This window comes from Melospiza georgiana, chromosome 11 (genome assembly GCF_028018845.1).
Source record: "Melospiza georgiana isolate bMelGeo1 chromosome 11, bMelGeo1.pri, whole genome shotgun sequence".
Taxonomy (NCBI): Eukaryota; Metazoa; Chordata; class Aves; order Passeriformes; family Passerellidae; genus Melospiza; species Melospiza georgiana.
In genome coordinates this window covers 22539174-22682019 of record NC_080440.1, presented here as the reverse complement: position 1 = coordinate 22682019, position 142846 = coordinate 22539174, and the positions used below count along the sequence as shown (strand labels likewise).

At 50.7% G+C, this 142846-nt stretch overlaps 1 long non-coding RNA gene across 1 annotated transcript; it reads left to right on the top strand.

Moving 5' to 3' along the window:
* The first annotated feature begins 79353 nt into the window (after nucleotides 1-79353).
* Nucleotides 79354-80520, top strand: LOC131088167 (uncharacterized). Its single transcript, XR_009115074.1, has 3 exons — nucleotides 79354-79424; nucleotides 80087-80169; nucleotides 80477-80520. It is a non-coding gene; the product is annotated as an uncharacterized LOC131088167 (long non-coding RNA).
* The last annotated feature ends 62326 nt before the right edge of the window (nucleotides 80521-142846 follow it).

Genomic DNA, 142846 nt, shown 5'->3' with positions numbered 1-142846 from the left:
AGGGGAACACTCACATAACCAATAGGTGGCCTCTGTCCTGGATTTGCCATGGTGATAGTGGAACCCTGGAAAAAGTTAAAGATAGAATCTAAAATGTTAGGCTTTGTGCTTTCCCAGATCAACTGCACCTGCGTAAGCAGTATGATAAATTATATAATTGTTAGATGTGATGATTGCTTAGTAATTAAATGTAATTATTCTATAACCATAAGAAGAATAGTGAGAAACTATGTTGGAAATTCAGAGAGGGGCTAAATTTATGTATACAATAGAACAATATAAGTTTAATAATTAACATGAAAGTTATGTAACGATAGAGTATAAAACATGATCATTTCGGATGTATGGTCGGAGTCAGATTTGGGTTGAATATACCCTGATTCCCAGAGCTCTTAATAAAAAGCACCGCATATAATCGCTCCGTGATGATGTGTTTTTGAATGCTAACATTTTGGCGAACCCAGAAGGGACCCTTGTGAGTGCTGCTGAGCGAGTTTGTGACTCGATCACGCTCCAGCCGGCACCGAGGGATTCTCGGGGAGCCCATCAGCCGCAACCGCTTCCGCCGCTCACAGACGTCCCTGGGAGAAAGGTAAGGTGCTTTTTACTTTGGTTTGGATGCCTGCCAATAAGATGCAGTGAAAGCTACACTTGGTTGGGCTAAAGGAATTCCTGTTGGTGTAAGCCTAGGCGCCGTTCCGTAAGACAATCGCGAAAGTGTTGCGGGTTCGGCATTTGTGGTATTTTTGAAATGGAGAAACTTAAAGGGATTTTGGGCAGTAACACCCCTATCCCGCAAAATTCTTCTTTGGGGTGCTTATTAGCACATTGGAAACAAGGTAACTTTGGGGAAGGATTACGTAAAACTAAGTTGATTGATTATTGTAATTCATGATGGCCAGAATATGCCTTGGAGAACGGTGAAAAATGGCCAAAATACGGTACTCTGCAATATAACACTATTTCACAGTTAATGTCGTTTTGTAAACAAGAAGGAAAATGGGATGAAGTCCCATATGTTGATCTGTTTTTCTACTTACGGGGAAAGCCAGAATGGCAGGATCAATGTGGATTAATAGTGGTTAAAACATCTGCAAAGTGTGGGGTTTGTGAGGAACGTTGTTTAGAACACTTGGCGTTAAGAGAAAGCTTGAGTAGGGAAAATTATACAGATATTGATTTACAAGTAGCTCCAATAGGAACAAGAGAACCTAACCCTATCCCACCTGTTTCATCTGTCCCTATCCCACTACCTGCTCCTCACCCACATACCCCTGAACCTTTCTCATCTAGTACACCTTTCCCTCTTTATCCTCCTCTCCCATCATCACCTGATCCCTCTTCCTCGGAAGATGAGCAAAACCTAACTGTGATAGAAAGAGGAAAGAGGTATGCGAGTGAAAAAGATAGCAATGGTAATGAATCAGTGACCCCAATAGCCCATAGAACCTGGGGTCGGGCAAAGCATGCTCCAGTTGTGCATAGAGATGGCATAAGGAAACAAAAACGGACTGTGATTGCCCCCTTCCAGAGTGGAAGGGCCAGTATTTGTAAAAGTGCCTTTTTCTCCGGTAGACTTAGTTATTTGGAAACAGTCAGCCGGAACTTACAGAGAAAATCCTGATAAAGTGGCACGCGTAGTAAAATGGTTATGAAAACTCAAAATCCTGACTGGGATGACATACAAGTAATATTAGATACTCTGATGGATTCTGCTGAAAAAGAAATGGTACTTAAGGCAGCCAAAGAGAGGGCAAGAGAAGATATTAGAAATGGGCTGGTAACAGGGAATTTAGATGTGAATTTCCCAATTGAGGATCCAAATTGGGACCCTAATTTATTGTGCGATATGAGGAGATTACGGAAATACCAAGAGCAGATCCAAATAGGAGTTCAGAATGCTGTGCCCAAAACTATAAATTGGTCCAAACTATATGAGGTTCGACAGGAAAAGAAGGAATCTCCCACTGCGTTTTTGGAGAGGCTTAAGGAGGTAGCAAGGAAATTATACAGACCTTCAAATGGATACAGAGCAAGCAAAGGTTCAGCTTGCTCTCATATTCTTGGGCCAATCACAGGATGACATTCATAGAAAATTGCAAAAATTAGAAGGGGAAGAATTAAGGAATTTGGATAAGTTACTCGAGGTCGCCTAGAAGGTATATAACAATCGGGAAAAAGAAGCTAGTAAAAGGCAGCAGCAGAATCTTTTGGCAGTAATACAGGGAAGAAGGAACCCAAATTTCAGGGAGCGTAACAGTATTGGTCGGGGTAGGAGACCAGTTAACCAAGGGGTAAGCCTGAATCAGTGTGCATATTGTAAGCAGGAGGGGCATTGGAAGCCAAATTGCCCAAGTTTGAATAACCAGTTTGACCAGGGCAATCAGTTCCAGCAGGCTACCAAGGAGATGGTCCTGGGAGAGTATACCAGCTGACTAGACATAGAACCGGTAGAACAAGTTAAGGAACCTGTTGTAAATATACAGTTAGGGCATAAAGAGGTCAGATTTCTAATAGATACGGGAGCTACTTTTTCTGTATTGAATGATTTGCAAGGACAAATTGGGGACAAGGAAGTGACAATAATCGGCGCTACAGGGAAAGAGGAAAAACGGCCTTTCCTGCAACCCCTAGATTTGTGTTTTGGAAACAAGGTTATAACACACGAATTTTTATATGTACCTGAGTGTCCAATTCTGCTTTTAGGGAGAGATTTGCCAGCAAAACTTGATGCAGTAATTGCCTTTGAAAATGGAGAGCTTATAATGAAAATACCTGAATCAAAGACGAGACAGATATTAATGATCAAAGAAAAACCTGTCCCCTCTATCCCTAGGGAGGTAGAAGATGCAGTGATTCCCTCTGTATGGGAGACAGATATACCAGGGAAATCTAAATTGGCACAACCAGTGCATGTAGAGTTAAAAGAAGGGGCAAGGGCTGTACAAGTCAAACAATATCCCATAAAACCAGAAGCACAGCAAGGAATAGTAAAGATTATTGAGAAATTCTTGAAATACTGAATTTTAGAAGAATGTGAATCAGAATTTAATACACCAATACTTCCAGTAAATAAGCCAAATGGTGAATATAGATTAGTGCAGGATTTGAGAGCAATAAATAAAATAACAAAGGACATTTATCCAGTGGTAACAAATCCTTATGCATTGCTAACATCCGTAAAGGAGATATATAAATGGTTTACAGTAATTGATTTAAAAGATGCCTTTTTCTGCATCCCCCTTGACAAAGAAAGTAGGAAACTGTTTGCCTTTAAGTGGGAAAACCCAGGGAACAGAAGAAAGACCCAGCTCACCTGGACACAACTCCCACAAGGCCACAAGAACAGTCCCACCCTATTCGGAAACGAACTGGCAAAGGAACTGGAGATTTGGACTGAAAATGGGCAAGTACCAAGAGACCAATACTTATTGTGGCAGTATGTTGATGATATACTAATAGCTACAGAAGAAAGAGCAACCTGTATAAAGGTAACCGTTGAGATTTTAAATTCACTGGGAATGGGAGGCTATAAAGTATCAAGAGGAAAGGCACAAATCACACAACAGACTGTGATTTACCTGAGATGTGAAATTTCACAAGGGCAACGAAAACTAGGTACTAATCGTATCCAAGCTATTTGTGCTATTCCAGAGCCCCAGAATTTACAGGAGCTGCGAGTCTTCCTCGAGATGGCAGGATGGTGTCGCTTGTGGATCATGGACTATGGACTGATTGCAAAACCCTGTATGAAGCTCAGAAGACGCAGCCATTCACCTGGGGCAAACCACAGAAAGAAGCCTTCCTAAAATTAAAGGAAGCACTGACAACTGCTCCAGCATTAGGGTTACCTGATCTGTCTAAAGATTTTCAGCTGTTTGTACATGAAAGGCTGCACCTAGCACTAGGAGTCCTGACCCAACGTCTGGGAAGCTGGAAAAGGCCGGTGGGCTACTTTTCCAAACAACTCGACAACATAAGTGCCGGGTGGCCCCCATGTCTGCGGGCGGTCGCAGCTACTGTGATCCTGATACAAGAAGCCAGGAAACTTACTATGGGAAGGCACATAGATGTCTATGTACCACACATGGTAACCACTGTCTTAGAACAAAAGGGGGGCCATTGGCTATCTCCCAGCAGGATGACGAAATTCCAGATAGTCCTGACTGAACAGGATGATATCACATTAAAAACAACTAACCTTTTGAATCCAGCTTTGTTCCTAGGTACCACAACTGAAGAAGGCCCATTAGAACACGACTGTGTAGAAGTAATAGAGTACACCTATTCAGCAAGAAAAGACCTGAAAGATGTCCCACTAGAGCAGCCGGAGTGGGAGCTGTTTACAGATGGGAGCAGCTTCGTGGAAAACGGAACCAGATATGCTGGATATGCGGTAACAACAGTCAATGCAGTAGTGGAGGCAAAGGCATTACCACCAAATACATCTGCCCAGAAGGCAGAACTGGTTGCTTTAACCAGGACACTAGAATTAAGTGAAGGGAAAAAGGTAAATATCTGGACTGACTCAAAATATGCTTTTGGAGTGGTGCATGTACACGGAGAACTGTGGAAAGAAAGAGGACTGTTATCTTCTCGGGGTACGCACATTAAACATCAGGATGCAGTCCTGCAATTGATAAAGGCAGTACAAAAACCTGAACAAGTGGCAATCATACACTGCAAAGCACACCAATCAGGAAACTCCAAAATCTGTGAGGGAAATCGAAAGGCAGACTGGGCAGCCCGACAGTTTGCTCGAGAGGTACAAACAACAATGGCATTGATACCTTTGAAGCTTAATGTATCCCAATTCAATTTGCCTCCAAAACCAAAATATTCAGTAGAAGATGAGAGACTGGCACGTTTGCTAAATGCACAAAAGAATTCAGAGGGATGGTATGTAACTACACAAGGACAAATAGTGGTACCCCCCTTGATAATGAGAGAAGTTCTACAAATTAAACATAACGAATGTCACTGGGGAGCAGAGACATTGGTAAAATTGCTAAAGCAGAGTTTAATTTCAGTACGGATGTTAACAATGGCAAAATCAGTAATGTCAAAATGTGATATCTGCTTGAAAAACAACCCGGTGGCCAGGTGACAGGCACAGCTAGGAAGAATTCGGATAGGAATAGAGCCAGGAGACTATTGGCAGGTAGATTTTGTAGAACTACCAAGGACTCAAGGATACAAATACCTGTTAGTGGGGGTTGACACATTCTCTGGGTGGCCAGAAGCCCTTCCCTGTCGCACGAACCAAGCAAAGGAAACGGTTAAGTGGTTACTACAGGAGATTATTCCCAGGTTTGGGGTACCCCTAGGGGTATCATCAGATAGGGGACCCCATTTCATAGCTACAGTAGTAAGAGAGGTAAGTAGATTGTTGGGGATAAATTGGGACCTCCACACACCGTGGAAACCCCAGTCAGGTGGACAGGTAGAGAGGATGAATCAGACACTAAAAAGGCAAATCAGTAAAATATGCCAAGAAGCCAAATTGCAGTGGCCCCAGGCTTTGCCAATAGCACTGTTGAGGATTCGGATAAAGCCTAGGAGTGGGATGTCAGTCAGTCCTTATGAGATATTGTATGGGAAACCATATGAATCTCCTGAGCCTAACCCTAGAGTACATGTCACAGGAAAGCAGGAAGTGTATAATTATGTTCTGTCTCTTGGGAAAACTTTAGCTCGGCTCCGGAGTATCCTTGTGTGGAATAGACCACTGACTCTCGAGAACCCAGTCCATAACATACATCCAGGAGACGAGGTGTACATCAAGAACTGCAATGAGGAACCGCTGAAAGAAAAGTGGAGTGGACCCCATCAGGAACTACTGACCACCTTTACAGCAGTCAAAGTAGCCGGCGTGGACCCCTGGATTCACTATACCCAAGTGAAGAAAGTCCATCCTGGATCACAGACTGTATAAACTCTGGAATGAGCAAAGGCTGCAGATAAGATGTGTTTAATTGCTTTCAGAATGCTATCAGTAATTGTGCTAACATTATGGTTATTAATATCTTTGGGATGTGGAATGCAAAATGATCAACTAACCACTCTTCATTCTAGAATGAAGAGAGAGGTACAAACAGAAACACAGGTGATAAAGGTTTCTAATGCAGTTAAGGCTGAGAATGTAATGATTGGATTAGTCAAAGATTTTGCCAAAATGCAAAACACCAGCTGAATAACTGCCTGTCTGCCAATACCAAAGGCAGCAGGAGACCCAGTAAACTGGGGAATCATAACATCAAAACTACCTGAAATACAAAAGAACAAAACAATTACATGTAAACTGGTACCCGAATCAAGGCAAGTTACAGAAACAACTCTGGTATGGGAATGTGAGGCCAAGGATAAGAAAGATCAGATAGAACCTTGGGACAGTGCGTGGTCTGTGAGTTTTCTTCAAAGATTCCAATATATGGCAAACACCCCTTGGTGTATTAAGTGGGAAGGCCCTGAGAATGAAACAGATCCAGCAATAACAAACACTGACACTAGTAGCAGAACGAGGGCAGACAAAGTAAGTTGGTGGGCATGTAATAAAACTTATGACTGCACTTCAGATGATGAAGAGATGAAACAGATGCCACCCCTGGCAATAGCCCTACAAATTGGTTGTGCTTGCAGAGGGATCAAACATAACCAAGGCAGAGTGAATTATAAAGTAATTATAGGGTGTACCAGGATTACAATCCGAGGTCCAAGACAATTTGTATGGGCAGCAAGTGATGGTACCTGGACAACACATCTGCCTGTAGACGGGAAAGTAAAGGAGATTACTTTAGGCCTCCCAACCTTATGTCCAATTTGGAAAAAGTCCCCATTTAATGGAAAACATGAACTTCTGCAGATAAGAGCAAGACGAGAAGTTCTAGACAATGAAAATCCAGATGACACTTGGCAAGAACCCTCTAGTGGAGTGAAATTTGGATGGGCCCTAGAGTCATTGCTTGGTCCTATAGCAAACTATAAGAGCAGAGAGATGCTGTACAAACTTACAGGTCAGGTAGGTAGACTGGCAAGAGTCACCCGGGAAGGATTTAAAGAATTAAATATACAGTTACAAGCCACCACAAAACTGACTTTACAAAATCGATTGGCCCTAGATATGTTACTCCTGAAAGAGCATGGAGTATGTGGATTTTTAAAGGGACAAGTTGATCGTTGCTGCGTTCATATCCCAAATGTAACTGCAGATGTAGAATATGACATCAATCAGTTGAAACAAATAGATCATGAAGCACAAGAAAAGCAAAAGGATTTGGCTACAAGCTGGTTAGGAAAAAATCTTTAAAGGATTAGGGTGGAATGTGAGCTCATGGATTAAATCTATCATTGAGAGTGTGATAATCTTACTACTTCTTAGGTATTCTTAGCAATTTGGTTAGTTTACAGCATCTTAAAGGGAGAGATACAGAAGAAAACATCCTGGAACCAGAGGATAATAAAGGCACTAACACGAGATCCACACCCACCATCTTCTGGTTCTCCCGTTTGTAACAGCATCCACGTCAACGTTTACATCAACCCTGTATTTGAAGAACCAAGTACGAACTGAGGAATAAAGGACTGTATCAAGTGAAAACATTTACACATATAGTGAAGTGAAAATGCTTTCAAAGGGGGGAGAATGATAGTGGAACCATGGAAAAAGTTAAAGATAGAATCTAAAATGTTAGGCTTTGTGCTTTCCCAGATCAACTGCACCTGTGTAAGCAGTATGATAAATTATATAATTGTTAGATGTGATGATTGTTTAGTAATTAAATGTAATTATTATATAACCATAAGAAGAATAGTGAGAAACTATGTTGGAAATTCAGAGAGGGGCTAAATTTATGTATACAATAGAACAATATAAGTTTAATAATTAACATGAAAGTTATGTAACGATAGAATATAAAACATGATCAATTCAGATGTATGGTCGGAGTCAGATTTGGGTTGAATATACCCCGATTCCCAGAGCTCTTAATAAAAAGCACCGCATATAATTGCTCCATGATTATGTGTTTTTGAACGCTAACAATGGGAACCTCTCTAAGTGGGTACAATTGATTCTCCCTTTCTTCCCCCTCATCTCCATCATTTTCCTCCCCTTGTCTCCCTCTGCCTCTGGTTCTGTGTGCCACCAGCTCCTCTTGAATAGGAGGTGCATTTGGATTTATGGGGGGACTCTCAGGGGCCTGTGGCTGAGCTAGCTGGTTGGGTTGTCCATAAGGGGGTGGGAGTTGATTTAGTGGGTCCCACGGCTCCTGCCTGTTCCTTTTAACCACCTGCCCTTTGGTTAATAAAGGATACATCGGCAACCCCCAGCTTCCTGCCTCTGAACAACAAACCTACTTCTCCCCTCAGGACTCCATAAGGCAGCATACTCACTCGCCTGCTGATTAACAGGGTTTTTCGAATTCACATATATATTTAGAGCCTGGCAAATCCAATCCTCAAATGATCCAAACTTAGGCCAATATATCTTTCAGGATCATTTCCTTTGTCCATTCAAACATGCAATACTTAATCATTTTTGTTTACTTTTTCCCCTTCAGGATTCCCATTCCATCCCAAAACCGTATCATCATCGCCAGTGGGCTGTCCTGAGGAATGCTCCCTTCCTGAGAACCCCCCTCAAAGTTCCCAGATACCCTAAACTCCTGCGATTCTTTCACACAATACGCAGCCCCTGGGTCTAAGGACTTACTTTTTCCCTGACCCATCTCTGGCAGCAACAAACTAAGAGATCCCCGGTACCAGGAGAGTCTTGGTTTTCCACACTCACCTTGTGGCTCAGCTTCCTCACTTACTACTCTGTCACACTGCCTTTTCAATCTACTTGTTCCACTCCTATTTCTCACTCTTTCTCAATCTATTAGCCACATCATCTCACCATCTAATCTCATACTAAATTGCCAGCTACCAAGCCCTCCAAGGAAATTGAACCTATTAAATCAATCTCCTTCTCATTCTCCCTACTGAGTCAATCCCTCCTGCTCAAGGACCTTCGCACAGGTGCTTGGACCAGGGACGCCCTCCTTCCCCCTGGGTCAAACCCTCCTGGGGTCTCCACTCATTCACTTTTCTTTCACTCCCTCCTTTACTGGCCAGTCTCCTTGCGGATATCTTGGAAACGCGGTACCGGGAGGCCTCACCCGCTTGAGGGGTCCAGGACTGCCCAGCCTCTGTCTCAGATACTCCACACACACTCACACATGCATACAGTCGCCCCCCAGACCCAAAACCTGGTGATACTCACGGCCTCCTTTTCTCTTTGGGGGTCATTTTTGATGAAGGCCTCTCCTCTTCTTTGATGTCCTTAACTCACACTAGGGTTACACATGCGCATCAAGCCAGTAGAATGTAAGGCAAAACTAACATATTACCACATTTAAGCATCAAAGCAATAAATCTTTTATAGCTGGCATTTTCCTGGGACCCAACCAGATTTTCCCTTCTTTCTGTTAATTTTTAGTAACTATTATCTCTTGCTTTTTCGTGTCCTTGAACATCTGCAGGAAAGGGGGGAGGGTGGAAACCCTCCTCTCCCTTTCTTTCTCGGCATGACACATTTTAACTGCTTTATTATTTCCCAATATTAATTACTGTATCAATATTAATTAGTGTTTAAATTTTGGCAGCAAAATTCATACCTATTTACCACAAAACCAATCCGGCTGATAGGTGAGGAAAGAGAATTCAAGTTCATTTAAAGCACTGCTCAATTGTTGGCTTTCTTTTGACTGAGCTGATGCTAAGAACTATTTTCTCACATATGGCAGCGTTTCTCTGCAAAGAGGCTTTGATGAGAAATTTCTGACCAGATTTGCTATTGCTCTTTAAGATAAGTCAAGAACATGAGTAGCTTTGTTGAGGAATGGAGAATTGTTTGTAGCTCAGGAGGAACCTTACATTTTAGCACAGGAGGAAGGTAAGGCACAGGTTTAAATGCTTTCTCCTCCTGGAGTGACACACTTTCAGAGGAGTCTGTGACGAGAAGTCCCCTCAGCCACTGCCAGAGCTGTCTGCCTCCTCTGCAGGCTCAGTATTCTGGGAGTTCCACGAGCCTCAGCTGCCAGTGAATATTCTTCTGAATATTTCTTGTTGTGCAGTACACAGGGAGAATATTTGGTGCTAGATTCTCTATCTGGGCTTTGAGGTAAATCTCAGTAATGCTGGTAATTTTTATGTCAAGATGAACTTTTTATGGATAGTACAGAAAAAGGAAGCAGTACCGTGGAAAATTAATTGCTGAAAATGTAAGCAGCCCAACCACACTAAAAATTAAATCAAAACTGAAGAATTTTTTTATTTTTTTCCCCTTGACTGGTAAGGTAAAGATGCAGTGCTAATAAAGCTTTAAGAGATGCAACTAGCTCCCAACTGTATGAAAAGCAAAGAGGTAAAGGATGAGAAAGGGCATGGGAAGAATCTTCAGCCCTTCCTGTGGAAGGTCCAAGAGTATGAAAACTGACTCTGGCTGTTGCCCGTAGGTAACACATGCTCATTGTAGAGGAGGGCAGGTGGCCAAGCTGTTGGTGGCCCAAGCCCTGCGTGGCTGGCCCAGTTGCAGTCCTAGTTGGACCAGGGCGGTGGGCTCGGGAGCGGAGGAGGTGGGGGGATCTCGGGAGGCTTCCGCTTCAAGGCCGGGCTGGGGGGCCGTGGGGGAGGCACGAAGGGCTGGTGCTCTGCTTTCTCGGGCAACTGCTGCTGCAGAGGCCTCGTGTGAGAGCTGTCAAAGGCGACGGTCTCTGGGCTCTCTGGGGGCGAGGGAGAGGCACGCCTTCTCGGCCGGGATGTTGGAGCGGCGGCAGCGCTGTGGAGAGAGGAGGCGGCTGAGGCCCCAGCTGCCAGGGGCACACAGGGAGCCTCCTGCACAGCAGGGCCCAGAGCTGGCAAGGCTCCCCAGCACGGCTGGAGCTGCTGGCACAGCTTGGCCCAGCTGCACAGCTGCCCCTCAAGGCCCCGGCGAGCAGGGCACGGCTCTGGGCAGGCTCCCTGGCCAGGAGCGGGCCCCAGAGCGCCTCTGCCTTTCAAGGGCAATCTCGTCCCTGCTCTTTCTCCTCCCCACCGTGCTTTGCCTCTACCCTGTGCCCCTGGGGTTTGCCTTGGCCAGGCAGCCTCAGTGGGAGCCAGCACTGGCTGCAGCCCCAGCGGGCCCCCCAGGACAAGGCCCAGCAATTAAGAGGCCAATGAAAGCACTGGGCAGCAGCAGAACCCTCAGCAGAGTTCTTTGGACAGCCATGGACTGGCCGCACCTACACTGCAGCTTCTCTGTTCCCTGAATGTTCCCTGACTGTGTGCAGCCTTTAAAGAAGCTGGTGGGTAGAGATGAGCAACAACTTACCGTTTCTTTCCCTTCCACCACCAGAACCCAACACAGCACAGCACCATGGAAATTGGCACAGTGAACAGTGTCACTACCGTGTCAATCATGCAGGACCTGCGCACGTCCTGGGGGCAGATAATTCTTGAAGTTTTCCGTGGATTCTGGGCGTCAGTGTCTGACTTGCCAAGCACTTCTGTGGGAGCAATGGGGAGCGTCAGCCTGTGCTGTGCTGCGCTGCTGAGCTGGCAGCACGGTGGATGCGGGCAGGACGTTCTCCGTTTCCCCCAGAGCTGGGGCCTGCAGGCACCTTGCCGCCCCTTGGCACAGGCTGTGCCACCCAACAAAGCCCAGCAGGCCGGGAGGAGAGCCCGGGGGCAGCGCAGCTGCTTGGGCAGTCGCTGCTTGGAGGGACACGGGCCAAAGCCATCCCTGAGCAGCCACTGCCAGCCCTGGCCCTCCCTGCCCCGTGACAGCTCCCCCAGCCACAGGGCACAGAGTCAGGCCCTGTCAGGACCCAGTGCAACCCCTGCCCAGTCGGGAGCCGAGGCTGGCTCTGGCCCTGGGCTCGCGGCAGGGCTCCCGCTCGGGGCTGCTCCTGTGCCTTGGGCCTCTGGGCACTCAGGGCCTGCTCTGGAGCAGCTGCAGCGGGAGGGACGTTGGTGCACGAGTCCCCTTTCCCTGGGGCTGTGAATGAGCTCCAGAGGCCTCCAAGCCTCCGGAGCTCCTCCAGCTTTGGCTGCTGCCAGGCCGGGCAAGGGCAGGGCCTGGGGGAAGAGTTGCTGCCACACAGCCCTGCCAAGGGCTGAGCCTAGCGGAGCAAATATCTCCTGTACCTGTGCCCATGTCTGGCATCTCCTCCTTTCCTGCATCAGTGGCTGGCACAAAGCCATTGCTTCCTACAGGATATGGCCCCATCTGCATGGACTTTTGCTCCATTGCTTGAGAAAGGAAAAAGCACAGCTGGATCCAATGGAATCATTGCAGGAGGTGGCAACTTCAGGAGACAATACTTGTAAAGTCATAGAAAAGGATAAGGAAAATAGCCAGGTTATTGGGGCTGGGCCAGGGCCCTCCCTGACCGAAAAAGCCCCTACACCTGATCTGACTGGAGACTAGGAAATTGCAGGGGATCTCAGGGCATGTATGGCCCGTGGTGCAGTTTGGGCTGCCTGTGAACTGATGCCAAATGCCTTCCTGCAGAGGCTGGGGAGAAGCTGCAGCCAGGCCAGGCTGGCAAACAGCCCTGCAGGGCATGGAAGCAGCAGCAGGGCAGCGAGGCTGCCATGGATCCCTTCCCGCTGCGCCGGGCACGGCGTGTCCAGATGTGCAGCCAAAGCCCCCGGCTGCTGAGCCCCAGGACAAGGCTGAGGGAAATGCACCCACCACGGCGTCTCTCCAGGTCATTCAGCATCTGGTCCAGATGTTTGGCTGCCTCCAAGGATTTCGTGTCTCCTATGTCTCGGTTCTTCCATTTAGGAGGACCTTAATGGAAAGTTCCATTTCTCCTTCAGGCCCAAGTGGCAGTGAGGGCACCTGGGTGATTGGTGCCCTCCAAGGCACTCCCTCAGCTCTGCCTTCCACTCAGGAGCAGGTCCAAGGCGACCTCATGCCTGCAGTGGCCCCACACTGGGATGGAAGGAGCCCTTTGCGGGACAGTCGGGGCAGAATGGACTCCCTGGAGCTGCCAGCAGCTCCAAACACAGCCCCAGGCAGGGCCAGGGCTTGGCAGTGGCAGCAGGAGCAGCTCAGGCTCCCTGGGGCCAGCAAAGGAGCTGAGAAAGGCTCAGCCCCATGGAACAGCCCTGGGCCCAGCCCCTTCCCTCTGTGCTCTTCTCTGTGGCTGCACAGAGCGCACAGAAGGACACACTGGCATTGCACATGGGAGGAGGATGGACAGATAAATGCTCCTTCCTCCCACTGACTGCGATCCTGTGGGATCACAGAAGGGAGCAGGGCAAGATATCCAGATTCTTTATACCCAGAGATTATGTTAAGGGAGTGGGCTCATGAGTGAGCCGTTGCCACATGGACACTGATTATTTTTCAGGAAAGGCACACAGAGAACTTGCCTCCACCATGCCCTAGAGTCTTCATATTGTCATTCACCAGCTTTTCCATATAAGCCATCTTATCATTCCAGTCTAGAAGAGAGCATAGACCAGAACATTTGCATCGTTTCCTGGGATCCCCCTCTGTCTGTAGTAAATGGGCACTGCAAGGGGGTCATGTAAGGCTGTGGGAACCAGATGTGAAGGCCAAAGCTGCACAGGGGCCTGGGGAGCTCTGGGCTGGCTCCCGGTCACTCTGCACCCTCTTTGCAGGCCCTTTGACGAATCCCCTGAGAGGAATCAGGGCCAGCCCAGGGCCCTGGGGTCTCTCTCCCTCCCCCAGAGGAAACCCTCCCTGAAGGCCTGGGGAAAACCATCCCCAGCGCTTCCCGGGGAGCAGGGAGCACTGTCCCGGGAAAGGGGAGCCAGGCTGCCGGCTCACCTGCTCGCCGTGCTTGCAGCGGAGCAGCCTGGGCAGCCCTGGCAGGCAGGGCCACAGCCAGGAGGAGCAGGAGGAAGAGGCGCAGAGCAAGGGCCATGGTGCCTTGCCCTCTGCCAGTCCCGCAGCTCTTGCTGCCACCTCTGTCCTGACACCCATGTGCAAGAATTGCTAAGGACTGAGGGGCTGGACATTGTGATGCTGTGACCCCAGAGTCTGTTTGGACGTCAGCCTGCCGTGACCTCACAATCCTGCTGTGACCTCATGGCCTGCTTGGGGATGGACCTCATGGCTGGAATTTTCCGTCTCTGGGAGGGAGCTCATGCTTGCCTGGCTGTTGTGTCCAAGGGCTGGCCTTGCGTCCCCCCAAGTTGAGCTCACTGCTCTGTGTTCTGGGCACTGGCACAGGAAAGCACATCCAAGGATTTCTGAGCTCCTCGGGCACTGTCAGCCACAGCCCAGCATGCTGAGGAATGAGTGATCTCTGGCTGGAGACAAGTGCCACATTCCCTCCTGTCAGCAGCTTCCCAGCTGAAAATTTGGCACCTTTGGGGGGCCATGGCTAACACAGCCCTTTGGCTTCATAGGAAAGGTGAAGCTTTTACTTCACCATTTGTTCTTCATGTGCAATTTGAGGCACTGCTTCCTCTTAAGGCACTGTGTCCTCAAAGGACACAGCCAATAAAACAGGGGGAAAAACCTCCCAACCTCTTCAATGCTTGGATATGTCAAAGGAAACCTTGAGGAGCACAGGGTGGGTCTGTGCTGCCTGACCAAGCCAGAGCCCTTCCATGATGGAGTGGCTGCCTCAGTGATGCAGTGCCAGAGTTCTTCAGCCTGGGCTGCTCCCAGCACTGTCACCAGGAGGGGGCTGCTCCCAAAAAGCCACACAATTTGGGGTGCGGCTGTAGGGCACAACTGCTGTATGGCACAGGGGGAATGCTTCAAGGGCAGGGACAAGGAACAAGGAGAGGTCTTCTGTATGACTCCCAAAGGTGTTTATGTCCAGGAAGGTCAGGCACAGAAAGACACAAGTCCAGGCTCCAGAAGGGGTTTTTCAACAAGGGGAGGTTCAAGAGGAGAGTACAAAACTTTAACCAAGTGGGAGAAACCTGGGGAGAAGCATAAGGCAGGGAATACAGTGTTTAAACCAATTGGGAATTACAGGGGAGGGGAAGAGGGTAAACAAACCAATGGGACCTCGTGGTATACAAAAATGACAGGGAGGTTTCTGGAGAAAGGGGCAGGCATGAGGAGGGATTGGCATTGTTCTTCCTGGGAGCAGGACTACGGAACATTAAGGAACAAAGGGCAGGTCTTTGGGAAGATGGAAACCCAGGGCAAAACCAACAAGAGAGGTGCAAAGGAACAATCCATTAAGGATAAAATATGCTATAACAATACAAAAGACTGCAGGGGATTATAGAACCGACTGTTAAAACTGAATTGCAATTGAATATACAATAGAGAGACACCACAACACCCCAGAGCACAAGGGAAGAGCTAGAGATGCCACCACTCTGGACTTCTGCCATGCCCTGGACACATCAGCCTTGACCAGCATCCTTGTTCCTCCTTTGCTGAGCTATGGATCTGATGGAGGCACAGTTTGGAGAATGAGCAATTGCCTGGCTGGTCACATCCAGGGGGTTGTGGTCAATGGTTCAGAGGCCCAATGGACGTCAGTGACCAGTGGTGTCCCTCAGGGTGACAGCAGAAGCTCCCTGGACACTGGGGACTCAGTGTCCTGGTGGTGCTGCTGGACAAGAGAGCTGGAGGGGCCTCCAAAACAGAACTGTTCTGATTGCCCAAGTCTTTCAGACTTGCTCAGGGAATGAGCAGCTGATTGAAGTGAAAAGATAATGAGAAACCACACAGTCCCTTCCCTGGGAAGAAACATCTCCCCCTCCAAACCTCCCCTGTCTTTATCCAGCTCCAAGAGGAACAGACATATATATGTATATCTATTCAACTTTAAATAAAATTTGTTTAGTTTTCCTTTTTCTATGAAGTAGTGTTTACGAAGGAGTTTTATTTTATGCCATTACATGTATTAAAGACATTAAATAACAGATGCTTTCAAGGTGTCAAATTCTGGAACTGCAGCAAATCCCTCCCTGACTGACTTTCATGAGTGCCTGCTGTCAGGGAGGGATCAGAAGGTCCTGTCCAGAGGGTGGGAGCAGATGTATGCCCTCTTCTCCAAGATCTGCTTTGCAGCTTTTTTAATGGAATCATCCTGATTGTCATTGGTATCTCTGGAGAAACAGAGGAAAGTCAACTAAAGGAGCAGAAAAAGCAGTTGTAAATTTCTTTCAAGAAGTGGTTCTGAGTACAAATGCAAGAGTGAGTGCCAGGAAGAAACTGAACATTCTCTTCTGAAAAAGATTGATTATTACAGACTGAACTTCGGAGAGCCAATGCACGGCTGGTCAGTACATCCCAAAGAGTCCAAATCCCTCATTTCTATCAGTCACTTGACAGGAGTATTGTCCCAGATTGTATCTTCAATTAAGTGGGCAGTTTTCCTTATCTCTTTCACAACCACTCCTCATTTGGGGGGTGGGGTGGTGGGGGAAGTGTGGGTGGGCAGAGGGGGATTGGTTAGGGGGGATTGGGGGCGGGACTGGGACATTCAGGAACAGGACACAAACATCTCCTGATAACTGGCTATTGAATGAATGATAAGAACTACAGCATCCCCGGTTGAGATGCTCTGCCCAGAGGGAATTCCTGCCAGAGATATAATGTAGAGGTTCTGGAACACCAAGACAGCTTCTCCACTGGCTCTCCCAGAGGAACAGCAGCTGCCTCTTCTTCCCCTGGATCTTCAGAGGAAGACTACACCCTTTTCTACAGGATTCCTGCTCCAGCAGAACCACACTTGACGCTCCAGGAGGACTGCAGCCATAATTCCACTTGGACTGCTACCAACACCCTGACCCACAGGGTGTCAGGTTGTGTTCTTAGTTTACTGCATTGTTTATTTTATACTTTTATTTTATTCCCTATTTAAGAACTGTTATTTCCTGCTCCCATATTTTTGTTCCTAAGAGGCCCTTAATTTCAAATTTATAACAATTTGGAGGTTGGGGGGGAGGGGGGGCACTTACATTCTCCTTTTCAGGGGACGCTACTGCCTTCCTTAGCAGACTCCTGTCTGTTCCAAACCAAGACCGATTTTGGTGCCCAACGTGAGGCTCAAGGGCACAGAAACAAAAAGCGAATAACAGTTCTTGAGTAATCAATTTTTCTGTGTACGACTATAGAAACCTTGTTAAGGGACCCCATGGGGTCCAGCTTGCCCTGGTTTGGGTGGCACGTGGTACTGGCTGTATTCCTCCCATGTGCAAGCCCTTATCTAAACATGGGTCCTATAACCAAAGCTACTGTGTCTGTTATCTGATTTGTTTTATGGGTGAATAAGGTGAGGAATTAATGGATTTTTAACTTGCTCTGGAAAGCAGGTACATGGATTCACAGCTATCACACATTAACTGTATGTTTTTGGGGTTACTTTATTAATGGCAGCTGGTGTAAGGAAATGACACGGGAAGAAATTTTCTCCCAGCCCTTTAATCATCTCTTTGGGTCTGCCCCACGAGTTTTTGAAGAGTTCAGATCCACTCTCAATACTAACAATATCATGCAGTTGCTGGTGTTGCTGATAGGCCTGTTCTATTTAGCATTTAGAGAGAAGGGAAGATTAACCTGGATAACTACCCTGACACCTACCCCAGAACCTGGCATGGCACCAGAGCCTTGGGATGCTGCTGCCCCAGAGCCTGACCCTGCCCCACAGCCCAGCCCAGATGTGAACTACCCAGATTGGGTGGGGGATCAGGTGAAGGAGATGCGTGATATGGGCCAGATGCTGAAGGAATACACTTCCCCACCTGGTGAGAAGTCCTCCCCCTGCCTTGAAGAGGGAGAGTCTAATAGTGCAGCAGCAGAACCCACAGATGTTACAACTGTCCAGGTTCCAGGTGAACTGCAAAGGCAGACACAGCCAGCAGCAGTCACCCCTGTGGAAACAAGAATATCTAAGATGAAAGCAGAGCACCCAGATAGGGGAGGGCCCTCACAACCCATAGGGGAGCCAGAGGTTGCGATCATCACCGAGTCCCTAATGTATGAAAGTCTCCGTAATCTGCACAAAGACATTGTATGACGGGGATGTGAGGCTTGTACAACCTGGCTACTCCGGGTCTGGGACCTTATCGGGACACGTGTCCAGCTGGATGGTGGTGAGGCAAGGAATCTGGGAGCCTTGACCCAGGACTCCGGTATGAATCAGATTTTTATAAGGGAGCCAGGGTCCCTTTCCCTCTGGGAGTGGCTTTTAGTAAGTGTCAGAGAGAGGTTTGTGTGGGGGTCCCAGTCATTGGTTTTTCTGGGTCTGGATTGAAGGCACTTGAGACGGTAATTTCTGTTCAGACTCAAGTGTTTATTATTTCTTATCAGTAAAACAGTCTCATTACGGTGAGTTCGGCAGCTTTTCATTAGAAGGCACAAAATGGCCAACAAGCTCTTGTTCCAAGGTCTTTTAAGACTAAACTATCCAATTCAGAACTGACACCTAGATTATTTTACCTTTTAACCCAATAACTGATCCCAAAGAGCTGCAATGTGGACTTTTCTGCCCAATTACAAAATGCCACCCAAACCCATGAAGAAGGAGGAAGAAGAAGCATGAAGAAGAAACCCAGGATGACACCCTGTGCCCTCCATCTTGCTTTCATCCACAAAATACTAAAAATCCCAAAACTAAATTTCTCACCAAGTGATATAACTACACTACTCTCTATAATCTATTTCACACTTTTGTGGATTCTAGTTTATCTTGAAGTGTAGGAAACTTTCTCCATGAATGAGTGAGACAGAGTAAAGATCCATTCTGAATTAGGTGAAGTGTCTAAGAAAAGTGAAAAGTCTGTGAGGCCAAAGCTGAAAGAAAAACTCGCATGCCGAGACAGCAAGGAGACAGAGAAAGAAAAACAGAAAAGACCACAAGGTCGATTTGCCCCCGACTTAGAAATTCCTTTGATAAAGAAGAACTGGTGCTAAATGTCACGCGGAATGAATATGTATGAACTTATTGTGAAACTGTATGCATATGCATTTGGAAGGGGTATAAAAGAAGACCCGAGGTCTTCAGAGGTACGCACGCCTTGTTGGGGGACTTGTGTCTGGTGCGCATCGTAATAAAAGCATACCAGGATTTAGAACTTTTACAAAGTTGTGAGGTTTCTTCTTTTCTCCGCAAAACATTATGGCGAGCCTGGCAGAAGTTCTCTGTCCCCGCAGGGGCAGGGGGGATAGACGGACCTCCAAGGCGCGCCCTAGGATTTTTTCCTGGTGGGGCTCCGCTCATCTCAACTTGCCACCTGCGAAGACAGACAAGGAGCTGCTGGCCTGCGGAGGAAGATACGGTATGTACTGAGATGCCCCTGGGGGAGGGAAAGGAGAGCAAGGGAATAAACCACCCAGAGACGTCTGGGTTCAGCTGATAGAGCAGCTGTATTAGAGACGGAGTTCATCGTTCTGATAGAGCAGACCGCAAGCGGTTCTGGGGGTGAGCCAGGTGAACCCGTGTATGTGTGTGTTGGGGGTTCATTGTTCTGATGGAGCAGAACCGCTGAGCCCGTGTGTGTTTTGTTTTTGTGTGTGTGTGATGTCCGGACACTGTGTTGCTGTATAGTTAATGTGTGCATTGTGTAGTCAGTGCACTGTGTTTCTAATTGTGCAAGTGTATAAGTGTATGGTGTATAAAAGAGAGTAGATCTACAGGGCCCTACAGTGCGGGGGGGTGAGTACTACCCGTGTTTGAAGCAGCCGAGTGAAGCCTGAAGCTGCAGCAGGCTGTGGAGGCAGAGAGAAAAGTGCCCCGCAGAGAAGCGAGTGGAGGAATGTCAGTGATGGTATTTATCGTGTTTAAATGTAGTAGTTTGTGTAGATTTAGTACATTTTAACCGTGAGTATGAGCTCAGAGAGTTCCTTTGCCTTAGATGTTTAGACTTGATCTCTAGACTGTATGCTGTTATTTTGATTGTGTCCAAGAAAAATTGATGTGAGTAAATGCTGAATTATGGTATGCTCTGTTGTGTTGAGAAAAGTGAGCACTTTGAGAGATATGCCCTTTCCCAGTGATTTTGTGTGGAGATTTTCTTCTGCTGCATTGTGGTAATTTGTTTCTCAGATTGTATAGTAGTGTTTGTAGAGATTTTAAGATTTTGTTGCAACAGGAGTAGCATTTTACATAGGAGAACTATAGTACAGTGATTTATGCTTAACTACGATAAAGCGAGTTAAAGGAATTCCAAGAATTCTCCCCCTCACAGCAATTCAAGCCTTGGCTCTAGCGAATTTGAGATAAAGGGGGAGAGTGGGTGCATGTGTCCGTGTCTGTGAGCATATCAGAGTTTTGGCTGTGACTAGCACAGCCTTTTTGCAAAGCAGTAAAAGAAGTGTAAGTAAGCACAGTACTTAATTAGATTGTGCAAGAAGAGAACTAGAAAAGACTGATATTTTGTTTGATCAGAACATAGTGTCTATGTCACGTTTTTGATTAGCATGCTGTGTGAGGTGACAGTGGCTGTCCCCTGGGCACAGGGACAGCTCTGGCTGCCCCGTCTCCCCAGGGAACACGGGAATGACCTGTGAGCAAAAGCTAGATGTGCAAGTATTACTGCAGTGCGGTGTTTATGAGAATCACTGGTATTACTGTTTTGCTGACAGGGCACATGCCCCGAGTGTAAATTAGAGGTTTCTGGTCAAGCAGATTCAGAACCTAAGGTCTTAGAGCTTGTGTGGGAGAACCACATCTGATACCTGCCACCTGGAGCTGTGTGTATAGGAGGAAAGTTGAGAAACTACTGTGAAGGTCTGTAAAAAAGTTTGAGTGGAAGCAAGATAAAGCAAGGAGAAATAAATAATGAGAACTGACCAGAGCAAAGAGGTTCCTAAATTCACCCCTTTTGGGAGGGGCTCACTAAGAGAAAGCTGCCAGTAAGAGCAGCTCAGAAAATAAAGATTTATAATACTTCATTGCTGTTAGTACTGTTTTAAAATAAGAAGATAAATGAGATAGAGTTTTTGTATGCTGAAATGTCTTTTTGTTTTAAGAAATCACCCAGAATGGCAACGAGACTGTAAGATCAGACCTCCCTCCAGTCTTGGCCCTTGAAAAAGGAAACAAGGCAAAGAGAAAGCAAATCAAACATGTTGTTCAGCATGCAGCATAAGATAGCAACGTATGAAATCAGGCAAAGATTATCATGCTGAAATGCAAAGCAATCACAGTTCACAAAATGAGTACATACGATTTGCTAAAAGCTCCTCCTAAGATAAGGGAGGAAGAGTAAAGATGACCTCCCAAAAAGGGAAGAATTTTTGTCGACACAAGGGTCATATATTCAGTTTTAATAAAGCTTTAGTACCTGTGGAGAATGTTTATGTTGTAGTGTGGGGAATGAACAACTGGCCAGTCTGAGAAAGCATACTTGTGCAAACCTTTAAAGTAACATGTGTACTATGTGTACCTAAAAGCTTTTGTACAATTCGCTCAATTTACTAAACATTCTCAAATGAGAAAGGTTACTCTGGAGGCAAATGATATAAAGAGGTTAGGCTTAACATTAACAGACACTGAAATTAAGAAAGACATTAGTAAAGAGATATTAGAATAAGTAAATAAGTGTTTTCAAGGGTATAAGCCTCTGCTGTACCAGAGAGACTGAAAGATGCTCCCCCATGAGCATCAAGCTTAAAGAAAGAACACAACTAGTGAGAACTGAGTAGTACCCTCAAAAAGAAGATAAGGAAAGAATCAGCCCAATAACTGATAGTACTAGATTAAGGACTGTTAATAAGATAACACAGAATTTATACCCTGTGGTAGCAAATCCATATACCTTGCTAACTTGTTTAACACCTGAGCTAACCTAGTTCCCTGTTTTAGGCCTAAGAGATGCCTTCTTTTCCTCCCTATCCACGAAGCCAGTCAGAAAATTTTTTGCATTCAAACTCAAGCTCACATAGTCCATGTGCCTGAAGGCTTCAAGATTCCCCACTCCGATTAGAGAACAGCTTGCAAAGACCCAGAGTCCCAGGAAGCTCCACAAGAAGAAAAGAGGCTGTTGCAGTACATAGACGATCTTCTAGTAGCCACTCGGACAAGGGAAGCAGGAGAAGCCTGGACGGTAAGCCTTTCAAATTTCCTAAGACTCCAAGGACACAGAGTCTCAAAAAAAAAAAAAATGCACAGGTAGTGAAACAGAAGGTAATCTACCTAGAGTAAGAAGTGAGTGCTGAGCAGCAGACTTTAAGGCAAAGAAGCCGTATGCCAAACCCTGAAACCCCAGACAACGAAGGAACTCTGAACCTTCTTAGGCATGGCAGGGTAGTGCCAGCCGTGGGTTTATAATTATGGACTGTTCGCCAGACCCCTCTATGCTCTTATTGCCAATGGAAACTGAAATCTCCAGTAGACAAAAGACACCACATGAGCCTTTCGCCAGCTAGAGAGAGTGCCCTCAAAGTCAGAGCTTCCCTGGGGGTCAGGGAAGTCCAGAGCAGACAGAGAAATATTCCTGGTGCCCTGGGATTCCACAGGTTTGTCCATAGGGAGACAGTGCAGGAGCACCACCATAGAATGTGCTGGAAGACCCTTGAGGGGGGGATGCAACAGGTGAGAGAAGTGGCAGTATTGGAGGTACTCTTTGGGAGGGATGGACAGCATGAAAATGACCCCGACAAGGTCAGGTGCGCAGGCCAAATGTTGTGGAGTCTGGCAAATCTGGGGCCATCTCAGTACACCCACCTTCATTGCAACAATTAATGCCAACACCAACCAAGAGACAGTGGGTTCTATGGCCACCAAGCTTAGAAATTGTGTGAGTATGATCAATGGCCCAATGCAGGCTCATGTCTCTGCCATTGTCCAAGAACTCAGAGAGGAGATGAGGGAGGAGGTGAGGAGGAACAGTTCCCACATAGCACCAGTACCACTCACAGGCCCCAGAGTCAGAGCCCAACATTCCCCAGCTAGATAGAGAGGGTACACCCCACGGGCTGACCTCTGGTTCCTTCTGTGTAACCATGGGAGAGATATGGGAAGGTGGGATGGGAAACCCACTTCTGTCCTGGCAGTACGGGTGAGTCAACTCAAGGAGGGAAACACTAACTGAGGGAATTCCAGTAAAGGTAGCCTCAACCTCCCATGACCGAGCTGCTGAGTATGATCTGTCAGATCCTCTTGAAGATATCTCTACCATTTATACCCAGGGTTAGAGGGGCCCTGCCTCTAGCCAAGGAAAGGCATGGGAAAACAGGATCTTCTGGATGTTGTGGATCCACTGGCCTGGCACATCAGAGCCACAAAAATACGATGCCTTAGTTGATACTGGTGCACAGTGTGCCCTGATACCATCAGGACATGTGGGGGGCAAAACCTGTTTCCATTGCCGGGGTGACAGGAGGATCACAGCAATTGATCCTGTTGGGACCCGAGGTGAGCCTGACTGGGAAAGAGTGGAAAAAACATCGTATTGTGACTGGCCCAGAGGCCCCCTGTGTTCTGGGCATAGGCTTTCTCCAGAATGGCTATTACAAAGACCCAGAGGGACTCAGATGGGCATTTGGAATAGCTGCTGTAGAGGCAGAGAACATTAAGCAGTTGAACACCTTGCCCTGACTATCAGAAAGCCCATCTGCAGTAGGACTCCTGAAGGTAGAAGAGCAACGAGTGCCAATTGCCACCTCGACAGTGCACCGCTGGCTGTATCGGATAAATCAAGATGCTGTGATCCCCATCCACAAAATGATCCGTGAGCTGGACAGCCAGGAGGTGGTCAGCAAAACCCACTCACCCTTCGACAGTCTCATCTGGCCTGTGTGCAAGTCTGACAGAGAATGGAGATTGACTGTGGAATATTGTGCCTTGAATGAAGGGACTCCACGGCTGAGCGCTGCTGGGCTGGACATGCTGGAGTTCCAGTACGAGCTGGAGTCCAAGGCAGCGAAGTGGTGCACCACTATAGACATTGCTAACGCGTTTCTCTCCATCCCTCTGGCAGCAGAATGCAGGCCTCAGTTTGCCTTCACCTGGAGGGGCGTGCAGTACACCTGGAAGCGACTGCCCCAGGGGTGGAAGCACAGCCCCACCATCTGCCATGGACTGATCCAGGCTGCACTGGAAAAGGGTGAGGCTCCAGAACATCTGCAATATATTGATGACATCATTGTGTGGGGGAACACAGCAATGGAAGTATTTGAGAAAGGAGAGAGGATCCTCTAGATTCCCCTGGAAGCCAGCTTCACCATCAAGAAGAGTAAAGTCAAGGGACGTGCCCGAGAGATCCAGTTCCTGGGAGTAAAGTTGCAAGATGGACAGTGTCAGATTCTCACTGAGGTCATCAGTAAGATCACAGCAATGTCTCCACCAACCAGCAAGAAAGAAACACAAGCTTTCTAGGCACCATCAGTTTTTGGAGAATGCCAATTCCTGAGTACAGTTCAGATCATGAGCCCTCTTTACCTTGTCACCTGCAAGAGAATGATTTCCACTGCAGCCCTGAGCAGCAACAAGCTTTTGCCCAGATTAAGCAGGAAATCGCTCATGCAGTAGCCTTTGGCCCAGTCAGGACAGGACCAGAGGTAAAGAACATGCTCTACTCTGCAGCCAGGAACCATGGCTTGTCCTGGAGCTTTTGGCAGAAGGTGCCTGGGGAGACTTGGGGTCGACCACTGGGATTTTGGAGTCAAAGTTACAGAGGGTCTGAAGCCAACTACACTCCAACAGAAAAAATCTTGGCTGCCTATGAAGGAGTCCAGGCTGCCTCAGAGGTGATTGGCATGGAAGCACAACTCCTCCTGGCACCCTGACTACCGGTGCTGGGGTGGATGTTCAAAGCAAAGATTCCCACTACCCACCATGCCACTGACACCACATGGAGCAAATGGATTGCTGTTATCACACAGCACGCCCATACTGGAAACCTGAATTGCTGTGGGATTTTGGAGATAATTACAACCTGGCCGGAAGGTGAAAACTTTGGTCTCACTGGTGAACAAGAGCAAGTGAGACGTGCTGAAGAAGCTCCACCATACAACCATCTACCAGCACAGGAAACACGCTACGCTCTTTTCACTGACGGTTCCTGTCGCATCGTAGGGATGAACTGGAAGTGGAAAGCAGCCGTATGGAGCCCCCCACAACAGGTTGCACAAACTGCTAAAGGAGAAGGTGGTTCGAGGAACTTACTGAACTCAAAGCTGTTCAGCTGGCCCTGGCCATTGCTGAGAGAGAAAAGTGGCCAAAGCTCTGCCTTAATACTGATTTGTGGATGGTAGCCAATGCTCTGTGGAGCTGGCTGGAAAGGTGGAAAAAGGTCAACTGGCAGCATAGGGGAAAACCAGTCTGGGCTGCGGATGAATTGCTGCTCGATTGGAGAAGCTACCTGTGAAAGTCCATCATGTAGATGCCCATGTCCCCAAGAGTCAGGCTAATGAGGAACACCGAAACAATGAACAGGTAGATCAGGCAGCAAAAATAGAGGTGTTGAAGACAGACTTAGATTGGCAGCATAAGGGGGAGTTGTTCCTAGCTTGATGGGGCCATGATGCCTCAGGCCATCAGGGCAGAGATGCCACCTCTAAGTGGGCACAAGATCAAGGGGTGGATTTAACCATGGACAGTATTTCTAGGGTTATCCATGACTGTAAGATGTGTGCTGCCATCAAGCAGGCCAAGCAGGTGAAGCCCCTATGGTAGGGTAGGGGTGGTGGTCCAAGTATGGGCAGGCTTGGCAGATTGACTCCGTCACACTGTCCCAGACATGCCAGGGCAAGCGCTACGTGCTGACCATGGTGGAAGCCACCACTGGATGGTTGGAGACCTACCCTGTGTCTCATGCAACTGCCTGGAACACCATCCTGGGCCTTGAAAAGCAAGTTCTGTGGAGACACAGCACCCCTTAAAGGATTGAGTTGGACAACAGGACCCATTTCAAGAACGGCCTTATCAAGACCTGGGCCAGGGAACATGGCATTGAATGGATATCCTCTATGATGCACCAGCTGCTAGGAAAGGTGAATGGTGCAATGGACTTCTTAAGACTACCCTGAAGGCACCTGGGGAGGAGACTTTTACAAACAGGGAAATGAACTTAGCAAAAGTCACCTGGATGATCAACACCCAAGGGTCCATCAATTGAGCTGGTCCTGCCCAGTCTGAACCCCTGCACACAGTGGACGGAAATAATGTCCCTGTTGTACATATGAAAGGTATTTTGGGAAAGACTGTTTGGATTAATCCCACTTCAGGCAAAGAAAAACCCATCCATGGAATTGTTTTTGCTCAAGAACATGGTTACACTTGGTGGGTAATGCAGGAAGATGAAGATCCTTGTGTACCACAGAAAAACCTGGTATTAAGTGAGAGTTGTGTGTCAAGTTTCATTGTGATGCAGATGGCAATAGAATAAGGGGTGCATAGTGTCCCAGACTGCAAAGCAATATGTTTTCTATCTGTATGGCAGCTGTCTTCTGTTAAGTGGCCAGTTTGCCTTATCTCTTCCACACCCACTCCTGCCTTGGGGGAGGGGGCGGGGACACAAACATCTGCTGATAACAGGCTATTGAATGTCACTGCATGACTGATAAGAACTACAGCATCCCAGTCAGAGATGCTCTGCCCCAGAGGAAATTCCTGCCAGAGATATAATGTGGAGATTCTGGAACACCAAGACAGCTTCTCCACTGGTTTTCCCAGAAAAACAGCAGCTGCCTCTTCTTCCCCTGGATCTTCAGAGGAAGACTACAGCCTTTTCTACAGGATTCCTGCTCCAGCAGAACAACACCTGACACTCCAGGAGGACTGCAGCCATAATTCCACTTGGACTGCTACCAACACCCTGACCCACTGGGTGTCGGGTTGTGTTCTGACTCTGTCAGTGTTGTTTTAGTTTACTGCATTGTTTATTTTATACTTTTATTTTCTTCCCTGTTAAAGAACTGTTATTTCCTGCTCCCACATTTTTTTGCCTGAGGCCCTTAATTTAAAATTTATAAGAATTCAAAGGGGGTACATTCTCCATTTCAGGGGACGCTACTGCCTTCCTTAGCAGGCACCTGTCTTTCCAAACCAAGACAAATATATTCATAAAATAAAGATTTATATTCCTCAACAAAGAAACCTTGCAGGCTGCTGTAGCTGTGAAGAGACTCCTCTCAACAGGTTCCAGCCCTGCTGCTTGTTTGAATTAAAAGCAGAGCAGAACTCTTCTGTTGGTCACATCAAAGCAACAAAAGTTTCATGAGCCTGTGAAAGACATAGGAGTGTAAAAATTATTCCATTTTATGATACTTACAGTCTTCTAATTCAGCCATGGGATAATCATGGCAGCATTCACAATATCAAATAACTGTAAAAAGCACTGGAAAAATTTTTTTTTTTTAACTAAAATTAGAAAAAGTGAACAAATTTCATAGAAAAAAAACATATAGAAAAATTACAGTAATTTAAACTTCCCAAGCCCTTGGATAATGGAGCCCCGATGCCCAGTCATATGCACTGCAGCCTCAGCTGTCCCTTTGAGGCCTGAACTGCCAAGGCTCAGGGCTGGGATGAGCCTTCCCCCAAAAGTGGCTCCAAGACTGATTGGGAATCAATCCAAAACAGGCCTCACACAAAGAGCAAAGTTTCACGGCCAAAGCCAAACCTTCATCAGGTTGGATTTGTTTTAACACTGAACTGGAGCAAATCCAATGAAACTATATATGAGCTACTAAATAAGCACTGTCCTGTCCTGAACTGTGCTGCCCAAACACTGCTGAGAACTTGCTTTGCCTCTGCCCTGTGGCCCTGGGGCTGCTCTTGGCCAGGCAGCCTCAGTGGGAGCCAGCACTGGCTGCAGCCCCAGTGGGCCCACCAGGACAAGGCCCAGCAATTAGGAGGCCAATGAAAGCTCAGGGCAGCAGCACAACCCTCAGCAGAGTTCTTTGGAATATCAGACTGGCCACAACTCCACAGCAGCACGACAACGAGTCAGGCTACCAATGCTATGGAGCAGAGTTATAAGAAAACCGTGGAGAAAAATCAGCAACTGACCGTCTTTTCTCCTGCACCTTGCGAATGCCAAGATAGCAGCCTAGCAGGACAAGTGGCACAGTGAACATTATCACCGCTGTGCCTATCATGCATTTCCTGCGCACATCCTGGGGACAGACAATTTCTGGGAGGTGCACTGGATCCGGGACATATATTCCTGTTTCAGTGATAACGTCTGTGGGAGCAATGGGGAGCGTGAGCCCGTGCTGTGCTGCGCTGCTGAGCTGGCAGCACGGTGGATGCGGGCAGGACGTTCTCCATTTCCCCCAGAGTTGGGGCCTGCAGGCACCTTGCCGCCCCTTGGCACAGGCTGTGCCACCCAACAAAGCCCAGCAGGCCGGGAGGAGAGCCCGGGGCCAGCGCAGCTGCTTGGGCAGTGGCTGCTTGGAGGGACACGGGCCAAAGCCATCCCTGAGCAGCCACTGCCAGCCCTGGCCCTCCCTGCCCCGTGACAGCTCCCCCAGCCCCAGGGACACACACCCAGGCCCTCTCAGGACACAATGGAGCCTTGCTCTCCCCCTCTGCCCTTTCCCCACCATGGGCACCCCATGCAATCGCTCCCAGGTTTCAGGACATGTACCACATGGGAGGACCCCAGCAGAACTGCCCAGACTGGCTGAGCCTGGCACAGCAATCACCTTCTGTGGCACTGTCTGGCATCTCGTCACGTCCTGTATCTGTGGCTAGTACAGGTACATTGCGTCCTCCAGGATGTGCTGCCTTCTGGAAAGACTTTTGGTCCATCTCTGGAGAAAGGAAAAGGGAGAGCTGGATCAGGTGGAGCCACTCCCCACTGGGGAGGTGGCATCTTCAGGAGATACCACTTGTGAAAGACATGGATAAGGATCAGGGAAAGGCCAAGACTCTTGAGGCTGCCACAGGGCTCAACCCTCCTCCAAACATCTGCCCCTCTGGATCTGCCAAGAGACCGGGAAATCCCAGGGAATTTCATGCCCATGGTGAAGTTTATTCTGCCCATCAGCAGATGCCTCAATCAATCCTGCAGAGGCTGGGGAGAAGCTGCAGCCAGGCCAGGCTGGCAAACAGCCCTGCAGGGTGTGGAAGCAGCAGCGGGGCAGCGAGGCTGCCATGGATCCCTTCCCGCTGTGCCGGGCACGGCGTGTCCAGATGTGCAGCCAAAGGCCCCGGCTGCTGAGCCCCAGGACAAGGCTGAGGGAAATGCACCCACCACGGTGCCTCTCCAGGTCAATCAGGATTTGGTCCAGTTGTTTGGATTCCTCCACGGGCACATTCTGTTTTGTAGGTTTTTTCCTCCCTCTCAGAGGACCTTAAGAGAAAGTATTTTTATTTCACCAGGAATAGATCCCACAGATGCAGGGCTCAGCTCGTGGGGTCAGCAGGGACACACTGCTCACCCCTGCGATGGGAGCTGGGCTTGTGTGCAACATCCACCAAAGGACCTGGGAAGAGCCTCCCTGCAGACACACCTGTAACTCAAGAGCCACAGAAGCTTCTGTCACCTGGTTCCTGCCAGGTTGTCAATGATTATTCTCTCAGAACTTACCTGCCGAAGCTCCCATGTGCTCCAAACCATCTTCCATCCCAGCTGCTGGCAAAGCAATGGCACCACTCTCATCTGGAAGGGAGCACAGACCAGACCCATTTCCATGGTGTGCTGGGATCCCCCTCTGCCTTTGGGAACTGGGCACTGCAAGGCGATCGGGTAAGGCTGTGGGAGCCAGATGTGAATGGACAAGGCCAAAGCTGCACAGGGGCCTGGGGAGCTCTGGGCTGGCTCCTGGTCACTCTGCACCCTCTTTGCAGGGCCTGTCTGACATCCCTGGAGGGCAGGCACTGACGCACAGCCAAGATGGCAGCTCAAGCCTCAGCAGGGCTCAGGCCCAGAGGCACAGCAATTACCTCCTGTGACTGTGCTGGGCATCACCTCCCTTCCTGCAGCAGAGGCTGCCAATGAGCCCCTGCTTCCTGCAGGAAATGCTGTTTTCGGCACAGCCTTTCGGTTCATCTCTGGAGAAAGAAAAAGAGACAGCTAAATTAGATGGAGATGTTCCCCTTTCTGGGAGGTGGCATCTTCAGGAGGCAATACTGGTCAAACTGATGGATAAGGAGCAGGACATCATAAAAACTTTTGGGTTTGGCCAGGATTTGCCCTTCTCAGTACTGCTGTCATTCCTGATATCCCCATGGTCCAGGCAATTGCAGGGAATCTCAGGGCATGTATGAACCATGGTGCCTGTCAGCAGATGCTCAATGCCTTCCTGCAGAGGCTGGGGAGAAGCTGCAGCCAGGCCAGGCTGGCAAACAGCCCTGCAGGGCGTGGAAGCAGCAGCGGGGCAGCGAGGCTGCCATGGATCCCTTCCCGCTGTGCCGGGCACGGCGTTTCCAGATGTGCAGCCAAAGGCCCCGGCTGCTGAGCCCCAGGACAAGGCTGAGGGAAATGCACCCACCATGGGGCCTCTCCAGGTCACTCATCACCTGGTCCAGAAGTTTGGCTGCCTCCAGGGATTTCTTGTCTCCTGTCCCTTGGTTCATCGAACTCGGAGGACCTTAATAGAAAATTGTTCCATTTCGAATTCTTGCCGGAGTGGCAGTGAGGAAACCTGGGTGATTGGTGCCCTCCAAGGCACTCCCTCAGCTCTGCCTTCCACTCAGGAGCAGGGCTAGGGGCACCTCGTGCCTGCAGTGGCCCCACACTGGGATGGAAGGAGCCCCCTGTGGGGCAGTTGGGGCAGAATGGACTCCCTGGAGCTGCCAGCAGCTCCAAACACAGGCCCAGGCAGGGCCAGGGCTTGGCAGTGGCAGCAGGAGCAGCTCAGGCTCCCTGGGGCCAGCAAAGGAGCTGAGAAAGGCTCAGCCCCGGGGCACAGCCCTGGGTCTGGCCCCTTCCCTCTCTGCTCTTCTCCGTGGCTGCACAGAGCGCACAGAAGGACACAGTGGTATTGCACACGGGAGGAAGATGGACAGATAAATGATCCTTCCTCTCACAGACAGTGATCCTGTGGGATCCTGTAGGATGCCTGTTGGATAAAGGAGCAGAAATTTGGAGGCCAGGATTCCCAGAATTTATCAAACTTCAGCGGATCTTGAGGGGAATGACACAGGAATATTACTCTGAACAAGGATTTCACTTGGACAATGATTACTCTGTTAGGGAAGGGTTGCTGGTAGCCTACCTTCACCAAGCTCCAACATCCTTAAGTATTGCTTTACCACCATTTCAAAATGACTCAAGTCAGGATCCCAGTCTAGAAAGGAGCACAGATGGGAACCGTTCCATGCTGTGCTGGGATCCCCCTCTATAGGGAACCCAGCACTGGAAGGGAGTCAGGTAATGCTGCGTGCCAGGAGTGCCAAGCAGCAGAGAGGGCAGCTCAAGCCTCAGCAGGGCTCAGGCCCAGAGGCACAGCAATTACCTCCTGTGGCTGTTCCTGGCATCACCTCCCTTCCTGCAGCAGAGGCTGCCAATGAGCCCCTGCTTCCTCCGGGAAACTGCGCCTTCAGCGCATCCTCTCCTTCCATCTCTGCAGAAAGGAAAAGGGGCAGCTGGATCAGGGGGGCTGTTCCCCAATGGGAAGGTGGCATCTTCAGGAGGCACTGCGTGTCCAAGTAATGGATAAGATGCAGAAGAAAGATCAGGTTATTGGGCCTGCTGCAGGGTCCTTCCTCCTCCAAAGAGCTGTCCCTCCAGATGTGCTCAGAAACCAGGAAATTGCAGGGGATCACAGGCCTGTGGTGCAGTTTGGTCTGCCTGTCAGTTGATGCCCAATGCCTTCCTGCAGAGGCTGGGGAGAAGCTGCAGCCAGGCCAGGCTGGCAAACAGCCCTGCAGGGCGTGGAAGCAGCAGCGGGGCAGCGAGGCTGCCATGGATCCCTTCCCGCTGTGCCGGGCACGGCGTGTCCAGATGTGCAGCCAAAGTCCCCGGCTGCTGAGCCCCAGGACAAGGCTGAGGGAAATGCACCCACCATGGCGTCTCTCCAGGTCACTCAGGATCCTGGCCATGGGTCTGGACACCTCTAGAGACTTTCTGTCTCCTCCAGGCTTGTTCCTCCTTCTCAGAGGACCTTAAGAGAAGTGTTTGCATGTCAGATGAAATGATTCCACAGAAGCAGGGCTCAGCCCGTGGGGTCAGCAGGGACACAATACTCACCCCTGTGATGGGAGCTGGGCTTGTGAGCAGCAACCAGGAGAGGATATTGATAAGTCCTCCCTGCAGACACTCCTGTAACCCAACAGCCACAGCAACTTCTGTAACCAGGTTCCTGCCAGGTTGTCAAGGATTATCCTCTGAGGGGAACATTGACAACATACCTGCAGGAGGCTTTAGAGGCTTCAAATCTTCATGGAGCCAAGCTGCTGGAGAAACCTTCCTAGCAAGCTCATCTAGAGGGAAGCAAACACCCAAACCCATTTCCATGGTGTCCTGAGATTCCCCCTCTGCCTTTGGGACATGGGCACTGCAAGGGGGTCGGGTAAGGCTGTGGGAGCCACATGTGAATGGACAAGGCCAAAGCTGCACAGGGGCCTGGGGAGCTCTGGGCTGGCTCCTGGTCACTCTCCACCCTCTTTGCAGGCCCTGTGACACATCCCTGGAGAGGAAACTGGGGCTGCCCAGGGCCCATGGGGTCTCTCTCCCTCCCCCAGAGGAAACCCTCCCTAAAGGCCTGGGGAAAACCATCCCCAGCGCTTCCCGGGGAGCAGGGAGCGCTGTCCCGGGAAAGGGGAGCCAGGCTGCTGGCTCACCTGCTCGCCGCGCTTGCAGCGGAGCAGCCTGGACAGCCCTGGCAGGCAGGGCCACGGCCAGGAGGAGCAGGAGGAAGAGGCGCAGAGCAAGGGCCATGCTGCCTTGCCCTCTGCCAGTCCCGCAGCTCTTGCTGCCACCGCTGTCCTGACACCGCTGTCCCAATGTCAGCACCACTGCTGCCACCGCCGCTGCTGCTGCCGCAACAGTTGTGCTCAAGCACTGACTGCTCGCTCCTTGTGCTGCTGTGCAACCACGGGGCTCTGGCACCTCTGTGACCTCAGAGCCTGCTGTGACCTCATGGCCAGGGTGGAGTTGTGTGGGGAGTGGGATCTGCCTTCTTTGGCAGGGAGCTCGTCCTGCCCAGCTGCCCTGTGCAAGGGCTGTGACACAGTCCCAGCCCAGCTGATCTCACAGGCTGGGCCATGAAGGGATGGAGAGCAGCCCTGCCAAGAAGGACTTAGGGGTGCTGCTAGATGAGAGGCTGCACATGAGCCAGCCATGTGCATCCAAAGGAGAGTGCCCAGCAGCTTGAAGGAGGTGATTCCATCCCTCTGCTTTGGTGAGACCCAATCTGGAGTACTGTGGAAGAAGTTTTACAGTGACCTCTGTGAGCCATTGAGAACTTTGGCAAGAGGATCCAGGTTTACCCCTCAAAGCATTTATTATCAAGTTTTTTTACACTGAAAGCAAGAAAGAAAGTAGGATAAATAAGGAAAACTTGTAACTGCTTATTCCAAGAAGCACTTTGCTTGTCTCTCGTGACCAGTGAGTAAAGTGTAAATTATGAGCTTTGTAAGAATGTAGAACAAGCATGCATGCTAGAATAAAAACAGTGTTTGAAGCCTTCTGGAAACGGAGTGTGTTGCTTTGTACTGTCTCTGTCTGTACCACGACAGATTACTGCATCCAGCTCCGGGTTCCCCACACAGGAAGGCCATGGTCCTGTTGGACCTAGTCCAGAGGAGGGACAAATTGCTCTGAGGGCTGGAGCCCTTCTGCTTTGGAGACAGGCTGGGAGAGCTGGTGGCGTTCAGCCTTGAAGAGAGCAGACTCCAGGGAGACTTGATTGCTGCCTTTCAGTACCTTAAGGGGGCTTGTAAAATAGATGGGACAGAACTTTTAGTAGAGCCTTTTGTGAGCAGACCGAGAGGGAATGGTTTTAGTCCAAAAGACGTTCGATTCAAATTGGACAAAAGAAACCCATTTTTTTCACTGTAGGTTTTGAAAGCCTGGCACAGGTTTCCCAAAGAGGTGGACATCCATCCCTGCAGACATTCAAGCTCATGCTCTCAGCAACCTGACCTACTTAAAGGTGTCCCTGCTCACTGCAGGGCATTGGACTAGATGGCCTTTAAATGTCCCTTCCAAGCCAAGCCATTCTGTGCTCCTGGGCACCATCAAAGCAGTGCTGGATTAGTGCTGGGATGATTAGGTGGCACTTGTATTTTGGGATTTGTGTCCTTTAGCAATTGGCCCTGAGAGCATTCATGGTCTAGGCAGTGAAGTCTGCAAATAACAGACAGTGTGCTGCAGGAGTGTTGCAGTGTGATTTCATGGTTTACCCCAGAACTCCGGGTTTCTCCCCTAAAGATTCCCTCCCAGGTGTGTCCATCATCCCTCCTTTCCCCAGTCTTACCCCCGCTGAGCACTGTCTGCCAATCCTGCAATTCCAGAAGGGCATTGAGTGATTGGCAGATTCAAAAGATGCCCTCTACCCTGGGGGGCAGGGCGGGCATTGGGCCATCTAGGTGTCATTTGTCCCTTGAGATCTCCTCTCTTGTCCCAGGTTGGTGGGTTCCCTATCCCTTCCCTCCTGCCCTCCCTCGGGGAAAAGGACGAGTAACCATGCAGTCCAGGAGTTCCATTGGAGCAGTTGCTGGATTCAGTGGCCTTTGGGCCAGAATAAAGCTCTGGATTAAAACCCTCCATCAGAACCGACTCCTTTCCTTCACTACCGCCTTAAAGCTTCTCTGGCAGAGGAAAACCTGAGGAGCAGACCCTCCAGGGGAGGAAGTTCCATCCCAACGGCACCGGAGTGCCGGCATGGCTGGACTTGTTCCCACGTGCCCAGCTGCAACATCCAGCTGGCCGCAAGTGTCTCTGGGGTGGAACATCACAGTTGCTGCTATTTGGTTCAGCTGCAGGGGCCAGACAAGCCAAGGCACGTCCCATCAGCAATATTGGAGTAATATATGGTAGGGATAATTCATGCTGTTAATGAATGGTATAAAATATTGCAAAATCCAAAATCATATCTTTGACCATCCTGGCTCGGAGCAGCTCTCTATTTAGATTCAACTAGCTCCTGGACACAAGTTAAGATAACAATCAACACCTTAACGTAAGAATAGAAGCTTCCATGGCGATGATCACTGGTTTCTTGAGTCATGGGGAGCCACCTAAGAGTGAATATCACCTTGCCAGTTGCATCTATCAAGATAGTCAGCGGTGCCAAATTGGTGCAGCTGAATACACGGCATCCCTGAACCGACTGATGCCGATGGCACACCTGGACTCGGCCTTTGTCCAGCTCTGCCCATGGAAAGAAACAGCAATGCACGTGAAGAGATACAAAGGAAATTTGGTCATCTTTGCCTCGGGCAGAATAAACTGCATAAAACCTCGTTGCAAGAAGCAGCGTGCGTGAACTGGGTAGACTCTGACACTCGGGAGGTCAGATACAGGTTCACTCGGTGGCTTTCCCGGGCTCGACGCTGTCTCTTTGGCTGTGGTGGTTTCAAGGACCAAAATTCGGTGTCACAGACAAATTAATAAACCTTTGCTAAATTTTTGACAATTTTGGGTCATGATTTGATCATTTATAACATTGGTAATTCCAATAAAGGAGAAACAGGAGAGGAACACGGCTTCCAGTTCAGATAAGTGCCACCATTTTGCTGCCTATTCCTGGTTAAGAAATAAAGCAATATCCTGAAGATCCCTTCATGTGGGTGCATTATTGGCTGTATCAGTACTTGTGTCCTGTAAAACAAGGAAGTTGTTAAAACTTCTTGCCCCATTTATCACTAGATAAAACCTAAATACTGCATTGCTCCTTGTCTGCTTGCTTCCAAGTCAAGGCAAATTTTGGTCATGATTGAGCGGGACATATTCACCTGTTCACAAGCAAATTCTTCTTTCCATTCACACAATGGCAAGGTTGCTTTGTGGATTTGCTCTAATTGGACAGGAATTAAGGCCTACCTCTCACTAGAACTAAAGCTTATGCATTGGGAGGCAAAGTCTTGAGTAATTTGTCCTGGTGTCTGGCACTGTAGAGAGTTGTTCTGGAATTAAATGACACTTGAAGACACGTGTAGTCTACCACACTTCTGGCATACTAGAAGTGAAAAAACAGCCCTTGAAACACGATTTTATACTTTCTTCCTTCTCCTCCTCCCAGGAATTTCAATGTCTGAGGTCTAAGCTCTTCAGCTGCCTCACAAACATTGTTTTAATTCAGACAGGCATCCAGGCATTGAGCCACAAATCAGGCCTGTGGTGTGAAGCCAGAGTGCGATCAAAATTACAAATACAGCTTTATATTCCTATAGAAAGAGATTCAAAATTGTTCATACATGTAACAGTGACTAAGAAGTGAATGACAGATTGTCAAAATAATTGCTTGGGGAACAAAAAGACATAAATAAAAATAAGTTTACATGTAGATAATAAGTAAACCATCATGCTAAGGAAGAAACCAGACCTGCCAAGAGTAAAACCAGTAAGGCTGTTTCATCTGTCTCAGTACAAAAAAATTGCTGTAAAGTACCAGAGATCCTTAAGAGCATTACTATATACAGGACATTCCAGGTATTGGGAAAAAATGAAGCAAACTGTAGTGTGCAATTCACAGAGGTACTCTGTAATTTATTGGTGGATTTGTTGCAAAATTTTAGAGAGCAGACTGGAAAAGCATAGGGGCTGGTCAGCCCATGTGTGGGCATTTAGAGCAGTGTGAGGGATGTTTCTGGGACCAACTGCAGGGAAGAAGAGCAGCAGACAATTACTGGGACAATCTCTTTGCTGGCTGTGGAGTTTGTGTCAGTCAGTTCCCTGGGGCTGGGGGAGCTGTCACGGGGCAGAGAGGGCCAGGGCTGGCAGTGGCTGCTCAGGGATGGCTTTGGCCCGTGTCCCTCCAAGCAGCCACTGCCCAAGCAGCTGCGCTGCCCCCGCCCGGGCTCTCCTCCCGGCCTGCTGGGCTTTGTTGGGTGGCACAGCCTGTGCCAAGGGGCGGCAAGGTGCCTGCAGGCCCCAGCTCTGGGGGAAACGGAGAACGTCCTGCCCGCATCCACCGTGCTGCCAGCTCAGCAGTGCAGCACAGCACGGGCTGACGCTCCCCATTGCTCCCACAGGTGCAGCCGGCCCCACCACACGTCTTCCTGATTCCCAGAAGAGGTGTGAAAAATGTCAATCCCTTGTTTGTAAAATTTAAAATTTTATTAGTAATAAAATGTTTATAAAAATAGCAATATCATTAGAGTGATAAAATTTTTTGACAATTTGGATTAGGAGAATAGGAGACAATAGAAACAAAGAGTTACGGACATCTGGGTACCTATTTTCTGGGCAATATAGGTCGAAAAATAACACATGTTAACAGAGGATTAACCCTTAAAAAAAATAACCTGTTGCATATTCATGTATCTCATACATGATGCATAAATTCCATTCAAGCACAGGATTTTGTCTGGTCATCGTCAACCTCTCCCTCTTAGTCCTAACCAGCTTTCTGAGGGCTGAGCGAGGCAGGAAGAATTTAGTTTCTTCTGATAGGAGAGCAATAAATTCTTTTTCTCTGACAAATTGCAGTGTTCTATGGCTGCTACCTCGCTATGAGCCCTTGCTTTCAAACAAGTATCTTACATAGTGTCGTTTATATTTTAACATTCTGTTATAACCTAAAATTATAAGACTACTTGAGAAAATTAATACAGCATTAGTTTCTAAGACAACACATATAAATTTCATTTTAATATTTGCAAAAAGCCAATCATAAAACAAGCATGTTTCACAGGGGTTTGGAAGAGGTTACTGTTGGGGAACACTCTGTTCGCTTGTGATAAGGGCAAGTTTGGCCTTCTGTTGATGCCAGGAAAAGATTTGGAAGTGCTCAACAGAGCCCTGACTGAGAGCTTCCCTGTTGCGTTGCATGTTTTTGATTGTAATTCGGTCCCAGTAGTCAGTTTTATGGCACCCCCTTATTTGGTATTGTTATACCATATTTTATTGCCAATGGGTTGCTCCTTTCCCCTCTGTGTTGTTGGCTTTGCCCTAGTTGTCCATCTCCCCAAAGACCTGCCTTTTGTTCCCTGTTCCTTCTCCCATTCAATGTCAATCCCTCCCCAAGCCTACCCCTTTCTCTAGAAACTTCCCTATCTATTTGGTATCCTTTGAAAGCCTATTGGTTTGTTTAAGTTGTCCTCCTCCCCTGTAATCCCCTATTGGTTTAAACAATGTATTCCCTGCCTTGTGTTCCACCCTAAGTTTCTCCCAATTGGCTAAAGACTGTATCCTGCCCAGCGACCTCCCCATTTTGGAAATCGGTGTATGGCTTTAATTCAGTGTCTTTCTGTCGCTGACTCTGCGGGGAATAAACATACAGAAGAGCTCTCCCTGTTCCTTGTCTCTACCCCAGCGCAGTCCACCTGTGCTGTAAAGCAGCTGTGCCCTACAGCCAAACCCCAGAGCTGACAGTTTTCTGGGGGCGGCCCACTCTGGGTGTTGGTGTTGGCAGCTAGTCAGGCTGAAGAAATCGGGCACTGCAGCACTTCCCAAATGAGCTCTTCTCTTGCAATAAAGAGATGGAGCTGTCACCCCAGTGTCCGGTTGGCAGCAGCAGCAAAGCCCAGCCGGCAGCAGCACTGGCTCAGCTCCGTGCCCAGGAGCAGCCGTGGATGCCCACGGTGTGGGCAGGCAGGAGCCAGGCAGGGGCTGCTGTGACCAGCGGCGGGGTCCCCAGGGCTGGGGGAGCCCATGCTGAGCGTCCCTGGGCTGAGGGCACATTTCCTTCCCTGGCATCATCTGGGCCTGGGCCTCCTCCAGTGGCAAGCCCAGGAAAAGAGGGAAGCCATCGGGAGGTGCTTGCCTTGAGAATAATGGAAAGAGGTTGGACTCTGAAGGAAGTCCTTCATAGCCTGAGGGATGAGCTCAGAGCCCAACAGACACTGGGCCTGTGGCAGCCCCGGGTCTCTTATGAGCAGAGTGGGGATTTGCCCCCCAGGCCTCATCTGTTCACCCAGGGACACATGGTGAACACACACACACAGAAGATGGCTCAGCACTGGTGCTGCTCCCTGAGTGTTATGTTTGGGTTTCTCTAAAGGCATGCAGGGGCTTTGGGTCACCTCTGTGCTGTGCAGGGGACTGGGGACACCAAGAATTTGTGAAGGGAATTTAATGTATGTCCAAAAGTGTGCAGGGGCTGAGGGACAGCTGTAAATTGAGCATGGCTTTTGGGTCTCTTGTGGAGGCCATAGGAGGATTTTGGGGTGGCTGAGGACACCCATAAGATGTGCACCGGGCTTGGGTGTCCCCTAAAGCGTGCAGATACCCTGATGTCCCGTATTGCATAATTTTTGTCAGCTTTGGCATCAAGTTCTTCACTTTTTAAATACGGGCCAAATGGCCGCACCGCGCAGAGCAGGGACTCGGTGTTAGCATGGCAGGGCTGCTGCTGCCTGCGATAGTGGGAATCACCAACATGAGTGGAATTTTGGGTTTGGCATTGCTGTTGTATGTAGAACCATGAAAAGCCTCACTTGTCCAATGTTTTATAACTCACTTCCTGTGAAAAACAAAATGACATTGCAAATAGGTACCAGGAGAGACATCCTCTCCTCTCTGGAAGGGTACCTCTTGAGATCCATTCTAACAAAATCCTGCCCCAGCCATGAGGTCACAGTTGGCTCTGAGGTCACAGATGTCCCAGACCCGGTGGTTGCACAGCAGCACAAGGAGCGAGCAGTCAGTGCTTGAGCACAACTGTTGCGGCAGCAGCAGCGACGGTGGCAGCAGTGGTGCTGACATTGCGACAGCAGTGTCAGGACAGCGGTGGCAGCAAGAGCTGCGGGACTGGCAGAGGGCAAGGCAGCATGGCCCTTGCTCTGCGCCTCTTCCTCCTGCTCCTCCTTCCTGGCCGTGGCCCTGCCTGCCAGGGCTGCCCAGGCTGCTCCGCTGCAAGCGCGGCGAGCAGGTGAGCCGGCAGCCTGGCTCCCCTTTCCCGGGACAGCGCTCCCTGCTCCCCGGTAAGCGCTGGGGATGGTTTTCCCCAGGCCTTCAGGGAGGGTTTCCTCTGGGGAAGGGAGACAGCCCCCAGGGCCCTGGGGCTGGCACCGTTTCCTCTCCTGGGATGTGTCACAGGGCCTGCAAAGAGGGTGGAGAGTGACCGGGAGCCAGCCCAGAGCTCCCCAGGCCCGTGTGCAGCTTTGGCCTTGTCCATTGACATCTGACCCCCACGGATTTCCCGATCCCCTTGCAGTGCCCAGTTCACGGAGGGAGAAAGGGATGCCAGCGCATCATGGAAATGGGTCTGGTCTTTGCTCCCTTCAAGATTTGGATCGCAACTTTGATGATTTCGAATTGTTGTTGAATGATATTTCGAATGTCTTGAAGAATGCTGGAGGTAAGTTCTGAATTTCCCTTTCTAGTGACATATTAATCAGTATCCAAGTGGCAAGAGCTCGTTCCTCTGCCATTTCCGTTAGCGGTTAAGTCAGGGCAGAAGGGTTCTGAAAACCTTGCCCTGCTCCCTTCTGGAGCCCTGAGTGATCCCACAGGATGACTGTCAGTGGGGGGAAGGAGCATTTAGCCGTCCATCTTCCTCCCATGTGCAATGCCACTGTGTCCTTCCGTGTGGTCTGTGCAGTCACAGAGAAAAGCAGAGAGGGAAGGGGCCGGGCCCAGGGCTGTGCCCCGGGTCTGAGCCTTTCCTGCAGCCTGAGGATCTCCTGCAGTGCCACGGGAGCTGTTCTGTCCTGCCTTTCTTTGCAGCTGAGCCTATTGGTGAAGGTGAAATGGCTTCCCAACCCATGTCCAGGACTGAGCCTCTGGGATATGGCGAGGGTAGGACAAGGCCTTTCCCCTGGGAGAGCTGCCAGCTCAGAGCCCAAAGCTCGGCCAGGGGGGCATCGCTGCAGGTGCCAGGACAGAGCCATGCACGTGTGTGCCCTCGCCCTGCGCGATCCCCTCACTGCTCCTGCGGCTCAGTGGTGTCCGTGGAGCTGAGTAGAGGCAGCAGAAGCTTCTGTGGCTGTTGTGTTACAGATGTGTCTGCAGGGAGGTCTCTTCCTGATCCTTCCCTCATTCCTACACAGAAGCCTGCCTCCCATCGCAGGGGTGAGTAGTGTGTTCCTGCTGACCCCACAGGCTGAGCCCTGCTTCTGTGGGATCCATTAAGGGTAAGAGGAAATATGTTTTTCTAAGGTCCTCTAAAAGGAAAAAACAAAGCTGCAGGACAGAAGAAAGCCCATGAATCATCTGAACACATGAGGCAAAGGACGAAGGAAATGCAGCAGGCAGGACAAGGTGGGTGCATTTCCCTCAGCCTTGTCCTGGGGCTCAGCAGCCGGGGGCTCTGGCTGCACATCTGGACACGCCGTGCCCGGCACAGCGGGAAGGGATCCATGGCAGCCTCGCTGCCCCGCTGCTGCTTCCACGCCCTGCAGGGCTGTTTGCCAGCCTGGCCTGGCTGCAGCTCCTCCCCAGCCTCTGCAGGAAGGCATTGGGCATCCCTTCACAGGCAGCCCAAACTACACCATGAGCCTGAAATTCCCTGGGATTTCCCATTCTCTGGGCAGATCCCGAGGGGCAGATGTTTGGAGGAGGGAGGGTCCTGTGGCAGCCCCAAGAGCTTTGGCCTTTCTCTCATCATTATCAATGTCTTTCACAAGTGGTATCTCCTGAAGATGCCACCTCCCCAGTGGGCAATGGCTCCACCTTATCCGGCTGTCCCTTTTCCTTTCTCCAGAGATGGACAAAAAGTCTTTGCGGAAGGCAGCACATCCTGGAGGACGCAATGTACCCGTGCATCCACAGATACAGCACTTGAGGAGATGCCAGACAGTGCCACAGAAGGTGATTGCTGTGCCAGGCTCAGCCGGTCTGGGCAGTTCTGCTGGGGTCCCTCCATGTGGGACATGTCCTGAAACCTGGGAGAGACTGCATGGGGTGACCATGGTGGGGAAAGGGCAGAGGGGGAGGGCAAGGCTCCATTGTGTCCCGACAAGGCCTGGCTGTGTGTCCCTGGGCAGGGGGAGCTGTCACAGGGTAGGGAGGGCCAGGGCTGGCAGTGGCTGCTCAGGGATGGCTTTGGCCCGTGTCCCTCCAAGCAGCCACTGCCCAAGCAGCTGCGCTGCCCCCGGGCTCTCCTCCCGGCCTGCTGGGCTTTGTTGGCTGGCACAGCCTGTGCCAAGGGGTGGCAAGGTGCCTGCAGGCCCCAGCTCTGGGGGAAACGGAGAACGTCCTGCCCGCATCCACCGTGCTGCCAGCTCAGCAGTGCAGCACAGCACGGGCTCACGCTCCCCATTGCTCCCACAGGTGCAGCTGGAACCACAGCACATGTTCCTGATTCCCAGAAGGGCCCTGGAAGGGGTTTCTGTAAGGGAACAGGCTGCTGGATAGGATTAATGGCAGGTCTGCTTTTTTTGGAGCTTATTTTTATCTTATGCTGTGTCCAAATTTGGACTTGCTGGAAGAGAAAACGGTGAGTGTTTTGTTCACCTTTCCCTCAAACACCTTCTTTTAAAAGTCTAATGCTGTAGACAGGAAACATTCCCAGAGAAGCTGCTGTGGTGTTGTTGCCACTCTGTGATTGTTCAGAGAAGCTGGGGAGCCTTGCCAGCTCTGGGCCCTGCTGTGCAGGAGGCTCCCTGTGTGCCACTGGCAGCTGGGGCCTCAGCCACCTCCTCTCTCCACAGGGATGCCTCTGAAGCTTCACAAGACAGGCCAAATAACTCAGCCAGGGGGAACTGGACCTGTCATCTCGCATCTCCGTGCCCGTGTCCGTTGTCCCTTCCACAGCTGCATTACCAGCTCATTGCTAGGGACAGCTTGTTGGTATCACCACCCAGAGCAGGAGCCTCTGTCCCCAAAGGTGCTGCCCCTGGTGTCCAGCCAGGCCAGGAGGTGAAGCCCTCCTACCAGGGAAGGGCCTGAGCCTGGCATCATCTTTGGGGTTCAGCTCAGGTGTGTCTGTGCTACCACCAGCTCTGGCGGAGCGGCTTGTCTGGGCACAGCCAGGGCTGGGTAGGCAGCAGCTGAGCACGGGGCTCCTGAGACAAAGCAACCTCATTTTGTCTTTGTTTTACAGTTATACACAGCTGAAGATTTTAGAAATATTTAGAAACATTTTTTGTAGAAAAATATCCCCAAATATTTCTTCCCTTTTCCCATTGTAGTTTAGGATTTTTCAAAGTAGTTTTAGAATTCTGAAAAATTTGGAACACTTTTACACTTTCCAAATAAAAAATAAAACTGCATTTAATTGGTGATCATTACTCTTAGATGAACTAAGTCATCACAAGATGCCCAGTGTACTGGTGAGGCTCTTTTCCCACTGGAGATTTTTACCTAGTGACAACAACGGACTTAAAGCCCTTTCCCTGATAATTTCCGGGATTTCTTACAGGCTCATCTCTCAGTCTTCAGAGGCAAACTTTGAGCACAGTGGGAATCTCCTGCTGTGCAGGAGGGTCTCTGTGAGCCAGCTGACATTGGGGCCTGTTTTGCGGAGATAAACGCAACTCCACGACTTTGTGAAAGTTGTAAAGTTGGTGTCGAATTCCAGGGACGCTACTTGTAGATTTTCAGGGTTTTCTCTTTTCGCTAATTTAGGCTGATTTAGGCTTGATTTATAGTTGATTTATGGTTGTTGGTTTCTCTTCCCGGCTGTTTTATGTCCGGAGATAGCTCAGGGATGCCACTTGCTCGGTTTCCTCGGCTGTTTAGGTGGCCTTGAAAGGCCCAGAGTAACCTTGGGCAGCCCGGCGCTTCAAAGGACGAGGAGAGACTTCTGATCTTGTTTCGGTCTCAGTGTTTATTAATTGTTTATCTAAAAGATTTTCTTTCAGCCCAACAGAGGTCTGCTCAGCATGTCAGCCATGGGCACACTGCCCAGCCTCCGGGGCGGTCACTTATCTTTATACCTAAAGTTACGTGTACAATATTTATGATTTTTCTCCAATACCTTCTACTCTTATTAACCGGTGCACTTCTAGTAAAGACCAATCCCAAAGTGCCACCATCACCACAGAAGATGGAGGCCAAGAAGAAGAAGAAGAAGGACAGGACACGCCCCAATTCCTCCATCTTACTTCTCTAGACCCCCCTGTACAGAAATCCTAAACCCTGTGTTCTACACCTTAATTAACTTATCCCTTCACCATTCACCCCAGTGAAATCCTCCCAGTCCTCATACAGGTGTCATCTCCTGTGTAGGATCAAAGTCCTGTCACCAGACACTTCTGGCAACATTCCAGGACTCCCGAGCCCCCCAAGGGTGGTCTTGGTTGCTCTGCACCCTCATCCTGAGGTGCTGAGATCCCACAAGTTGGTATGTTTATTACTGTGCTGGATGCATGTGGAGATTCCTCTCCTTAAAGACATGCGTCCCTCTGGGAATTCCAGATCCTTTTTTATCACCCTCTCAAATAGATATGCATTCAATTTTACGATAGGTTCATACATATTCATTTTTACAAATTTGGTGTGACATTTACCGCTCGTTAATCTTTATCAGAAAGAATTCCCAGGTCAGGTTGGCCTGTTCTCATAGCAGTTCCTCTGTCTCTGTGTCCCCTGCCACCCCCTTATCTCTGTCCTTGACTGAAGCAGTTTCTCTGAGCTTAGGCTTTTTACCAGTCAGACTAAACAGCTATATTTTCCAACTACTGACTTTACTCAAAGATGTACATTTCACCTAAATCAAAATGGATTTCTACTCTGGAAAATTTCTACTCTGTCTCTTTTCCCCCCTTTCCTAGAAATAAGTAAATTCTTTTATCTAATGCAAATGCCTACGACAATAAGTGTCTCTTAATGCTTTAACATGTACGTTTGTTAAGGAGGTTAACACAGCTGTTCGCTGTAGTATTCTCCAATTTCAAATTAGCAATATAATGGATAACCCTAAACTTAGTCCAACTAATATTAACAAAACTACAACGGGATGACACCATTTATTAAGGATTATTGCATTTGGTGACCACCCAAAGATCACATCCCACCAGTGATGATCTGCATTTTGTTTTATTCTTTGCCGAATTCTGGTTATTTCTTTGTTATCATGTTGGACAGTAATTAGGGCTTGCTCTGCTTTCTTGGATTTCTTTCAAGATTTCCACTAGGTCTTGGTGCTCAATTAATTGTTTTACCTATGTAAGGTCCATCCCAATAGGAGTAGGTGATAGTCTGTGTTACATTGGGTAATTGGTTTTAATCAACTGGTGGGATGTCACTGGGGCCATGTACGAAAAATCATACCTGATAATCCTAACAGAATTACTAATACAAAAATTAAAATTATTTCTTCTAGACAAAAACACATCGTTGTTATCAATTTTTACAGCAGCACATGCAGCTCTCAGGCACACATAACCTTTACTAGTATATACGAGCACAGTTTTCTGATCAGTGACTGGGTGAATCTCAAAGTGGCAAATATTCTGTTCACTGTCTAGACACATGTCGTGGGTTGACAGCCTTTATCCCAATATCGTGTGTTGTGTCTGGCAGCTGTGCCTTTTCTCTCTTCCCCCCCCCCCCCGGCCGTCTTGCTGCGGCGGGGCGGGGAAGAGAGGGGGGGAGTGTTTGACCAGGCCTTTTTGGCTTTTGGCTTTTTGCTGCTTGGCTTGGCTAGCCGCTTTGCTTGCTTGCTTTCTGCTTTTTGCGCTGTTTTTTTTTCTTTTCTTTTGTTCCCTCTTTCTTACCCTCCCCTGAAGATACTGGACCGGTTCCGGACCTGACCTGAGACGTCCAGGACATCTGGAGCTTGCAAGAGAAGCTTGACACCCTCACCATACACAAAGTCTGTTTCTTTCCTTTTCTTGTGTTGGGGAGTGTTCTTTTGTTATTTGTAAATAAATAGGTTTTGTTTTCCACTTTGCTCCTCCGAGAAATTCCTTCCCGAACCCGGTGTTGGGGGAGGGGTGGTTGGAGGTTTGTTTTGTTTTGGGGGGCTCCCTTTTGGAGGTTTCCCCTAATTTGTCCTAAACCAGGACAATATACTTTTTGGTGCGTTGGCCGGGAAATGGAGGCCAAAAAAAAAAAACAGTGGAAAAAAAACCTATAACAATAATATTTTGGTTTTGGCTATTTTGGTGGGCATATTGGTGATTCATAATGTCATTTGGAGTGGAAGCTTGCCGGTATTTCTGGTCCCTAGGGGTTTTTGAAGTTTTAATACTTTTGTGGTCCCTGGGGTTATTTCCTTACCCAAAAATAGCTCTGATGTTGTCCCTAATAAGTAGCTTTTGTAAGCGGGGGGCACTAACCAGAATAGTCATTGTGCTGGTCTTATGTGTGATGATGTGTCGGATAAAAATGCTGGACTTTATTTCAGGAATGTATGGGTTGCTGTTATGGTTGTTTACTCAGTTTGTTTGGGGAGAAGAAGGGGAAGGGGCTTTTCAGCCTTTGTCCTCCTTCTTGTCGTCCAAATTGTTGGCATCTCTATTAGAAAATACTGAATTTCCCCTGAGTTTGAAAGAAACCATCTTTCTGGCATTTAATTTATTAAGCCTTTTCTATACTGTCTGGAGTGTGTATAAAATGAAGACTGAGATTTCTAGAGGGGTTAGAGACACTCCTGACTTAGGAGTAAAACAAAGCAGGAAAAATCTTGACTGGAGTGGGAAATGGGAGGACATGGGCCAGACTTTAAAGGAATTTTCCGATCCTATAGATTGGGACTTTCCATCTGATCAAATTCAGGATCCAGTCGAGGTGGCAAAGTATTTGAGGGAGAAGTGCCATGGTAATACTAAGGAGGAAAGGGTTACTGCAGTGAGCTGGGCCTTGGCGTTTGTTTACCGTACTCTGCTAGATACTGTGGAGCAGCAGATAGCAGAAAGGGAACAGGGAGATAAGTTAGTTACTATCCCAGTGACCCAGGCTGCAGCTAACATCCCAGGCTCCAGGCTAGCAGCTGAATCAGACAATAGGCCCCAACCCATGGCTGTTGCAGCTAATACAAGAGGTGGAAAGTGTAAAGGCAAGACTGATCGAAAGGTGGAGGATGATGATGATGATGCAGGAGAAGGACCCTCACCAAAATCAGAGGCCACATCAAGGGGCACAGAATCTGGAGCTAATATTGACTCCTTCTCTCTGAAGGACCTCAGAGGCCTAAGAAAGGATTACAGACGACAACCTGATGAATCTATAATTAGTTGGTTAGTCCGCCTTTGGGATGCTGCAGGGGAGGTTACAATTTTGGATGGTACTGAAGCGAGGCATTTGGGATCCCTGTCACATGATCCTGTCATTGATCAAGGTATGATGAGGGGGGCTAACCCTCACAGCCTCTGGGAACGGGTCCTAAGAAGCGTAGCAGAACGATACCTGTGTACGGATGATCTCTATATGCAGCAGACATGGTGGAAGACCATAGAACAGGCGATCCAACGCCTGAGAGAAATGGCGGTGGCAGAGCTCATTTTCTCAGATGATACAACAACTAGGAATCCAGACCTGGTACCATGCACACCTATAATGTGGAGGAAACTTGTGCGACTTGGGCCACCTGAATACGCTTCTGCCCTAGCAATAATGAAGCGGGATGATACATATGAGACTGTGCTCGATATGGCAAAGAAGCTTCGAGCGTATGCAGATGCTGTGCATGGCCCAACTCATGCCAGAATTGCAGCAGTGGAAACCCGACTGCAGAAACTAGAGGACAAAATAGAGGAGAATCATAAGAAACTCCGGGAAGAGATTAAGGAGGACCTTATTCAAATTTCAGCTGTACAAATTAGAGGCCCTGGTGTCCAACGCTGGCGCTCCTTTGATGGGGAGAGAAGGTACATCCCACGGGCTGAGTTATGGGCTTTTCTGCGTGAGTCTGGAGAAGACATGAGGAGATGGGACAGAAAACCCACCGCTGCTTTGGCACAACGGGTGCATGATTTGAAGAAAAGAGAAAGTATCACCAAAAGGATAGCAGCTCCGGTCGCTCGTAGCCGAGATGTTAAGTATGATGATGACGATGACATGTCCGATCCCCTTGAAGGAACTTCTAAGGCATATGCCCAAGGAAAGAAGGACAATCTGGCTTAGAGGGGCCCTGCCTCCAGCCAGGAAGAGGCACGGGAGAACCGGGTTTTCTGGAAGGTGTGGATCAGATGGCCTGGCACATCAGAGCCACAAGACTATGAAGCATTGGTTGACACTGGATCACAGTGTACCTTAATGCCATCGGAACACGTGGGGACAGAACCTGTTTCCATTGCTGGAGTGACAGGGGGATCACAACAGTTGACTTTGTTGGAAGCTGAGGTGAGCTTGACTGGGAAGGAGTGGCAGGAACATCCGATTGTGACTGGTCCAGAGGCTCCGTGTATTTTGGGCATAGACTTCCTCCGGAATGGCTATTACAAGGATCCTAAGGGATTCAGGTGGGCTTTTGGAATAGCTGCAGTGGAGATAGAGGGTATTAAACAATTGAATACCTTGTCTGGACTATCAGAGAACCCATCTGCAGTAGGACTCTTGAAGGTAGAGGAACAACGAGTGCCAATTGCCACCTCAACAGTGCACCGCAGGCAGTACCGGACGAATCGAGATGCCGTGATCCCCATCCACAAGATGATCCGAGAGCTGGAGAGCCAAGGGGCGGTCAGTAAAACCCACTCATCCTTTAACAGCCCTATCTGGCCCGTGCGAAAATCTGACGGAGAATGGAGATTGACTGTGGACTACCGTGCCTTGAATGAAGTGACTCCACCACTGAGTGCGGCTGTACCGGACATACTGGAACTGCAGTACGAGCTGGAGTCCAAGGCAGCAAAGTGGTATGCGACCATCGATATTGCTAACGCGTTTTTCTCCATCCCTCTGGCAGCAGAATGCAGGCCCCAGTTTGCTTTTACATGGAGGGGAGTGCAGTATACCTGGAACCGACTGCCCTAGGGGTGGAAACACAGTCCTACCATCTGTCATGGACTGATCCAGGCTGCACTAGAAGAGGGTGAGGCTCCAGAACATTTACAATATATTGATGATATCATTGTTTGGGGGAACACGGCAATAGAAGTGTTCGAGAAAGGAGAGAAGATAATTCATATTCTCTTGGAAGCCGGATTTGCCATTAAGAAGAGCAAAGTCAAGGGACCTGCCCGAGAAATTCAGTTTTTGGGAGTGAAGTGGCAAGATGGACGGCGTCAGATTCCTGCAGATGTTATTAACAAAATCACTGCTATGTCCCCACCAACTGATAAGAAGGAAACACAAGCTTTCTTAGGTGCTATAGGTTTCTGGAGGATGCACATCCCTGAGTATAGTCAGATTGTGAGACCCCTTTATCTGGTTACCCGCAAGAAGAACAACTTCCATTGGGGCCCTGAGCAGCAGCAAGCTTTCATCCAGATCAAGCAGGAGATCGCTCATGCTGTAGCCCTTGGTCCAGTCAGGACGGGACCAGATGTGAAGAACGTGCTCTACTCTGCAGCCGGGAGCCATGGTCTGTCCTGGAGCCTTTGGCAGAAGGTGCCTGGCGAGACCCGAGGCCGACCATTGGGATTTTGGAGTCGGAGCTACAGGGGGTCTGAAGATAACTATACTCCAACAGAAAAGGAAATCTTGGCCGCCTATGAAGGAGTCCAAGCCGCCTCAGAGGTGATTGGTACAGAGGCACAACTCCTTCTGGCACCCCGACTACCGGTGCTGGGATGGATGTTCAGAGGAAAGGTTCCCTCTACCCACCATGCCACCAATGCTACTTGGAGTAAGTGGATTGCCCTCATTACGCAGCGCGCTCGAATTGGGAAGTTAAATCGCCCTGGGATCCTGGAAATAATTACAAATTGGCCCGAAGGTGAAAGCTTTAGTGTCGCGGATGAGGAACAAGAGCCAGTGACCCGGGTTGAGGAAGCTCCGCCATACAATCAGTTACCAGCAGAAGAAACGCGTTACGCTCTATTCACCGATGGTTCTTGTCGCGTCATAGGGATGAAACGGAGGTGGAAAGCAGCTGTATGGAGTCCCACTCGACGGGTTGCAGAGGCTACTGAAGGAGAAGGCGAATCCAGTCAATTTGCTGAAATCAAAGCTATTCAACTGGCCCTAGGTATTGCAGAGAGAGAGAAGTGGCCAAGGCTCTATTTGTATACCGATTCTTGGATGGTAGCCAACGCTCTATGGGGATGGCTGAAGAGATGGAAAGAGGCGAACTGGCAGCGCAGAGGAAAACCAATTTGGGCTGCGGAAGAGTGGAAAGATATCGCTACTCGGTTAGAGAAGTTACCTGTGAAGGTTCGCCATGTAGATGCCCATGTCCCCAGAAGTAGAGCTAATGAAGAGCAGCAAAACAACCAGCAAGTCCATCAGGCTGCAAAGATAGGGGAGTTGAAGATAGATCTCGACTGGGAGCATAAGGGAGAGTTATTCTTAGCACGATGGGCCCATGATGCCTCAGGCCACCAGGGTAGAGATGCCACCTATAAGTGGGCACGAGACCGAGGGGTGGATCTAACCATGGACAGTATCTCTCAGGTTATTCGTGACTGTGAGACGTGTGCTGCCATTAAGCAGGCCAAGCGGGTGAAGCCCCTCTGGTATGGGGGGCGGTGGTCTAAGTACAAATACGGGGAGGCCTGGCAGATTGATTACATCACACTGCCTCAAACCCGCCAGGGCAAACGCTATGTACTGACCATGGTAGAAGCCACCACGGGATGGTTGGAAACCTACCCTGTGTCTCATGCCACAGCCCGTAACACTATCTTGGGCCTTGAAAAGCAGGTCCTTTGGAGGCACGGTACTCCTGAGAGAATTGAGTCGGATAATGGGACTCATTTTAAAAACAATCTTATTAATACTTGGGCTAGGGAACATGGCATCGAGTGGATATACCATATCCCCTATCATGCACCAGCTGCAGGGAAGGTGGAAAGGTATAATGGATTGTTAAAAACCACCTTAAAAGCATTGGGTGGGGGGTCTTTTAAAAACTGGGAGCAGCATTTAGCAAAGGCTACCTGGTTAGTTAACACTCGAGGTTCCACCAACCGAGCAGGTCCTGCTCAGTCTGAGCTCCTTAATATAGTAGATGGGGATAAAGCCCCAGTGGCCCATGTCAGAGGTTTGTTGGGAAAGACAGTATGGATCAACCCTGCCTCGAGTACAGACAAACCCATCCGTGGGATTGTCTTTGCTCAAGGACCAGGTTATACATGGTGGATAATGCAGAAAGATGGAACAACACGGTGTGTACCTCAGGGAGACCTGATTGTGGGATGAGACTCATATATGAATGTCATTGTTTGTTGAATGTGAGACAGAAGGAAACTGTAAGTGTCAAAGGTCTGAGCAAGTAAGATGAGAGGAATGCGTAAGTGTCAAAGGTGTGAGCAAGTGAAATGAAAGTTTTATTGTATATTCACGATATGGGATAAGGGGTGGAGTGTCGTGGGTTGACAGCCTTTATCCCAATATCGTGTGTTGTGTCTGGCAGCTGTGCCTTTTCTCTCTTCCCCCCCCCCCGGCCGTCTTGCTGTGGCGGGGTGGGGAAGAGAGGGGGGGGAGTGTTTGACCAGGCCTTTTTGGCTTTTGGCTTTTTGCTGCTTGGCTTGGCTAGTATATTGTCCTGGTTTAGGACAAATTAGGGGAAACCTCCAAAAGGGAGCCCCCCAAAACAAAACAAACCTCCAACCACCCCTCCCCCAACACTGGGTTCGGGAAGGAATTTCTCGGAGGAGCAAAGTGGAAAACAAAACCGATTTATTTACAAATAACAAAAGAACACTCCCCAACACAAGAAAAGGAAAGAAACAGACTTTGTGTATGGTGAGGGCGTCAAGCTTCTCTTGCAAGCTCCAGATGTCCTGGACGTCTCAGGTCAGGTCCGGAACCGGTCCAGTATCTTCAGGGGAGGGTAAGAAAGAGGGAACAAAAGAAAAGAAAAAAAAACAGCGCAAAAAGCAGAAAGCAAGCAAGCAAAGCGGCTAGCCAAGCCAAGCAGCAAAAAGCCAAAAGCCAAAAAGGCCTGGTCAAACACTCCCCCCCCTCTCTTCCCCGCCCCGCCACAGCAAGACGGCCGGGGGGGGGGGGGAAGAGAGAAAAGGCACAGCTGCCAGACACAACACACGATATTGGGATAAAGGCTGTCAACCCACGACAACACACATCTTGGGCATTAATTGTATTGCTTTCACAAATGAATCCTAGTTGTTCTCTACTAATGCAGGATTCTAACTTTACTGTTTGCCTTTTTTCATTCACCTTTCCTGCCCACACCCTATGTTCTGAAGGGTAGAGCACTCTTTTTTCATTGTTTAATCCCAGTGCAATGATGGGGCGGATAACATAAACAGTGGCATTACGTATGGTAAGGAGAAAGGCAGTGGCCACATTAGAAACAGGATCATAGGTGAAATTTACTATAGTCCACCAGGATTGAAACTTGTTTTCAAAATCCATCACATTCTCCCAGACAACTTTCCGAATTTCAGCTGGAAAATTACCTTCACCCCCTTCCTGTATGATCAGAGCTGCTGTTGCCTGCATCTATAACTGTGCTTGTATACAACTGAATGCTAAAGACACATTATTTTCAACTGTACCAAGTGCTTATAATATTAACTTGTGGTCTAGGCCCCCGACCTTTTCCCACTTTGGCAGTCAGTACTTTGGAAATCTGCCACTGGCTAGTTCCCAAAGCCAATAGAGATGACTGTAAAAGCCACTTCAATTTTGCTAGGTCACCTGCTGCAGTGGCCAGCTTATTCATCAGTATTTCTGAATCAATTCCATTTAAAACTCTCAATCCATTCCCTAACATCCCAGTTAGATCATTTCTTATTCTGCTCCTGAGCTATATCTGTCTTTATAACCACCTTGTGCAGCCCTCAAAGGATGTTCTTAGGAAAGAGGAGCAGGCTGGTTGGATTTTTGAGATGTTAATTTGCACTAGCAACTCAACACGTTTGAGAGACGGTTCTGGATTGAGCAACAGTTGTTTTCACTTACATTCTTCACTATGTAGGGGCCTATTTCACACACTTCAGGTTTGGGTTGGGTCTGTACTATTTGATTACCAGTGTGGGTTGTATAAGGTCCTGCCATTGTAAAAAGTGCAGTGTCGATTTAAAATTTAAATGAGAGCTCGATAGCATCTTGAGCTTAAAGGCAGGTCACTTCTACAGGCTGTATCAAGGAGAAATTACACCAACAGTCTGATTCACTTGGACTATCACAAACTTCTTGGTGCCTGTATAGGGGAAGGTTGAGACACTAATTTTATCTGGTTTCTCATAAGCTGTCTCATTGACTACCTAGCACTCTATTTTGATTTCTTCTCTCTTGATCTCCTGAAGTGTCCACAGTTCTTGTTCTTGACAGTCTTTCTCCTCATATACCTGATCTTCATGAATTACTACAGTGGATAGGTTTAGCTCTTTTATCTCAGAAAGTTCTCCCATGGATCCAGTATACAGATTGAAAGCTTGGGACCAAGGCCATTCAGCATTGCTTTGGATAGAGGTACTCTCTAATTCTAAGACTCCAGTTATAATTACATACAAATCAATTCTATAATTGAAATGACAAACAACCCCTGGCTGCAATATACTCATTTTGCCTGAGTAAGTTTTAATCTCAGTTCATTGTTTCTTGATGTCCCTCTCTAAGGGGCTCCTGGGGCTTTCTTCACTCGAGAGCGATGGATCCAGGCATTCTGCTCCTTGATCTGGATTGCAGTGAAGGTGGTGAGAAGCACTTGCAGTGATCTCTCTCACTGTGCATCCAAAGTCTTGCCTGCAAGAGGCTTAACATATACATAATCTCTAGACTGTATGTTATGTACTGGTCTGTCTAGCTCTTTGCTCCGAGTTCTAGCCACGTGTTTCTCAATTTCTCTGAGCTGTTTGCTTAAAGCCGCCATGCAGGTGGCCAGGGTTATCTCTCCAATGTGGGTGGACATTCTCTTTCGTATTCCATATGGTCTTCCATAAAGCATTTCAAAAGGACTCAGCTTTTCTTTAGCTCATGGTTTAGTCTGAATTCGCAGTAGTGCCAGTGGAAGAGCTTGGGGCCAGGGTAGATTAACATCCTGCCCCAGTCTTACAATCTGCTGCTTAATCAAATGATTCATTTGCTCCACCTGGCTGCTTGATTGCGGGTGGTATGGAGTGTGAAGTTCTCAATCTATGAATCTATGCCCAGGTGGCTACTAATCGGTGGCACTATTTTGGAAATGAAATGTGATCCTCTATCCGAGGATACTGTGGCTGGAGCTCTGAAGCATGGTATTATTTCTTGTAATAATACCCTGGTCACCTCTAGAGCTTTGACAGTTCTGGTGGGGAATGCTTCTGGCTAGCCTGAAAATGTATCTGTCAATACTAATAAATACAGATACCCCCCTTTCCTTGGCAGTTCTGAAAAGTTAATTTGCCACGGCTGTCCAGGCCCATGGCCTCTCTTAATTTGACCGAGTTTCGGCCTGGGGGTATTTTTGGGGTTTGTCTGGAGGCAAGGATCTCACTGTTGGTTTACCTGAGTAATAGTGGCATGCTAATTCTTGGCAATGATTCTTTCAATCAGATATGCATTTTAGAAAGCCTGTGGAAACTACTACTTAAAAGTCAACCCTTTATTTTGATGCACTCTGTATCACTGGCAGCCTTGGTCATTCTGGGAAAGGAGCCACACTTCATAAAAGCTTTTAAGTAGTTAGGCCCCAGTGTGTTTTCTGGTGCTCTTCTTTCACTAGTGATCACAAAATGGGAAGGGATTACTGGCTGTCTTTCAATGGTAGCCCACCCCTTGTGGTTGCATGTCTCTTTTGATTAGTACTATTATATTTTGGCTTACTTTTGAGGGAAATCTGTCCATAATTACTCCACTTTTTGCTGCTTTATTTGCCTCTCCATCCACTAGCTCATTTCCTTCTTCCAGTGCTGAGCTCTTTCAATGGTGTGCCTTAATACTCTTTTTCAGGCAGCGGAACTGCTTCCAGCAGCTGCACTGTCACTTATTTTTGTGAGGTTAGCAGTCCCCTCTCTTTCCAGATGGCTCCATGTGCATGCACAACTCTGAATGCATACCTCGAATCCATAAAGATGTTTATTCTCTTTCCTTTAGCCATTTCCAAGGCACGGGTCAGGGCAATTATCGCTGCCTTCTGCGCAGAGGTGCCTGTTGGTAAGGGCCTGCATTCTATTACTTCTCTGCAGGCAGTCACTGTGAATCCAGCATGTCGCTTTCCACTGGCAACGTGGCTACTACTGCCATCAGTGAACCAGGTCTCTGTATCGTCCAGCAGAGTGTCTTTCAAGTCTGGGCATCTGGAGAAGTAGCTTCAATAGTCTCCAGGCAATCGTGGTGTACTACTTCTCCTTGATTTCCACTGAGAAAAGAAGCTGGGTTGACAATATTAGTCACCACTATCTCTACATCATCTTGCTCTACCATGATGGCCTGGTATTTCAGAAACCTCTGTGGTGAAAGCCAGAGGCCACCCTTTGCTTCCAGTACTGCGGACACTGTGTGGGACACTAGCACAGCCATTTTTGTCCCAGGGTAAACTTGCGTGCCTCTTGAATATTCCGCATGACTGCTGCTACAGCTCTGAGGCAACCTGGCCATCCTTTGGCTGATGCATCTAGCTGCTTGGAGAGGTAAGCAACTCTCTCTGATATAGACCCAAGTCCTGAGCCAATATTCCCAGGGCAATGCTTTGTCTTTCATTGGAAAACCAGAAAGAATGGTTCACTTACATCTGGAAGTCCCAAAGCTGGAGCTGACATGAGGGCACTCTTTAGCTGGTGAAAGGCCCGTGTGCCTTCCTTTGTCCACTGGAGATCTCTGTTTCCACTGGCAATAAGAGCATAGAGGTGTCTGACGAGCAGTTCATAATTATAAACCACAGCCGGCACCACCCTGCCATGCCTAAGAAGGTTTGGAGTTCCTTTATTGTCTGGGGTTTTGGGGTCTGGCATATGGCTCCTTGCGAGCCTGCCCTCACGTCCGTTGCCCAGCACTCACCTGGTACCCCAGGTAGATTACTTTCTCTTTCACTGCCTGTGCCTTTTTCTTTGACACTCTGTGTCCTTGGGGCCCTAGGAAATTCAAAAGGCTTAGTGTCCAGGCCAGACATGCTTCCCTCGTCCGAGTGGCTACTAGAAGATCATCCAGGTACTACAAAAGCCTTCCTTCTTCCTGTGGAGCTTCCCAAAACTCCAGATCTTTTGCAAGTTGCTCCTCAAACAGAGTAGGGGAAATTTTGAAGCGCTGAGGAAGCACGGGCCATGTGAGCTGGGTTTTGCGCCCACTTTTAGGGCTTTCCCATTGGAATGCAAAAATTTTCTGGCTGACTTTGTGGATAGGGAGGCAAAAGAAGGCATCTTTTGATTCTAAAATGGTTAACCAGGTTAGCTCAGGTATTAAATAAGTTCATAAAGTATATGGATTGGCTACCACAGGATACAGATCTTCTGTTACTTTATTGACAGCCCTCAAATCCTGTACTATCTGGTCTGCCCCATCAGATTGTGGGTAAAATGGGAGTATTGAAATCAGATTGGCATTCTTTTAAAAATGCTAACCGCAGAAAATTTTTAATTCTTGGGCTGATTCCTTCCCTGTCTTCATTCTTTAGGGGGTACTGCTGCATAATTCTGACTTGTTGTTTCCCTTCCTTAAGCTTAATTACTATGGAGGACGCATTTTTCGCCATCCCTGGTACACAGAGGTCCATACCCTGGGAAATACTTGACTTAGTATCTCTTCATCAATTTCCCCCTCAATTTCAATAGCTGTTAAGGTTAAACTTAATAGCTCGATGTACTTTTGATCATTCAGCTCCAGAAGACCCTCTCCATTTTTTAATGTAATGGTTGCTTCAAAACTCCTTCAATAAATCACTTCCTAAAAATGCCTATGCTGATAGGGGCATATACAAAAACTTATGCATACCCCATTGTTTTCCCAATTCTCCAGCCTCCTCCTCTCTTCACAGGGATGATTCTGCAGCTTCACAAGACCTGTCAAATAACTCAGGCAGGGAAAACTAGACCTGTCATCTCTCATTTCTGTGCCAGTGTCCGTTGTCCCTTCCATGGCTGCACTACCAGCTTATTGCTGGGGACATGCTGTTGCCACCACCACCCAGAGCAGGACCCCCTGTCCCCAGAGGTGCTGGCCCTGGCGACCAGAAGCACAGGGAGCACAAACGGACACAGCCAGGAGGCCCAGCAGCTCCTTGCTGAGGGCCCATTTCATGCAAGAACTGGCCCTCAGAATATTAAACAAAATAAAAATAAAAGGGTTTGGGGAGGAGGCATTGAGGTGGCCTCATAGGTTCAACTCTGCACTCTGCTTTTGTCACCAGCATTATCCAAGTTCCTGCACTTTTTCCCTGGAGAATTTGCAGTCAACAGAGCTTCAGTCCCTTTCATCAAATCAGTCTTAAGGCCAGCTTCAGGCTGGGTCATTTATTTAGACTCGAGCACTGACTGGGGTCCAGGCAACAAAAGAACATTAGTTGCAGGCCATCCATACAGCTTTTCATATTAATGAGCACAAAGCCTTTATTTCTGCCAGCTCAGGGATGCTGGGGGGGGGGGATCTTTTCACCATCAGGCCCAGGTAGACGTCTTGGGATCCTCCAAAGGAACAGAGCCAGCCCCCTTGATTGGGAGAAGGCACGACCTCAGTTGCAGCCCCAGGTGCCTCCTGTGGGCCAGGGCACGGCCCTGGCTGTAAATGTGTTGGGCTGCAGCACAGGGCCAGGGCGGAGCTCAGCAGCCTCTTCATAGCCCAGGGCCACGGCCCTTCCCTGCCGGGCCCCAAGCCTGGTGCGGCCCAGCCCGGCCTGAGCAGCCCGGCCTGGCCCCAGGGGATGGGCTCCGCCTGTCCGCTGTGCCCGCAGGCCGGGCCCAAGGCTTTGCAAGAGGCTTTCTCCCAGCTTTGCAAAATCTCGGCCAAGTGACCCTTTGCTGTGCTGAGAAGAGTAAAAAACCCCCTCAAATGTAACCCCGCTGCACACCTCATGAGGGATCCCTGCACACCTTAGGAGTGGCCATCAATACTCCTTTGTGATTCATGAGTGACCACGGCACCCCTCAGCAGGGACCCCAAAATATCCATGCCTTCCTCATGGGGCCCAGGCCCAGATGATGCCAGGGAAGGAAATGTGCCCTCAGCCCAGGGACGCTCAGCATGAGCTCCCCCAGCCTTCAGGGCCCCACCACTGGTCACAGCAGCCCCTGCCTGGCTCCTGCCTGCCCACACCGTGGGCATCCACGGCTGCTCCTGGCCATGGAGCTCAGCTTGTGCTGCTGCGGGGTGGCCTTTGCGGCTGTTACGATCTGGACAGAGCTGTGACAACTCCATTTCTTTATTGAAATATAAAATGTGGGCCAAGCCCTACCCTGGCACACAGGGGCTGCCCACCTTCACTCCTGGCTGGGAAACAGGACTTGCCGGCTTTGGGACAGAGGGTCTTGTTTTGGAGGGGAAAACAAATTTAGAACTTGAGAAGGCCTCGTGACGGTGCTGCAACCACGGCAGGGCAGATAAGGGCAGAAGTGGAGACCTGGGATTACAGGTCAAGTTCTCTTTGCCCGAGTTGCTAGGCCTCTCTTCTGAAGATGCACAGGGGCACCTGTGGAGAGAGGAGGTGGCTGAGGCCCCAGCTGCCAGTGGCACACAGGGAGCCTCCTGCACAGCAGGGCCCAGAGCTGGCAAGGCTCCCCAGCATGGCTGGAGCTGCTGGCACAGCTTGGCCCAGCTGCACAGCTGCCCCTCAAGGCGCTGGCGAGCAGGGCACGGCTCTGGGCAGGCTCACTGGCCAGGAGCAGGCCCCAGAGCACCTCTGCCTTTCAAGGGCAATCTAATCCCTCCTCTTTCTCCTCCACATTTTGCTTTTCCTCTGCCCTGTTTTTGGCCAGGCAACCTCAGTGGGAGCCAGCACTGGCTGCAGCCCCAGCAGATCTTAAGCCCATGCTTCAGCCTGGGCTCCCTGCCAGCTGATGCCAAATGCCTTCCTGCAGAGGCTAGGGAGAAGCTGCAGCCAGGCTAGGCTGGCAAACAGCCCTGCAGGGCGTGGAAGCAGCAGCAAGGCAGTGGGGTTTCCATGGATGCCCTCCCGCTGTGCCGGGCACCGGGGGTTGGACATTGTGATGCTGTAGAACCATGCGGCTCTGTGACCCCAGAGCCTGCTGTGACCCCACAATCCTGCTGTGACCTCATGGCCTGCTTGGGGATGGACCTCATGGCTGGAATTTTCCTTCTCTGGGAGGGAGCTCATGCTTGCCTGGCTATTGTGTCCAAGGGCTGGCCTTGCCTCCCCCCAAGTTGAGCTCACTGCTCTGTGTTCTGGGCACTGGCACAGGAAAGCACATCCAAGGATTTCTGAGCTCCTCAGGCACTGCCAGGCACAGCCCGGCATGCTGAGGAGTGAGTGATCTCTGGCTGGAAACAAGTGCCACATTCCCTCCTGTCAGCAGCTTCCCAGCTGGAAATTTGGCACCTTGGGGAGGCCATGGCTAGCACAGCCCTTTGGTTTCATAGGAAAGGTGAAGCTTTTACTTCACCATTTGCTCTTCATATGCAATTTAAAGCACTGCTTCCCCTTGTGGTTCTCAAAGGACACAGTCAATAAAACAGGGGGAAAAACCACCCAACCTCTTCAATGCTTGGATATGCCAAAAAAAACCTTGAGGAACATAGGGTTGGTGTGTGCGGCCTGACAAAGCCAGAGGCCTTCCATGATGGAGGGCTGCCTCAGTGATGCGGTGCCAGAGTTCTTCAGCCTGGGCTGCTCCCAGCACTGTCACCAGGAGGGGGCTGTATTACAGCGTCCTGAGTGGGTCGCTGCTGGTGAGAGAGAGACGGGAATCTTGTTTCTTGATCAGAAGGCTGGATTTATTGATATATGATATAGAATACATTATGACTATTCTAATAGAATAAAGAGAGAAGTTGCAGAGGCTGCTGCTAGGCTGAGAATATCCAGAAAGAACCTAAAAACAAGAGAATTCTCTGTCCCTGTGTCCCAGAGAGCTTGCCTTGTGATTGGCTCTTAACCATAAACATGGAACATGAACCAATCACAAATGTAATCCTATTGCATTCCACAGGAGCTGATAACAATTGTTTACATTCTCTTCTGAGGCCTCTGCCTTCCAGAAGACACAGAAATCTGAAAGAAAGGATTTCTGTGAAAAAATGTCTGCGACAGGGCTGCCCCCAAAAAGCCACACAATTTGGGTGCTGCTATAGGTCACATTTGCTCAATGGCACAGGTGGAATTCTTCAAGGGCAGGGACAAGGAATAAGGAGAGGTCTTCTGTATTACTCCCAAAGGTGTTTATGTCCAGGAAGGTCAGGCACAGAAAGATACAAGTCCAGGCTCTAGAAGGGGTTTTTCAACAAGGGGAGGTTCAAGAGGAGAGTACAAAACTTTAACCAAGTGGGAGAAACCTGGGGAGAAGCATAAGGCAGGGAATACAGTGTTTAAACCAATTGGGAATTACAGGGGAGCGGAAGAGGGTAAACAAACCAATGGGACCTCAAGGGATACAAAAATGACAGGGAAGTTTCTGGAGAAAGGGGCAGGCATGAGGAGGGACTGACAAGGTTCCTCCTGGGAGAAGGAACAGGGAACATTGAGGAACAAAGGGCAGGTCTTTGGGAAGATGGAAACCCAGGGCAAAACCAACAAGAGAGGTGCAAAGGAACAATCCGTTAAGGGTTAAAATATGCTATAACAATACAAGAGACGGGGGGGTGGGGGGTGGATTTTAGAACTGACCATTGAAACTGAATTGCAGTTGAAAACACAATAGAGACACACTGCAACACCCCAGTGTGGTAGTCTGTTATTTTACAGTTTGTTCTTCTGTAGTAAGTTTTAAATATTCCTTGTAATATGTTTGTAATGCTTCATTCCATGTATCCCATTTGGTTTCTCTGGTGGTTCAGTCCTGAGTTTTTTATTCACCAAGTATATGTCAATGCCCCTGTCCAACAAAGCACAGCCTGTTGTTCTGGTGTGTACCCTGTTGTTCATCCCCTCCTCAAAGCAAGATTGGATTTCAAGGTTTGCTCCTTCCCCTTGTTGGTTTCTATTGGATAGCCCTTGCCCTGCACTCCTTCCCCAATGCCTTCCCCTTGGTAAAAGGTTGTGTCACTCCCCTTCTTCCCTCCCTTCCTTAAAAATCAGTGTTTTGCCCTCAGTTATTGTCACTTGTCCCTGATGCCTCTGGTGACATAAACCTTCCTTAGAACTCAAACAAGTGATGTCTCTCGGTTCCTTCGCCTTGGTCCCTCGTACTGGGTTGCTGCTGTGTCACCCATGCCACAGGTGTCGGCTGCAGGGAGCTGCGAGCCCCTGTACGCACCGCCAGCCAGGAAGGTCCCTGTAGGGATCCAGGGGCAGCCTCTCTTGTGACTGTCCATGGGACTCAGGCAGTGAGCTGGCCAGAGAACATATTGCCTGTGACCCAGCCGCAAAGTTACACCCCAGTGCACAAGGGAAGAGCTAGAGATGGCACCACTCTGGACTTCTGCCATGCCCTGGACACATCAGCCCTGCCCTGCATCCTTGTCCCTCCTTTGGTGAGCTATGGATCTGATGGAGGCACAGTTTGGAGAATGAGCAATTGCCTGGCTGGTCACATCCAGGGGGTTGTGGTCAATGGCTCAGAGGCCCGATGGACGTCAGTGACCAATGGTGTCCCTCAGGGTGACAGCAGAAGCTTCCTGGACACTGGGGACTCAGTGTCCTGGTGGTGCTGCTGGACAAGAGAGCTGGAGGGGCCTCCAAAACAGAACTGTTCTGATTGCCCAAGTCTTTCAGACTTGCTCAGGGAATGAGCAGCTGATTGAAGTGAAAAGATACTGAGAAACCACACAGTCCCTTCCCTGGGAAGAAACATCTCCCCATCCAAACTTCCTCTCCCTTTCTTTATCCCACTCCAAGAGGAACAAACATATATATACATCTATCTATCTATCTATCTATCTATCTATCTATCTATCTATCTATCTATCTATGTCTGTCTTAGTTATTTAACTATCTAGCAATCTAAGTATCTACATATCTTCCTACATGTCTACCCATCTATCTATCTGACAAAATAATTTCAGCTTTAAATTAAATCTCTTTATTTATCCTTATCCTTTGAAATAGAGTTTAGAAAGAAGTATTTTTATACAATTACATTTATTAAAGACATTAATTAAGATGCTTTTAAGCTCTCCATTATGGAAACTGCAGCAAATTCCTCCCTGACTGACAGTGCCTGCTGTCAGGGAGGGATCAGAAGGTCCTGTCCAGAGGGTGGGAGGAGATGTATGCCCTCTTCTCCAGGATCTGCTTTGCAGCTTTCTTAATGGAATCATCCAGATTTTCATCTGCATCTATGGAGAAAGAGAGAAAAGTCATCTAAGGGAGCATAAAGAGCCGTTGTAAATTTCTTTCAAGAAGTGTTTTTGAGTACAAATGCAAGAGTGAGTGCCAGGAAGAAACTGAACATTCTCTTCTGAAAAAGATTGATTATTACAGACTGAGCTATGGAGAGCCAATGCACAGCTGGTCAGTACATCCCAAAGAGTCCAAATCCCTCATTTCTATCAGTCACTTGACAGGAGTATATACATAAAATATAGATTTTATATTGCTCAATAAAGAATCCAGGCAGTTTGCTTTAGCTATGAAGTGAAGAGACTCTTCTCAACAGGTTCCAGCTCTGCTGCTTGTTTGAATTAAAAGTAGAGAAAAACTCTTCCGTTTGTCACATCAAACCAACAAAAGTTTCATGAGTCTGTGAAAGACATAAGATGGTAAAAATCATCCCATTTTATAGTACTTACAGTCTTTTAATTCAGCCATGGGATAATTAGGCCATCATTCACTATACCAAAAAACTGGAATAGGCACTGGAAAACAAGTTAGTTTCAAAACTAAGTTTAGAAAAAGTGAATGAATTTCATAAAGAAAAACATGTAGAAAAAACATAGGAATTTAAACTTCTCAAAGCCCTTTGATAATAGAGCCCTGATTCCCAGTCATGTCCAGTGCAGCCTCAGCTGTCCCTTTGAGGCCAGAACTGCCAATGCTAAGGGCTGGGATGAGCCTTCACCCAGAATTGGCTCCAAGACTGATTGGGAATCAATCCAGAACAGGGCTCACAAAAAGTGCAAAGTTTCACGGCCAAATCCAAACCTTCATAAGGTTGGACTTGTTTTAACACTGAACTGGAGCATATTTGCTTGTGCTGCAACACCATTGCCATTAAACATTACATTAGCTACAAAATAAGCATTGCCCTGTCCTGAACTGTGCTGCCCAAACACTGCTGAGAACTTGCTGTGCCTCTGCCCTGTGCCTCTGGGGCTGCTCTTGGCCAGGCAGCCTCAGTGGGAGCCAGCATTGGCTGCAGCCCCAGCGGGCCCCCAGGACAAGGCCCAGCAATGAGGAGGCCAAGGAAAGCTCTGGGCAGCAGCAGAACCCTCAGCAGAGTTCTTTGGACAACCATGGACTGGCCACAACTCCACAGCAGCATGACTATGAGTCAGGCCAGCAATACTATGGAGCAAAGTTATAAGAAAACTGTTGAGAAAAATCAGCAACTGACCGTCTGATCTCATACAGCTTGCGAATGCCAAGATAGCAGCCTAGCAGCACAAGTGGCACAGTGAACACTATCACCACTGTGCCTATCATGCACTTTCTGCGCACATCCTGGGGGCAGACAATTCTTGGGAGGCGCACTGGATCCGGGCCATATATTCCTGCTTCAGTGACAACGTCTGTGGGAGCAATGGGGAGCGTCAGCCCGTGCTGTGCTGCACTGCTGAGCTGGCAGCACTGTGGATGCGGGCAGGACGTTCTCCGTTTCCCCCAGAGTTGGGGCCTGCAGGCACCTTGCCGCCCCTTGGCACAGGCTGTGCCACCCAACAAAGCCCAGCAGGCCGGGAGGAGAGCCCGGGGGCAGCGCAGCTGCTTGGGCAGTGGCTGCTTGGAGGGACACGGGCCAAAGCCATCCCTGAGCAGCCACTGCCAGCCCTGGCCCTCCGTGCCCCGTGACAGCTCCCCCAGCCCCAGGGCACAGAGTCAGGCCCTCTAAAAACACAATGGAGCCTTGCTCTCCCCCTCTGCCCTTTCCCCACCATGGGCACCCCATGCAATCACTCCCAGGTTTCAGGACATGTCCCACATGGAGGGACCCCAGCAGAACTGCCCAGACTGGCTGAGCCTGGCACAGCAATCACCTTCTGTGGCACTGTCTGGCATCTCGTCACTTCTTGTATCAGTGGCTAGTACAGGTACATTGCGTCCTCCAGGATGTGCTGCCTTCTGGAAAGACTTTTGGTCCATCTCTGGAGAAAGGAAAAGGGAGAGCTGGATCAGGTGGAGCCACTCTCCACTGGGGAGGTAGCATCTTCAGGAGATACCACTTGTGAAAGACATGGATAAGGACCAGGGAAAGGCCAAGGCTCTTGGGGCTGCCACAGGGCCCTCTCTCCTCCAAAGATCTGCCACTCCGGATCTGCCCAGAGAATGGGAAAACCCAGGCTCATGGTGCAGTTTGGACTCTGTCAGTTGATGCCCAATGCCTTCCTGCAGAGGCTGGGGAGAAGCTGCAGCCAGGCCAGGCTGGCAAACAGCCCTGCAGGGCGTGGAAGCAGCAGCGGGGCAGTGAGGCTGCCATGGATCCCTTCCTGCTGTTCCAGGCACAGCATGTCCCGATGTGCAGCCAAAGCCCCCGGCTGCTGAGCCCCAGGACAAGGCTGAAGGAAATGCACCCACCACGGTGCCTCTCCAGGTCAATCAGGATTTGGTCCAGTTGTTTGGATTCCTCCAGGGGCAGATTCTGTTTTGTAGGTTTTTTCCTCCCTCTCAGAGGACCTTAAGAGAAAGTATTTCCATTTAACCAGGAATAGATCCCACAGATGCAGGGCTCAGCTCGTGGGGTCAGCAGGGACACACTACTCACCCCTGCGATGGGAGCTGGGCTTGTGTGCAACATCCACCAAAGGACCTGGGAAGATCCTCCCTGCAGACACACCTGTAACTCAAGAGCCACAGGAGCTTCTGTCACCTGGTTCCTGCCAGGTTGCCAGTGATTATTCTCTCAGAACTTACCTGCAGAAGCTCCCAAGGGTTCCAAACCATCTTCCATTCCAGCTGCTGGCAAAGCAATGGCACCACTCTCATCTGGAAGGGAGCACAGACCAGACCCATTTCCATGGTGTGCTGGGATCCCCCTCTGCCTATGGGAACTGGGCACTGCAAGGGGATCGGGTAAGGCTGTGGAAGCCAGATGTGAATGGACAAGGCCAAAGCTGCACAGGGGCCTGGGGAGCTCTGGGCTGGCTCCTGGTCACTCTGCACCCTCTTTGCAGGGCCTGTCTGACATCCCTGGAGGGCAGGCACTGACGCACAGCCAAGATGGCAGCTCAAGCCTCAGCAGGGCTCAGGCCCAGAGGCACAGCAATTACCTCCTGTGACTGTGCTGGGCATCACCTCCCTTCCTGCAGCAGAGGCTGCCAATGAGCCCCTGCTTCCTGCAGGAAATGCTGTTTTCGGCACAGCCTTTCGGTTCATCTCTGGAGAAAGAAAAAGAGACAGCTAAATTAGATGGAGATGTTCCCCTTTCTGGGAGGTGGCATCTTCAGGAGGCAATACTGGTCAAACTGATGGATAAGGAGCAGGACATCATAAAAACTTTTGGGTTTGGCCAGGATTTGCCCTTCTCAGTACTGCTGTCATTCCTGATATCCCCATGGTCCAGGCAATTGCAGGGGATCTCAGGGCATGTATGAACCATGGTGCCTGTCAGCAGATGCTCAATGCCTTCATGCAGAGGCTGGGGAGAAGCTGCAGCCAGGCCAGGCTGGCAAACAGCCCTGCAGGGCATGGAAGCAGCAGCGGGGCAGCGAGGCTGCCATGGATCCCTTCCCACTGTGCTGGGCACGGCGTGTCCAGATGTGCAGCCAAAGCCCCCGGCTGCTGAGCCCCAGGACAAGGCTGAGGGAAATGCACCCACCATGGGGCCTCTCCAGGTCACTGAGCATCTCGTCCAGAAGTTTGGCTGCCTCCAGGGATTTCTTGTCTCCTGTCCCTTGGTTCATTGAACTCGGAGGGCCTTAATAGAAAGTTGTTCCATTTCTGCTTCCTGCCGGAGTGGCAGTGAGGGCACCTGGGTGATTGGTGCCCTCCAAGGCACTCTCTCAGCTCTGCCTTCCACTCAGGAGCAGGGCCAGGGGGACCTCGTGCCTGCAGTGGCCCCACACTGGGATGGAAGGAGCCCCTTGCGGGGCAGTCAGGGCAGAAAGGACTCCCTGGAGCTGCTGCAGCTCCAAACCCAGCCCCAGGCAGCGCCAGGGCTTGGCAGTGGCAGCAGGAGCAGCTCAGGCTCCCTGGGGCCAGCAAAGGAGCTGAGAAAGGCTCAGCCCTGGGCCCGGCCCCTTCCCTCTCTGCACTTCTCCGTGGCTGCACAGAGCACACAGAAGGACACACTGGCATTGCACATGGGAAGGAGATGGACAGATAAATGATCCATTTTCTCTATGACTGAGATCCAGTGGGATCACTGTTGGACACAGGAGCAGAAATTTGGAGGCCAGGATTCCCAGAATTTATCAAACTTCAGCGGATCTTGAGGGAAATGACACAGGAATATTACTCTGAACAAGGATTTCACTTGGACAATGATTACTCTGTTAGGGAAGGGTTGCTGGTAGCCTACCTTCACCAAGCTCCAACATCCTTAAGTATTGCTTTACCACCATTTCGAAGTGACTCAAGTCAGGATCCCAGTCTAGAAAGGAGCACAGATGGGAACCGTTCCATGCTGTGCTGGGATCCCCTTCTATAGGGAACCCAGCACTGGAAGGGAGTCAGGTAATGCTGTGTGCCAGGAGTGCCAAGCAGCAGAGAGGGCAGCTCAAGCCTCAGCAGGGCTCAGGCCCAGAGGCACAGCAATTACCTCCTGTGGCTGTGCCTGGCATCTCCTCCCTTCCTGCAGCAGAGGCTGCCAATGAGCCCCTGCTTCCTCCGGGAAACTGCGCCTTCAGCGCATCCTCTCCTTCCATCTCTGCAGAAAGGAAAAGGGGCAGCTGGATCAGGGGGTCTGTTCCCCAATGGGAAGGTGGCATCTGCAGGAGGAACTGCATGTCCAAGTAATGGATAAGATGCAGAAGAAAGATCAGGTTATTGGGCCTGCTGCAGGGTCCTCCCTCCTCCAAAGAGCTGCCCCTCCAAATGTGCTCAGAAACCAGGAAATTGCAGGGGATCACAGGCCCATGGTGCAGTTTGGGCTCTGTCAGCAGATGCCCAATGCCTTCCTGCAGAGGCTGGGGAGAAGCTGCAGCCGGGCCAGGCTGGCAAACAGCCCTGCAGGGCGTGGAAGCAGCAGCGGGGCAGCGAGGCTGCCATGGATCCCTTCCAGCTGTGCCGGGCACGGCGTGTCCAGATGTGCAGCCAAAGCCCCCGGCTGCTGAGCCCCAGGACAAGGCTGAGGGAAATGCACCAACCACGGCATCTCTCCAGGTCGCTCAGGGTCCTTTCCATGTATTGGGACGCCTCTAGGGAATTAGTGCCTCCTCCATGCTTGTTCCCCCCTCTTGGAGGGCCTTAAGTGACGTGTTTGCATGTCAGAAGAGTGGATCCCACAGAAGCAGGGCTCAGCCCGTGGGGTCAGCAGGGACACACTACTCACCCCTGTGATGGGAGCTGGGCTTGTGAGCAGCAACCCAGAAAGGAGCTTGATAAGTCCTCTCTGCAGAGAGTCCTGTAACACAACAGCCACAGAAGATTCTGTCACCTGGTTCCTGCCAGGTTGTCAAGGATTATCCACTTAGGGGAACATTGACAACATACCTGCAGGGGGCTGAAGAGGCTGCAAATCGTCATGGAGCCAAGCTGCTGGAGAAAACTTCCTAGCAAGCTCATCTAGAGGGAAGCAAACACCCAAAACCATTTCCATGGTGTCCTAGGATCCCCCCTCTGCCTATGGGACCTGGGCACTGCAAGGGGATCGGGTAAGGCTGTGGGAGCCAGATGTCAATGGACAAGGCCAGAGCTGCACACGGGCCTGGGGAGCTCTGGGCTGGCTCCTGGTCACTCTGCACCCTCTTTGCAGGCCCTGTGACACATCCCTAGAGAGGAATCTGGGGCTGCCCAGGGCCCTGGGGTCTCTCTCCCTCCCCCAGAGAAAACCCTCCCTGAAGGCCTGGGGAAAACCATCCCCAGCGCTTCCCGGGGAGCAGGGAGCGCTGTCCCGGGAAAGGGGAGCCAGGCTGCCGGCTCACCTGCTCGCCGCGCTTGCAGCGGAGCAGCCTGGGCAGCCCTGGCAGGCAGGGCCACGGCCAGGAGGAGCAGGAGGAAGAGGCGCAGAGCAAGGGCCATGCTGCCTTGCCCTCTGCCAGTCCCGCAGCTCTTGCTGCCACCGCTGTCCTGACACCGCTGTCCCAATGTCAGCACCACTGCTGCCACCGCCGCTGCTGCTGCCGCAACAGTTGTGCTCAAGCACTGACTGCTCGCTCCTTGTGCTGCTGTGCAACCACGGGGCTCTGGCACCTCTGTGACCTCAGAGCCTGCTGTGACCTCATTGCTGGGGCAGGATTTCATTGGAATGGATCTCCAGCGGTGCCCTTCCAGCGAGGAGAGGATATCCCACCCAGTACCTATTTGCAAGCTCGGTTTTTTTCTCAAGTGAGTTACACGATATTCCACAAGTGAGACTTTTTGTGGTTCTACATATAACAGCAATGTCAAGTCAAAATTCCACTCATTTTGGTGATTCCCACTATCGCAGGCAGCAGCAGCCCTGCCATGCTGACACCAACTCCCTACTGTGCACTTTGCTGCCCTTTGGCCCATATTTAAAAAGTGAAGAACTTGATGCCAAAGCTGACAAAAATAATGCAACACAGGCCTTCAGGGTAGCTGCACACTTTAGGGGACACCCAAACCCTGTGCACATCTTATGGGTGTCCTCAGCCACCCTAAAATCCCCGTATGTCCTCGAAGAAAGACATACGACCTCTGCTCAATTTTACAGATGCCTCTGCACAACTTGGTACATACATTAAACTCCCTGCACAACTTCTTGGTGTCCCCAGTCCCCTGCACAGCACAGAGGTGACCCAAAGCCCCTGCATGCCTTTAGAGAAACCCAAACATAACACTCAGGGAGCAGCACCAGTGCTGAGCCATCTTCTGTGTGTGTGTGTTCACCATGTGTCCCTGGGTGAACAGATGAGGCCTGGGGGGCAAATCCCCTCTATGCTGATAAGAGACCCGGGGCTGCCACAGGCCCAGTGTCTGTCGGGCTCTGAGTTCATCCCTCAGGCTATGAAGGACTTCCTTCAGAGTCCAGCCTCTTTCCATTGTTCTCAATGAAAGCAACTCCCAATGGCTTCCTCTTTCCCTGGGCATGCCACTGGAGGAGCTCCAGGCCCAGCTGATGCCAGGGAAGGAAATGTGCCCTCAGCCCAGGGACACTCAGCATGGGCTCCCCCAGCCCTCGGGGCCCCGCCGCTGGTCACAGCAGCCCCTGCCTGGCTCCTGCCTGCCCACACTGTGGGCATCCACGGCTACTCCTGGCCATGGACCTCAGCTTGTGCTGGTGCCGTGTGGGCTTTCCTGCTGCTATCACCTGGACAGAGCTGTGAAAACTCCATTTCTTTATTGAAATATAAAATGTGGGCCAAGCCCGGCCCTGGCAGACAGGAGCTGCCCACCTTCAATCCTGGCTGGGGAACAGGACAAGGGGGTCCTGAGGTATAGGGTCTCCTTTTGGGGGAGAGTAATTTGGGAAGGCCTCGTGATGGTGCTGCAGCCACGGCAGGCCAGATAAGGGCATAAGTGGAGACCTGGAATAACAGGCCAAGTTCTCTTTGCCCGAGTTGCTAGGCCTCTCTTCTGAAGATGCACAGGAGCACCTGTGGAGAGAGGAGGTGGCTGAGGCCCCAGCTGCCAGGGGCACACAGGGAGCCTCCTGCACAGAAGGGCCCAGAGCTGGCAAGGCTCCCCAGCATGGCTGGAGCTGCTGGCACAGCTTGGCCCAGCTGCACAGCTGTCCCTCAAGGCCCCGGCGAGCAGGGCACGGCTCTGGGCAGGCTCCCTGGCCTGGAGCAGGCCCCAGAGCGCCTCTGCCTTTCAAGGGCAATCTCGTCCCTGCTCTTTCTCCTCCCCACCGTGCTTTGCCTCTGCCCTGTGCCCCTGGGGCTGCTCTTGGCCAGGCAGCCTCAGTGGGAGCCAGCACTGGCTGCAGCCCCAGCGGGCCCCCCAGGACAAGGCCCAGCAATGAGGAGGCCAATGAAAGCTCTGGGCAGCAGCAGAACCCTCAGCACTGTTCGTTGGACAACCATGGACTGGCCACTCCTACGCTGCAGCCTCACTGGGAATGTTCCCTGCCTATGAGAAGCATTTAAAGGAAGCTGTTTGAGGTCGAGAATTACAAAACATGATTTTCTCTCCCAGCAATACCAGATTGCTCATGGCTGGAATTTTCCTTCTCTGGGAGGGAGCTCATCCTGCCTGGCAGTTGTGTCCAACAGCTGGACTTGCCCCCCCTCCCCAAAGCGGAGCTCATTGCTCTGTGTTCTTGGCACTGGCACAGGAGATCACATCCAATGATTTCTGAGCTCCTCAGGCACTGCCAGGCACAGCCCAGCATGCTGAGGAATGAGTGATCTCTGGCTGGAGACAAGTGCCACATTCCCTCCTGTCAGCAGCTTCCCAGCTGGAAATTTGGCACCTTGGGGAGGCCATGGCTAACACAGTCCTTTGGCTTCATAGGAAAGGTGAAGCCTTTACTTCACCGTTTGCTCTTCATGTGCAATTTAAGGCACTGCTTCCTCTTGTGGTTCTCAAAGGACACAGTCAATAAAACTGTGGGGAGAAAACACCCAACCTCTTCAATGCTTGGATATGCCAAAAAAAACCTTGAGGAGCACAGGGTGGGTCTGTGCTGCCTGACCAAACCAGAGCCCTTCCATGATTGTGTGGCTGCCTCAGTGATGCAGTGCCAGAGTTCTTCAGCCTGGGCTGCTCCAAGCACTGTCACCAGGAGGGGGCTGCCCCCAAAAAGCCACACAATTTGGGGTGCGGCTGTAGGACAAATTTGCTCTATGGCAAAGGTGGAATTCTTCAAGGGCAGGGACAAGGAACAAGGAGAGGTCTTCTGTATGACTCCCAAAGGTATTTATGCCCAGGAAGGTCAGGCATAGAAAGACACAAGTCCAGGCTCTAGAAGGGGTTTTTAAACAAGGAGAGGTTCATGGAGAGGGTACAAAACTTTAACCAATTGGGAGAAACCTGTGGAGATGTGGAGAGATTTATTAATAATTGGTTAGCTGAGAAAGGCCATACTGACATAATGCCGCTGGTCAAGCTGAAAGGAGAAGTCAGCAGTCAGTGACCAATGACAGGCAAGGACAGAATGCCCTTGCCGCAACATGAGGATAGGGAAGAGAGATTCTCCCTGAGAATATGTAGAAAGTATCAAAAGTAGAACCATAAGAGTGCAGAAGTAGGCGTAGTTGCTGATATGTAACTAACCAATCCTGAGCTCAACTTTTGCAATATGTATGAAGCTCATTATGAACTGTATTTAACCTGCTGTACTGATCAATAAAATTGGGCCTGTGATGATCTAATTGATGTCCTGGTCTCCTTCTGTCGACAAATGGTGGAGAATGCGGGCAACGCCGAATCTCTGTCCTTTTTTCTTGGAATAAAAGAAAAAGGGGATTACGCCAAGGTCGAGGAAGTTGGGTTTGGGTCCTTGCAGCCGGGACGGTGCCGGAATTTGAAGCACCCTTGAGGATCACAATGGTGAATCAAGCCAATACGTGTCGCAGGAGCCTGGAGAGCTGCAACAGCACGCTCTGACTAATAGGTATGGATAGGCAAGTGGCATACGATTTATTCGCCGCGTATTTAGAACGGCAAGGAATAAAGGGGATAGATTTAAAAAAGGAATTACCAGGGTTATTAGCTTACGGCCATGCTAAAGGTATCTTTGCCAACCTGCATACAGTTGAGCTAGCAGAGTGGAAGAAATTTGGGGAAATACTGTGGGATACAGTGTTAGACGATGATAACTCAGCAAAGAAATTAGGGAAGTTATGGCGGGTGGTGTATAACACGTTACTTTAGCAGGTCTCTGAGAGAAAGGCAGCAGAAAGGGCTACAGAAGCTCATAAGAGGAATATAGGGTATGGTCGTGAGGATGATCCCCTGGCACCTTCTGTAACTAAGATACTTATGCCTAAGAGTCCCCAGCAAAGTGGTGTGGAGGATTTTCCTATGGGCACTGTGGAACCGTCTGCACCCTTTCTGTCAGAGGGGGAGGGCGAGTCAGATGGTGGAAGTAAGAGCAAACCAGCTTTGCCTCCGCCACCAACTTCAGGCGGGTCGGATGGTGGGGGTGGGAGCAAGCCAGCTTTGCCTCCGCCACCAGCTTTGCCTCCACCGCTTCCCCCGTGTGAACCGGCTCCAGTTACAGCTTCAGCGGGGGGGCCGCTTCCTCCGCACGAGCCAGCCTCTGCTCCACTGCCTTCCCCGTGTGAAAACTCGGTGTCTGCACCAAAGCGCCAGCAGCATAGCACCCTTAAAGAGTCAGATCCCGTCCCAGGGGGGGAGATGGCTAAACAGAGGAGGGAAGCTTGGGCTGCTTTGGCAAAAGAAGTAATGCAAATGGGGGATGGTGAGGCGGTGGAAATAGCTTCTAGTCTTGCATGTCCGGTCACATACACACCACAGTATGATGCACAGGGGAACCTTACGCATAATATAGCAGAATATACTCCCTTAGTTTGGAAGCTGTTAACTCAGCTATGTTCTACGGTTAGTCAGTTTGGAGTAAAAAGTGAACCTGTTAGGCAAATGCTAGATTATCTTTTTAATACTCAGGTTTTATGTCCTAATGATTTAAGAGGAATAGTTCGGTTGATATTCACTCAGCATCAGCAGTTATTGTTTAATGCACATTGGCAAGCTCTAGTTAATGAGTCGGTTGCTGTACAACGAGCTCAGGGAGATCTATTACATGGAGTGACAGTAGAGGAGCTGATGGGCTTAGGGGCATTTTTGCGTACAGAGGCACAGATGATATCGGAAGCAGATAAACTTAGAGAGTCTATGCGGTTAGTGCGTGCTGCAATAGATATGGTTAAAGAGCCAGGAGGGTTACCGGCTTATATGGGTATTAAACAAGGTAGAGAAGAATCATTTGGAAATTTTATCCATAGAGCAGCTACTGCTATAGATCGGGCTGGTGTTGCAGGGCACTATTGAAGCAGTGTGCTTTGCAAAATAGCAATCCAGCAACACAAAGAGTGTTAGCTACTTTAGGGGCAAATTGGACTATTGAGGAAGCATTAGAGCGAATGGCATTAATGCCAACAGCTTCACAGGCATTTATAGCAGAAGCCTTAAAGGAATTAGGATTAGGATTGCAAAAGCAAGCAGAGTCTACTCAGAATCAGGTGTTAGCTGCTCTTGCTCCTCTCCGAAGCGGCTCACTGGCATTCACGCAAGGAGGTTCAAAACCATTCATCAAGTGTTACCGATGCGGCAACGAAGGACACACACACCGAACCTGCCGAGCGACTGACATATGGTGTCAACACTGCCGATCCAGCTCCCACAATTCTACGGCTTGTAGGCGCCGGTCGGGAAACCATCAGCGGAGCGCGAATCATGGGGGCCGTGCCCAGACACAAGTTGCCGCCGTGACATCGGAGACACCAGCTGCTGCCGTAACATCGCTGCCACCTCCTGTCTGCAACCTGCAACAACTGGGAGCCTCGGCTTGGATTTATCAGCAGCAGTAGACGTCACACTAATGATGAACCGGCCTGAAAGGATACCCACTGGAGTAAAGGGCCCTCTTATATTAAATGGACAAACATGTGGAGCATTATTGCTGGGACGTTCTTCTACAACTATGTTGGGATTATTTGTTTTGACTGGTGTTATGATGCGGATTATACAGGGGAAATACTTTACACCCTTTATCCTCTGATTAAAATTACAAAAGGACAACGCATCGCACAATTGGTACCACTATCACAAATGACATCGGGAATACAATCATTTACTGGGCAAACACGGGATGAAAAAGGTTTTGGCTCCACTGGTGTTACACTTTTGACTGTGGATTTACAAAATAGACCAAAGCAAAAGGTTGAAATTACTTATGGGCATCAAAGCATAACCCTTTATGGATTATTGGATACAGGAGCAGATACTAGCATCATTTCTCCAGAAGCGTGGCCACAACATTGGCCCCTATTCCCATCATCAAACATGCTCACAGGAGTAGGAGGATTTACATTGGCAAGCAGATCGCCGTCTTTGTCTGTGTGCATTGAGAATCAACAATTATCTGCTGTATTTTCAATTGTTCAACTGCCTCCTACAGTTTCCTGCTTAATTGGAAGGGACATTTTAACACAATTGGGAGTGGTGTTAACTAATCAGCACCCTTTGGGGTAATTGCCATTGCTTAGACTTTCCCCATTCCACTCACCTGGAAAACGGATACACCGGTGATGGTTAAGCAATGGCCATTAAAAGGGGAGAGTCTTATGCATGTCCATGAATTGGTAAAGGAACAATATACAAAGGGACACCTACTACTATCCACGAGCCCTTGGAATACACCTATTTTTGTAATCAAAAAGAAATAAGGGAAATAACGTTTGATACATGATTTGAGGGCTGTAAATGACCAAATGGAACCAATGGGGGCCTTACAGCCTGGTCTTCCAAATCCAGCTATGATTCCAGAACACTGGCCACTTTTAATTATTGACCTAAAGGATTGTTTTTTCACTATTGGGCTGCATCCTGATGATATGAAGAGATTTGCTTTTACTTTACCAGCAATAAATCGTGGAGAACCGGATAAAAGATTTGAATGGACGTCTCTTCTGCAAGGCATGCGCAATTCCCCTACTTTATGTCAGCTTTATGTTGATGCTGCATTACAGCCACTACGTCGCAAATGGCCAGCAACTATAATATATCATTACATGGACGATATTTTGTTTGCACAGCAACAACCATTTTCCTCTTTGCAGATTGACAGCATTAAAAATACTCTTGCTGCATATTCACTTGTTATTGCTACAGAGAAAATTCAGACCACAAGGCCCTGGAAATATTTGGGATGGACTTTGACGGATCAAATAGTAATACCTCAAAAATTGGAATTACAATTGGACATTAAAACTCTACATGATGCACAGAAGTTGCTGGGAGACTTACAGTGGCTGAAGCCCATCGTGGGAATACCAAATCATTTATTAGAAACCCTACAGCCTTTGTTAAAGGGCGTGGACCCTACTACTCCTGTACACCTGACAAAGGAGCATCATTTTGCTTTGCAGCAAATTAGTAACTGTGTACAACAAGGGTATGTGTCTCGTTGACAACTCGACCACCCCATTGACCTTACTATCTGGAATAGCCCTTGCCACTTCCTTGGTGCTCTCTCTCAACTACAAAAGAAAACGGGGGAGATATGGGTGTTTGAATGGTTATCACCACCACTACAGCATAAGAAAACAATATCTTCAAAAATTGAACAATTGGCTGCATTAATCAAAAAGGGGCGTCTCAGAATTCTTGAAGTGGATGGTAGAGAACCTGCTACTATTAGATTGCCTATGGAAAAAGAAGCCTTGGACTGGTACTTGATTAATTCGAAGGATTTACAGGAAGCATTATTGATGTCACCTGCTAAAGTAGAGACTAGTAAATTAGTGCCTAGAGTTTTGCAATGGATGACAGAATGGAACTGGATCACTCGACCTTTGAGAGAAGAACGCCCCATAGAAGGAGCTATTACAGCCTTTACAGATGCAGGAAAGAAATCAAGGCGTGCTGCTGTTACCTGGCAAGAAAAGGGACAATGGAAGCATCAACTCCTCACAGCAGACCCTGCAGATAGCTTACAAACCCTGGAATTGTTAGCAGTAGTATGGGGAGTGTCCAACTTACAGGAACCTTTAAATGTAGTCACAGACTCTATGTATGTTGCAGGAGTAGTCAGACAAATAGAGGAAGCAGCAATTAAGGAAGTGAATAATAAACGATTGTATGAATTACTGATACAGTTAAGGAAGGCTTTACAAGAGAGAAATGCAGCGTATTCTGTAATTCATATTAGGAGTCATAAATGGTCTGAAGGTTTAGGAGAAGGGAACGAACGTGCAGATAAATTGGTTACTCTACCCATTGATAATTCTTGTCCTATTGATAAGCATACATTGGCCAGAGAAGCACATAGTAGATATCATCAAAATGCAAGAGGATTAGCAAGGCACTTTGAGCTGAGTTTGTCAGAAGCCAAGGCCATTGTTAGAGCATGTCCGACATGTAGTTATCATAATGGTGGAATAGGTTTAGGCATCGGGGTTAATCCTCGAGGTTTAGAAATAAATGAGAAATGGCAAATGGATGTTACACACATGGCTAGATTTGGTAAAGTCAAGCATGTGCACATCACTATAGATACATATAGTCATTACATATGGGCTATGGCTCAGGCAGGAGAGAAAGCTATACAGGTTATCAGACATCTGTTAAGTTGTTTCACTGTTATGGGAGTTCCAAAGAGTATCAAAACGGATAATGGTGCAGCTTATGTAAGTGCTAGGGTCCAGAAATTTTTGAATCAGTGGTCTGTTAAGCATGTGACAGGTATTCCACACTCCCCTACTGGACAGGCAATAGTGGAAAGAGCAAACAGTACCCTTAAGCAGTATATTGAAAAACATCAAGATTTGAGAGATCCACAAGCATGTTTGGCTAAGGTTTTGTATGTGATTAATCATTTATGTATTTTTGGGGAAGACGATACCCCTCCTGCAATTAAACATCATCTGAGGTCAGGTCAGGAAACTACTAAGGAAACAGAGGTTTGGGTTAAGTATAAGAACCCAAGCACAGGATTATGGGAAAAACCTGCAAAAGTATTATATTGGGGTCAGGGGTATCTTTGTGTTTCCTCACCTACAGGGCCTTTGTGGGTGCCTGCTAAGTGGACTAAACCTGTTTTTGATGCAGCCTCTGGTGGATCGCCTTACGGAGGAGGACAGGGAGCGACTGGGGAAGAAACTGCTTCTAGTACTACCACGGCTACTGTTACAATTGAAGGGGTACTCGGAAGCGGTGGACAGAGCACTGACACGTCACTACCGGACGGCCCAGGAGTTGATTCGTTTCATTGACTCATTATCAACTTTTCGCTTAACAAATCCAGCGAAAGAACATTGCCTTGACTGTCACAATTCACATTGTGCTGCCTGGATAGCCCTACGTTGTGGGGGTTGTGATAGGACTTTTTGGATAGAACAATCATTATTACGGGATTTGTGGTGTCACACTTGTGAACACAAGCACAGGTGGGGTAAAAGCTGGCAAGATGAATTAAGGAGACAAACAGGGCAAAATGCATATATAGCTTTAAATCTTTATGAGTCTCCTGAACAGAAGATTCTTGCTTATTATCGATGGGAGGTACAATGTATTGTGAATAGAATTAAGGTTCAAAGTAAATCACATATAGTTTCTATAAGGTGTAGGAAATTAATACCTTTAACACAGCATTCAATTGTAGGACCCTTCAAAGGGAATCCTGATAGAGCATTAGATTGCTGCATTGACAAGCTGCAAAAATTGAGTTTGCAAGTGGCAGGACCAGTAAGATTAGGAGTAGCAAGATTGAAGATAGATAAGAAAAGGAAGGCAAAAAGGGAACGATCTCATCAGAGTAAGGATATCAGTGATTGCTAATTAATTTTCTATGATTAGGACAATTTTACAGTTGTGGGACCCTTGGGAGGATATAGTTGTTGAAGAAGATAATGAACAAGAACTACGATTACGAAATAAGATACGCCTTGTATTAAAGAAAGAGCTTGAACTATTAGCTTCATATAGTAAAAAAGTCGAAGAGGCTTTGCGATCACCACCATTGAATTGGTTACATTGGGTTGAAGAACCACACTTTTATACTGGTCCTTATTTACATTCACTTCCTTGTTATGTCTGCAAAAGGGATAATGATAAGTGCTATGCATGGGTAGCTTTGCATTGTGCAGATTGTAATCAGGTTTATTGGTATTCACAGAGGTCAATAGGATATTTATGCTATGCACCTTGTTTTGGAAGATGGATTCGAAATTTTATCTGGATTAGAGCTCTTGAACAAAGTACTGGCCTGTCAGGGCGGAAAGGATTACAGCTCTTTGAGAGTGCAGAACAAGTGGTTATAGCATATCTTAGGTGGAAGTTGCAGGAAATACTTAGAATATTTGCAATTAATAAAGCCTCACGCATCATAGCAGCTAGCTGTAAAGCTGATTTGCCTTCAAACTTACCTCATGCTACCTGTAAGCAAGGATGCTGATTTGGAATTAGATCAGTATATTCAAAAATTGACTCAGTCTTACAATAGACAATCTAGCAAACCAGGGAAAAGACAGAGAAGAAAGGAAAAACAAAGAAAGCAGAAAGAAAAATGAGGTTTGTTCTTGTTATACTGCTCAATGCTGTAGCAAGTGAAGCAGTAGGAATAACACACTTTAGTCAACCAAGAGAAAATTTATGGGTGACACTTGCTAATCAAACTAACCAATCATCACTTAGTCTTGGAGGAGTCACTAACCCATTTCGAACATGCCTGGTGGGACTTCCGGTGTGGTCTCCTGGAGAATTTTGCAGTTTGATAAACAATCGAACCTTATGTATGTCTAACATGTAAACATCCCATTGCCAGTGCAACAAGGGTATACTGCAAGTCAGAGTGATGGCTATCGTCAATGCTTACTAATCCAATCACTTAACACCTCTTTGCATTCTCCTCCTGAGGAATTGGTTCTTTTTGGAAGTACAAACGCCAGCTTTTTTTCTCTATTGGTGCTGTCATTGCAGAGCCTCACGCGCTTGGGACAATAAAGCCAGTAAAAGCCACGTGGCAAGAGGATCCACGTTTCCAGGACAGCAGTTCTGAGGGTGACGATGAGCCTGAGATGACAGAAATGGAACAGGACCAAGAAATGCAAGTTGCATTTCTCTTTGTTGTCTACATGGCTGTAGTAGTTGGATGCTGTGGGAATATTAATAGCAGCACTCAGGGAATGGGAAACTGACATTGCACACCTCTGAGCAATGAAAGTGGTCTTGGAAAACCGTTCATGCTGCACAGAGTCAAAACTCCCAGCAGCCCATTGGATGTGAATGTGAATATAGAAAGAAAGAGTAGAGCACAAGAAACTAACAGGGTCATTTTGGTTTGACCAACTCCAAACTGAGTTTGGCCAAAAGCCCAAGACACAGTCAGTTTTCTCTTTAAAAGAGGGTTTTGTAAAATAAAAAACTCTATTCGGTTCCTAGGGAATAAAGCTTTTCAATGGATGCCATTTCTCTGAAGCACTAGAGGTTTAACTTGTGTTCATGGAATTTGATAGTACAATTTAGGATGCTCAAATCCCTTTGTCCTTTTCTAGGTTTCTTTCTTTACCACGCACAGAAAGTGCTAGAGCTTTTTTCTTCTCCAAAGATGATGAACGCCTTAGAGGTATGACAGAATTTCTTTACCCCTTTTTGTATTTTCTTTTGATGGAATTGAGTAAGGAGGAAAAAATGCTGCCTAGTTATCCAAGTTTTCTAGTCAAAATTTGCCACCCTCACTTCTGATCCAAGTTGTGGTAGAATCCTGTGAGAAAGTCCTGGTAAAATAAAGGTCAAGCAAATTTCTGGCTTTCTTTTCTTTCAGATAATTGCCTAATAGGAATCTGGAACTTTAGAGTTTAGCAAAAACTTAGTCACTTGACAGGTTACCTAGACATTTTGGTTTCTTGCCAGCGTATCTTAGTGAACTGCGTCTTCCAGCCGGATTTACAGGGTGTGTTGAAATGCAGAGCTCAGGCCTCAGCAGGTCTCAGTTCTGGGGGAAGATGTGGGGTGTTGGTGCTGAGCTTCTAATGCAAGAGCTGCAATTTCAGTGCAATTCAGATTGCAGCATGTTGAGGGAAAATGCTGCTGCCTTTGATTGTTCTTAGCACACCAGGCTGCAGTAGGGAACATTTCTGCTGGAGCCAAGGTGTGGTGGGGGCAGGAGAACAGGAAGGACGAGAAGAATTGATTTCTGATTTTAGTGCTGTGTTGGACATGATTGTTAGAAGCAGCATCACAATCACAAGTGTTTAAGGCTATTAATTGGACGTTTCTGTTGTGCAGAAGGCCCAAAATTATTCTGTAGATCTGAAGAGCTCAGTGAAGAAAAAGAATGTTGGGAAGACAGACATAGATTATTGCTTGAGGTGAGTATGGAACATCTGTTCCCTGGTAAGTCTAGGTGAAAGCTGAGCATGGGGAGGGATTGCAGGTATGAATGTGCATGCAAAATTAAGTCAGGACCTCAAGAAGTGCTTGAAACTTTGTAATGACCAACTACAAATGATTTCTCCTCTACTTGGTGTGCATAACATCATGTTGTGTGGTGCAGTCAGGTAAACCACTGCTTCTCTGTATGTTAAAGCAGCAGCTACTTAACTGTAATGAATGTATTTAAGAAATACAGTGAATTCAGAAACTTCTAATACTATGTTGTATATTTATCATTTTCAGGAATGCAGGAAGAAGCACAAAGACGCCAAAAGAAAAGTGAGAGCAAAACAATAAATTTTCTTTAACAGATCAAAAGCTTTTCCTTATTTGTTCCTTGAAAGTGTTGCCAAGCAAGGTTACTTTGAAAATGCTTTCAAAGCTCTGACAGGGATCAATATCAGCAAAGCCTGTTAGGCCGTGTTTGGGAGCTGGGGCTGAGGCTCTCGTGCCCTGGGGAGCCACGGGAAGGCTCCAGGCCTGAGTGTGCGGCCAGGCCGGGGCCATTGAGCTGCAGCCCATCCCTGGTGGAGGCAAGGGCAAGCAGGAATGCCAAGGGAGCCCAGGGCCAGGCCAGGCCAGGCCAGAGCAGTGCCCACAGCCCTCCAGGAGCGGACGGGCTCTGCCAAGCCCAGCCTGGGCACTGCCCCTGGCCCAGAGCCCCGAGGGGCTCCCTCTGGTAATTGGGCAGCCGCGTCCCTGCCCTACTTTCTCCTCCCGTTGTCAGGTCGCACTGACACTCGGCCTGAGCCCAGCCTTCCCTTTTGGGGCCAAGGGAAATCTCTGCTCCTGCCTCTGGCACAGGGCGCTCTGCCAGCGGGTCAGGGAAGGAGACAGCCCCGGAGAGAGCCATGAGCAGTGGAGGAAAACCAACATCACTGCAGTCTTGCAAAAGGGCACCAAGAAGGAGCCAGGAAACTGCAGGCCCATCAGCCTCAGCTCCATCCCCAGAAAGGAGACAGAACAGCTCCTCTTGGATGCCATCTCTAAGCCTGTGGAATAACAGGAATGGAAACCATGCTTGACCAATCCCCTAGGCACCTGTGCAGCAGTGCCTGGTTGGGCTTGTGAGGGGAGAGCAGTGGTTGTTGTCAGCTGGGACTTCAGCAAGGCTTTGTCCCTGCCTCCCATAACAGGCCCCTGAGGCAGCTCAGGGACAGTGGGGCAGAGAAGTGGACAGAGGAGATCCACATTCACGTAGCTGTGATCTCAGGGGACCGTGCTGGGACCAGCCTTGTTTGCCTTATTCCCCAGGGTCCTGGCAGAAGGGACGGAGTGCTCCCTCAGCAGTTACTGATGGGACAGAACTGGGAGCAGGGCCTGAGGCACCACAAGGCTCTGCTGCCCTTCAGTGAGACCTGGACAGGCTCGAGAGTTGAGCAGAGAGGAACCTAATGAAGTTGCACTGGGAAAAGCCTCTAGAAGAGCTTCAGGCTTTGTAATGACCAGGCAACACAAGTGTTTTAGTAACGTGGAGTCTATAACATTGTCTTGTAATGTCCAGTGAGGGAAACCACTGCTTCTCTGTATGTTATCCGACCAGTCCCTTGTATGTATGTGAAGAAAGTCTTTGAGAGAAATATGAAGGAATTCAGAAACTTTCACTGATATTATTTTGGATTTTCACGATTTTCTGGAATGCAGGGATAAGTGTAAGGATGCCAAAGAAAGGGAAGTGAAAGCAAATCAATAAATCTTTAAAAACTCAGCAGCCTCTCCTGTTTGTTCCTTGAAGAAGTTGCCAAACAAAGTCACTTTTGCAATCTTTTGAAAGATCTTGCAGGAGAAAGCATTGGCCAAAAGTCCTGGTCTGTTTCTGAACAGCAACTTGCATTTTGTGTTGATGCAAGGTCTGTAACATGGCTTGATGCAAGGTGTGTACCAGGGCTTGGGTTTTTGTGTGTGTATGCTTTGAATGAGAGTCTTTGCAGGACTATTAATAATTAGACCATGTGCTGAAGAGAACATGTTACTGTGTTGTGCTGTCCAGTGCTGAAGAGGGTTGAGACAGAGCAGGTAGCTCTGTGTCTGTGTGTAACTTGCATGAGCAGCACGGGAGCAGTGCCCAGGGCCTGGAGAAGCAAACGGGTTCCTGGTGCTGAGGACAAGGTGTCCAGAGCTCAGGATTGTGTGGCCAAGCTCTTCTGGCTCCTTGTGCTTCGAGCCCTGGCCGGGAGCCCTGCAGAGCCCCGGGTGCAGCTTCCCAACTTCCCCCTCTGCCTCCTCCCTGCCTCCAGGGTAAAGGCACTCCCTGGCATTGCACTGGCTGTGCCTCCCTCCTAGAGCAGTGAAGGGATCGTTTCCCAGCCAAGGTGGCTCTGCCATGGAGACAGGAAAATGGACAAACTCCTGCTGCCCCAGCATCAGGCAGCTGCAGGGTGTCCCTGCCTGTCAGCCCCTGCCCTGCTTCCCAGAGATGCCACTGATTGTTCTAGAAGTCATGGATCTGGATTTCCAGGAGCATGTTTGCAAAGACACAAAAGAGAAAAACTGACAAGAATTGTTTGTGCTTCTCTTGCTGAATTTTTCCAATGTATTTTCTAGTAGGAAAGCACGGACCAAACTGGCAAAGTTCCTAAAACGTAGGAAAAGCATCCTCCTGTATTTGACTTGAGTGGAGGACAGTTGCAAGCCCTCCTGTCAAATGTACACAGAAAATTCTCAGTGCATTTTGTGTCTTTCCACTGAGTCAGTATCAAAGATGACCTTCTTCAGAAGCTTAATACTAATTTTTCCATTTATATGAAATGTGAAAGTTGTTAGTTCATAGGATGCCAGATAACTGAGGTCTGGAGGCAGCTGTGGTGGTGTCCAGGTTTATCTCCAGTACCCAAGGGTGATCAGCAGCAGCATCAAATCAGGTTCATCTTAGTTTTCTGCAGACAGGTGTTGAGGAAAACATCAGTTCACCTAGAGCAGGGTTTGAATCCCTGCAGTGCAGCTGACTCCGCACGGGCTCTCTGGGCCACCGCCTGCCAGGGGCAGGAGCAGAGATTGCCCTTGGCCGGGGCCAGAGCCCTGGCGTGGCAGTGCCTGAACAGCACCTCCCTGCCCACAGTGCCACCCTGGCTGGCTGCCCCAGGGCCTGGCATTTGACCCTGCACTTGCTGCCGGATTCCCGGCCGTGCTTCCACCCTGAGCAAACGCTCGGACCCATCTCAGAAGCTCGGTGCCCGAGGGGGCCGCCACAAGTGGTTGCCAGGGACCTGAGGCCATGGCTGCCCCGATTTTGGGTACACGGCTCTGACGTCAGAGTGGCCATTGTGACCTGTGCCACCAAGGCCACAAAAGGGGACGCTGGGCTCAGGTTGAGCGTCAGTGCGACCTGACACCGGGAGGAGAAGGTAGGGTGGGGACGTGGCTGCCCAGGGACCAGAGGGGCCCCACACCTCGGGGCTCTGGGCCTGTGCTGCAGCCTCAGCTGCCTCTCCCTTCCCAGAATCAGCGGAGGAAGAGCCAGGACACTGCGGTGTTCCTCAGCGCGACGACGGGAGGAGAAAGCGGACAGGAGCAGGGCTCACGCAGGCCTGAGCAGGGAGTAGAGCCTCGTGGTTCTGGGCCTGTTCTGCAAACTCCCCCCCCTTCTTTCTCCCCTAGAAAGAGAGTATCTGCACCTCGCAGCGACAACGTCCATCGAGGACTGCGACGCAGGAGACACGGCCGCCATGTCTGAGAGCAAGCAGGAGGGCCCTGGTGCCAGGGAGCCAGGTGAGGACAAAGCAGCCATGTGACAGCCTGGCCCAGGGGCTCTTGTGGCAGCAGGCAGCGTGGGGATGAGAGCAGAGGCAGGGGGAGGCAGGAGCTGCTCGGCCATGCCGGGGCTGGGAGCCTCCTTCCTGCCCAAGTGGGGCCCAGCTGGGCCAGGGGGCAGCTCCTGGGACAGCCGTGCCCACAATGGCCCCTGCTCTGCAAGGCCTCCAGCCCTGCCCATCAGCCAGGCAGGGACAGAGCAGCCTCGGGGCTGATGTTGCTGCAGGCTCTGAGCCCTGCAGAGCTGCTCGTGCCCCGTGCCATTGGCTCTGTCCCCTGCAGCCTGCATGCTGTGTCGCCGTGCCGAGGCTGACCCGGACATGTGCGGTGACAAACTGCAGATGGGTGCATTCTGTGCTCACAGATTCTGCATGGTGAGTGGCTCCGGGCGCTCCCTCCACCTTTGCAATGGGCAGCTCCTGCCGCCCTCTCCTCATCAGCTCCTCCCCTTGCCTGCAGTTTTTCGCCACTCTTGTATTTCGGCAAGAGAACTGCTACGATGGACTGATAGGCTTTCTCGCACGAGATCTCCAAATTGCGGCCTGTCGGGCAGCACAGAAGGTGAGAGCCTGACAAGAGCAGGGAGCTTTGTGCCTGGCGAGGTTTGCCAGAGCTTAGCCCAGACAGCAGGAAAGAAAGGCCGGCCCGGCAGCCGGGACAAAGTCTGGGTCCCAGCAGCTGTGGCACAGAGGCCCTGGCACAGGAGCCTCCCTCCTCCAGCAGGCGGCTCTGTGGGCTGGGAGGCGGCAGCGGCCACGTCCTGCGCCCTGCCCGGAGCCCTGCGGCTGCCCGGGGAGGCCTCGAGGCTGCTGCTGCTGCTGCTGCTGACGCGGCTGCTTGGCTCTTTCCAGCGCTGCTGCGTCTGCGGCCAGAGCGGGGCAACCATCATGTGCTGTGTGCCGGACTGTGACAGATGGTTCCACCTGCCCTGTGCCAAGGAGGGCGGCTGTGTCAATGTATACATTACTCCGTTCAGGTACCTCATCTCTCTTTATGGTCACCCCTGGGGAATGATCCAGCATTTCTCACTTTCCCCATCCATTTTCCTCCAGGTCCTTCTGCCCTGAGCACCGTCCAGAGCAGGAGGTGGAGGCGACTCCTGAGCCGGACACCGTTTGCCTCATCTGCCTGGAGCCTGTGGAGGACAGAAAGACCTTCACAACCCTGGTGTGCCCAACGTGCAAAAGGGCCTGGTTCCACAGGGACTGCATCCAGGTAGGAGGCCTCCCCTCAGCCCCGGGGCACAGCAGGTGCTCAGGAGCAGCAGCAGGGCCTCGCTCATCCTGCCTCTGTTTGCCCTGCAGGGACAGGCCTTGTGCGCTGGTGCTTTGTATTTCCAGTGCCCCCTGTGCAGAGATAGTGAGGAATTCCCTTTTGAAATGCTCATCTTGGGGATCCGAGTCCCCTTCAGGTTGGTGTCCTTCTGCCTGGCCCACCAGGCAGAAGGGTGCAAGTGCTGTGCTGTGCCAGGCCCTGCCCCAGGAGCCCTGGCCCTGCCCTGTCCCGTCAGTCTGGGCTTCAGCTTCACCCCCAACTTGGAAAAGCTCTGGAGAAAGAGCTGGGGCACCCTGGACCTCCGTGAGGGAGAGCAGCAGAAATTCATCATCTCTTCCTTTCTCCATCAGAGACCCAACATGGGAGGACAACGATGCCTTTGAAGATCTAGGAGTGAGGCACGGCCAGTGCAACGCCAGGGATTGCCTTTACCCTTGGGGCAGGGAGGAGGCAGAGGAACAGGGGTAAGTTGGGAAGCTGCACCTGGGGCTCTGCAGAGAACCTGTGTCTCGGCAAGGGCTCAAAGCGGGAAGAACCAGTAGCGCTTGGCCAGACAACCACGTGCTGGTACAATTTGTTCTCAGTGCTATGAGCCTGTTTGCCTCCCCAGGCCCTGGCAATTGCTCCTGTGCTCCTCCTGTGCTGCTGAGGGCACACACAGGCGCTGCTCTGGCCTGAGGAACAGCACACAGAGTTGGGAGTGTGACAGCTGTGCTGGGCTCGGAACATGTACGAGTCAAAGTCCCCGGTGTCCCTGGGCTGGGGGCAGTGCCCAGGCTGGGCTTGGCAGAGCGCAGCATCCACTGCTGGAGGGCTGGGGGCACTGCTCTGGCCTGGCCTGGCCAGGGCCTGGGCGATCTTTGACATTCCTGCTTGCCCTTACAGCCGCCCGGGATGAGACAGAGCTCAATGGCCCCAGGCCAGCCAGACAGTCAGGACGACAATCTGCTCGTGGCTGGTCAGAATCTGAGGCCATCAGCCCCAGCTCCCACAGCCCTGTGCCATTGGTGCTGGTTGCCCCGTCTCCATCTCCAGAGACGGGCAGCCACAGCAGGCCCCACCACGCAGCATTGCAGCAGGCGCTGCCATCTTACTCACTGGACAACAGCAGCATCAGCAGATCAAGGGCAACACGCAGCACGTCCCCTGACCCTGAGGACAGGGTCCATTCCAGACATGCTGGGCCCAGCCGCAGGCGAAGCTGCTCTCGCCGGCAAAGTCGTGCCCAGAGTCCACCTGTCCGGTCCAGGAGTCGCCGTGACAGGAGCAGTGGGACAGGGCCAAGGGCTGAGAGGCCCAGGCGGAGGCAGACACCATCACCGACATCCCCCAGACGCAGGTGCTCCCGCCAGCAGGGCTGGGCCCAGAGTCCACCTGTCCGCTCCAGGAATGTCTGTGACAGGAGCAGTGGGACAGGGCCAAGGGCTGAGAGGCCCAGACGTAGAGAGACATGGCCAGGGCCATCCCCCAGACGCAGGCGCTCCCGCCAGCAAGGCTGGGCCCAGAGTCCACCTGTCCGCTCCAGGAGTGTCTGTGACAGGAGCAGTGGGACAGGGCCAAGTTCTGAGAGGCCCAGGCGTAGGGGGACATGGCCAGGGCCATCCCCCAGACGCAGGCGCTCCCGCCAGCGAGGCTGGGCCCAGAGTCCACCTGTCCGCTCCAGGAGTCGCCGTGGCAGCAGCAGCAGGACAAGGCCAAGGGCTGAGAGGCCCAGGCGAAGGGACACATCATCGGGGACGCCCCCCAGACGCAGCCGCTCCCGCCAGCAGCGCCGCGCCTCGACTCAAACTCTGCGGTCCAGGAGTCGCCAGGACAGGAGCAGGAGGACAGCAGCCAGTGCTGAGAGGCCCAGGCGTAGGGGGACGTGGTCGGGGACATCGCGCAGGAGCAGCCGCTCCCACCAGCGACGTCGGACCTCAACTGAGACCTCCAACAGCAGCACATAGCGCCGTCATCTTTTCTTTCTAGGCCGTGTGTTCCTTGCCGGAAGTGAAGGTGAGAACGGTCAGTGCAGGGACCCTGAGCTGTGCAGCTCTGTGAGCAAACCCGATTAGCTCTTGATGTTTCTACTGGCAGGAAGAAGTCTGTGCTAAATACCTTGATTTCTGTGTAACCGTGTAGCCAGTGAAAAGTCACTTAATGATGTGGCTAATTAAAAAGGACACTTGGTCCTGCCTTTACACTCCAACCTCAGATGTCTCCCCAGTGCTTACCCTTGATAATGAAGCACTCCTTAATGGGCTTGGATATGCTTAGGGAGACATTCAGAGCAAGGTGGCTCTTAGGGAAGCTGTGTCTGAAAAGGACGTGTGCTGTGTTGCTATCCTTGAACAATCTCATTTCAGTAAAGCCAAAAAAAGAAGAAAGAGAGTGAGACACTGCCTCAAGTGTCTGAAGACAACTTCTACAGCATTGCTGCGGATTTGAAAGAGGCCTTTCAAGGAACAAACCAGAATAGACGGTATTTCCTCCGTCTATTCTGGTTTGTTCTTTGAAAGACCTTCGAAGAACAAACCAGAACAGACTGAGGAAAAACCCTGGGACAAAGAGGATGCACAGGACTCTGCCCCAGACGACCATTTGGGACCTTTGCCTGAGGACGACGCAACTCAGGAGACGAGTTCTTTCAAGTTTTCCTTCTTTGGCACAGAGGAGTTGGGCATCAAAGAAGGTAACAACAGAACCCTTCTAACAGTGCCATTGCTAAAGAAGAGCTTCTGGCAGGCACTGTAGGGCAATATGGTGTAAAGAAGGTCAGGATGCAGGGGATTTTCAGCAACAGAAGTCAGTAATTAGGCAGAAGCATTTTGATCTTCATTTCTGCTTGCCGGGGCTGTGGTAGATTAATGAGAGGTGCCTCATGCTTGCATCTCAGGAATTCTGAAAGGCATGCTTTGAGAAGGCATTGGGGTTTTGGCCGAGTGGTGAAAAAGCTTGTTCTCATGCCCTGAATTCCTCAAACAGGGAAAAAGGTGACACACCAGTCATATCAAGTTTCATAGGACCTCACAAGGCTTTTAAGGGAATGTGCGCTAATGTAGAGGCAGGAGCAAAGTCCGAGAGCTGGCCCCAAGATCGATGAACATTCTGTTTGTTACTGAATTCTACTCTTGGACCTTTAGAAAAAGGAAATGGAATGACACATGATCATTGGGGTGTCCTAACCTTAGGTAAATTGGGGCCATCTGAAATGAAGATGAAACAACATTAACTCGAGTCCCAGTCATGTAGGAGAGAAAAGAAACCCCGTGAAGTTATCCAAAATATTAAAAAACCCAATGCAACAGCACAAAGCAACGAGCCCCCCAGACTTGTGCTGAACTGAGAAGGTATTCAGTGTCTTCTGAATGCAATGAGAAATGTTTAAGAATACATAAGGGATCCCTGGAACAAAGTGGAAAATACTGGAGCAGAAATGTAGCTTAGAAAATCTGGCAGGGTCAGATTCTGTCCTTCCTAAATCTCTCTTCTCCACTGTAAGTATTTCACGTGAAAGGAGGAATTTTTCCCGACAGGTAGAGGAATAATCTGGTTTTGGCTTTTTTTCTCTATTGGTGCTGTCATTGCAGAGCCTCACGCGCTTGGGACAATAAAGCCGGTAAAAGCCACGTGGCAAGAGGATCCACGTTTCCAGGACAGCAGTTCTGAGGGTGACGATGAGCCTGAGATGACAGAAATGGAACAGGACCAAGAAATGCAAGTTGCATTTCTCTTTGTTGTCTACATGGCTGTAGTAGTTGGATGCTGTGGGAATATTAATAGCAGCACTCAGGGAATGGGAAACTGACATTGCACACCTCTGAGCAATGAAAGTGGTCTTGGAAAACCGTTCATGCTGCACAGAGTCAAAACTCCCAGCAGCCCATTGGATGTGAATGTGAATATGGAAAGAAAGAGTAGAGCACAAGAAACTAACAGGGTCATTTTGGTTTGACCAACTCCAAACTGAGTTTGGCCAAAAGCCCAAGACACAGTCAGTTTCCCCTTTAAAAGAGGGTTTTGTAAAATAAAAAGCTCTACTCAGTTCCTAGGGAATAAAGCTTTTCAATGGATGCCATTTCTCTGAAGCACTAGAGGTTTAACTTGTGTTCATGGAATTTGATAGTACAATTTAGGATGCTCAAATCCCTTTGTCCTTTTCTAGGTTTCTTTCTTTACCACGCACAGGAAGTGCTAGAGTTTTTTTTTTCTTCTCCAAAGATGATGAACGCCTTAGAGGTATGACAGAATTTCTTTACCATTTTTTATATTTTTTTTTCCTTTTAAACCCTTGCTGTAATTCAGTGAGGAGGAAAAAATGCTGCCTAGTTATCCAAGTTTTCTAGTCAAAATTTGCCACCCTCACTTGTGATCCAAGTTGTGGCAGAATCCTGTGAGAAAGTCCTGGCAAAATGAAGGTCAAGCAAATTTCTGGCTTTCTTTTCTTTCAGACAATTACCGAATAGGAATCTGTACTTGTAGAGTTTACCAAAAAATTAGTCACTTGACAGCTTACATAGACAGTTTGGATCCTTTCAGGTATTTAAATCATCTTTGTCTTTTTCCTCTCTTTCTGGTGTTACCGTTCGGAATGTTGAGTGTTCTTGTCAGCCACATATGTCCCTGTGGTTCTTTGTCCTAATGAATCTGGGGCTTTCTCTTCTGGATGCAGTCAATTTTGTATTTAGAAATAAAGAAAACAACATCCAAAGGAAACATGCACAGTCCCCAAAACCTGCACAGGCCACCAAAACAATTGCTGGTTAGATTTTGTAGAATAGAATCTTAAGACAAGCATAAAGGATGTGCCTTCCATGAGATTGATTCCATAACTCTGCTGAAATGCACTGCTGTGTTCACACAGTTCCTGGCCTACAATCTTCCAGGCAGCCTGATTTACAGGGTGTGTTGAAATGGAGAGCTCAGGCCTCAGTTCTGGGGGTGCTGGTGCTGAGCTTCTAATGCAAGAGCTGCAATTTCAGTGCAATTCAGATTGCAGCATGTTGAGGGAAAGTGCTGCTGCCTTTGATTGTTCTTAGCACACCAGGCTGCAGTAGGGAACATTTCTGCTGGAGCCAAGGATGTGTTGGGGGCAGGAGAATAGGAAGGGTGTGAGAATTGATTTCTGATTTTAGTGCTGTGTTGGACATGATTGTTAGAAGCAGCAGCACAATCACAAGTGTTTAAGGCTATTAATTGGATGTTTCTTTTGTGCAGAGGGTCCGCAGTTATTTTGTAGATTAGTAGAAGTCAGTGAAGAAAAGGAGGGTTAGGAAGACAGACGTAGATTATTGCTTGAGGTGAGTATGGAACATCTGTTCCCTGGTAAGTCTAGGTGAAAGCTGAGCATGGGGAGGGATTGCAGGTATGAATGTGCATGCAAAATTAAGTCAGGACCTCCAGAAGAGCTTCAAATTTGTAATGAACAGGGACGAGAAGTTTTGTAGTGTAGCGGTGTGTATAAAACATCATGTTGTGTGGTCCAGTCAGTTTAACCACTCCATCTTTTTGTGTTACAGGAGGAGCTTCTTAACTGTATGTAAGGATAGTGAATGTAGAGACTTCTCCTCATAGTGGATTCAGGAACTTCTCTTTAGAATTTGTTAGATTTTCATTATTTTCTGGAACGCCAAAGGAAGCATTAGGATACCCTATAGGAAGTGCAAGCAAACCAATAAAGTTTTTACCGATTAGAAGCGAGTCCCGTTTCTTCCTTGAAAGTGTTGCCAGACAAGGTTACTTTGAAAATGCTTTCAAAGCTCTGACAGGGATCAATATCAGCAAAGCCTGTTAGGCCGTGTTTGGGAGCTGGGGCTGAGGCTCTCGTGCCCTGGGGAGCCACGGGAAGGCTCCAGGCCTGAGTGTGCGGCCAGGCCGGGGCCATTGAGCTGCAGCCCATCCCTGGTGGAGGCAAGGGCAAGCAGGAATGCCAAGGGAGCCCAGGGCCGGGCCAGGCCAGGCCAGAGCAGTGCCCACAGCCCTCCAGGAGTGGACGGGCTCTGCCAAGCCCAGCCTGGGCACTGCCCCCAGCCCAGGGACAGGCGGGTGCTTTGTCCGAGGGCTGGGCCCAGAGCAGCAGAGCTGTCACAGCCCCAGCTGGTTCTGGTCTGCATGAGGCCTGAGCAGGGCCCGTGGGTGCTCTGGGCTGCGCAGGAGGAGCACAGGAGCATTGGCCTGGGTCTGGGGAGGCACAGGGCTCAGCCTCGGCACGGCGACACAGCATGCAGGCTGCAGGGGACAGAGCCAATGGCACCGCACACGAGCAGCTCTGCGGGGCTCAGAGCCTGCAGCAGCTTCGGCCCCGAGGCTGCTCTGTCCCTGCCTGGCTGATGGGCAGGGCTGGAGGCCTTGCAGAGCAGGGGCCATTGTGGGCACGGCTGTCCCAGGAGCTGCCCCCTGGCCCAGCTGGGCCCCACTTGGGCAGGAAGGAGGCTCCCAGCCCCGGCATGGCCGAGCAGCTCCTGCCTCCCCCTGCCTCTGCTCTCATCCCCACGCTGCCTGCTGCCACAAGAGCCCCTGGGCCAGGCTGTCAGAGGGCTGCTTTGCCCTCACCTGGCTCCCTGGCACCAGCGCCCTCCTGCTTGCTGTCTCACAGGGCATCTGTCATCAGTCAGTCCCTGTCCCTTGAATGATGTGGTCACTTTGAGGTGCTGATACTCTCTATGTGAGCCCTGCTCCTGCCCACCTTCTCCTCCCCTTGTTGCATTGAGGAACACTGCAGGGTCTTCTGGCTGTTCCTCTGCTGATTGTTGGGTGAGGCAGGTGAGCCTGCAGGACAGGCCCAGAGCCTCGAGGTTTGGTTCGTGTTTTAACCTGCATGGATCTCCTTTAAACATAGGTGGAGAAGAAGGAGCAGGCATCTCAAGTTGCTTCAGTTTCTACCAGTAAAAGCAATGTGTTTGTACCTGCTACCAGCAGAAAAGACATGTTTTCCAATAGCCTATTACCAAAAATTTGCCTTTCCATTGAACCAGCACGAACGCATCAGGGATCAGCGTCCATTGGCAGAACGATCACTTCTTTAACTAACTACTTACTACAGAACTACTAAAAACCACAACACTGCATTTACTAACGGATGGCTTCCATCGAATCTAAGCACTCAACTCTCTTTATGAGGGGTATTTGAGGGACAAATGTAACAAATCCCATTATTAAATTCATAGCATTGGACAAAGGAATACCTGACTGCTTTTTAAGACTTTAATGTACTAGCAAAACTACACAGCTGAACCATTCTATTGTCAAAACTTTTAGAAGGTATTTTCACCCTCATGTTTCTGATGATATAGTTGAGATTATATAAATAAGTAGAATCTGTATCTTTTCAGTTTTCCCATTCATGCCCTGAGTATTTTGGTACACCTTCATTTTCTTTTCAATTCAATGGTTTCCCTCCGGTGTTTTAAATCAGATGTTTTAATATTTTGCTATCTGTGCTGCCACTCCATCGATCTACTGAAGAGGGCCAAGCAGTGCCAGTCTGCCGGCAGGTCCCAGAGGTCGCTCCTTCGGGCAGCCCCGGGGCAGGAGCGGCCCCGGCGCTGCCATGGCCGGGCTCCCCTCAGCTGTGGGCACTGCCAGCCCGGCTCTGCCGAGCGGCCCCGGCGCGGCCATGGCAGGGCTTCCCTCAGGAGCTGGCAGTGCCAGCCCGGCTCTGCCAGGGACTCTGGCACTGCCACGGCGCACGGCAGCTCTGGCATGGCAGCCTCGGCCGGCAGCCAGCTCTGAGGGCTGGGACCCCGCAGCGGCCGCACGCTTCTCCCAGAGCCCGAGCAGCGCCTGCACACTCCCAACACCGAGCCGGGTATGCGCCCAGGAACAGCGTGGGCTCGGCTCTGGGCACGAACCGCCCCGCCCCTCACACCCGCCCGCCCCTTCCCGCCCTCCGGCCCTGCCGCACGGCGCCCGCGCTGTCATGGCGGCTCTCGCCCACAAGGCGGCGCCCTGAGCCCTGCAACGGCGCCGCCAACCTTCTGGCGCTCTGGAAGGCGCGGGCCGGGACCCGTTGCAAACTGGGCCCTACGTCCCATTTCCTGAAGAAAACATGTCCTGTCATGCCTGGCCTTTACACACTTCCAAGCCTGATCAACAGGAAGAGACGTTTAACCACCTATGTGACACACATAGCAGCCTACAAGCTCGAAGTGATGGCCAGGGGTTAGAAAAGAAAACTACTTGTTGCTAGAATTGTCTTCCAAGACTCCAGGCTGGGCACGTTTCACTGATCTCAAACCCAGAGGGAGGTTGACAAAGCTTGGGAAGAAGGATGCCCACTGATAGTGGACACAAAGGATGCAGAATTTCACTTGCTTTAAAATTTTAAAAGTTTAATAGTAATAAATTAGTTATAAAAATAAGAATAAAAATTAGAGAAAAAATAATTTGGACAATTAGAGGTAGGACAATAAAGGGCAATTAAAAAAGCAAAGACTTGCAGATGTCTGGGTGCTCTGCTCTGCCTCAGAAGACACCACTTTGCTGACAAATGATTAACCCTTAAAAGTAATAGCCTGTTGCATATTCATATATCTCATACATGATGCCAAAATTCTTTTCAAACAATGGGTGTTTTCTTGTTCTTGTCAACCCCTCCTTCATCTTGTAAATCAATTGTCTTGGTCCCTCAAAGTCTGGTTCTTCCCAATAAGGAGGCAATATTTCTTTTCTCAGAGTTTTGATGTCTTGTTACTGTTATCTCTCCACGAGCTATTTAGAAAAAGTATCTTACATCACAGAGTTTCTGTAGCCTAAAACTATATTCACCACACTACTTTAAAAGATTAGGATAGCACTACAAAAAAGGATGAATACAACATAACTTTCCAACAGAACACATATAGTATTAATTTTAATATTTGCGAAAAGCCAATCATATAATATGCATTTTCCACACCTTCTCTGCTCCTTCTTCTTCTCAAAATATATTGTCAACCTGACTAAAAAAACTAGTTCGAGCCACGGTCAGTGCCTTATTCTGAAAACTTACAGCTGACTAAAAGGTTTAGTGCCTTACTGAGCAGGTTTGAGGCCCTGGAACTGGAGGGACAGGCAAGTGATGAAGCGGGCAAAAGTCCTTCTGGAATAGAGGGGCACCTCGGGCAAGTCAGGCAACACCATGCATGGTGACCACCTCTGTTCCAAGGGAAGGCAGGGTGCTTTCAGGCCTTCCCAAAAGCATCTCAAGGGAAGGTTTCCATCTGCCCTGCCCTGTTTGCTTGACTTTAGCTGAATCTTTCTCTCTCTGAAAGACAGGAAGCTCAGGTGTGTTAGGAGAATACTGTGAGCATTGGCAGAGGTGAACGGTCAGGAATCCAGAGGCTTGTGCAACTCTCTTTCATAGAGCGTCCCTTGTTGTATATTTCCAATAAAGCAGAGCCTAAATGGCAAGTCAGCGATTGGGGAAATGCAGCACTGAGACAATAAAGCTGTAACATGCCTTGTTTTGTGAGGGACAAGTAAGACAACCAATGTTCAAACAACACATACTGAGAAGATGAAGAAGAAAATCTAATTCTTCTAAGGTTTTCTAATGTTTATTTTCTTCTCTGTGCCTTTTGAAGACTGCCTATATCCTATTTTCATTGTTTTCTTTTTTCCTGTCTTGAGAATTAATATTGCATTCTGGATATTTTAAGTCAGACATAAGAAAAGTTCCATATTGTTTGACAATCATGAAAAGGTAAGTTTAGAGGTAACATCCATTGTCTTTGATGATTGGATCAGACTCAATTTTAAATACCCTTGTATGTCCCGCTCATTTGCAAAGATGCTTGATTGATCTTGGAAGGGCATTAAACCAAGAAACAAGTACTTCAAAATCTCAGGAGGTGGCTGCCATGGTGAGTTCCCTGAGGTGTCACAGCCCCAGCCCCGCTCCATGGCCGGTTTCCCTGAGGTGTCACAGCCCCAGCCCCGCTCCATGGCCGGTTTCCCTGAGGTGTCACGGCCCCAGCCCCGCTCCATGGCCGGTGTCCCTGAGGGCTGACAGCCCCAGCCCCGCTCCATGGCCGGGTTTCCTGCTCACTTCGAGGTCCTGTTCCTCTCTCTCTGTGGAGAAAGTACAGGCCAGGGAGCTTGCAGAGTAGGCCCAGAGACACGAGGGCTCTACTCCCTGCTCAGCCCTGTGTCAGCCCTGCTCCTTCCCGCCTTCTCCTCCCGTTGTCAGGTCGCACTGACACTCGGCCTGAGCCCAGCCTTCCCTTTTGGGGCCAAGGGAAATCTCTGTTCCTGCCTCTGGCACAGGGCGCTCTGCCAGCAGGTCAGGGAAGGAGACAGCCCCGGAGAGAGCCATGAGCAGTGGAGGAAAGCCAACATCACTGCAGTCTTGCAAAAGGGCACCAAGAAGGAGCCAGGAAACTGCAGGCCCATAAGCCTCAGCTCCATCCCCAGAAAGGAGACAGAACAGCTCCTCTTGGATGCCATCTCTAAGCCTGTGGAATAACAGGAATGGAAACCATGCTTGACCAATCCCCTAGGCACCTGTGCAGCAGTGCCTGGTTGGGCTTGTGAGGGGAGAGCAGTGGTTGTTGTCAGCTGGAACTTCAGCAAGGCTTTGTCCCTGCCTCCCATAACAGGCCCCTGAGGCAGCTCAGGGACAGTGGGGTAGAGAAGTGGACAGAGGAGCTCCACATTCACGTAGCTGTGATCTCACGGGACCGTGGTGGGACCAGCCTTGTTTGCCTTATTCCCCAGGGTCCTGGCAGAAGGGACGGAGCGTTCCCTCAGCATTTGCTGATGGGACAGAACTGGGAGCAGGGCCTGAGGCACCACAAGGCTCTGCTGCCCTTCAGTGAGACCTGGACAGGCTCGAGAGTTGAGCAGAGAGGAACCTAATGAAGTTGCACTGGGAAAAGCCTCTAGAAGAGCTTCAGGCTTTGTAATGACCAGGCAACACAAGTGTTTTAGTAACGTCGAGTCTATAACGTTGTCTTGTAATGTCCAGTGGGGGAAGCCACTGCTTCTCTGTATGTTATCCGACCAGTCCCTTGTATGTATGTCAAGAAAGTCTTTGAGAGAAACATGAAAAAATTCAGAAACTTCCCCGGATATTATTTTGGATTTTCATGATTTTCTGGAATGCTGGGTGAAGTGTAAGGTTACCAAAAGTAAAGTGAAATCAAATCAATAAATCTTTAAAAACTCAGAAACCTCTCCTGTTTGTTCCTTGAAGAAGTTGCCAAACAAAGCCACTTTTACAATCCTTTGAAAGATCTTGCAGGAAAAAGCATTGGCCAAAAGTGCTGCCCTGAGTTCCTGAACAGCAACAAGCATTTTGTGTTGATGCAAGGTCTGTACCAGGGCTTGGGTTTTTGTGTGTGTATGCTTTGAATGAGAGTCTTTGCAGGACTATTAATAATTAGACCATGTACTGAAGAGAACATGTTACTGTGTTGTGCTGTCCAGTGCTGAAGAGGGTTGAGACAGAGCAGGTAGCTCTGTGTCTGTGTGTAACTTGCATGAGCAGCACGGGAGCAGTGCCCAGGGCCTGGAGAAGCAAACGGGTTCCTGGTGCTGAGGACAAGGTGTCCAGAGCTCAGGATTGTCCGGCCAAGCTCTTCTGGCTCCCTGTGCTTCGAGCCCTGGCCGGGAGCCCTGCAGAGCCCCGGGTGCAGCTTCCCAACTTCCCCCTCTGCCTCCTCCCTGCCTCCAGGGTAAAGGCACTCCCTGGCATTGCACTGGCTGTGCCTCCCTCCTAGAGCAGTGAAGGGATCGTTTCCCAGCCAAGGTGGCTCTGCCATGGAGACAGGAAAATGGACAAACTCCTGCTGCCCCAGCATCAGGCAGCTGCAGGGTGTCCCTGCCTGTCAGCCCCTGCCCTGCTTCCCAGAGATGCCACTGATTGTTCTAGAAGTCATGGATCTGGATTTCCAGGAGCATGTTTGCAAAGACACGAAAGAGAAAAACTGACAAGAATTGTTTGTGCTTCTCTTGCTGAATTTTTCCAATGTATTTTCTAGTAGGAAAGCACGGACCAAACTGGCAAAGTTCCTAAAACGTAGGAAAAGCATCCTCCTGTATTTGACTTGAGTGGAGGACAGTTGCAAGCTCTCCTGTCAAATGTACACACAAAATTCTCAGTGCATTTTGTGTCTTTCCACTGAGTCAGTATCAAAGATGACCTTCTTCAGAAGCTTAATACTAATTTTTCCATTTATATGAAATGTGAAAGTTGTTAGTTCATAGGATGCCAGATAACTGAGGTCTGGAGGCAGCTGTGGTGGTGTCCAGGTTTATCTCCAGTACCCAAGGGTGATCAGCAGCAGCATCAAATCAGGTTCATCTTAGTTTTCTGCAGACAGGTGTTGAGGAAAACATCAGTTCACCTAGAGCAGGGTTTGAATCCCTGCAGTGCAGCTGACTCCGCACGGGCTCTCTGGGCCACCGCCTGCCAGGGGCAGGAGCAGAGATTGCCCTTGGCCGGGGCCAGAGCCCTGGCGTGGCAGTGCCTGAACAGCACCTCCCTGCCCACAGTGCCACCCTGGCTGGCTGCCCCTGGGCCTGGCATTTGACCCTGCACTTGCTGCCGGATTCCCGGCCGTGCTTCCACCCTGAGCAAACGCTCGGACCCATCTCAGAAGCTCGGTGCCCGAGGGGGCCGCCACAAGTGGTTGCCAGGGACCTGAGGCCATGGCTGCCCCGATTTTGGGTACACGGCTCTGACGTCAGAGTGGCCATTGTGACCTGTGCCACCAAGGCCACAAAAGGGGACGCTGGGCTCAGGTCGAGCGTCAGTGCGACCTGACACCGGGAGGAGAAGGTAGGGTGGGGACGTGGCTGCCCAGGGACCAGAGGGGCCCCACACCTCGGGGCTCTGGGCCTGTGCTGCAGCCTCAGCTGCCTCTCCCTTCCCAGAATCAGCGGAGGAAGAGCCAGGACACTGCGGTGTTCCTCAGCGCGACGACGGGAGGAGAAAGCGGACAGGAGCAGGGCTCACGCAGGCCTGAGCAGGGAGTAGAGCCTCGTGGTTCTGGGCCTGTTCTGCAAACTCCCCCCCCTTCTTTCTCCCCTAGAAAGAGAGTATCTGCACCTCGCAGCGACAACGTCCATCGAGGACTGCGACGCAGGAGACACGGCCGCCATGTCTGAGAGCAAGCAGGAGGGCGCTGGTGCCAGGGAGCCAGGTGAGGACAAAGCAGCCCTGTGACAGCCTGGCCCAGGGGCTCTTGTGGCAGCAGGCAGCGTGGGGATGAGAGCAGAGGCAGGGGGAGGCAGGAGCTGCTCGGCCATGCTAGGGCTGGGAGCCTCCTTCCTGCCCAAGTGGGGCCCAGCTGGGCCAGGGGGCAGCTCCTGGGACAGCCGTGCCCACAATGGCCCCTGCTCTGCAAGGCCTCCAGCCCTGCCCATCAGCCAGGCAGGGACAGAGCAGCCTCGGGGCCGATGCTGCTGCAGGCTCTGAGCCCCGCAGAGCTGCTCGTGCCCCGTGCCATTGGCTCTGTCCCCTGCAGCCTGCATGCTGTGTCGCCGTGCCGAGGCTGACCCGGACATGTGCGGTGACAAACTGCAGAAGGGTGGGCTCTGTGCCCACGTGTTCTGCCTGGTGAGTGGCTCCGGGCGCTCCCTCCACCTTTGCAATGGGCAGCTCCTGCCGCCCTCTCCTCATCAGCTCCTCCCCTTGCCTGCAGCTCTTTGCCAGTCTTCTATTTCGGCAAGAGAAACGCCACGTTGGAGTGATGGACTTTCTCCCACGAGATCTGCTAATTGCAGTGCGGCGGGCAGCACAGAAGGTGAGAGCCTGACAAGAGCAGGGAGCTTTGTGCCTGGCGAGGTTTGCCAGAGCTTAGCCCAGACAGCAGGAAAGAAAGGCTGGCCCAGCAGCCGGGACAAAGTCTGGCTCCCAGCAGCTGTGGCACAGAGGCCCTGGCACAGGAGCCTCCCTCCTCCAGCAGGCGGCTCTGTGGGCTGGGAGCCAGCAGTGGCCACATCCTGCGCCCTGCCCGGAGTCCTGCGGCTGCCCGGGGAGGCCTCGAGGCTGCTGCTGCTGCTGCTGACGCGGCTGCTTGGCTCTTTCCAGCGCTGCTGCGTCTGCGGCCAGAGCGGGGCAACCATCATGTGCTGTGTGCCGGACTGTGACAGATGGTTCCACCTGCCCTGTGCCAAGGAGAGCGGCTGTGTCAATGTATACCTTATTCCGTTCAGGTACCTCATCTCTCTTTATGGCCACCCCTGGGGAATGATCCAGCATTTCTCACTTTCCCCATCCATTTTCCTCCAGGTCCTTCTGCCCTGAGCACCGTCCAGAGCAGGTGGTGGAGGCGACTCCTGAGCCGGACACCGTTTGCCTCATCTGCCTGGAGCCTGTGGAGGACAGAAAGACCTTCACAACCCTGGTGTGCCCAACGTGCAAAAGGGCCTGGTTCCACAGGGACTGCATCCAGGTAGGAGGCCTCCCCTCAGCCCCAGGGCACAGCAGGTGCTCAGCAGCAGCAGCAGGGCCTCGCTCACCCTGCCTCTGTTTGCCCTGCAGGGACAGGCCTTGTGCGCTGGTGCTTTTTATTTCCATTGCCCCCTGTGCAGAGACAGCGGGGAATTCCCTGTTGAAATGCTCATCTTGGGGATCCGAGTCCCCTTCAGGTTGGTGTCCTTCTGCCTGGCCCAACAGGCAGGAGGGTGCAAGTGCTGTGCTGTGCCAGGCCCTGCCCCAGGAGCCCTGACTCTGCCCTGTCCTATCAGTCTGGGCTTCAGCTTCACCCCCAACTTGGAAAAGCTCTGGAGAAGGAGCTGGGGCACCCTGGACCTCCGTGAGGGAGAGCAGCAGAAATTCATCATCTCTTCCTTTCTCCATCAGAGACCCAACATGGGAGGACGACGATGCCTTCGCAGATCTAGGAGTGAGGCACGGCCAGTGCAACGCCAGGGATTGCCTTTATCCTGGAGGCAGGGAGGAGGTAGAGGAACAGGGGTATGTTGGGAAGCTGCACCTGGGGCTCTGCGGGGAACCTGTGTCTCGGCGAGGGCTCAAAGCGGGAAGAACCAGTAGCGCTTGGCCAGACAACCACGTGCTGGTACACTTAGTTCCAGAGCTATGAGCCTGTTTGCCTCCCCAGGCCCTGGCAATTGCTCCTGTGCTCCTCCTGTGCTGCTGAGGGCACCCACAGGCGCTGCTCTGGCCTGAGGAACAGCACTCAGAGATGGGAGTGTGACAGCTGTGCTGGGCTCGGAACATGTACGAGTCAAAGTCCCCGGTGTCCCTGGGCTGGGGGCAGTGCCTAGGGCCGGGCTTGGCAGAGCGCAGCATCCACTGCTGGAGGGTTGGGGGCACTGCTCTGGCCTGGCCTGGCCGGGGCCTGGGCGATCTTTGACATTCCTGCTTGCCCTTACAGCCGCCCGGGATGAGACAGAGCTCAATGGCCCCAGGCCAGCCAGACAGTCAGGACGACAATCTGCTCGTGGCTGGTCAGAATCTGAGGCCATCAGCCCCAGCTCCCACAGCCCTGTGCCATTGGTGCTGGTTTCCCCGTCTCCATCTCCAGAGACGGGCAGCCACAGCAGGCCCCACCACGCAGCATGGCAGCAGGCGCTGCCATCTTCCTCACTGGACACCAGCAGCATCAGCAGATCAAGGGCACGTCCCCCGACCCTGAGGACAGGGTCCATTCCAGACGTGCTGGGCCCAGCCGCAAGCGAAGCTGCTCTCGCCGGCAAAGTCGTGCCCAGAGTCCACCTGTCCGGTCCAGGAGTCGCCGTGACAGGAGCAGTGGGACAGGGCCAAGGGCTGAGAGGCCCAGGCGAAGGGAGACATGGTCAGGGCCATCCCCCCGACACAGGCGCTCCCGCCAGCAAGGCTGGGCCCAGAGTCCACCTGTCCGCTCCAGGAGTGTCTGTGACAGGAGCAGTGGGACAGGGCCAAGTTCTGAGAGGCACAGGCGTAGGGGGACATGGCCAGGGCCATCCCCCAGACGCAGGCGCTCCCGCCAGCAAGGCTGGGCCCAGAGTCCACCTGTCCGCTCCAGGAGTGTCTGTGACAGGAGCAGTGGGACAGGGCCAAGTTCTGAGAGGCACAGGCGTAGGGGGACATGGCCAGGGCCATCCCCCAGACGCAGGCGCTCCCGCCAGCAAGGCTGGGCCCAGAGTCCACCTGTCCGCTCCAGGAGTCGCCGTGGCAGCAGCAGCAGGACAAGGCCAAGGGCTGAGAGGCCCAGGCGAAGGGTCACATCATCGGGGACGCCCCCCAGACGCAGCCGCTCCCGCCAGCAGCGCCGCGCCTCGACTCAAACTCTGCGGTCCAGGAGTCGCCAGGACAGGAGCAGGAGGACAGCAGCCAGTGCTGAGAGGCCCAGTCGTAGGGGGACGTGGTCGGGGACATCGCGCAGGAGCAGCCGCTCCCACCAGCGACGTCGGACCTCAACTGGGACCTCCAACAGCAGCACGTAGCGCCGTCATCTTTTCTTTCTAGGCCGTGTGTTCCTTGCCGGAAGTGAAGGTGAGAACGGTCAGTGCAGGGACCCTGAGCTGTGCAGCTCTGTGTGGAAACCCAATTAGCTCTTGATGTTTCTACTGGCAGGAAGAAGTCTGTGCTAAATACCTTGATTTCTGTGTAACCGTGTAGCCAGTGAAAAGTCACTTAATGATGTGGCTAATTAAAAAGGACTCTTGGTCCTGCCTTTACACTCCAACCTCAGATGTCTCCCCAGTGCTTACCCTTGATAATGAAGCACTCCTTAATGGGCTTGGATATGCTTAGGGAGACATTCAGAGCAAGGTGGCTCTTAGGGAAGCTGTGTCTGAAAAGGACGTGTGCTGTGTTGCTATCCTCGAACAATCTCATTTCAGTAAAGCCAAAAAAAGAAGAAAGAGAGTGAGACACTGCCTCAAGTGTCTGAAGACAACTTCTACAGCATTGCTGCGGATTTGAAAGAGGCCTTTCAAGGAACAAACCAGAATAGACGGTATTTCCTCTGTCTATTCTGGTTTGTTCTTTGAAAGACCTTTAAAGAACAACCCAGAATAGACTGAGGAAAAACCCTGGGACAAAGAGGATGCACAGGACTCTGCCCCAGACGACCATTTGGGACCTTTGCCTGAGGACAACGCAACTCAGGAGACGAGTTCTTTCAAGTTTTCCTTCTTTGGAGGCACAGAGGAGTTGGGCATCAAAGAAGGTAACAGCAGAACCCTTCTAACAGTGCCATTGCTAAGGAAGAGCTTCTGGCAGGCACTGTAGGCAATATGGTGTAAAGAAGGTCAGGATGCAGGGGATTTTCAGCAACAGAAGTCAGTAATTAGGCAGAAGCATTTTGATCTTCATTTCTGCTTGCCGGGGCTGTGGTAGATTAATGAGAGGTGCCTCATGCTTGCATCTCAGGAATTCTGAAAGGCATGCTTTGAGAAGGCATTGGGGTTTTGGCTGAGTGGTGAAAAAGCTTGTTCTCATGCCCTGAATTCCTCAAACAGGGAAAAAGGTGACACACCAGTCATATCAAGTTTCATAGGACCTCACAAGGCTTTTAAGGAAATGTGCGCTAAGGTAGAGGCAGGAGCAAAGTCCGAGAGCTGGCCCCAAGATCGATGAACATTCTGTTTGTTACTGAATTCTACTCTTGGACCTTTAGAAAAAGGAAATGGAATGACACATGATCATTGGGGTGTCCTAACCTTAGGTAAATTGGGGCCATCTGAAACGAAGATGAAACAACATTAACTCGAGTCCCAGTCATGTAGGAGAGAAAAGAAACCCCGTGAAGTTATCCAAAATATTAAAAAACCCAATGCAACAGCACAAAGCAACGAGCCCCCCAGACTTGTGCTGAACTGAGAAGGTATTCAGTGTCTTCTGAATGCAATGAGAAATGTTTAAGAATACATAAGGGATCCCTGGAACAAAGTGGAAAATACTGGAGCAGAAATGTAGCTTAGAAAATCTGGCAGGGTCAGATTCTGTCCTTCCTAAATCTCTCTTCTCCACTGTAAGTATTTCACGTGAAAGGAGGAATTTTTCCCGACAGATAGAGGAATAATCTGGTTTTGGCTTTTTTTCTCTATTGGTGCTGTCATTGCAGAGCCTCACGCGCTTGGGACAATAAAGCCGGTAAAAGCCACGTGGCAAGAGGATCCACGTTTCCAGGACAGCAGTTCTGAGGGTGACGATGAGCCTGAGATGACAGAAATGGAACAGGACCAAGAAATGCAAGTTGCATTTCTCTTTGTTGTCTACATGGCTGTAGTAGTTGGATGCTGTGGGAATATTAATAGCAGCACTCAGGGAATGGGAAACTGACATTGCACACCTCTGAGCAATGAAAGTGGTCTTGGAAAACCGTTCATGCTGCACAGAGTCAAAACTCCCAGCAGCCCATTGGATGTGAATGTGAATATGGAAAGAAAGAGTAGAGCACAAGAAACTAACAGGGTCATTTTGGTTTGACCAACTCCAAACTGAGTTTGGCCAAAAGCCCAAGACACAGTCAGTTTTCTCTTTAAAAGAGGGTTTTTTAAAATAAAAAGCTCTACTCGGTTCCTAGGGAATAAAGCTTTCCAATGGATGCCATTTCTCCGAAGCACTAGAGGTTTAACTTGTGTTCAAGGAATTTGATAGTACTATTTAGGATGCTCAAATCCCTTTGTCCTTTTCTAGGTTTCTTTCTTTACCACGCACAGGAAGTGCTAGAGCTTTTTTTTTCTTCTCCAAAGATGATGAACGCCTTAGAGGTATGACAGAATTTCTTTACCATTTTTTATATTTTTTTTTCCTTTTAAACCCTTCCTGTAATTCAGTGAGGAGGAAAAAATGCTGCCTAGTTATCCAAGTTTTCTAGTCAAAATTTGCCACCCTCACTTGTGATCCAAGTTGTGGCAGAATCCTGTGAGAAAGTCCTGGCAAAATGAAGGTCAAGCAAATTTCTGGCTTTCTTTTCTTTCAGACAATTACCGAATAGGAATCTGGACTTGTAGAGTTTACCAAAAACTTAGTCACTTGACAGCTTACATAGACAGTTTGGATCCTTTCAGGTATTTAAATCATCTTTGTCTTTTTCCTCTCTTTCTGGTGTTACCGTTAGGAATGTTGAGTGTTCTTGTCAGCCACATATGTCCCTGTGGTTCTTTGTCCTAATGAATCTGGGGCTTTGTCTTCTGAATGCAGTCAATTTTGTATTTAGAAACAAAGAAAACAACATCCAAAGGAAACATGCACAGTCCCCAAAACCTGCACAGGCCACCAAAACAATTGCTGGTTAGATTTTGTAGAATAGAATCTTAAGACAAGCATAAAGGATGTGCCTTCCATGAGATTGATTCCATAACTCTGCTGAAATGCACTGCTGTGTTCACACAGTTCCTGGCCTACAATCTTCCAGGCAGCCTGATTTACAGGGTGTGTTGAAATGGAGAGCTCAGGCCTCAGTTCTGGGGGTGCTGGTGCTGAGCTTCTAATGCAAGAGCTGCAATTTCAGTGCAATTCAGATTGCAGCATGTTGAGGGAAAGTGCTGCTGCCTTTGATTGTTCTTAGCACACCAGGCTGCAGTAGGGAACATTTCTGCTGGAGCCAAGGTGTGGTGGGGGCAGGAGAATAGGAAGGGTGTGAGAATTGATTTCTGATTTTAGTGCTGTGTTGGACATGATTGTTAGAAGCAGCAGCACAATCACAAGTGTTTAAGGCTATTAATTGGATGTTTCTTTTGTGCAGAGGGTCCGCAGTTATTTTGTAGATTAGTAGAAGTCAGTGAAGAAAAAGAGGGTTAGGAAGACAGACGTAGATTATTGCTTGAGGTGAGTATGGAACATCTGTTCCCTGGTAAGTCTAGGTGAAAGCTGAGCATGGGGAGGGATTGCAGGTATGAATGTGCATGCAAAATTAAGTCAGGACCTCCAGAAGAGCTTCAAATTTGTAATGAACAGGGACGAGAAGTTTTGTAGTGTAGCGGTGTGTATAAAACATCATGTTGTGTGGTCCAGTCAGGTTAACCACTCCATCTTTGTGTTTTACAGGAGCAGCTTCTTAACTGTATGTAAGGATAGTGAATGTAGAGACTTCTCCTCATAGTGGATTCAGGAACTTCTCTTTAGAATTTGTTAGATTTTCATTATTTTCTGGAACGCCAAAGGAAGCATTAGGATACCCTATAGGAAGTGCAAGCAAACCAATAAAGATTTTACCGATTAGAAGCGAGTCCTGTTTCTTCCTTGAAAGTGTTGCCAGACAAGGTTACTTTGAAAATGCTTTCAAAGCTCTGACAGGGATCAATATCAGCAAAGCCTGTTAGGCCGTGTTTGGGAGCTGGGGCTGAGGCTCTCGTGCCCTGGGGAGCCACGGGAAGGCTCCAGGCCTGAGTGTGCGGCCAGGCCGGGGCCATTGAGCTGCAGCCCATCCCTGGTGGAGGCAAGGGCAAGCAGGAATGCCAAGGGAGCCCAGGGCCAGGCCAGGCCAGGCCAGAGCAGTGCCCACAGCCCTCCAGGAGCGGACGGGCTCTGCCAAGCCCAGCCTGGGCACTGCCCCCAGCCCAGGGACAGGCGGGTGCTTTGTCCGAGGGCTGGGGCCAGGGCAGCAGAGCTGTCACACCCCAGCTGGTTCTGGTCTGCGTGAGGCCTGAGCAGGGCCCGTGGGTGCTCTGGGCTGTGCAGGAGGAGCACAGGAGCATTGGCCAGGGCCTGGGGAGGCACAGGGCTCAGCCTCGGCACGGCGACACAGCATGCAGGCTGCAGGGGACAGAGCCAATGGTCCTGGGCACGAGCAGCTCTGCGGGGCTCAGAGCCTGCAGCAGCATCGGCCCCGAGGCTGCTCTGTCCCTGCCTGGCTGATGGGCAGGGCTGGAGGCCTTGCAGAGCAGGGGCCATTGTGGGCACGGCTGTCCCAGGAGCTGCCCCCTGGCCCAGCTGGGCCCCACTTGGGCAGGAAGGAGGCTCCCAGCCCCGGCATGGCCGAGCAGCTCCTGCCTCCCCCTGCCTCTGCTCTCATCCCCACGCTGCCTGCTGCCACAAGAGCCCCTGGGCCAGGCTGTCAGAGGGCTGCTTTGCCCTCACCTGGCTCCCTGGCACCAGCGCCCTCCTGCTTGCTGTCTCACAGGGCAGCTGTCAGCAGTCAGTCCCTGTCCCTTGAATGATGTGGTCACTTTGAGGTGCTGATACTCTCTATGTGAGCCCTGCTCCTGCCCACCTTCTCCTCCCCTTGTTGCATTGAGGAACACTGCAGGGTCCTCTGGCTGTTCCTCTGCTGATTGTGGGGAGAGGCAGGTGAGCCTGCAGGACAGGCCCAGAGCCTCGAGGTTTGGTTCGTGTTTTAACCTGCATGGATCTCCTTTAAACATAGGTGGAGAAGAAGGAGCAGGCATCTCAAGTTACTTCAGTTTCTACCAGTAAAAGTAATGTGTTTGTACCTGCTACCAGCAGAAAAGACATGTTTTCCAATAGCCTATTACCAAAAATTTGCCTTTCCATTGAACCAGCACGAACGCATCAGGGATCAGCGTCCATTGGCAGAACGATCACTTCTTTAACTAACTACTTACTACAGAACTACTAAAAACCACAACACTGCATTTACTAACGGATGGCTTCCATCGAATCTAAGCACTCAACTCTCTTTATGAGGGGTATTTGAGGGACAAATGTAACAAATCCCATTATTAAATTCATAGCACTGGACAAAGGAATACCTGACTGCTTTTTAAGACTTTAATGTACTAGCAAAACTACACAGCTGAACCATTCTATTGTCAAAACTTTTAGAAGGTATTTTCACCCTCATGTTTCTGATGATATAGTTGAGATTATATAAATAATTAGAATCTGTATCTTTTCAGTTTTCCCATTCATGCCCTGAGTATTTTGGTACACCTTCATTTTCTTTTCAATTCAATGGTTTCCCTCCAGTGTTTTAAATCAGATGTTTTAATATTTTGCTATCTGTGCTGCCACTCCGTCGATCTACTGAAGAGGGCCAAGCAGTGCCAGTCTGCCGGCAGGTCCCAGAGGTCGCTCCTTCGGGCAGCCCCGGGGCAGGAGCGGCCCCGGCGCTGCCATGGCCGGGCTCCCCTCAGCTGTGGGCACTGCCAGCTGGGTGCTGCCATGGCCGGGCTCCCCTCAGCTGTCGGCACTGCCAGCTGGGTGCTGCCATGGCCGGGCTCCCCTCAGCTGTCGGCACTGCCAGCCCAGCTCTGCCGAGCGGCCCCGGCGCGGCCATGGCAGGGCTTCCCTCAGGAGCTGGCAGTGCCAGCCCGGCTCTGCCAGGGACTCTGGCACTGCCACGGCGCACGGCAGCTCTGGCACTGCAGCCTCGGCCGGCAGCCAGCTCTGAGGGCTGGGACCCCGCAGCGGCCGCACGCTTCTCCCAGAGCCCGAGCAGCGCCTGCACACTCCCAACACCGAGCCGGGTATGCGCCCAGGAACAGCGTGGGCTCGGCTCTGGGCACGAACCGCCCCGCCCCTCACACCCGCCCGCCCCTTCCCGCCCTCCGGCCCCGCCGCGCGGCGCCCGCGCTGTCATGGCGGCTCTCGCCCACAAGGCGGCGCCCTGAGCCCTGCAACGGCGCCGCCAACCTTCTGGCGCTCTGGAAGTCGCGGGCCGGGCCCCGTTGCAAACTGGGCCCTACGTCCCATTTCCTGAAGAAAACATGTCCTGTCATGCCTGGCCTTTACACACTTCCAAGCCTGATCAACAGGAAGAGACGTTTAACCACCTATGTGACACACATAGCAGCCTACAAGCTCGAAGTGATGGCCAGGGGTTAGAAAAGAAAACTACTTGTTGCTAGAATTGTCTTCCAAGACTCCAGGCTGGGCACGTTTCACTGATCTCAAACCCAGAGGGAGGTTGACAAAGCTTGGGAAGAAGGATGCCCACTGATAGTGGACACAAAGGATGCAGAATTTCACTTGCTTTAAAATTTTAAAAGTTTAATAGTAATAAATTAGTTATAAAAATAAGAATAAAAATTAGAGAAAAAATAATTTGGACAATTAGAGGTAGGACAATAAAGGGCAATTAAAAAAGCAAAGACTTGCAGATGTCTGGGTGCTCTGCTCTGCCTCAGAAGACACCACTTTGCTAACAAATGATTAACCCTTAAAAGTAATAGCCTGTTGCATATTCATATATCTCATACATGATGCCAAAATTCTTTTCAAACAATGGGTGTTTTCTTGTTCTTGTCAACCCCTCCTTCATCTTGTAAATCAATTGTCTTGGTCCCTCAAAGTCTGGTTCTTCCCGATAAGGAGGCAATATTTCTTTTCTCAGAGTTTTGATGTCTTGTTACTGTTATCTCTCCACGAGCTATTTAGAAAAAGTATCTTACATCACAGAGTTTCTGTAGCCTAAAACTATATTCACCACACTACTTTAAAAGATTAGGATAGCACTACAAAAAAGGATGAATACAACATAACTTTCCAACAGAACACATATAGTATTAATTTTAATATTTGCGAAAAGCCAATCATATAATATGCATTTTCCACACCTTCTCTGCTCCTTCTTCTTCTCAAAATATATTGTCAACCTGACTAAAAAAACTAGTTCGAGCCACGGTCAGTGCCTTATTCTGAAAACTTACAGCTGACTAAAAGGTTTAGTGCCTTACTGAGCAGGTTTGAGGCCCTGGAACTGGAGGGACAGGCAAGTGATGAAGCGGGCAAAAGTCCTTCTGGAATAGAGGGGCACCTCGGGCAAGTCAGGCAACACCATGCATGGTGACCACCTCTGTTCCAAGGGAAGGCAGGGTGCTTGCAGGCCTTCCCAAAAGCATCTCAAGGGAAGGTTTCCATCTGCCCTGCCCTGTTTGCTTGACTTTAGCTGAGTCTTTCTCTCTCTGAAAGACAGGAAGCTCAGGTGTGTTAGGAGAATACTGTGAGCATTGGCAGAGGTGAACAGTCAGGAATCCAGAGGCTTGTGCAACTCTCTTTCATAGAGCGTCCCTTGTTGTATATTTCCAATAAAGCAGAGCCTAAATGGCAAGTCAGCGATTGGGGAAATGCAGCACTGAGACAATAAAGCTGTAACATGCCTTGTTTTGTGAGGGACAAGTAAGACAACTAATGTTCAAACAACACATACTGAGAAGATGAAGAAGAAAATCTAATTCTTCTAAGGTTTTCTAATGTTTATTTTCTTCTCTGTGCCTTTTGAAGACTGCCTATATCCTATTTTCATTGTTTTCTTTTTTCCTGTCTTGAGAATTAATTTTGCATTCTGGATATTTTAAGTCAGACATAAGAAAAGTTCCATATTGTTTGACAATCATGAAAAGGTAAGTTTAGAGGTAACATCCATTGTCTTTGATGATTGGATCAGACTCAATTTTAAATACCCTTGTATGTCCCGCTCATTTGCAAAGATGCTTGATTGATCTTGGAAGGGCATTAAACCAAGAAACAAGTACTTCAAAATCTCAGGAGGTGGCTGCCATGGTGAGTTCCCTGAGGTGTCACAGCCCCAGCCCCGCTCCATGGCCGGTTTCCCTGAGGTGTCACAGCCCCAGCCCCGCTCCATGGCCGGTTTCCCTGAGGTGTCACAGCCCCAGTCTTGCTCCATGGCCGGTGTCCCTGAGGGCTGACAGCCCCAGCCCCGCTCCATGGCCGGGTTTCCTGCTCACTTTGAGGTCCTGTTCCTCTCTCTCTGTGGAGAAAGTACAGGCCAGGGAGCTTGCAGAGTAGGCCCAGAGAAACGAGGGCTCTACTCCCTGCTCAGCCCTGTGTCAGCCCTGCTCCTTCCCGCCTTCTCCTCCCGTTGTCAGGTCGCACTGACACTCGGCCTGAGCCCAGCCTTCCCTTTTGGGGCCAAGGGAAATCTCTGCTCCTGCCTCTGGCACAGGGCGCTCTGCCAGCAGGTCAGGGAAGGAGACAGCCCCGGAGAGAGCCATGAGCAGTGGAGGAAAGCCAACATCACTGCAGTCTTGCAAAAGGGCACCAAGAAGGAGCCAGGAAACTGCAGGCCCATAAGCCTCAGCTCCATCCCCAGAAAGGAGACAGAACAGCTCCTCTTGGATGCCATCTCTAAGCCTGTGGAATAACAGGAATGGAAACCATGCTTGACCAATCCCCTAGGCACCTGTGCTGCAGTGCCTGGTTGGGCTTGTGAGGGGAGAGCAGTGGTTGTTGTCAGCTGGAACTTCAGCAAGGCTTTGTCCCTGCCTCCCATAACAGGCCCCTGAGGCAGCTCAGGGACAGTGGGGTAGAGAAGTGGACAGAGGAGCTCCACATTCACGTAGCTGTGATCTCACGGGACCGTGGTGGGACCAGCCTTGTTTGCCTTATTCCCCAGGGTCCTGGCAGAAGGGACGGAGCGTTCCCTCAGCATTTGCTGATGGGACAGAACTGGGAGCAGGGCCTGAGGCACCACAAGGCTCTGCTGCCCTTCAGTGAGACCTGGACAGGCTCGAGAGTTGAGCAGAGAGGAACCTAATGAAGTTGCACTGGGAAAAGCCTCTAGAAGAGCTTCAGGCTTTGTAATGACCAGGCAACACAAGTGTTTTAGTAACGTCGAGTCTATAACGTTGTCTTGTAATGTCCAGTGGGGGAAGCCACTGCTTCTCTGTATGTTATCCGACCAGTCCCTTGTATGTATGTCAAGAAAGTCTTTGAGAGAAACATGAAAAAATTCAGAAACTTCCCCGGATATTATTTTGGATTTTCATGATTTTCTGGAATGCTGGGTGAAGTGTAAGGTTACCAAAAGTAAAGTGAAATCAAATCAATAAATCTTTAAAAACTCAGAAACCTCTCCTGTTTGTTCCTTGAAGAAGTTGCCAAACAAAGCCACTTTTACAATCCTTTGAAAGATCTTGCAGGAAAAAGCATTGGCCAAAAGTGCTGCCCTGAGTTCCTGAACAGCAACAAGCATTTTGTGTTGATGCAAGGTGTGTACCAGGGCTTGGGTTTTTGTGTGTGTATGCTTTGAATGAGAGTCTTTGCAGGACTATTAATAATTAGACCATGTACTGAAGAGAACATGTTACTGTGTTGTGCTGTCCAGTGCTGAAGAGGGTTGAGACAGAGCAGGTAGCTCTGTGTCTGTGTGTAACTTGCATGAGCAGCACGGGAGCAGTGCCCAGGGCCTGGAGAAGCAAACGGGTTCCTGGTGCTGAGGACAAGGTGTCCAGAGCTCAGGATTGTGTGGCCAAGCTCTTCTGGCTCCTTGTGCTTCGAGCCCTGGCCGGGAGCCCTGCAGAGCCCCGGGTGCAGCTTCCCAACTTCCCCCTCTGCCTCCTCCCTGCCTCCAGGGTAAAGGCACTCCCTGGCATTGCACTGGCTGTGCCTCCCTCCTAGAGCAGTGAAGGGATCGTTTCCCAGCCAAGGTGGCTCTGCCATGGAGACAGGAAAATGGACAAACTCCTGCTGCCCCAGCATCAGGCAGCTGCAGGGTGTCCCTGCCTGTCAGCCCCTGCCCTGCTGCCCAGAGATGCCACTGATTGTTCTAGAAGTCATGGATCTGGATTTCCAGGAGCATGTTTGCAAAGACACGAAAGAGAAAAACTGACAAGAATTGTTTGTGCTTCTCTTGCTGAATTTTTCCAATGTATTTTCTAGTAGGAAAGCACGGACCAAACTGGCAAAGTTCCTAAAACGTAGGAAAAGCATCCTCCTGTATTTGACTTGAGTGGAGGACAGTTGCAAGCTCTCCTGTCAAATGTACACACAAAATTCTCAGTGCATTTTGTGTCTTTCCACTGAGTCAGTATCAAAGATGACCTTCTTCAGAAGCTTAATACTAATTTTTCCATTTATATGAAATGTGAAAGTTGTTAGTTCATAGGATGCCAGATAACTGAGGTCTGGAGGCAGCTGTGGTGGTGTCCAGGTTTATCTCCAGTACCCAAGGGTGATCAGCAGCAGCATCAAATCAGGTTCATCTTAGTTTTCTGCAGACAGGTGTTGAGGAAAACATCAGTTCACCTAGAGCAGGGTTTGAATCCCTGCAGTGCAGCTGACTCCGCACGGGCTCTCTGGGCCACCGCCTGCCAGGGGCAGGAGCAGAGATTGCCCTTGGCCGGGGCCAGAGCCCTGGCGTGGCAGTGCCTGAACAGCACCTCCCTGCCCACAGTGCCACCCTGGCTGGCTGCCCCTGGGCCTGGCATTTGACCCTGCACTTGCTGCCGGATTCCCGGCCGTGCTTCCACCCTGAGCAAACGCTCGGACCCATCTCAGAAGCTCGGTGCCCGAGGGGGCCGCCACAAGTGGTTGCCAGGGACCTGAGGCCATGGCTGCCCCGATTTTGGGTACACGGCTCTGACGTCAGAGTGGCCATTGTGACCTGTGCCACCAAGGCCACAAAAGGGGACGCTGGGATCAGGTCGAGCGTCAGTGCGACCTGACACCAGGAGGAGAAGGTAGGGTGGGGACGTGGCTGCCCAGGGACCAGAGGGGCCCCACACCTCGGGGCTCTGGGCCTGTGCTGCAGCCTCAGCTGCCTCTCCCTTCCCAGAATCAGCGGAGGAAGAGCCAGGACACTGCGGTGTTCCTCAGCGCGACGACGGGAGGAGAAAGCGGACAGGAGCAGGGCTCACGCAGGCCTGAGCAGGGAGTAGAGCCTCGTGGTTCTGGGCCTGTTCTGCAAACTCCCCCCCCTTCTTTCTCCCCTAGACAGAGAGTATCTGCACCTCGCAGCGACAACGTCCCTCGAGGACTGCGACGCGGGAGAGACACGGCCGCCATGTCTGAGAGCAAGCAGGAGGGCGCTGGTGCCAGGGAGCCAGGTGAGGACAAAGCAGCCCTGTGACAGCCTGGCCCAGGGGCTCTTGTGGCAGCAGGCAGCGTGGGGATGAGAGCAGAGGCAGGGGGAGGCAGGAGCTGCTCGGCCATGCTAGGGCTGGGAGCCTCCTTCCTGCCCAAGTGGGGCCCAGCTGGGCCAGGGGGCAGCTCCTGGGACAGCCGTGCCCACAATGGCCCCTGCTCTGCAAGGCCTCCAGCCCTGCCCATCAGCCAGGCAGGGACAGAGCAGCCTCGGGGCCGATGCTGCTGCAGGCTCTGAGCCCCGCAGAGCTGGTCGTGCCCCGTGCCATTGGCTCTGTCCCCTGCAGCCTGCATGCTGTGTCGCCGTGCCGAGGCTGACCCGGACATGTGCGGTGACAAACTGCAGAAGGGTGGGCTCTGTGCCCACGTGTTCTGCCTGGTGAGTGGCTCCGGGCGCTCCCTCCACCTTTGCAATGGGCAGCTCCTGCCGCCCTCTCCTCATCAGCTCCTCCCCTTGCCTGCAGCTCTTTGCCAGTCTTCTATTTCGGCAAGAGAAACGCCACGTTGGAGTGATGGACTTTCTCCCACGAGATCTGCTAATTGCAGTGCGGCGGGCAGCACAGAAGGTGAGAGCCTGACAAGAGCAGGAGCTTTGTGCCTGGCGAGGTTTGCCAGTGCTTAGCCCAGACAGCAGGAAAGAAAGGCTGGCCCAGCAGCCGGGACAAAGTCTGGCTCCCAGCAGCTGTGGCACAGAGGCCCTGGCACAGGAGCCTCCCTCCTCCAGCAGGCGGCTCTGTGGGCTGGGAGCCGGCAGCGGCCACGTCCTGCGCCCTGCCCGGAGCCCTGCGGCTGCCCGGGGAGGCCTCGAGGCTGCTGCTGCTGCTGCTGACGCGGCTGCTTGGCTCTTTCCAGCGCTGCTGCGTCTGCGGCCAGAGCGGGGCAACCATCATGTGCTGTGTGCCGGACTGTGACAGATGGTTCCACCTGCCCTGTGCCAAGGAGGGCGGCTGTGTCAATGTATACCTTATTCCGTTCAGGTACCTCATCTCTCTTTATGGCCACCCCTGGGGAATGATCCAGCATTTCTCACTTTCCCCATCCATTTTCCTCCAGGTCCTTCTGCCCTGAGCACCGTCCAGAGCAGGTGGTGGAGGCGACTCCTGAGCCGGACACCGTTTGCCTCATCTGCCTGGAGCCTGTGGAGGACAGAAAGACCTTCACAACCCTGGTGTGCCCAACGTGCAAAAGGGCCTGGTTCCACAGGGACTGCATCCAGGTAGGAGGCCTCCCCTCAGCCCCGGGGCACAGCAGGTGCTCAGCAGCAGCAGCAGGGCCTCGCTCATCCTGCCTCTGTTTGCCCTGCAGGGACAGGCCTTGTGCGCTGGTGCTTTTTATTTCCATTGCCCCCTGTGCAGAGACAGCGGGGAATTCCCTGTTGAAATGCTCATCTTGGGGATCCGAGTCCCCTTCAGGTTGGTGTCCTTCTGCCTGGCCCAACAGGCAGGAGGGTGCAAGTGCTGTGCTGTGCCAGGCCCTGCCCCAGGAGCCCTGACTCTGCCCTGTCCTATCAGTCTGGGCTTCAGCTTCACCCCCAACTTGGAAAAGCTCTGGAGAAAGAGCTGGGGCACCCTGGACCTCCGTGAGGGAGAGCAGCAGAAATTCATCATCTCTTCCTTTCTCCATCAGAGACCCAACATGGGAGGACGACGATGCCTTCGCAGATCTAGGAGTGAGGCACGGCCAGTGCAACGCCAGGGATTGCCTTTACCCTGGAGGCAGGGAGGAGGCAGAGGAACAGGGGTAAGTTGGGAAGCTGCACCTGGGGCTCTGCGGGGAACCTGTGTCTCGGCGAGGGCTCAAAGCGGGAAGAACCAGTAGCGCTTGGCCAGACAACCACGTGCTGGTACACTTAGTTCCAGAGCTATGAGCCTGTTTGCCTCCCCAGGCCCTGGCAATTGCTCCTGTGCTCCTCCTGTGCTGCTGAGGGCACCCACAGGCGCTGCTCTGGCCTGAGGAACAGCACTCAGAGATGGGAGTGTGACAGCTGTGCTGGGCTCGGAACATGTACGAGTCAAAGTCCCCGGTGTCCCTGGGCTGGGGGCAGTGCCTAGGGCCGGGCTTGGCAGAGCGCAGCATCCACTGCTGGAGGGTTGGGGGCACTGCTCTGGCCTGGCCTGGCCGGGGCCTGGGCGATCTTTGACATTCCTGCTTGCCCTTACAGCCGCCCGGGATGAGACAGAGCTCAATGTCCCCAGGCCGGCCAGACAGTCAGGACGACAATCTGCTCGTGGCTGGTCAGAATCTGAGGCCATCAGCCCCAGCTCCCACAGCCCTGTGCCATTGGTGCTGGTTTCCCCGTCTCCATCTCCAGAGACGGGCAGCCACAGCAGGCCCCACCACGCAGCATGGCAGCAGGCGCTGCCATCTTCCTCACTGGACACCAGCAGCATCAGCAGATCAAGGGCAACACGCAGCACGTCCCCCGACCCTGAGGACAGGGTCCATTCCAGACGTGCTGGGCCCAGCCGCAAGCGAAGCTGCTCTCGCCGGCAAAGTCATGCCCAGAGTCCACCTGTCCGCTCCAGCAGTCGCCGTGACAGGAGCAGTGGGACAGGGCCAAGGGCTGAGAGGCCCAGGCGAAGGGAGACATGGTCAGGGCCATCCCCCCGACACAGGCGCTCCCGCCAGCAAGGCTGGGCCCAGAGTCCACCTGTCCGCTCCAGGAGTGTCTGTGACAGGAGCAGTGGGACAGGGCCAAGGTCTGAGAGGCCCAGGCGAAGGGAGACATGGCCAGGGCCATCCCCCAGACGCAGGCGCTCCCGCCAGCAAGGCTGGGCCCAGAGTCCACCTGTCCGCTCCAGGAGTGTCTGTGACAGGAGCAGTGGGACAGGGCCAAGTTCTGAGAGGCACAGGCGTAGGGGGACATGGCCAGGGCCATCCCCCAGACGCAGGCGCTCCCGCCAGCAAGGCTGGGCCCAGAGTCCACCTGTCGGCTCCAGGAGTCGCCGTGGTAGCAGCAGCAGGACAAGGCCAAGGGCTGAGAGGCCCAGGCGAAGGGTCACATCATCGGGGACGCCCCCCAGACGCAGCCGCTCCCGCCAGCAGCGCCGCGCCTCGACTCAAACTCTGCGGTCCAGGAGTCGCCAGGACAGGAGCAGGAGGACAGCAGCCAGTGCTGAGAGGCCCAGGCGTAGGGGGACGTGGTCGGGGACATCGCGCAGGAGCAGCCGCTCCCACCAGCGACGTCGGACCTCAACTGGGACCTCCAACAGCAGCACGTAGCGCCGTCATCTTTTCTTTCTAGGCCGTGTGTTCCTTGCCGGAAGTGAAGGTGAGAACGGTCAGTGCAGGGACCCTGAGCTGTGCAGCTCTGTGAGCAAACCCGATTAGCTCTTGATGTTTCTACTGGCAGGAAGAAGTCTGTGCTAAATACCTTGATTTCTGTGTAACCGTGTAGCCAGTGAAAAGTCACTTAAGGATGTGGCTAATTAAAAAGGACTCTTGGTCCTGCCTTTACACTCCAACCTCAGATGTCTGCCCAGTGCTTACCCTTGATGATGAAGCACTCCTTAATGGGCTTGGATATGCTTAGGGAGACATTCAGAGCAAGGTGGCTCTTAGGGAAGCTGTGTCTGAAAAGGACGTGTGCTGTGTTGCTATCCTCGAACAATCTCATTTCAGTAAAGCCAAAAAAAGAAGAAAGAGAGTGAGACACTGCCTCAAGTGTCTGAAGACAACTTCTACAGCATTGCTGCGGATTTGAAAGAGGCCTTTCAAGGAACAAACCAGAATAGACGGTATTTCCTCTGTCTATTCTGGTTTGTTCTTTGAAAGACCTTTAAAGAACAACCCAGAATAGACTGAGGAAAAACCCTGGGACAAAGAGGATGCACAGGACTCTGCCCCAGACGACCATTTGGGACCTTTGCCTGAGGACGACGCAACTCAGGAGACGAGTTCTTTCAAGTTTTCCTTCTTTGGAGGCACAGAGGAGTTGGGCATCAAAGAAGGTAACAGCAGAACCCTTCTAACAGTGCCATTGCTAAGGAAGAGCTTCTGGCAGGCACTGTAGGCAATATGGTGTAAAGAAGGTCAGGATGCAGGGGATTTTCAGCAACAGAAGTCAGTAATTAGGCAGAAGCATTTTGATCTTCATTTCTGCTTGCCGGGGCTGTGGTAGATTAATGAGAGGTGCCTCATGCTTGCATCTCAGGAATTCTGAAAGGCATGCTTTGAGAAGGCATTGGGGTTTTGGCCGAGTGGTGAAAAAGCTTGTTCTCATGCCCTGAATTCCTCAAACAGGGAAAAAGGTGACACAGCAGTCATATCAAGTTTCATAGGACCTCACAAGGCTTTTAAGGAAATGTGCGCTAATGTAGAGGGAGGAGCAAAGTCCGAGAGCTGGCCCCAAGATCGATGAACATTCTGTTTGTTACTGAATTCTACTCTTGGACCTTTAGAAAAAGGAAATGGAATGACACATGATCATTGGGGTGTCCTAACCTTAGGTAAATTGGGGCCATCTGAAATGAAGATGAAACAACATTAACTCGAGTCCCAGTCATGTAGGAGAGAAAAGAAACCCCGTGAAGTTATCCAAAATATTAAAAAACCCAATGCAACAGCACAAAGCAACGAGCCCCCCAGACTTGTGCTGAACTGAGAAGGTATTCAGTGTCTTCTGAATGCAATGAGAAATGTTTAAGAATACATAAGGGATCCCTGGAACAAAGTGGAAAATACTGGAGCAGAAATGTAGCTTAGAAAATCTGGCAGGGTCAGATTCTGTCCTTCCTAAATCTCTCTTCTCCACTGTAAGTATTTCACGTGAAAGGAGGAATTTTTCCCGACAGATAGAGGAATAATCTGGTTTTGGCTTTTTTTCTCTATTGGTGCTGTCATTGCAGAGCCTCACGCGCTTGGGACAATAAAGCCGGTAAAAGCCACGTGGCAAGAGGATCCACGTTTCCAGGACAGCAGTTCTGAGGGTGACGATGAGCCTGAGATGACAGAAATGGAACAGGACCAAGAAATGCAAGTTGCATTTCTCTTTGTTGTCTACATGGCTGTAGTAGTTGGATGCTGTGGGAATATTAATAGCAGCACTCAGGGAATGGGAAACTGACATTGCACACCTCTGAGCAATGAAAGTGGTCTTGGAAAACCGTTCATGCTGCACAGAGTCAAAACTCCCAGCAGCCCATTGGATGTGAATGTGAATATGGAAAGAAAGAGTAGAGCACAAGAAACTAACAGGGTCATTTTGGTTTGACCAACTCCAAACTGAGTTTGGCCAAAAGCCCAAGACACAGTCAGTTTTCTCTTTAAAAGAGGGTTTTTTAAAATAAAAAGCTCTACTCGGTTCCTAGGGAATAAAGCTTTCCAATGGATGCCATTTCTCCGAAGCACTAGAGGTTTAACTTGTGTTCAAGGAATTTGATAGTACTATTTAGGATGCTCAAATCCCTTTGTCCTTTTCTAGGTTTCTTTCTTTACCACGCACAGGAAGTGCTAGAGCTTTTTTTTTCTTCTCCAAAGATGATGAACGCCTTAGAGGTATGACAGAATTTCTTTACCATTTTTTATATTTTTTTTTCCTTTTAAACCCTTCCTGTAATTCAGTGAGGAGGAAAAAATGCTGCCTAGTTATCCAAGTTTTCTAGTCAAAATTTGCCACCCTCACTTGTGATCCAAGTTGTGGCAGAATCCTGTGAGAAAGTCCTGGCAAAATGAAGGTCAAGCAAATTTCTGGCTTTCTTTTCTTTCAGACAATTACCGAATAGGAATCTGGACTTGTAGAGTTTACCAAAAACTTAGTCACTTGACAGCTTACATAGACAGTTTGGATCCTTTCAGGTATTTAAATCATCTTTGTCTTTTTCCTCTCTTTCTGGTGTTACCGTTAGGAATGTTGAGTGTTCTTGTCAGCCACATATGTCCCTGTGGTTCTTTGTCCTAATGAATCTGGGGCTTTGTCTTCTGAATGCAGTGAATTTTGTATTTAGAAACAAAGAAAACAACATCCAAAGGAAACATGCACAGTCCCCAAAACCTGCACAGGCCACCAAAACAATTGCTGGTTAGATTTTGTAGAATAGAATCTTAAGACAAGCATAAAGGATGTGCCTTCCATGAGATTGATTCCATAACTCTGCTGAAATGCACTGCTGTGTTCACACAGTTCCTGGCCTACAATCTTCCAGGCAGCCTGATTTACAGGGTGTGTTGAAATGGAGAGCTCAGGCCTCAGTTCTGGGGGTGCTGGTGCTGAGCTTCTAATGCAAGAGCTGCAATTTCAGTGCAATTCAGATTGCAGCATGTTGAGGGAAAGTGCTGCTGCCTTTGATTGTTCTTAGCACACCAGGCTGCAGTAGGGAACATTTCTGCTGGAGCCAAGGTGTGGTGGGGGCAGGAGAATAGGAAGGGTGTGAGAATTGATTTCTGATTTTAGTGCTGTGTTGGACATGATTGTTAGAAGCAGCAGCACAATCACAAGTGTTTAAGGCTATTAATTGGATGTTTCTTTTGTGCAGAGGGTCCGCAGTTATTTTGTAGATTAGTAGAAGTCAGTGAAGAAAAAGAGGGTTAGGAAGACAGACGTAGATTATTGCTTGAGGTGAGTATGGAACATCTGTTCCCTGGTAAGTCTAGGTGAAAGCTGAGCATGGGGAGGGATTGCAGGTATGAATGTGCATGCAAAATTAAGTCAGGACCTCCAGAAGAGCTTCAAATTTGTAATGAACAGGGACGAGAAGTTTTGTAGTGTAGCGGTGTGTATAAAACATCATGTTGTGTGGTCCAGTCAGGTTAACCACTCCATCTTTGTGTTTTACAGGAGCAGCTTCTTAACTGTATGTAAGGATAGTGAATGTAGAGACTTCTCCTCATAGTGGATTCAGGAACTTCTCTTTAGAATTTGTTAGATTTTCATTATTTTCTGGAACGCCAAAGGAAGCATTAGGATACCCTATAGGAAGTGCAAGCAAACCAATAAAGATTTTACCGATTAGAAGCGAGTCCTGTTTCTTCCTTGAAAGTGTTGCCAGACAAGGTTACTTTGAAAATGCTTTCAAAGCTCTGACAGGGATCAATATCAGCAAAGCCTGTTAGGCCGTGTTTGGGAGCTGGGGCTGAGGCTCTCGTGCCCTGGGGAGCCACGGGAAGGCTCCAGGCCTGAGTGTGCGGCCAGGCCGGGGCCATTGAGCTGCAGCCCATCCCTGGTGGAGGCAAGGGCAAGCAGGAATGCCAAGGGAGCCCAGGGCCAGGCCAGGCCAGGCCAGAGCAGTGCCCACAGCCCTCCAGGAGCGGACGGGCTCTGCCAAGCCCAGCCTGGGCACTGCCCCCAGCCCAGGGACAGGCGGGTGTTTTGTCCGAGGGCTGGGCCCAGGGCAGCAGAGCTGTCACACCCCAGCTGGTTCTGGTCTGCGTGAGGCCTGAGCAGGGCCCGTGGGTGCTCTGGGCTGTGCAGGAGGAGCACAGGAGCATTGGCCAGGGCCTGGGGAGGCACAGGGCTCAGCCTCGGCACGGCGACACAGCATGCAGGCTGCAGGGGACAGAGCCAATGGTCCTGGGCACGAGCAGCTCTGCGGGGCTCAGAGCCTGCAGCAGCATCGGCCCCGAGGCTGCTCTGTCCCTGCCTGGCTGATGGGCAGGGCTGGAGGCCTTGCAGAGCAGGGGCCATTGTGGGCACGGCTGTCCCAGGAGCTGCCCCCTGGCCCAGCTGGGCCCCACTTGGGCAGGAAGGAGGCTCCCAGCCCCGGCATGGCCGAGCAGCTCCTGCCTCCCCCTGCCTCTGCTCTCATCCCCACGCTGCCTGCTGCCACAAGAGCCCCTGGGCCAGGCTGTCAGAGGGCTGCTTTGCCCTCACCTGGCTCCCTGGCACCAGCGCCCTCCTGCTTGCTGTCTCACAGGGCAGCTGTCAGCAGTCAGTCCCTGTCCCTTGAATGATGTGGTCACTTTGAGGTGCTGATACTCTCTATGTGAGCCCTGCTCCTGCCCACCTTCTCCTCCCCTTGTTGCATTGAGGAACACTGCAGGGTCCTCTGGCTGTTCCTCTGCTGATTGTGGGGAGAGGCAGGTGAGCCTGCAGGACAGGCCCAGAGCCTCGAGGTTTGGTTCGTGTTTTAACCTGCATGGATCTCCTTTAAACATAGGTGGAGAAGAAGGAGCAGGCATCTCAAGTTACTTCAGTTTCTACCAGTAAAAGTAATGTGTTTGTACCTGCTACCAGCAGAAAAGACATGTTTTCCAATAGCCTATTACCAAAAATTTGCCTTTCCATTGAACCAGCACGAACGCATCAGGGATCAGCGTCCATTGGCAGAACGATCACTTCTTTAACTAACTACTTACTACAGAACTACTAAAAACCACAACACTGCATTTACTAACGGATGGCTTCCATCGAATCTAAGCACTCAACTCTCTTTATGAGGGGTATTTGAGGGACAAATGTAACAAATCCCATTATTAAATTCATAGCACTGGACAAAGGAATACCTGACTGCTTTTTAAGACTTTAATGTACTAGCAAAACTACACAGCTGAACCATTCTATTGTCAAAACTTTTAGAAGGTATTTTCACCCTCATGTTTCTGATGATATAGTTGAAATTATATAAATAATTAGAATCTGTATCTTTTCAGTTTTCCCATTCATGCCCTGAGTATTTTGGTACACCTTCATTTTCTTTTCAATTCAATGGTTTCCCTCCGGTGTTTTAAATCAGATGTTTTAATATTTTGCTATCTGTGCTGCCACTCCGTCGATCTACTGAAGAGGGCCAAGCAGTGCCAGTCTGCCGGCAGGTCCCAGAGGTCGCTCTTTCGGGCAGCCCCGGGGCAGGAGCGGCCCCGGCGCTGCCATGGCCGGGCTCCCCTCAGCTGTGGGCACTGCCAGCTGGGTGCTGCCATGGCCGGGCTCCCCTCAGCTGTCGGCACTGCCAGCTGGGTGCTGCCATGGCCGGGCTCCCCTCAGCTGTCAGCACCGCCAGCCCGGCGCTGCCATGGCCGGGCTCCCCTCCTCTCTCGGCACTGCCAGCCCGGCTCTGCCGAGCGGCCCCGGCACGGCCATGGCAGGGCTTCCCTCAGGAGCTGGCAGTGCCAGCCCGACTCTGCCAGGGACTCTGGCACTGCCACGGCGCACGGCAGCTCTGGCATGGCAGCCTCGGCCGGCAGCCAGCTCTGAGGGCTGGGACCCCGCAGCGGCCGCACGCTTCTCCCAGAGCCCGAGCAGCGCCTGCACGCTCCCAACACCGAGCCGGGAATGCGCCCAGGAACAGCGTGGGCTCGGCTCTGGGCACGAACCGCCCCGCCCCTCACACCCGCCCGCCCCTTCCCGCCCTCCGGCCCCGCCGCGCGGCGCCCGCGCTGTCATGGCGGCTCTCGCCCACAAGGCGGCGCCCTGAGCCCTGCAACGGCGCCGCCAACCTTCTGGCGCTCTGGAAGGCGCGGGCCGGGACCCGTTGCAAACTGGGCCCTACGTCCCATTTCCTGAAGAAAACATGTCCTGTCATGCCTGGCCTTTACACACTTCCAAGCCTGATCAACAGGAAGAGACGTTTAACCACCTATGTGACACACATAGCAGCCTACAAGCTCGAAGTGATGGCCAGGGGTTAGAAAAGAAAACTACTTGTTGCTAGAATTGTCTTCCAAGACTCCAGGCTGGGCACGTTTCACTGATCTCAAACCCAGAGGGAGGTTGACAAAGCTTGGGAAGAAGGATGCCCACTGATAGTGGACACAAAGGATGCAGAATTTCACTTGCTTTAAAATTTTAAAAGTTTAATAGTAATAAATTAGTTATAAAAATAAGAATAAAAATTAGAGAAAAAATAATTTGGACAATTAGAGGTAGGACAATAAAGGGCAATTAAAAAAGCAAAGACTTGCAGATGTCTGGGTGCTCTGCTCTGCCTCAGAAGACACCACTTTGCTAACAAATGATTAACCCTTAAAAGTAATAGCCTGTTGCATATTCATATATCTCATACATGATGCCAAAATTCTTTTCAAACAATGGGTGTTTTCTTGTTCTTGTCAACCCCTCCTTCATCTTGTAAATCAATTGTCTTGGTCCCTCAAAGTCTGGTTCTTCCCAATAAGGAGGCAATATTTCTTTTCTCAGAGTTTTGATGTCTTGTTACTGTTATCTCTCCACGAGCTATTTAGAAAAAGTATCTTACATCACAGAGTTTCTGTAGCCTAAAACTATATTCACCACACTACTTTAAAAGATTAGGATAGCACTACAAAAAAGGATGAATACAACATAACTTTCCAACAGAACACATATAGTATTAATTTTAATATTTGCGAAAAGCCAATCATATAATATGCATTTTCCACACCTTCTCTGCTCCTTCTTCTTCTCAAAATATATTGTCAACCTGACTAAAAAAACTAGTTCGAGCCACGGTCAGTGCCTTATTCTGAAAACTTACAGCTGACTAAAAGGTTTAGTGCCTTACTGAGCAGGTTTGAGGCCCTGGAACTGGAGGGACAGGCAAGTGATGAAGCGGGCAAAAGTCCTTCTGGAATAGAGGGGCACCTCGGGCAAGTCAGGCAACACTATGCATGGTGACCACCTCTGTTCCAAGGGAAGGCAGGGTGCTTGCAGGCCTTCCCAAAAGCATCTCAAGGGAAGGTTTCCATCTGCCCTGCCCTGTTTGCTTGACTTTAGCTGAGTCTTTCTCTCTCTGAAAGACAGGAAGCTCAGGTGTGTTAGGAGAATACTGTGAGCATTGGCAGAGGTGAACAGTCAGGAATCCAGAGGCTTGTGCAACTCTCTTTCATAGAGCGTCCCTTGTTGTATATTTCCAATAAAGCAGAGCCTAAATGGCAAGTCAGCGATTGGGGAAATGCAGCACTGAGACAATAAAGCTGTAACATGCCTTGTTTTGTGAGGGACAAGTAAGACAACCAATGTTCAAACAACACATACTGAGAAGATGAAGAAGAAAATCTAATTCTTCTAAGGTTTTCTAATGTTTATTTTCTTCTCTGTGCCTTTTGAAGACTGCCTATATCCTATTTTCATTGTTTTCTTTTTTCCTGTCTTGAGAATTAATTTTGCATTCTGGATATTTTAAGTCAGATATAAGAAAAGTTCCATATTGTTTGACAATCATGAAAAGGTAAGTTTAGAGGTAACATCCATTGTCTTTGATGATTGGATCAGACTCAATTTTAAATACCCTTGTATGTCCCGCTCATTTGCAAAGATGCTAGATTGATCTTGGAAGGGCATTAAACCAAGAAACAAGTACTTCAAAATCTCAGGAGGTGGCTGCCATGGTGAGTTCCCTGAGGTGTCACAGCCCCAGCCCCGCTCCATGGCCGGTTTCCCTGAGGTGTCACGGCCCCAGCCCCGCTCCATGGCCGGTTTCCCTGAGGTGTCACAGCCCCAGTCTTGCTCCATGGCCGGTGTCCCTGAGGGCTGACAGCCCCAGCCCCGCTCCATGGCCGGGTTTCCTGCTCACTTCGAGGTCCTGTTCCTCTCTCTCTGTGGAGAAAGTACAGGCCAGGGAGCTTGCAGAGTAGGCCCAGAGACACGAGGGCTCTACTCCCTGCTCAGCCCTGTGTCAGCCCTGCTCCTTCCCGCCTTCTCCTCCCGTTGTCAGGTCGCACTGACACTCGGCCTGAGCCCAGCCTTCCCTTTTGGGGCCAAGGGAAATCTCTGCTCCTGCCTCTGGCACAGGGCGCTCTGCCAGCAGGTCAGGGAAGGAGACAGCCCCGGAGAGAGCCATGAGCAGTGGAGGAAAGCCAACATCACTGCAGTCTTGCAAAAGGGCACCAAGAAGGAGCCAGGAAACTGCAGGCCCATAAGCCTCAGCTCCATCCCCAGAAAGGAGACAGAACAGCTCCTCTTGGATGCCATCTCTAAGCCTGTGGAATAACAGGAATGGAAACCATGCTTGACCAATCCCCTAGGCACCTGTGCAGCAGTGCCTGGTTGGGCTTGTGAGGGGAGAGCAGTGGTTGTTGTCAGCTGGAACTTCAGCAAGGCTTTGTCCCTGCCTCCCATAACAGGCCCCTGAGGCAGCTCAGGGACAGTGGGGTAGAGAAGTGGACAGAGGAGCTCCACATTCACGTAGCTGTGATCTCACGGGACCGTGGTGGGACCAGCCTTGTTTGCCTTATTCCCCAGGGTCCTGGCAGAAGGGACGGAGCGTTCCCTCAGCATTTGCTGATGGGACAGAACTGGGAGCAGGGCCTGAGGCACCACAAGGCTCTGCTGCCCTTCAGTGAGACCTGGACAGGCTCGAGAGTTGAGCAGAGAGGAACCTAATGAAGTTGCACTGGGAAAAGCCTCTAGAAGAGCTTCAGGCTTTGTAATGACCAGGCAACACAAGTGTTTTAGTAACGTCGAGTCTATAACGTTGTCTTGTAATGTCCAGTGGGGGAAGCCACTGCTTCTCTGTATGTTATCCGACCAGTCCCTTGTATGTATGTCAAGAAAGTCTTTGAGAGAAACATGAAAAAATTCAGAAACTTCCCCGGATATTATTTTGGATTTTCATGATTTTCTGGAATGCTGGGTGAAGTGTAAGGTTACCAAAAGTAAAGTGAAATCAAATCAATAAATCTTTAAAAACTCAGAAACCTCTCCTGTTTGTTCCTTGAAGAAGTTGCCAAACAAAGCCACTTTTACAATCCTTTGAAAGATCTTGCAGGAAAAAGCATTGGCCAAAAGTGCTGCCCTGAGTTCCTGAACAGCAACAAGCATTTTGTGTTGATGCAAGGTGTGTACCAGGGCTTGGGTTTTTGTGTGTGTATGCTTTGAATGAGAGTCTTTGCAGGACTATTAATAATTAGACCATGTACTGAAGAGAACATGTTACTGTGTTGTGCTGTCCAGTGCTGAAGAGGGTTGAGACAGAGCAGGTAGCTCTGTGTCTGTGTGTAACTTGCATGAGCAGCACGGGAGCAGTGCCCAGGGCCTGGAGAAGCAAACGGGTTCCCGGTGCTGAGGACAAGGTGTCCAGAGCTCAGGATTGTCCGGCCAAGCTCTTCTGGCTCCTTGTGCTTCGAGCCCTGGCCGGGAGCCCTGCAGAGCCCCGGGTGCAGCTTCCCAACTTCCCCCTCTGCCTCCTCCCTGCCTCCAGGGTAAAGGCACTCCCTGGCATTGCACTGGCTGTGCCTCCCTCCTAGAGCAGTGAAGGGATCGTTTCCCAGCCAAGGTGGCTCTGCCATGGAGAAAGGAAAATGGACAAACTCCTGCTGCCCCAGCATCAGGCAGCTGCAGGGTGTCCCTGCCTGTCAGCCCCTGCCCTGCTTCCCAGAGATGCCACTGATTGTTCTAGAAGTCATGGATCTGGATTTCCAGGAGCATGTTTGCAAAGACACGAAAGAGAAAAACTGACAAGAATTGTTTGTGCTTCTCTTGCTGAATTTTTCCAATGTATTTTCTAGTAGGAAAGCACGGACCAAACTGGCAAAGTTCCTAAAACGTAGGAAAAGCATCCTCCTGTATTTGACTTGAGTGGAGGACAGTTGCAAGCTCTCCTGTCAAATGTACACACAAAATTCTCAGTGCATTTTGTGTCTTTCCACTGAGTCAGTATCAAAGATGACCTTTATCAGAAGCTTAATACTAATTTTTCCATTTATATGAAATGTGAAAGTTGTTAGTTCATAGGATGCCAGATAACTGAGGTCTGGAGGCAGCTGTGGTGGTGTCCAGGTTTATCTCCAGTACCCAAGGGTGATCAGCAGCAGCATCAAATCAGGTTCATCTTAGTTTTCTGCAGACAGGTGTTGAGGAAAACATCAGTTCACCTAGAGCAGGGTTTGAATCCCTGCAGTGCAGCTGACTCCGCACGGGCTCTCTGGGCCACCGCCTGCCAGGGGCAGGAGCAGAGATTGCCCTTGGCCGGGGCCAGAGCCCTGGCGTGGCAGTGCCTGAACAGCACCTCCCTGCCCACAGTGCCACCCTGGCTGGCTGCCCCTGGGCCTGGCATTTGACCCTGCACTTGCTGCCGGATTCCCGGCCGTGCTTCCACCCTGAGCAAACGCTCGGACCCATCTCAGAAGCTCGGTGCCCGAGGGGGCCGCCACAAGTGGTTGCCAGGGACCTGAGGCCATGGCTGCCCCGATTTTGGGTACACGGCTCTGACGTCAGAGTGGCCATTGTGACCTGTGCCACCAAGGCCACAAAAGGGGACGCTGGGCTCAGGTCGAGCGTCAGTGCGACCTGACACCGGGAGGAGAAGGTAGGGTGGGGACGTGGCTGCCCAGGGACCAGAGGGGCCCCACACTTCGGGGCTCTGGGCCTGTGCTGCAGCCTCAGCTGCCTCTCCCTTCCCAGAATCAGCGGAGGAACAGCCAGGACACTGCGGTGTTCCTCAGCGCGACGACGGGAGGAGAAAGCGAACAGGAGCAGGGCTCACGCAGGCCTGAGCAGGGAGTAGAACCTCGTGGTTCTGGGCCTGTTCTGCAAACTCCCCCCCCTTCTTTCTCCCCTAGACAGAGAGTATCTGCACCTCGCAGCGACAACGTCCCTCGAGGACTGCGACGCGGGAGAGACAGCCGCCATGTCTGAGAGCAAGCAGGAGGGCGCTGGTGCCAGGGAGCCAGGTGAGGGCAAAGCAGCCCTCTGACAGCCTGGCCCAGGGGCTCTTGTGGCAGCAGGCAGCGTGGGGATGACAGCAGAGGCAGGGGGAGGCAGGAGCTGCTCGGCCATGCTAGGGCTGGGAGCCTCCTTCCTGCCCAAGTGGGGCCCAGCTGGGCCAGGGGGCAGCTCCTGGGACAGCCGTGCCCACAATGGCCCCTGCTCTGCAAGGCCTCCAGCCCTGCCCATCAGCCAGGCAGGGACAGAGCAGCCTCGGGGCCGATGCTGCTGCAGGCTCTGAGCCCCGCAGAGCTGGTCGTGCCCCGTGCCATTGGCTCTGTCCCCTGCAGCCTGCATGCTGTGTCGCCGTGCCGAGGCTGACCCGGACATGTGCGGTGACAAACTGCAGAAGGGTGGGCTCTGTGCCCACGTGTTCTGCCTGGTGAGTGGCTCCGGGCGCTCCCTCCACCTTTGCAATGGGCAGCTCCTGCCGCCCTCTCCTCATCAGCTCCTCCCCTTGCCTGCAGCTCTTTGCCAGTCTTCTATTTCGGCAAGAGAAACGCCACGTTGGAGTGATGGACTTTCTCCCACGAGATCTGCTAATTGCAGTGCGGCGGGCAGCACAGAAGGTGAGAGCCTGACAAGAGCAGGAGCTTTGTGCCTGGCGAGGTTTGCCAGTGCTTAGCCCAGACAGCAGGAAAGAAAGGCTGGCCCAGCAGCCGGGACAAAGTCTGGCTCCCAGCAGCTGTGGCACAGAGGCCCTGGCACAGGAGCCTCCCTCCTCCAGCAGGCGGCTCTGTGGGCTGGGAGCCGGCAGCGGCCACGTCCTGCGCCCTGCCCGGAGCCCTGCGGCTGCCCGGGGAGGCCTCGAGGCTGCTGCTGCTGCTGCTGACGCGGCTGCTTGGCTCTTTCCAGCGCTGCTGCGTCTGCGGCCAGAGCGGGGCAACCATCATGTGCTGTGTGCCGGACTGTGACAGATGGTTCCACCTGCCCTGTGCCAAGGAGGGCGGCTGTGTCAATGTATACCTTATTCCGTTCAGGTACCTCATCTCTCTTTATGGCCACCCCTGGGGAATGATCCAGCATTTCTCACTTTCCCCATCCATTTTCCTCCAGGTCCTTCTGCCCTGAGCACCGTCCAGAGCAGGTGGTGGAGGCGACTCCTGAGCCGGACACCGTTTGCCTCATCTGCCTGGAGCCTGTGGAGGACAGAAAGACCTTCACAACCCTGGTGTGCCCAACGTGCAAAAGGGCCTGGTTCCACAGGGACTGCATCCAGGTAGGAGGCCTCCCCTCAGCCCCGGGGCACAGCAGGTGCTCAGCAGCAGCAGCAGGGCCTCGCTCATCCTGCCTCTGTTTGCCCTGCAGGGACAGGCCTTGTGCGCTGGTGCTTTGTATTTCCAGTGCCCCCTGTGCAGAGACAGCGGGGAATTCCCTGTTGAAATGCTCATCTTGGGGATCCGAGTCCCCTTCAGGTTGGTGTCCTTCTGCCTGGCCAAACAGGCAGGAGGGTGCAAGTGCTGTGCTGTGCCAGGCCCTGCCCCAGGAGCCCTGACTCTGCCCTGTCCTATCAGTCTGGGCTTCAGCTTCACCCCCAACTTGGAAAAGCTCTGGAGAAAGTGCTGGGGCACCCTGGACCTCCGTGAGGGAGAGCAGCAGAAATTCATCATCTCTTCCTTTCTCCATCAGAGACCCAACATGGGAGGACGACGATGCCTTCGCAGATCTAGGAGTGAGGCACGGCCAGTGCAACGCCAGGGATTGCCTTTACCCTGGAGGCAGGGAGGAGGCAGAGGAACAGGGGTAAGTTGGGAAGCTGCACCTGGGGCTCTGCGGGGAACCTGTGTCTCGGCGAGGGCTCAAAGCGGGAAGAACCAGTAGCGCTTGGCCAGACAACCATGTGCTGGTACACTTAGTTCCAGAGCTATGAGCCTGTTTGCCTCCCCAGGCCCTGGCAATTGCTCCTGTGCTCCTCCTGTGCTGCTGAGGGCACCCACAGGCGCTGCTCTGGCCTGAGGAACAGCACTCAGAGATGGGAGTGTGACAGCTGTGCTGGGCTCGGAACATGTACGAGTCAAAGTCCCCGGTGTCCCTGGGCTGGGGGCAGTGCCAAGGGCCGGGCTTGGCAGAGCGCAGCATCCACTGCTGGAGGGCTGGGGGCACTGCTCTGGCCTGGCCTGGACGGGGCCTGGGCCATCTTTGACATTCCTGCTTGCCCTTACAGCCGCCCGGGATGAGACAGAGCTCAATGTCCCCAGGCCGGCCAGACAGTCAGGACGACAATCTGCTCGTGGCTGGTCAGAATCTGAGGCCATCAGCCCCAGCTCCCACAGCCCTGTGCCATTGGTGCTGGTTTCCCCGTCTCCATCTCCAGAGACGGGCAGCCACAGCAGGCCCCACCACGCAGCATGGCAGCAGGCGCTGCCATCTTACTCACTGGACACCAGCAGCATCAGCAGATCAAGGGCAACACGCAGCACGTCCCCCGACCCTGAGGACAGGGTCCATTCCAGACGTGCTGGGCCCAGCCGCAAGCGAAGCTGCTCTCGCCGGCAAAGTCATGCCCAGAGTCCACCTGTCCGCTCCAGCAGTCGCCGTGACAGGAGCAGTGGGACAGGGCCAAGGGCTGAGAGGCCCAGGCGAAGGGAGACATGGTCAGGGCCATCCCCCCGACACAGGCGCTCCCGCCAGAAAGGCTGGGCCCAGAGTCCACCTGTCCGCTCCAGGAGTGTCTGTGACAGGAGCAGTGGGACAGGGCCAAGGTCTGAGAGGCCCAGGCGAAGGGAGACATGGCCAGGGCCATCCCCCCGACGCAGGCGCTCCCGCCAGCAAGGCTGGGCCCAGAGTCCACCTGTCCGCTCCAGGAGTGTCTGTGACAGGAGCAGTGGGACAGGGCCAAGTTCTGAGAGGCACAGGCGTAGGGGGACATGGCCAGGGCCATCCCCCAGACGCAGGCGCTCCCGCCAGCAAGGCTGGGCCCAGAGTCCACCTGTCCGCTCCAGGAGTCGCCGTGGCAGCAGCAGCAGGACAAGGCCAAGGGCTGAGGGGCCCAGGCGAAGGGACACATCATCGGGGACGCCTCCCAGACGCAGCCGCTCCCGCCAGCAGCGCCGCGCCTCGACTCAAACTCTGCGGTCCAGGAGTCGCCAGGACAGGAGCAGGAGGACAGCAGCCAGTGCTGAGAGGCCCAGGCGTAGGGGGACGTGGTCGGGGACATCGCGCAGGAGCAGCCGCTCCCACCAGCGACGTCGGGCCTCAACTGGGACCTCCAACAGCAGCACGTAGCGCTGTCATCTTTTCTTTCTAGGCCGTGTGTTCCTTGCCGGAAGTGAAGGTGACAACGGTCAGTGCGGGGACCCTGAGCTGTGCAGCTCTGTGAGCAAACCCGATTAGCTCTTGATGTTTCTACTGGCAGGAAGAAGTCTGTGCTAAATACCTTGATTTCTGTGTAACCGTGTAGCCAGTGAAAAGTCACTTAAGGATGTGGCTAATTAAAAAGGACTCTTGGTCCTGCCTTTACACTCCAACCTCAGATGTCTGCCCAGTGCTTACCCTTGATAATGAAGCACTCCTTAATGGGCTTGGATATGCTTAGGGAGACATTCAGAGCAAGGTGGCTCTTAGGGAAGCTGTGTCTGAAAAGGACGTGTGCTGTGTTGCTATCCTTGAACAATCTCATTTCAGTAAAGCCAAAAAAAGAAGAAAGAGAGTGAGACACTGCCTCAAGTGTCTGAAGACAACTTCTACAGCATTGCTGCGGATTTGAAAGAGGCCTTTCAAGGAACAAACCAGAATAGACGGTATTTCCTCTGTCTATTCTGGTTTGTTCTTTGAAAGACCTTTAAAGAACAACCCAGAATAGACTGAGGAAATACCCTGGGACAAAGAGGATGCACAGGACTCTGCCCCAGACGACCATTTGGGACCTTTGCCTGAGGACGACGCAGCTCAGGAGACGAGTTCTTTCAAGTTTTCCTTCTTTGGAGGCACAGAGGAGTTGGGCATCAAAGAAGGTAACAGCAGAACCCTTCTAACAGTGCCATTGCTAAGGAAGAGCTTCTGGCAGGCACTGTATGGCAATATGGTGTAAAGAAGGTCAGGATGCAGGGGATTTTCAGCAACAGAAGTCAGTAATTAGGCAGAAGCATTTTGATCTTCATTTCTGCTTGCCGGGGCTGTGGTAGATTAATGAGAGGTGCCTCATGCTTGCATCTCAGGAATTCTGAAAGGCATGCTTTGAGAAGGCATTGGGGTTTTGGCTGAGTGGTGAAAAAGCTTGTTCTCATGCCCTGAATTCCTCAAACAGGGGAAAAGGTGACACAGCAGTCATATCAAGTTTCATAGGACCTCACAAGGCTTTTAAGGAAATGTGCGCTAATGTAGAGGGAGGAGCAAAGTCCGAGAGCTGGCCCCAAGATCGATGAACATTCTGTTTGTTACTGAATTCTACTCTTTCCTTTAGAAAAAGGAAATGGAATGACACATGATCATTGGGGTGTCCTAACCTTAGGTAAATTGGGGCCGTCTGAAATGAAGATGAAACAACATTAACTCGAGTCCCAGTCATGTAGGAGAGAAAAGAAACCCCGTGAAGTTATCCAAAATATTAAAAAACCCAACACAACAGCACAAAGCAACGAGCCCCCCAGACTTGTGCTGAACTGAGAAGCTATTCAGTGTCTTCTGAATGCAATGAGAAATGTTTAAGAATACATAAGGGATCCCTGGAACAAAGTGGAAAATACTGGAGCAGAAATGTAGCTTAGAAAATCTGGCAGGGTCAGATTCTGTCCTTCCTAAATCTCTCTTCTCCACTGTAAGAATTTCACGTGAAAGGAGGAATTTTTCCCGACAGGTAGAGGAATAATCTGGTTTTGGCTTTTTTTCTCTATTGGTGCTGTCATTGCAGAGCCTCACGCGCTTGGGACAATAAAGCCGGTAAAAGCCACGTGGCAAGAGGATCCACGTTTCCAGGACAGCAGTTCTGAGGGTGACGATGAGCCTGAGATGACAGAAATGGAACAGGACCAAGAAATGCAAGTTGCATTTCTCTTGTTGTCTACATGGCTGTAGTAGTTGGATGCTGTGGGAATATTAATAGCAGCACTCAGGGAATGGGAAACTGACATTGCACACCTCTGAGCAATGAAAGTGGTCTTGGAAAACCATTTATGCTGCACAGAGTCAAAACTCCCAGCAGCCCATTGGATGTGAATGTGAATATAGAAAGAAAGAGTAGAGCACAAGAAACTAACAGGGTCATTTTTGTTTGACCAACTCCAAACTGAGTTTGGCCAAAAGCCCAAGACACAGTCAGTTTTCTCTTTAAAAGAGGGTTTTTTAAAATAAAAAGCTCTACTCGGTTCCTAGGGAATAAAGCTTTCCAATGGATGCCATTTCTCCGAAGCACTAGAGGTTTAACTTGTGTTCAAGGAATTTGATAGTACTATTTAGGATGCTCAAATCCCTTTGTCCTTTTCTAGGTTTCTTTCTTTACCACGCACAGGAAGTGCTAGAGCTTTTTTTTCTTCTCCAAAGATGATGAACGCCTTAGAGGTATGACAGAATTTCTTTACCATTTTTTATATTTTTTTTTCCTTTTAAACCCTTGCTGTAATTCAGTGAGGAGGAAAAAATGCTGCCTAGTTATCCAAGTTTTCTAGTCAAAATTTGCCACCCTCACTTGTGATCCAAGTTGTGGCAGAATCCTGTGAGAAAGTCCTGGCAAAATGAAGGTCAAGCAAATTTCTGGCTTTCTTTTCTTTCAGACAATTACCGAATAGGAATCTGGACTTGTAGAGTTTACCAAAAACTTAGTCACTTGACAGCTTACATAGACAGTTTGGATCCTTTCAGGTATTTAAATCATCTTTGTCTTTTTCCTCTCTTTCTGGTGTTACCGTTAGGAATGTTGAGTGTTCTTGTCAGCCACATATGTCCCTGTGGTTCTTTGTCCTAATGAATCTGGGGCTTTCTCTTCTGAATGCAGTCAATTTTGTATTTAGAAACAAAGAAAACAACATCCAAAGGAAACATGCACAGTCCCCAAAACCTGCACAGGCCACCAAAACAATTGCTGGTTAGATTTTGTAGAATAGAATCGTAAGACAAGCATAAAGGATGTGCCTTCCATGAGATTGATTCCATAACTCTGCTGAAATGCACTGCTGTGTTCACACAGTTCCTGGCCTACAATCTTCCAGGCAGCCTGATTTACAGGGTGTGTTGAAATGGAGAGCTCAGGCCTCAGTTCTGGGGGTGCTGGTGCTGAGCTTTTAATGCAAGAGCTGCAATTTCAGTGCAATTCAGATTGCAGCATGTTGAGGGAAAGTGCTGCTGCCTTTGATTGTTCTTAGCACACCACGCTGCAGTAGGGAACATTTCTGCTGGAGCCAAGGTGTGGTGGGGGCAGGAGAATAGGAAGGGTGTGAGAATTGATTTCTGATTTTAGTGCTGTGTTGGACATGATTGTTAGAAGCAGCAGCACAATCACACGTGTTTAAGGCTATTAATTGGATGTTTCTTTTGTGCAGAGGGTCCGCAGTTATTTTGTAGATTAGTAGAAGTCAGTGAGGAAAAAGAGGGTTAGGAAGACAGACGTAGATTATTGCTTGAGGTGAGTATGGAACATCTGTTCCCTGGTAAGTCTAGGTGAAAGCTGAGCATGGGGAGGGATTGCAGGTATCAATGTGCATGCAAAATTAAGTCAGGACCTCGAGAAGAGCTTCAAATTTGTAATGAACAGGGACGAGAAGTTTTGTAGTGTAGCGGTGTGTATAAAACATCATGTTGTGTGGTCCAGTCAGGTTAACCACTCCATCTTTGTGTTTTACAGGAGCAGCTTCTTAACTGTATGTAAGGATAGTGAATGTAGAGACTTCTCCTCATAGTGGATTCAGGAACTTCTTTTTAGAATTTGTTAGATTTTCATTATTTTCTGGAACGCCAAAGGAAGCATTAGGATACCCTATAGGAAGTGCAAGCAAACCAATAAAGATTTTACCGATTAGAAGGGAGTCCCGTTTGTTCCTTGAAAGTGTTGCCAGACAAGGTTACTTTGAAAATGCTTTCAAAGCTCTGACAGGGATCAATATCAGCAAAGCCTGTTAGGCCGTGTTTGGGAGCTGGGGCTCAGGCTCTCATGCCCTGGGGAGCCACGGGAAGGCTCCAGGCCTGAGTGTGCGGCCAGGCCGGGGCCATTGAGCTGCAGCCCATCCCTGGTGGAGGCAAGGGCAAGCAGGAATGCCAAGGGAGCCCAGGGCCAGGCCAGGCCAGGCCAGAGCAGTGCCCACAGCCCTCCAGGAGCGGACGGGCTCTGCCAAGCCCAGCCTGGGCACTGCCCCCAGCCCAGGGACAGGCGGGTGCTTTGTCCGAGGGCTGGGCCCAGAGCAGCAGAGCTGTCACAGCCCCAGCTGGTTCTGGTCTGCGTGAGGCCTGAGCAGGGCCCGTGGGTGCTCTGGGCTGTGCAGGAGGAGCACAGGAGCATTGGCCAGGGCCTGGGGAGGCCCAGGGCTCAGCCTCGGCACGGCGACACAGCATGCAGGCTGCAGGGGACAGAGCCAATGGCACGGGGCACGAGCAGCTCTGTGGGGCTCAGAGCCTGCAGCAGCTTCGGCCCCGAGGCTGCTCTGTCCCTGCCTGGCTGATGGGCAGGGCTGGAGGCCTTGCAGAGCAGGGGCCATTGTGGGCACGGCTGTCCCAGGAGCTGCCCCCTGGCCCAGCTGGGCCCCACTTGGGCAGGAAGGAGGCTCCCAGCCCCGGCATGGCCGAGCAGCTCCTGCCTCCCCCTGCCTCTGCTCTCATCCCCACGCTGCCTGCTGCCACAAGAGCCCCTGGGCCAGGCTGTCAGAGGGCTGCTTTGCCCTCACCTGGCTCCCTGGCACCAGCGCCCTCCTGCTTGCTGTCTCACAGGGCAGCTGTCAGCAGTCAGTCCCTGTCCCTTGAATGATGTGGTCACTTTGAGGTGCTGATACTCTCTGTCTATGTGAGCCCTGCTCCTGCCCACCTCCTCCTCCCCTTGTTGCATTGAGGAACACTGCAGTGTCCACTAGCTGTTCCTCTGCTGATTGTGGGGTGAGGCAGGTGAGCCTGCAGGACAGGCCCAGAGCCTCGAGGTTTGGTTTGTGTTTTAACCTGCATGGATCTCCTTTAAACATAGGTGGAGAAGAAGGAGCAGGCATCTCAAGTTGCTTCAGTTTCTACCAGTAAAAGCAATGTGTTTGTACCTTCTACCAGCACAAAAGACATGTTTTCCAATAGCCTATTACCAAAAATTTGCCTTTCCATTGAACCAGCACGAACGCATGAGGGATCAGCATCCATTGGCAGAACGATCACTTCTTTAACTAACTACTTACTACAGAACTACTAAAAACCACAACACTGCATTTACTAACGGATGGCTTCCATCGAATCTAAGCACTCAACTCTCTTTATGAGGGGTATTTGAGGGACAAATGTAACAAATCCCATTATTAAATTCATAGCACTGGACAAAGGAATACCTGACTGCATTTTAAGACTTTAATGTACTAGCAAAACTACACAGCTGAAGCATTCTATTGTCAAAACTTTTAGAAGGTATTTTCACCCTCATGTTTCTGATGATATAGTTGAGATTATATAAATAATTAGAATTTGTATCTTTTCAGTTTTCCCATTCATGCCCTGAGTATTTTGGTACACCTTCATTTTCTTTTCAATTCAATGGTTTCCCTACGGTGTTTTAAATCAGATGTTTTAATATTTTGCTATCTGTGCTGCCACTCCGTCGATCTACTGAAGAGGGCCAAGCAGTGCCAGTCTGCCGGCAGGTCCCAGAGGTCGCTCCTTCGGGCGGCCCCGGGGCAGGAGCGGCCCCGGCGCTGCCATGGCCGGGCTCCCCTCAGCTGTGGGCACTGCCAGCCCGGCGCTGCCATGGCCGGGCTCCCCTCAGCTGTCGGCACTGCCAGCCCGGCGCTGCCATGGCCGGGCTCCCCTCAGCTGTCGGCACTGCCAGCCCGGCTCTGCCGAGCGGTCCCGGCACGGCCATGGCAGGGCTTCCCTCAGGAGCTGGCAGTGCCAGCCCGACTCTGCCAGGGACTCTGGCACTGCCACGGCGCACGGCAGCTCTGGCACTGCAGCCTCGGCCGGCAGCCAGCTCTGAGGGCTGGGACCCCGCAGCGGCCACACGCTTCTCCCAGAGCCCGAGCAGCGCCTGCACGCTCCCAACACCGAGCCGGGTATGCGCCCAGGAACCGCGTGGGCTCGGCTCTGGGCACGAACCGCCCCGCCCCTCACACCCGCCCGCCCCTTCCCGCCCTCCGGCCCCGCCGCGCGGCGCCCGCGCTGTCATGGCGGCTCTCGCCCACAAGGCGGCGCCCTGAGCCCTGCAACGGCGCCGCCAACCTTCTGGCGCTCTGGAAGGCGCGGGCCGGGACCCGTTGCAAACTGGGCCCTACGTCCCATTTCCTGAAGAAAACATGTCCTGTCATGCCTGGCCTTTACACACTTCCAAGCCTGATCAACAGGAAGAGATGTTTAACCTGTGACACACATAGCAGCCAACAGCTCGAAGTGATGGCCAAGGGTTAGAAAAGAAAAGTACTTGTTGCTAGAACAAAGTACTTGTCTTGCTAGACAAAATACTTGTCTTCCAAGACTCCAGGCTGGGCACGTTTCACTGATCTCAAACCCAGAGGGAGGTTGACAAAGCTTGGGAAGAAGGATGCCCACTAATAGTGGACACAAAGGATGCAGAATTTCACTTGCTTTAAAATTTTAAAAGTTTAATAGTAATAAATTAGTTATAAAAATAAGAATAAAAATTAGAGAAAAAATAATTTGGACAATTAGAGGTAGGACAATAAAGGGCAATTAAAAAAGCAAAGAATTGCAGATGTCTGGGTGCTCTGCTCTGCCTCAGAAGACACTTTGCTAACAAAGGATTAACCCTTTACAGTAATAGCCTGTTGCATATTCATATATCTCATACATGATGCCAAAATTCTTTTCAAACAATGGGTGTTTTCTTGTTCTTGTCAACCCCTCCTTCATCTTGTAAATCAATTGTCTTGGTCCCTCAAAGTCTGGTTCTTCCCGATAAGGAGGCAATATTTCTTTTCTCAGAGTTTTGGTGTCTTGTTACTGTTATCTCACCATGAGCTATTTAGAAAAAGTATCTTACATCACAGAGTTTCTGTAGCCTAAAACTATATTCACCACACTACTTTAAAAGATTAGGATAGCACTACAAAAAAGGATGAATACAACATAACTTTCCAACATAACACATATAGTATTAATTTTAATATTTGCGAAAAGCCAATCATATAATATGCATTTTCCACACCTTCTCTGCTCCTTCTTCTTCTCAAAATATATTGTCAACCTGACTAAAAAAACTAGTTCGAGCCACGGTCAGTGCCTTATTCTGAAAACTTACAGCTGACTAAAAGGTTTAGTGCCTTACAGAGCAGGTTTGAGGCCCTGGAACTGGAGGGACAGACAAGTGATTAAGCGGGCAAAAGTCCTTCTGGAATAGAGGGGCACCTCGGGCAAGTCAGGCAACACCATGCATGGTGACCACCTCTGTTCCAAGGGAAGGCAGGGTGCTTGCAGGCCTTCCCAAAAGCATCTCAAGGAAGGTTTCCGTCTGCCCTGCCCTGTTTGCTTGACTTTAGCTGAGTCTTTCTCTCTCTGAAAGACAGGAAGCTCAGGTGTGTTAGGAGAATACTGTGAGCATTGGCAGAGGTGAACAGTCAGGAATCCGGAGGCTTGTGCAACTCTCTTCCATAGAGAGTCCCTTGTTGTATATTTCCAATAAAGCAGAGCCTAAATGGCAAGTCAGCGATTGGGGAAATGCAGCACTGAGACAATAAAGCTGTAACATGCCTTGTTTTGTGAGGGACAAGTAAGACAACCAATGTTCAAACAACACATACTGAGAAGATGAAGAAGAAAACCTAATTTTTCTAAGGTTTTCTAATGTTTATTTTCTTCTCTGTGCCTTTTGAAGATTGCTTATATCCTATTTTCATTGTTTTCTTTTTTCCTGTCTTGAGAATGAATTTTGTTTGCATTCTGGATATTTTAAGTCAGACATAAGAAAAGTTCCATATTGTTTGACAATCATGAAAACGTAAGTTTAGAGGTAACATCCATTGTCTTTGATGATTGGATCAGACTCAATTTTAAATACCCTTGTATGTCCCGCTCATATGCAAAGATGCTAGATTGATCTTGGAAGGGCATTAAACCAAGAAACAAGTACTTCAAAATCTCGGGAGGTGGCTGCCATGGTGAGTTCCCTGAGGTGTCACGGCCCCAGCCCCGCTCCATGGCCGGTTTCCCTGAGGTGTCACAGTCCCAGCCTCGCTCCATGGTCGGTTTCCCTGAGGTGTCACGGCCCCAGCCCCGCTCCATGGCCGGTGTCCCTGAGGGCTGACAGCTCCAGCCCCGCTCCATGGCCGGGATTCCTGCTCACTTCTCTCTGTGTAGAAAGTACAGGCCAGGGATCTTGCAGAGTAGGCCCAGAGACACGAGGGCTCTACTCCCTGCTCAGCCCTGTGTCAGCCCTGCTCCTTCCCGCCTTCTCCTCCCGTTGTCAGGTCGCACTGACACTCGGCCTGAGCCCAGCCTTCCCTTTTGGGGCCAAGGGAAATCTCTGCTCCTGCCTCTGGCACAGGGCGCTCTGCCAGCAGGTCAGGGAGGGAGACAGCCCCGTAGAGAGGCATGAGCAGTGGAGGAAAGCCAACATCACTGCAGTCTTGCAAAAGGGTACCAAGAAGGAGCCAGGAAACTGCAGGCCCATCAGCCTCAGCTCCATCCCCAGAAAGGAGACAGAACAGCTCCTCTTGGATGCCATCTCTAAGCCTGTGGAATAACAGGAATGGAAACCATGCTTGACCAATCCCCTAGGCACCTGTGCTGCAGTGCCTGGTTGGGCTTGTGAGGGGAGAGCAGTGGCTGTTGTCAGCTGGGACTTCAGCAAGGCTTTGTCCCTGCCTCCCATAACAGGCCCCTGAGGCAGCACAGGGACAGTGGGGCAGAGAAGTGGACAGGGGAGCTCCAAACTCAGGTAGCTGTGATCTCAGGGGGCCGTGCTGGGACCAGCCTTGTTTGCCTTATTCCCCAGGGTCCTGGCAGAAGGGACGGAGCGTTCCCTCAGCATTTGCTGATGGGACAGAACTGGGAGCAGGGCCTGAGGCACCACAAGGCTCTGCTGCCCTTCAGTGAGACCTGGAAAGGCTCGAGAGTTGAGCAGAGAGGAACCTAATGAAGTTGCACTGGGAAAAGCCTCTAGAAGAGCTTCAGGCTTCGAAATGACCAGGCAACAGAAGTGTTTTAGTAACGTGGAGTCTATAACGTTGTCTTGTAATGTCCAGTGAGGGAAACCACTGCTTCTCTGTATGTTATCCGACCAGTCCCTTGTAAGTACGTCAAGAAAGTCTTTGAGAGAAATATGAAAGAATTCAGAAACTTCCCGTGGTATTTTTTTGGATTTTCATGATTTTCTGGAATGCAGGGATAAGTGTAAGGATGCCAAAAGGAAAGTGAAAGCAAATCAATAAATCTTTAAAAACTCAGCAGCCTCTCCTGTTTGTTCCTTGAAGAAGTTGCCAAGCAAAGTCACTTTTGCAATCCTTTGAAAGATCTTGCAGGAAAAAGCATTGGCCAAAAGTGCTGCCCTGTGTTTCTGAACAGCAACTTGCATTTTGTGTTGATGCAAGGTCTGTACCAGGGCTTGATGCAAGGTGTGTACCAGGGCTTAGGTTTTTGTGTGTGTATGCTTTGAATGAGAGTCTTTGCAGGACTATTAATAATTAGACCATGTGCTGAAGAGAACATGTTACTGTGTTGTGCTGTCCAGTGCTGAAGACGGTTGAGACAGAGCAGGTAGCTCTGTGTCTGTGTGTAACTTGCATGAGCAGCACAGGAGCAGTGCCCAGGGCCTGGAGAAGCAAACAGGTTCCCGGTGCTGAGGACAAGGTGTCCAGAGCTCAGGATTGTCCGGCCAAGCGCTTCTGGCTCCTTGTGCTTCGAGCCCTGGCCGGGAGCCCTGCAGAGCCCCGGGTGCAGCTTCCCAACTTCCCCCTCTGCCTCCTCCCTGCCTCCAGGGTAAAGGCACTCCCTGGCATTGCACTGGCTGTGCCTCCCTCCTAGAGCAGTGAAGGGATCGTTTCCCAGCCAAGGTGGCTCTGCCATGGAGACAGGAAAATGGACAAACTCCTGCTGCCCCAGCATCAGGCAGCTGCAGGGTGTCCCTGCCTGTCAGCCCCTGCCCTGCTTCCCAGAGATGCCACTGATTGTTCTAGAAGTCATGGATCTGGATTTCCAGGAGCATGTTTGCAAAGACACGAAAGAGAAAAACTGACAAGAATTGTTTGTGCTTCTCTTGCTGAATTTTTCCAATGTATTTTCTAGTAGGAAAGCACGGGCCAAACTGGCAAAGTTCCTAAAACGTAGGAAAAGCATCCTCCTGTATTTGACTTGAGTGGAGGACAGTTGCAAGCTCTCCTGTCAAATGTACACAGAAAATTCTCAGTGCATTTTGTGTCTTCCCACTGAGTCAGTATCAAAAATGACGATTCTCAGGAGCCTAATAATAATTTTTCCATTTATATGAAATGTGAAAGTTGTTAGTTCATAGGATGACAGATAACTGAGGTCTGGAGGCAGCTGTGGTGGTGTCCAGGTTTATCTCCAGTACCCAATGGTGATCAGCAGCAGCATCAAATCAGGTTCATCTTAGTTTTCTGCAGACAGGTGTTGAGGAAAACATCAGTTCACCTAGAGCAGGGTTTGAATCCCTGCAGTGCAGCTGACTCCGCACGGGCTCTCTGGGCCACCGCCTGCCAGGGGCAGGAGCAGAGATTGCCCTTGGCCGGGGCCAGAGCCCTGGCGCGGCAGTGCCTGAACAGCACCTCCCTGCCCACAGTGCCACCCTGGCTGGCTGCCCCTGGGCCTGGCATTTGACCCTGCACTTGCTGCCGGATTCCCGGCCGTGCTTCCACCCTGAGCAAACGCTCGGACCCATCTCAGAAGCTCGGTGCCCGAGGGGGCCGCCACAAGTGGTTGCCAGGGACCTGAGGCCATGGCTGCCCCGATTTTGGGTACACGGCTCTGACGTCAGAGTGGCCATTGTGACCTGTGCCACCAAGGCCACAAAAGGGGACGCTGGGCTCAGGTCGAGCGTCAGTGCGACCTGACACCGGGAGGAGAAGGTAGGGTGGGGACGTGGCTGCCCAGGGACCAGAGGGGCCCCACACTTCGGGGCTCTGGGCCTGTGCTGCAGCCTCAGCTGCCTCTCCCTTCCCAGAATCAGCGGAGGAACAGCCAGGACACTGCGGTGTTCCTCAGCGCGACGACGGGAGGAGAAACCAGACAGGAGCAGGGCTCACGCAGGCCTGAGCAGGGAGTAGAGTCTCGTGGTTCTGGGCCTGTTCTGCAAACTCCCCCCCCTTCTTTCTCCCCTAGACAGAGAGTATCTGCACCTCTCAGCGACAACGTCCCTCGAGGACAGAGACGAAGGAGAGACAGCCGCCATGTCTGACAGCAAGCAGGAGGGCCCTGGTGCCAGGGAGCCAGGTGAGGACAAAGCAGCCCTCGGACAGCCTGGCCCAGGGGCTCTTGTGGCAGCAGGCAGCGTGGGGATGAGAGCAGAGGCAGGGGGAGGCAGGAGCTGCTCGGCCATGCCGGGGCTGGGAGCCTCCTTCCTGCCCAAGTGGGGCCCAGCTGGGCCAGGGGGCAGCTCCTGGGACAGCCGTGCCCACAATGGCCCCTGCTCTGCAAGGCCTCCAGCCCTGCCCATCAGCCAGGCAGGGACAGAGGAGCCTCGGGGCTGATGCTGCTGCAGGCTCTGAGCTCCGCAGAGCTGCTCGTGCCCGGTGCCATTGGCTCTGTCCCCTGCAGCCTGCATGCTGTGTCGCCGTGCCGAGGCTGACCCGGACATGTGCGGTGACAAACTGCAGAAGGGTGGGCTCTGTGCCCACGTGTTCTGCCTGGTGAGTGGCTCCGGTGTTCCCTCCACCTTTGCAATGGGCAGCTCCTGCCGCCTTCTCCTCATCAGCTCCTCCCCTTGCCTGCAGTTTTTCGCCACTCTTCTATTTCGGCAAGAGAACCGCCGTGATGGACTCATGGGCTTTCTCCCACGAGATATCCAAATTGCGGCCTGTCGTGCCGCACAGAAGGTGATAGCCTGACAAGAGCAGGGAGCTTTGTGCCTGGCGAGGTTTGCCAGAGCTTAGCCCAGACAGCAGGAAAGAAAGGCCGGCCCAGCAGCCGGGACAAAGTCTGGCTCCCAGCAGCTGTGGCACAGAGGCCCTGGCACAGGAGCCTCCCTCCTCCAGCAGGCGGCTCTGTGGGCTGGGAGCCGGCAGCGGCCACGTCCTGCGCCCTGCTCGGAGCCCTGCGGCTGCCCGGGGAGGCCTCGAGGCTGCTGCTGCTGCTGCTGATGCGGCTGCTTGGCTCT